The 107,641-nt window shown below is 47.8% G+C and overlaps 8 protein-coding genes and 1 non-coding gene across 9 annotated transcripts; 5 read left to right on the top strand and 4 right to left on the bottom strand.

Annotated features, from left to right (window-relative positions):
- The first annotated feature begins 1,848 nt into the window (after positions 1-1,848).
- LOC6599848 (homeotic protein empty spiracles) lies at positions 1,849-4,523 on the top strand. Its single transcript, XM_026991544.1, has 3 exons — positions 1,849-3,090; positions 3,735-4,023; positions 4,118-4,523. Exons 1-3 carry the CDS (start codon positions 2,039-2,041, stop codon positions 4,514-4,516), a joined length of 1,740 nt encoding a protein of 579 aa, XP_026847345.1. The 5' UTR covers positions 1,849-2,038; the 3' UTR covers positions 4,517-4,523.
- A 20,628-nt stretch (positions 4,524-25,151) lies between these two features.
- Positions 25,152-27,043, top strand: LOC6599849 (ribonuclease Oy). Its single transcript, XM_002024962.2, has 2 exons — positions 25,152-25,244; positions 25,576-27,043. The coding sequence occupies exons 1-2, from the start codon at positions 25,180-25,182 to the stop codon at positions 26,537-26,539; spliced, it is 1,029 nt and encodes a 342-aa protein (XP_002024998.2). The 5' UTR covers positions 25,152-25,179; the 3' UTR covers positions 26,540-27,043.
- On the bottom strand, positions 27,035-29,556 carry LOC6599850 (UBX domain-containing protein 4). Its single transcript, XM_002024963.2, has 5 exons — positions 29,371-29,556; positions 29,127-29,261; positions 28,258-29,057; positions 27,566-28,194; positions 27,035-27,502 (listed from the first exon to the last, which is right to left on the bottom strand). Exons 1-5 carry the CDS (start codon positions 29,450-29,452, stop codon positions 27,154-27,156), a joined length of 1,995 nt encoding a protein of 664 aa, XP_002024999.1. The 5' UTR covers positions 29,453-29,556; the 3' UTR covers positions 27,035-27,153.
- A 199-nt stretch (positions 29,557-29,755) lies between these two features.
- On the top strand, positions 29,756-31,225 carry LOC6599851. The gene is made up of 2 exons (XM_026991558.1): positions 29,756-30,666; positions 30,722-31,225. The coding sequence occupies exon 1, from the start codon at positions 29,885-29,887 to the stop codon at positions 30,368-30,370; it is 486 nt and encodes a 161-aa protein (XP_026847359.1). The 5' UTR covers positions 29,756-29,884; the 3' UTR covers positions 30,371-30,666; positions 30,722-31,225.
- A 437-nt stretch (positions 31,226-31,662) lies between these two features.
- On the bottom strand, positions 31,663-32,174 carry LOC6599852. Its single transcript, XM_002024965.2, has 2 exons — positions 31,907-32,174; positions 31,663-31,830 (listed from the first exon to the last, which is right to left on the bottom strand). Exons 1-2 carry the CDS (start codon positions 32,145-32,147, stop codon positions 31,814-31,816), a joined length of 258 nt encoding a protein of 85 aa, XP_002025001.1. The 5' UTR covers positions 32,148-32,174; the 3' UTR covers positions 31,663-31,813.
- Positions 32,175-32,321: 147 nt separating this feature from the next.
- On the top strand, positions 32,322-33,712 carry LOC113566324 (UBX domain-containing protein 1). The gene is made up of 3 exons (XM_026991487.1): positions 32,322-32,432; positions 32,524-33,153; positions 33,225-33,712. The coding sequence occupies exons 1-3, from the start codon at positions 32,383-32,385 to the stop codon at positions 33,562-33,564; spliced, it is 1,020 nt and encodes a 339-aa protein (XP_026847288.1). The 5' UTR covers positions 32,322-32,382; the 3' UTR covers positions 33,565-33,712.
- LOC6599853 (ribonuclease P protein subunit p29) lies at positions 33,666-34,391 on the bottom strand. Its single transcript, XM_002024966.2, has one exon. It carries the CDS (start codon positions 34,351-34,353, stop codon positions 33,745-33,747), a length of 609 nt encoding a protein of 202 aa, XP_002025002.2. The 5' UTR covers positions 34,354-34,391; the 3' UTR covers positions 33,666-33,744.
- A 3,209-nt stretch (positions 34,392-37,600) lies between these two features.
- Positions 37,601-107,063, top strand: LOC6599854 (serine/threonine-protein kinase NLK). Its single transcript, XM_026991501.1, has 7 exons — positions 37,601-37,989; positions 96,609-96,738; positions 102,109-102,164; positions 102,510-103,101; positions 103,192-103,393; positions 103,462-103,555; positions 106,234-107,063. The coding sequence occupies exons 1-7, from the start codon at positions 37,826-37,828 to the stop codon at positions 106,286-106,288; spliced, it is 1,293 nt and encodes a 430-aa protein (XP_026847302.1). The 5' UTR covers positions 37,601-37,825; the 3' UTR covers positions 106,289-107,063.
- Positions 84,547-84,619, bottom strand: Trnaa-agc. The gene has a single exon. It is a non-coding gene; the product is annotated as a tRNA-Ala (tRNA).
- Positions 107,064-107,641: the final 578 nt, after the last annotated feature.

Raw genomic sequence — 107,641 nt, 5'->3', positions numbered from 1 at the left:
AGAGCCAGATAGAGGATAGAGAGACCTATAGAGAGAGAGAGAGAGAGACCTATACAGAGAGCAAGTGGAAGGAGATGAGAAACAATGGCAATCAGTCGTCGTCATTGCAGACATCGCACTAATTTTGAGTTCGTTTTTGGGACAACATTTTCGGGGTTTCGGGCTTCGGTTTGAGTTGGGATTCAGAAAATTGGGGATTCGGGAATGGGTTAAGTATGGTTCTCTCTGTGTACGTGGCCAAAGAAAATACACTTTGGCACGTTTCTTGTTAGCGAACAGTTTTCCTACTCTATCCCCATACCCATACCCATACCCTACCCTCCCTCCCTCCCTCCTCCCTCTACCCTTTTCTCTGGCTCTCTCCAATGTCCAGACATTGCATGATATATGTTTAATGGAGTTGTTTTCTTCGTTCTGGAATTGGGAAGTTTCTTGTTTTCTTGTGGGTCTGTGCCAGCTCCTTGGAGGACCTCTGCTGTTTGCCTTGGCATAGGTGCAGGACCTCAAATTAGGAGAATTTTCGTGAATAAAACTTGTAGTTTACTTTGAACTCTGGGGGGCTCATAGCTAACATATCAAAGATACCAGCATTTCAAGCCCTTACATATTTCTTTCAGATATTGCGGAATGTCTTAGCGATCCAAAGGATAATCCATACATCAAATGATAGCATATATAGCAGGTAAGTCGTAGGTAGATATTAAGATGCCATTCCATTCGATTCCACTCCCATCGAATGTCACACACATCACACCTCAATCCATTATAGTCCCATCTGCAGTGCGGAACCACTTGGCAGCCATTCATGTCCACTTAGTAATCCATCAAGGGAACATTAAAATCGTCTCCTACGACCGCAGAGCGTGTGGGTGGCTCATAAAATGGATCGTCTATGGGTTGACAGACCATACCAGAAAGAGACAACAGACAACAGACAACAGACTGAAAATGCATTATAGGAACATTACACCTCGGTAGCGGACAGTTGGATGATTGCGAAATGAGCGACCAAGTTGTAAAAATCCCATGAAACGAAACCATTTATCGGTGCCATAAAGGGGGAAGGGAGGGGAACGGAAGGAAGTGTGGGGATTATTGATTTTATATGACTTAAAGCTTTCGAAGAATGGAATCCTCTTCAGCTCGAAATGTGAGCCATTCGAGTGCCTTAATTGCTGCCCTAATCATCTCTGCCCAGACAGAAGTGTGCCCCCACTCGTGTGTCTATCTGTCCATCCATCCATCCTGCCACTCTATCTCTCACTCTCTCTCTCTCTCACTCCATCAGTCTCCCTCTCTCTCTCTCTCTCTCTCTCTCTGTCGCACTCAAGTTGATTATGAAGATTCTTTCGTCTTTTACCGTTGAACTTGTTAGTTGCTCAACACTCCATAATGATGGCAATTATAGCCTCGTTTTTCCAACAATTTATATGAAATTTTCGACACACACACACAGACCCCGCTCCACTGCTCGTTGTCCTTCGAGAGATTCCTGTGTGTGCTCTCCTTTTGCTCGCAGGCCACGCCCACGCCCCCACCATCCGGCCATACGACATTTTACGGAAAGGCAACGCCCCCTTTTGTATGGCCGTCCCTCTTGCACCAGCAGCATCGAGCGGCTGATAAAGCCTCCATCTTGAAAGCCAGAGCCAAAGAGAGAGCCAGAGAGAGCAGCAGAGAGAGCGAGCGAGCAAGAGAGAGAGAGAGAGTCAGAGCGAGAGCGAGAGCGAGTGATTGGTGCTGCTAGATAGTGGTGGTGTCCGCATAGCGGTATATGACACCGCAGCAGACCGTTCGGCGTGCACAATCGAATGAACGTTCGACCTGAACAGACGTGATCAGACGTGAACAGACGTGAACAGACGCGCAGCGCACAGTCGAAAGCGGAATCGAAACCGAAATCGCGCGTTCAAGTGCGAAAGTGGAAGACAGTGAAGAGAAGATATATACATAGATATAGAAACACAGTAAAGAGTGCCGTACCGTGCCGGGCCGTGCTGTTGAAACGGATTTCATTCGGAAGAGAGAGAACCGAAGCATGTCCAGTGCTCAAGTGTCGCAACAGCCGCCGCCGCAGACTACCACAGCGCTATCGATGCCGTCGCAGCTGATCCTCAGCCACATAGCCGCCGCCAGTCACAGCCACAGCCATAGCCAGCACCAGCACCATCATCCGCATCCTCATACCCATCCGCATCCGCATCCGCAGAGATCGTCGCCCCACGACTACGATCAGAGCAGCAACCAATCGACACTCTCGCCCAGATCCCGGGGCAGCCCCACTCCCAGTCCGGCGGCCGTTGGCGCCAGTCCCACACACTCCACAGCCACCACCGGATCACCACAGAGCGCGAGCGCCTACGCCCCGGGACTGAGTCCAGGCGGAGCCGGAGGAGGAGGAGGAGGAGGAGGAGGAGGACAGGAACACGCGACGGACCAGATCACCGCCGGAGGAGCAACGCCAGCTGGAATGGCCCTACTAGTGGCGCCCATACCCGTGGGCTGTCCGCCACAGCAGGGACCGGCGCCACCGCCCACACATCCCCGACTGTACGTGGAGGGATTCGCACCACATCATGCCCCGCATCTGCATCCCGCTGTGGTCAACGTGAACGGAGGATATCCCCTGTCACGCCTGCCCCTCGCCGCCGTCATGATGCCCGCCAATGCCGCAGCGCCAGTGAATGGAGCAGCCCCACCGCCCGTCTCCAACTCCTGCTCCCCGCAGCCCGCTAGCAACCACACGACCAGCACCACCGCAACGACAACGACGACACTCCTGCCGCCCGCCCAGAGCCAGCCCAAGAAGTCCTTCTGCATCGACGCGCTGCTGGCCAAGAGCCAGCACCAGTCAGGGGAGCGGGAGCCCCAGCCCATCATCGTGGACGATCGCCTGGCCGCCCTGCACTACGCCGCCCGGGACCAGGCGGAGCTCAACCACGCCTTCGTGGCCGCCTCCAATGCGGCGGCAGCCCAGGCCGCAGCGGCCCATGCGGCGGCAGCCGTCACCGGAATCAGCGATCACGAGGCCCTGCAGCGCATACGCGACTCGCGGGAATACGATTCGCCCAGTCCCGACGGCATGTCGAGGTGAGTACAAGAGAATCACTTTGCAAGACTTTGGATGGGATCGATCGTAGAAGCCACAAATGAATTTTTACATGGGATTCGGCTAGAGATGTGTGGGATTGGGTTACCCTAGGGTTGGGAATCGATCCAAGAAGCTTTAGTTCGAAGCCCTCAACTCTATCGAGTAATCACTTTGCCGGCTGTCGCTTACGAGTACATGGGTAGCCGCCGTAAAGCCCATCCTGATGCCCTGGAGAACCCCATGGAAAGCCTGCTGGAAGCCATGGAAGCCCGCGCACGGCGAAAGCGGCTTTGGGAGCACTCGAAAACATGGCAGAAAGCCAAATGCCAAACAGAAAACGGGGAAAAGCCTTCGAGCTTCGATTGGCCAATTCCCGTTTGGTCATCACTCCAAGAGATTACGTATACGCCATGTGTCTGTCGCTGGCAGCGAGAGGGCCTGTGTATGAAGGGGCTAATTTTCAAGTGCGAATTGTGTAGAAAAGCAAACAAATTAGACAAAAGCCTGGAGTGGGGGTCCATCAGAGGGGGGGAGCGGCACAGAGCGACACTTTAATTGTTTTTCGAAATGTGTCGCGTAATTTCGATTCGATAATTGCCTATACAGGGTGTCTCTTAACCGTCTCTCTTTTTTTTTTGGGCAGATCCGAGTCCCCGAGCTCCTCGCATCGCTCCAGTCCGCCCATCAGTCCCGGCTGCGAGGACCAGCAGCAACATGGCCACGGCATCCATCCGCACTTGCACCAGCATCCCCATCACATGTCCATGCGAATGTCAGATCTCCACGACGAGTTCAAGAAGCCCGTGCCGCCGCACAGTCCCATCAGACCCCAGGATTTCCCTCTGTACGCGGGCGGACATCCGTACCAGCTGCTGGCCCAAGGCGGATCCGCCTTCCACCGGCCACTGGATCCATCCGGCAAGCCCATACCGGTAAGCATCTGACTCAGAGAGGGCTTCAACCATCCACCTTCAACAGCCTCTAATTGATTACTTTTTTGTGTTCTGTTTTCGGTTTATCCCCCAGATCCCCATGGGTCACAACTTTATGCCCTCGCAGCTGCAGTTTGAGTTCCTGGCCCGCGCCGGCATGCTCCACCACCGCATACCCGAACTGGCGGCGTATCCGCATCACGCGATCCTGGGGAAGACGCGCAGGCCGCGCACGGCCTTCACCTCCCAGCAGCTGCTCGAGCTGGAGAAGCAGTTCAAGCAGAACAAGTATCTCAGTCGACCGAAGCGCTTCGAGGTGGCCAGCGGCCTGATGCTCTCCGAGACGCAGGTGAAGATCTGGTTCCAGAACCGACGCATGAAGTGGAAGCGCTCCAAGAAGGCCCAGCAGGAGGCCAAGGAGCGGGCCAAGGCCCAGCAGCAGCAGCAACAGCAGAATCAGAGTCAGAATCAGCCCCAGAGTGCGGCCAGTTAGGAGGAGGAGGACCCAGAGTTGGACATGGAATTGGATATGGAATTGGTATTCGAGGAGGAGGAGGAGGAGGAGGAGGAGGAGGAGGAGGAGCAGGAGGAGGATGTGGATGCCCAAGAGGAGGAGGAGGAGGAGGAGGGGCATCCATTCTAGTCAGGCCGCGATCAATCCGCCGTCCCACCCATCATTAAAAGCCACACACTTTTCGATTTCCGCAATTTGTTGAAATGTTTGTTTTCCTTCTTCTTTTTTTTGTTTTGTTTTTGGGGCAGCAACAAAAACCATGCACTGTGTGATATATGTCAACGAAAATATTAAAATTAAAAGTCATTACTCCCCCACACCCACACCCACACCCTCATCCCCATCACCCATACCCCACTATCATCATCCCCCTATTTGTACATAAACATACATCCATCTAATTAGAGAAAAAATTTTTTTTTTTTTTTGTGAAGTTTTAGTCTTAGATAAAAGCATAAAACATAAGTAAATACTTATAAATAAACATAAATCTAAAGTTGAATAATGCCAGTAAAATAAAATACGTTCAATTACGTTAAATGAGATTAGTTTTACAATTTGCTTGTGTAATAATAATAATAATAATAATAATAATGTGTGCCAATCATGTGTAATTTATGTAATTATGTTATTCTAACATTTTAACATTGATGTAGGTTTTTTTTTGTTTTTTTTTCGAATGAGTGTATTTAATTGTATGTGTATGTATTTATTAGAAATCAGTTTACATTGACAAACACACACACAGATACAAATACAAATACAGATACAAATACAGAAATATGTAACAACAAAACAAAAAAACGAGGAAAAAACCAAACATTGCAGATGACTTGGTGGAATTTTTTTTTTGAAATAAAGTGCTAAAAACTATAACAAATGGAAGTGGAACGATTGGCCAGGGGCAAGAGGAGAAGGAGCTGAAAGAAGTGATGTTATGTGCAGTGAAAAAGTGAAAGAAAGAAAGGTATGAAATGGAACCAAATGAAGAAGGAACCTCCTGTTAACCCCTGTTTTGTATCTAATCTATTTTCGATTTAAGAGCTGTCTATGCTCTCGAATTTCCAAATACTCGTACAGCGACCGCAATCATAAATAGAGAACCATTTAAAGGCATTTCGAATGCCCCAATCCAATCAAAAACGCACTCCAGGGCACAGGCACAGGCACAGGCACTGGCACAGGCACTGGCACAGGCACTGGCACAGGCACTGGCGATGCGATAATGCTTATCGTTGCAAATAAATCACAATGTGCAGAAGATAATCAACTTAATTGCTGAGACAATAATTATGACTAAATTTATAGTATCACTTTAGAATTATTTCGCTAATTAAAATGTAGCCAGGCCAGCGAACAACAGAAGAGCACTTGGATGTTCGATTCGATTCGATTCGATTCGATTGTATGGGTTGGAAAATTGAAGCAAAATCATGGTGAGCCTCAATTTCCGACAGACGACAGCAGACGCAGACGTAGACGAAGACGAAGACGAGCCATATACACGGGTAATACATATAATATATTATCAAGCACAGACCAGAAATCGAAATCAGTCGAGGTATTTCAATTTTTGATAACCGAAGGAGTGTTCAGGTTGTACTTGGGCTCCACCGCTCCAAACGGGTGTTACGGATGGTTTATGGGTAATCTTTTCAAGTGATTTGAAGTCGGTTAACACTTACAAAGTGTGGTGCTACAAATGATATTCCATGATCGTTTCCCTATTCCCGAGTGCATCCTCTCATGGGGAATCTTCTGACGATCCACTCTGATAATTGAACCCCATCCTAATCGGAAAAGTGACACAAAATGTGAACTCATTTGGAAGTGTTCTCGATTCCCCGTTTTCATTCTTCTTTATAGAGAGATAGAGAGAGAGAGAGAACTGGAGAGACCACTTTATCACGTAATTCTCAAGTATTTCACAGACAGAACAGAACACAGCCGGAGAGACCTTTCTCTACTGGTGGCTGTGGCTGTCTGCTGGTCTTTGCCTTGAAGTATGCTTTATATTGTTATTATTGGATGTTTGATCTGTTGCTGTTGCTGTTGCTGCTGCTGTTGTTGTTGTTATTATGCAGCAGTTTCTTGTTGGTGCTGTTTTGATGGGCTAATAAAAATTCATTTCGCTCTGCTGATGGCCCTCTAACACGTAGAGCATTTCTGTATAAATAAACGAGAGTATCAGACAATGGCTTGGCACAGTGGTCCGGGATAGTTGTACTTTGACATACTATTACCTCTGCAACTCGTGAAAACCTTTCCATCTCCCTTGGAACCCACTGTGCACCCTGGGCCCTGCCCTGCCCTGCGCTGCCCTGCGGTTGCTGATGCTGCGCTTTATTTTGATTTGCCTTGAAGTGGCCAAATGTTTGAAGCCAGAACCAGAGCACAGAGCACGCTCACAAAGGGCTACCCGAACGGGGGAAGGGATGGAGGAGGAGGGAGGTTGAGTCCCTTCCTAATTTCAATTCATTGAGCTATTAGCGGGTAATTTGTAGCACAGCACAGCAGAGCAGAGCACAGTAGAGCACAGGGCATTTCATTCATTGAAATGTCTGCCCAACCGAAAAAAAGGGTGACAAAGATCAAACCGTAAAACTGGAATTGGAATTGGATTTTGGATGGGATGGGGTTGTGGATTGTTGTGGATGCTGCCTCGATGCTCGATGCTCGATGCCTGATTGTCGCATCTGTTGCAAATTAAATTTGAGTTATAATTTCTATAAACACACACGCACACCAGCACACAAGGGGCAGCAGAGGCACACACCCAGCAAATTGCCATTTGAATTGAGGGTTCACTTCCCTGTTCCCTATATATCCTGTTCCGTGTACCCTGTACCCTGTTCCCTGTTCCCTAGTCCTGACTTTTGTTGCCATTGTTGCTGGTGTTACAGTTTGGTTATCCCCTGTTGGGCAACCCTCTTGGGTCGTCCTGCAGCGGCAGTCGCCCGGCCTGGTCCCAATTTGATCTTCATGTCAACACAGATGATCACATTTTATGCTTAATTTTGTTATATGCGATGTTTGCTTTACTGATTTGTCATGCCACCTCCTTCCTAACACTCCCTCATTCGCTCATTCGCTCATTCGCTCAGTCCCTGAATGCCGCCTCATTCCTTGTGGCATTCGTTGAACTTTTCCGCTAATATTCAATCGAATTTCCTCGATTTTCGATTTTATTGTCAAATATGTGCGATTATTGTCATATGTTGGATTTTATTATTGTCAAATTTGCATTTGTCTGGGGATCAGAGGGTGAGCGCGGTGCGGAGACTGCTGGGCCGGGGTGGTGTCCTGTAAGCGGTTATTGCTCGTTAGCCATCTAGCTAATGGCTGTTTGTTCTGTCAGCAGCGGCGGAAGGAGGGGGCAAAGGGTGCTGCCGTGGTGTCCTATTGATTGGCCTCGATGGCCAGCACAATGGATGCAACGCATTGCCGACTTTAATTGCTGCAGTTTCGGTGCAGAAATCCCATTCTAATTGATGGGGCAGCATTTTTGGGCCTAGCTGCGTTTAGGCAGGGGATTGTTTCGATCTTGAAAGCATCTGCCAGAGGACTCGGAAACAGAGAGTCCTCTATTAGAGATGCCTGCTCTCAAAGTTGGGGATCAATCATTCCTATCCCTTATCGAATACTTCAACTTTTGGAGGGACTTTCCTCAATCGCAACTACCTTTCTTCATTCTGTCCTATCGGTTCCACTTTTCCTAAGAGTTCTCTCTTTCTCTCTGGCTTCAACCTGTAACGTAACGCCCCCTCTGTCCCTTGTGGGTACCCCCGCCCCTCAGTGGTCTCTTAAATTTGCCAATTAACTCAACATAAGGTTTTCTAATTTCATTTAACGCACAAAAATAACTGGCGGAACAACCAGCCAGAATCAGCAATCGGAGAGGAGCACTCGCTCCCAGCCACCACCCCCCTTCCGCACTCCCTTCCTTCTTGGACTCCCCTCAACGTTTTCCTATACTTTTCCAAGAGTTTCCATGGCATGGTGGAGTTTTTGGCAAGTCGAGTCCACAGGACACTGTGCCTCCTGCTTTCTGCCTCCTGCTTTCTGCCTGCTGCCTCCTGCCTCAGTCGACGTTTTGGTATCATTAGCCTCTGGGGATGATTTGTTGTTGTTTGGCAGCACTTGATCAACGCGGCAATGAATTCAATTAGCACCAAAACACCAAAAGAGGGTATGTGGCACTTGCTGCAGGCAGACAATCCACAATCCACAGTCGAGAGTCAGAGGCGTAGACTCTGGGACTCTGGGAGGACACACCCTCGCCATTAGCCAAAGGACCAGAGACTGAGAGAGAGATTGGAGAGGGGAGACGGGTATTGGAGAGAGGGGATTCCGCTTTGGTCAATTGTTTGGATTATTTTTCTGGTGAATTATTGCGTGTTGACGCATATGGTGACAATTTCCCCTTACAAATCATGCCATCTCTCTTCCTCTAAATGCTCTCTCTCACTCTCTCTCTCTTTCGTAATGCCTGCAGCAATTAGGTTTGATGGAAATGAATGAATTTTTCGACTGACTGGTGCAAGAATTTCCTAACGATTAAATCGAAATCATTTTGGCAAATGTCAGGACATTGACATCCTCACAGTTAGCTCTCCCTTTCTCCCTCTCTCTCCCTGTCTCTCTTTATATATCTGTCTCTCTTGCTTTTCCCCCTGTTTGTTCAATGAACGCACGCACGGATTTTCATGATTTTCCTTTGGTTCCTTTATGGATTGATGGCACCAACTTCGGTCTACGATTTCGCCTGCTGATTGCTCTTGGACATTTTCCTCTTCCATTCTTTTTCCCCGCTGCCTCCCCCTCCCTCTCTGTCTGTTTGGTTTGCTGGAATATAGCCAGATGGATTGTGTAAACATGCTGGAAATTATGGTATTAGTCGCGGCATATCACGAGCCATGCCATGCCATCCGATGCCATGCGATGCCATGCGATGCGATGCATTCCATTCTCAATTGGGTTATGAATTGATTAATGAATTGATAAATTTGTCGCCAAACGGTTGAATGGCTGTCGATAATGGTAGGAGAAGCAGGCGATAATCATATGGGAGTGGAATATAGGTATAGATCATCTTTTGTAAGGGGGAAATTTCCAGCAACTTTTACTTCCTTTATCTCGTAATTATCCTCCATTTGCCCAGACCTTTTCCATCTTCTATCCTTAAGACAAAATCTAGTGTCTTTCTTAACCCTTTCCCTTTGTGAAAGCTTAAAGTTTCTTCCTGCCACCACTGCACCTTTCACCTTCCTTCCATCCATCCATCCATCAACTTCTCAAACAAATTGTTGATGATTTGTAGAACTTGTTCCCTGTTGCTGTCTCCCTTTTGTGTGGCACATTAATTGCCACAATTAAAATGTACAAAAAGAGTCATCAACTTCTTGGCTGTGCCATTCCGCCGTACCATTCCGCGCCACTCCGGTGCCAGGGCTAATTAACCCATGTGTGCCGAAGGGGGTCGCGGGCCTATCGGCGGCCCGGCAAACGGCCAAAGCAAACAGAATCTAGAATCGCAGATAAACAATGTGAGAAATATTAAATTGTAATCCGCTTAAATGTGTTGAAAGGTATTAAATCTAATTTGCATAATTGCCCAGCGGAAGGGAAGGCAACAGCAACAGCAAAAGCAACAGCAAAAGCCAGAGCGAACCCCTGGGAGGGCAAAAGTTTTTCCCCTCCCCTACTTACAATCCAAAATCCAATCAAAAGTGAGTCAGGAAGGGGATGGAATGGGAGGGTATCCTCAAGAGTCGCGAGTCTCCTTAGCGATGCACGTGAGGACAATGTTTAAAAATGTTTAGCATAATTAATGCCGATTCGAGTCCCAGAACCCGGACCCAGAACCCAGTCCCCGAACCCAGTCCCCGAACCAGAACCAGAACCCGAACCAGACCCTCGCTCTCTGACTGGTGCCGGCTCCTGGCGTATCCCGTCGTATCCGCCGACAAGTGCAGGCCCGAAAGTTAACGAACATTTGCCTAATCAACCCTTAAAAATATTTGCGCTAATTTGTGGCTCGACGAAGGTGGAGAGACAGGTCACATGGGTATTTATCCACAGCCACAGCCACATCCGGATCCGCGCCCGAGGAAGGGCCGCCTCGAGGCGGCAACATTATTCACACATACGCTCAACTGAACCTTTGGTTTGTCCCCTCCCCTGCCGTTGCCTCCCCTCTGTCCTCGGGAGTCCCTCGGGTGGGATTGAGTGTGCGTGGAAATTGAATTTATTTTATATGCCACTAATTGGCTGAAATACCTGAGGGCGTTCGGAGGTGTGAAAGGATCTTCGATGCTGATGCTGGGGAAAGTTTTGCTTACTAGCGCACTAGGGTGATAGTGGGGGCGATAGTGGTTTTGGGGCTGTGTGGGACTTCAATCAGTTCTGGAAATATTCCTCTTTCAGCAGAGGTCACATATCCCTTCGACACATCGCCATAAATTGTAAAATATTCAGCCCAAATGTTGCTGGGATCCTTGGATCTTTGCATAAAATCTCAAGAACTTACTACACACATTACACGATATTTCTGCTCGAAGGAGAGGAAACCCCCGAATCCTTAGTCAAAAATCAGATAAAGAGGACGAGGGCAGATGATATGATAATGGCTATAAAAGATGATAATGTGCACTGAAATCCTTTTTGGCCAGATTCGCAAAAAGCAGACGCAAAAAGAGCTCATGTCTCAAACCTCAGACTGAAGGGCGAAAATCATTTAAAAAAGGCAACCCGCCGACCGGCAGCTCTCTGGAAGTGCGGATACCCTATGGGGGAAATGGCTTCAAGGGGAGTCTGGAGTCAAGAGTCTGGAGACTCGTTCGAGCATACCCTGCCCTGGGCAGGGGGCATGGGGTATGCCCAAACGAGCGACAGATGAAGAAAAATAGCAACAAACAGCAACAGCAAAAGGCAGCCGCAGTAAATGCTATTAACATATTAAAGCAATAAAAGAAATGGCATATAAAAGTCCCCCGTCCCGTCCCGCACCCACCCACTCACACACCCCTGTTGACTCCACCCCTGCTGTATCCGAGGGACAGGGGGAGGCACACACCCAAATGTTTAGCAGCCAAGTGGCATTTACCCTTCGGCATGGAAATGGAAATGGAAATGGAAATGGAAATGGAGACTCCGAAACACTGAACCCCCGAGTCGGAAGAGCAGAGCAGAGCCACTGAGGCTGTGAGGCTGTGAGGATGAGGGCCAAGAGTTGCTCTGTTTCTGTTGGTACTTCAGTACTGCCCTCCCCCCGCTCTCCTCCATGGGATAATCATACTAAATGCTGCCATTTGCCATTTGTGAGGTTTTGCCACTTGCCCTTTATGGCTCGAATGTGTCCGCTCCGCCATCCGTCTGGCCCGACTTGTCTCTGCTCTGTCTCTCTTCGCTCTGTCTCTTTCGCTCCACTCTCGCTGCATCTCTTTCGCTCCCTTGGCGTGCAGTGTGTGTGTGTGTGTGTGTGGGCGTGTGCTGGATGTGCTCCGGGGGTTCGGGCAAGGCAAATTGTGAAAAGTTCGCCCGGGAAGTACTTCTAAAGCTCTGTGTAAACACCCACTAAAATCAATTTGCTGGATTTTCTACCACCAGAAAATGTGTATTTTACGGGCTACAATGGAGCCCGGCACAGGGATACAATGGGGCCAGAGTAGATGAACCGAAATGGGTGGATTGATTGTCCATTTCTCGTAGCCTCCCCTGAAGGATGGGCATATTGGATGGGCATGTAAATGGCGTATGATCGGGAAATGTGGCATTAGATGTATGATTATGATGAGTGCCGCTGGAGAAGGTATCTATTGGCAGACCATAACGGATAGATAAAGATACTGTTGGATCCCCACCCTTTGCCCTCTCTCTCTCTCCCTCTGTGTCTCTGTGTCTCCCTTTGTAATCTCGCATAATCTATAAATTCCTATTGAAAAAAAGTCGAAACTTTCTGTTCTTTGGAAAAGTTTTTGCGTACTCAGGGCAGGGGGAGCCTGCGAACGGGCTTGGGGGCTGGGGGTGCTCGTTCAATGGCCTCTTGCTCCCTTTACTTAATCTCATCTAATAAATGGCTTCGCCTCCTTGTCCTCGTAAATCACTTAACAATTTGCTGCGAAAAAACGTAAGTGAAAATCGTGCCAGGGCTCCTTGATTCCTTAACTTTTCGTTGCCTTTTTTTAACATGGCCATGCATAAGTGGCCCTAAATCGCATTCATATGAGGCAAGACCCCACCCCCACCCCCCATCCCCATCCCCTGGCCCCCTCTGATTGGGCGGCGGGGCAAGTTTTTTGTATGACCTGCCATTTGATTTATTTATTGTTGGTTTATGCGTGATCTTGCCTCAAATTAGCATTTATCATTCCGATTGCAGCCCCACCCACTCCATCCCAGACACAGGCAAGTGCTCCCCCCCCTCGACGTGGAGCAAAAAAGAGCAAAATGGAGAGGCAGCTTTCCGCCAAATTGTTTGAACAAGTGTAGCGTAATTTTTCAAATTGTATTTCAAGTCTGTTTGGTGGGGCCCCATCAAGTGATTGATTGCGATTATGTAAATTTCGAAATGGTATCGCATCAGAGAAGGGGTGGAGGGGGGGGAGAGTGGAGCAGCCGAATGGGGAAACAATTCCCTTCCTTTAATTATCGCACAATAAACGTGATGCAATTATGGGAGAGAATCAAAGAAGAGCCGACAGATATACACAGATAATCCCGGTCGGAAAACTCGGTAGCATATCTCCCACCCTCTGGCTGCCGTCAGTGATTACTGGCACCTATCCCAGCCCCCTCCCATGAGCAGGCCTCGTCTAATCACAATACCCATACCCGTGCCCGTATCAGGGGATTCCATGCCATTCTATCGGCATTCCATCGGCATTTGGGGGTGTCCAATGTCACTAATTGTGTGCAAATGACGTTTGTGCCTTGCATTTTGGGCCATGCATATAAATGGCCTAATCCCAGTTCGTTTTGGGGCTATCCCCCCAGAGCACAGTGGCGTGGGAGGGGGGGTCCACCAATGGAATAGATGATGGAATTGCAATGCAACCCCTTGCCAAATTCTACTCCCACCAGCACTGATGGGTGGTCTAGCCCCCCACCCACAAATATAGCACCCAATAAAACATTATATTGAATATTATACTACAGAAAGAGAGAGGGAGAAGGGATCATAAAAACTGTGGCGACTTCCGTTGAGATTAAGCGAGAGCCAGAGAGGGAGAGCTAATAATATTATTAATAATATTTCTAGTACAATAATTTAATTTAATTTGTTTATTTTATCTTGGCTAAGCGCTGCTTTCGCCGGCTGCTGGCTGCTGGCTGCCGCCTCGTTTATGGCCTTAGCCGTTGGGCAATAAACACATTTGTTTGGTTAATGAAGTCGATAAGACTACCGTCACCATAAAGATACAGATACTCATGCAGATACTCGTAGCCGTAGTCGTGCCCGTGCCCGTGCCCGTACGGTAGGCCGTGGCCTGCAGGTAGCCCATAAATCCATCCCATTATGGGGAAGGGGTTGGGGTAGATTGACTTTCATAAGATTTACGATCGAATGGCGTATCATCGACAGCTTTAATTGAATGCAAAAAGCATAATTTTCAATCAACTCAATCGGAGAACGGAGAGGGTGGACGATACGCCATGGTTTCCCTACAGAGCGCCCTGCCCGAATGGATCCCTGAATCCGTCCATAGACCATGGATATATTTGTATTGATTTTAAAATTATGCGCACAAACAACGAACGAGAGGTGGAAGCTGGAAACAATCCCGAGTCCCGACTCCCGACTCCCGTATCCCTGTATCCCTGTATCCCGAAACGAATTGTCAGTCCCAGGGACCCTGGCACGTTCATCAGTTGACTTCTCGTCATCGTCATCGTCATCATCATCATCATCGTCATCGCCAGCCTCATCCCCATCCTCATCGTTTCGTGTTTTGACTTTCTGTTTAGATTTTCAATTAAATTTGTTGACACAGAGTGCGACAGAGTGCCGAGTGCCCTGTGGCAGTGCCCGTGTCCGTGCCCCATCGTATACGTAATATAAATTGATTATTTCAATTTATTTAAGGCGCAAACCGATAGCATTTAATTAAAAACTCATCTGAGCAAACAGCCAACAAGCCACAGAGGCAGAGACAGAGACAGAGACAACCTGGAGGAGAGACTGACAACGACACGACTCATTACAGGCTCAAGTACCAGAGTGCCAGAGTGCCAGAGACCCAGAGACCGAGAGACCCAGAGGAATGCTCCGTGGAGTGCAACGCGAGTGCGATAAGACGATATGGTTATGGTTATGGCTATACCTATGCCTATACCTATTCCTCCTCCTACTCCTATTCCTATTCCTCTGGCTATGCGGTGGAGATTGTGCAGCCAGAGACCGACTTTATCAGACCTTAACATCTGTTTATAATTGAAAATGCAGCTACTGTGTCGCTGTGGCTGGCTCCGCTGGCAAATGTGACACGAAAATTGACGCCAATCGTCTGTCATTAGTGTCAACAGAGAGTCAGTCGGGGACTGGCACTTGGACTGGGACTGGGACTGGGACTGGGACTGAGACTGGGACTGGCACTGAGTGTAGCCCAAACAAACGTCAGGTTAACCCACGTGTGCTCTATGGTCTTGGGTTTCTTATCAAACTGTAAACTTGGCTTGTGGCTTACCTGAAAAGACGAGAGGAACTGCCTAGGAGATTCAATAGAGCAGGGATGTATAGACACTCTGAACTTAGATGTATCCATTCTTAAAGAATGGGCCACCAGAGGGTTAAATATCAGGGGCCCAGTCCAGTTTAAAGGCAAATATCTCTATCTGTGATAAAAGCAGACAAAAAAACATGTATGTTGTAGCTGGAAAGCTCCCAGACACCTCTGGGACTGCCTCTCCCTGTCTCTCTATCAAGTTTAAATAGTCAATAGGAAAACAATAAACTTCTCAACTGCAGTTCAGATCGGTTTCAATGATCGCAGCAGTAGGTGGAAAACAGTGGGAGTTTCCATGCCTTTTGTTGACTTTTTCATATTTCTAAATGATGACATTTTAATTATTAGTAAAGTGCTTTCAACAGCTGATAAGATATCGGGCATTGGATATTTATGATTGACTCTCTCTCTCTCTCTCTCTCTCTTTCTATGACTTTGGGGGGCTTCTGGTTCTGCCTCTGACGTTCCCCGAAGTTCAAGTTGATTGAGGGATTGAGGAGAAGGCAAAGGTACAAACAGCAGTAGCTGTGTGCCAGCATTGATTGATAATAGATTGCAAGACGGTAACCAAAGTCTTTAACAGGCGAAAGAGGTTCCATTTTGTGGGCTAAGAAAAGACTGCCTTGGGTAATCTCTGCTCTGCAAGGTTCCCTCAGGGTAAAGCCATCAGACCGACAGAGAGATAAGATAATCATATTCCCACATTAAAATAATCCACGCACTAGCCCTGAAACCACCTCTCTATGGGGGGGGATTTCAACCAATCTTAAACCTTGCGATAAGGAAACCTCCTCAAAATGTCCAATCAATCAGTCAAGCAAATTCCAGCGATTTCATAATTCTCTGTGCAAAACTACAAGTAAATATTTGGACATCATTAGGCTCTATAGCCGGCTGGGGGTTGGGGCTCCACCAACACCTACCGTACAGATTAGCTCACCTCGGTTCAACTCAATCAATTTAATGCCTCTCAACAGGTCACTTATCATGGACTGGACTGGAGGAACTGGCTGGACTGGATGGACACCCTGAGCAAATACGAGCGAGTTTGCCTGCAGTTGCAATTTATTGTTTGCCCATCAGATACTCAAATAAACTCAATAAACTCAATACTCGCATGCCCGGGCTCAGGTCACGTTCGAGCCTTTCCCTTTGGGGCACTCAGAGTGCGGGAATGGGGGCGACACAGACACAGACACGGACACGGACACCCCCGTCGCAGTATCAGAGACACAATTAGAATTATGAAGTCAACTCCTAGTTAGCTGGTGATTAAAAGACAACAAATGCAACGACGCCGAGTGCCTCACAAGTCGACCGCAAGCTCTCGCAAGCAACCACCAGCCTCCGCCATCTACACTGGGAAAAGCACTGCCAGAGTCCAGGCATATGACAGCGGCTGCTGTTGCAAGTTTCGCCGAGTGTACTCCCGTCTTCATTGCCATTGCCATTGCCATCGCCATCTCCATCATATCGTTGTCCAAACCTCAGGGTAGATTGCAATTTATCTGCACGCAAATTTGCCCGAAGTGAGGGCCAGAGACAGACAGAGACGAGTGGGAGTGGGAGTGCCAGGAGGTTGGAGGTTGGAGGTTGGAGTGTCCCATATCCCAGAGTGTGAAAAGTCAAGTTTGTCTGTTGCCTGCTGGCTGTTGCCCGCTGTCTGTTGGCTACGCAAATAGTAGCTTTCGGGTGTCATAGCTCCCATGATCTTGCAGCATTTCGTGGCACTTGGAAGTTCGAACTGAGCTGCAGGCAGACTCTGATTTGTCCCTCGTTCTGTTGCTGCTCTGCTGTTGTTGTTGTTTGCCATATCTGCATATAAACTGCTCCATCTCTCCCTATGTATCCATCGTTATGTGGGAATTGTGCCACCAACTCGTGCATAAAGTTTTCGGTTCGTTCTGGTTATAGAATTTCAAATTTTCTTGCCAATTTCTCTGGCTACAATTTGCGTATGTGTTTAACGAAGCGTCGTTTTCCCTCGGGGGGAAGAGTGGGGGGGGTAGGGGGACGAACCACCGCAAATTTGTGTATGATTTTTGTTTTCCACAAGAAAAACAATGCCAACACAATGGCATCCGAGGCGTTTTCCCCAACTAGCCAAGGCGAAAAGTGTTGCCTCCTTTGAGGAGGGGGGGGGGGGCGAGTGTCCTGCAAATATTTATACAAATAAAAGACACGAAAGCAATTTCAACATGAAATCCAACAAATAAATACAAATTGCCTCCGCTGTGGAGACAGTGGAGACAGTGGAGACAGTGGAGACAGTGGGGAGTGGAGACAGCAGGGGAGTGGGCGCCACGCCCCTTCCATATAGATTCTACTTTTATAAATGGCCAAATGGCCACAAAGCCACTGAACTGGAAATTTGTTCAATTTTTGTTTACACAATTTCTCGGTTCTTGGCTGGAAGGATGGGCGCGGGGGCGGAACGGGGAGAAGGCCCTAAAAACCAAAAAAAAAAAAGAATATATATAGATATATACAGGATATGGATCCCTGGCCATTGTTTCATTTAATTTTTGGTTATTTTGCAATTTTTCACTTCATTAAACCTTTGCTGGCATCGTCCTACGGATTTGTCATATCAATTTACTCTCATTTGGGAGAAAGAAAAAGGGTTAAGAAAACACTTTTCCCAGGGTTGATTGAGGCCGAAGGAAAAACAAACCAATTTGTTATGCCTTCGAGGTTCAGAGGGTATAGAGGGTACAGAGGGTTCAGAGGGTTCATGTCAAATCAATGTCAGAGCCTCCTTCTTACGCAATTTTCAAACATGATGTCAGCAATTCCATGCCAAGCCATTCTTGGCTCCCATAAACATCTTCAGATATGTACAACTGTATCTCTCTTAAGTGCAAATCTTTATTTGCATACATACTCACACGCACACGCACACTCACACTCGTACGTTACTCGTGTATAAAGAAAAGACAAACAATCCTTCGGCTGACAAATTCTAACAAATCTGTAAAAATTTGTCTTCTGTCAAGATGAAATTACTCAACAAAAAAGAGGGGGCTGGGGGGGCAAGGACACACACACACTCGCAGGATACATGCTTAGCATACTTATGGGATGGGGGCGGGGGTGCTGGGGAGTCGTTGTGTTGTATCATGTGCTCGTTAAGCGGCAAGCAAAACAAATCATAATCTCCAAGTCCTTCAAAGTGCCTCCTCTGGTTCTTGTTCTTGTTTTTGTTCTTGCTGCTGTTTTCTTGAAATATGACAACGCGTGCTATTTGCCTGTTTACACACATTTGGAATTGCCTCGCATTGCCTCTTTGCGGTTGGAAGGATACTCCTCTTTATAGCCTTAGCATCCCCATACCCACACCCACACCCACACCCACACCATCCCGCAGAGAGCCCTCCCTCCATTGGCCTTTAAGAAGGGGCTGCTCCCTGGAGCATATAAAAGCGTGTGATGTGTGTGGAGCTGCGACTGTGACTGCGATTTGCTTGTTTGGACAACTGTCCAAGCTGTCCCCTGACAAATCGAAGCATATTCTTGGCCCTAGCCACAAAAGTACTAAGGAAAAATGTTTCGATTACAGGAACTCTTGGTCTTTAATCTCTCAATCTATAAATGGCTTTGATATTCTAAGCATTGATCCACAATCATCCATAATTTGGATCACGTTTGTGCTTGTCATGGATATATGCATGGATACTCCTGCGGGTACTGCGGAGTCCATGTAAATCCATCGAATGTTTCGTCTGGCAAACGCACCGCAAATTTTGTGCTTTGGTGGTCGGATGGGTCCGATGGTAGGATGGTAGGATGGTCGGATGGTAGGATGGTCGGTCGGTCGATGGAGCTTATTGATGTGTAATAAACCCAATTGCATTTGTTTTGAATATATAAATAAATCATAAAAAAACGAGAGCGAACAAACAGCAACAACAACTACAACAACAAAAGCTACGCCATTTTTTTGCTCTGCTCTTTTTCCGTTTCCGCTTTGTTGCTGCTTTTGTTTTTTGTTGTTTTGTTTTGTTTTGTTTCCCTTTTTTTCATGCTCTGGAACGTGCGTGGCATACTAATTTCGACTAAATGATACAGAAGGGGTGGGGGGGAATAGAGAGAGACAGAGAGAGAGAGGGGGGGGGGGGGGGGGGGGGGGGGAGAATACAATAATAGATAGAATACCCGAGTCGTTGTACCCCTCGTGCGGCGGGTTGTAAAACATTTGATTAATCCAAAAACCAAAAGCCAAAAAGTGTTGAAAATGTTATTTTTGCCAGCCTTGCAAATGGCGCATTTAGTGGCTTTTTATGTGTGGCACACTGATTTTTACGATATATACTCGTAATCGCACATAAAGATTTCAATGCTGTCCACAAATTGGGGCAGTTTTCGGTCTCCTTCGGTCCTCGGTCCTCGCTCCTCGGTCTTTGGCCAAAAATGTAGCCATAAACTTGGCAACACAAACATTTACAAATCATAAAATTCACGTCCGACTTAAGAGGAGACGCACTCATAAAAAGGTAAGGGATATCCCTACATCCTTTCGTGCTCTGCCTCATGTTAATGGGCAGATCCATTGTGGAGTGAAGAGTACAGAGCACAGAGCACGGGGCACAGAGTGAGTGTCATCTGGAATTGCTCATTACGGATGCCAAGTGTACAGTGGGCGTCATAAATCTATCGACTGGGGAGGAACTGGGACTGGGAGGGGAGTCGGTAAGTAATTAGTCAAAGGCGGAGAAGGCAGGGAACAATTTACAGCCAAAACGGCGAGGAAATTATAAAAAAAAAAAAAGAATCAAGAGAGACAGACAGAGAAGGAGAGAGTGTGGGTGGGAGTGGGAGAGCGAAACCGCTTTTGGTAGCAGCTTCATTAACGGCTCTTCCAGTGGATGGTGGATACTGTACATCGGCAGCGGCTCTATATACATACATACATACATACTATATATACACACACATATGTATACTCGTGGAACGACTGCTCTGGCAGTTTGTCATTTAACATTTGGCAAACGTATTAAAACACCCCATCATTGCCTTAATTAAGAGCCATAAAAGCACATTTACTTATTGTTTGGATCTGTGTCTCTTTATCACTCTCTCCCTCTCTCTCTCTCTCTCTCTCTCTCGCTGTCGGTCTCTGGTTGGATCCCATTTCAGCAGAAAATATTCCGTCTCGTGGCACGTCTTTGTGCTTATTTATCCCTGGCGCTGGCTGCTCCACCCACCACTTCACTCTGATCCCAGTCTCTACCTCTACTTCTCCCTCTCGCTCTCCCTCCACGATAAGCGTCCATTTGTCGTGCTTAATTCATGGCTAAAGTTGGAATTAAGTGAATTTGACGTTCATTAACGTGCGAGGGTTGTGCTCCGCTTTGTGTGCGTGTGTGTGTGTGTGTGTGCGCCATGTTTTATGGCATGGGAATGGTGGGTGGGTGGATGGGTGGATGGGGATGGAGAAAATGGGCGCCATTTAAATGGTGGTGGACTGTTGCTGGCACGGAAATGGTGTGGTGCCAGTGTAATGCTCCAGAGGTGGAGGTTAAGCGAGCTTTTTGCGCCTCAGACAGTGTGGATAATTAGCCGAGCGTCTAATGTTGCACTAATAACGTAAATTTGTGGGCTAGTTAACTGAAGTGGTGCTGGCGGGGCTGTCGGGGCTGTCGGGGCTGGCCGAATTAGCTTCCCATCAATGGGGAACGTATAAATACCTCAGTGTTCTGTATAGACCAGCTACAGCTGATGGCAGGCATTCAAGGCTTTGATTTATGGCTTAAGATTGTTACTAATTACCATAAAGGACACGTTTGTCATCAATTCTTATGATCTTTCCGATCGAGACAATCGACAATCGAGCACACACCAGCAACAGGTGTTGTCCAACACTGCTAGCCAATTAAGCCTTTGATTCAAATTTGAATTCAAATTCAAATCAGCAAACTACTCACAATGTGTCCCTCCTCTCCTCCACATACTGTAACGAAGGCTCAAGCTGACAAACTAATTGGACCCATACCAAACTTTGGACTTCGGCATGACATTCCGTGCATACTGTATGTACGAGTATGTGAAAGTTTTTTAATGCCAACACACGAGTTTCAAGTCCAATGCTATCACAACCAACTAACTAGCCAAAAATGTTGACCACTCTCACACACACCCAGACCCATAGCCACAGCCACACCCACACACACCCGCCCCCTCTACGAGTCGGACAGCAAAAAAAGGAGTAAAATGTGCCGCAATGCTACGAATTGCCTGTTAATTAGTCTCACTTAGAAAATAAACTGCAGTAATTAAGAGAAAAGACTGACAAATAAAACAGAACAGAAAAGTGAAAGAACCTCCTATGCTACAGGGCTATACAGCTGCTGCACACAGCCAACGCCCTGAAAAACTAGTCGGAAGTTTTTCCGCACAGCTCTCCATCGTACCATCGCTCCATCGCTCCTTCTCGTTTTCCCAGCAGCCCCGTTGGAGTGAGCATTTTAATTTCAACGCTAGAATTCTAATTAACAAACAAATCCGGCAAAATACACAGCAGTCTAGAGTAAAAAATCCAACCCACATTGGAATCCCCACTGCCTTACCTCCAGGGAGTGACTAGAGAGACAGAGACAACGAGACAGAGAGAGAAAGAGAAAGAGAAGTGGCAGCAAAAAAGTATGCTACATAAAAACCAGCTCCCGAGGGCCAGGCCTGGAGGTTGGGCGTGGGGTGGGGGGAGGGGAGGGGAGGGGAGGAAACCCTGTGAGCCATGATCTCCCAATTTAATATTATAATTGCTACAATTATCATTCTCATGCCAGTTACACAGCAATTGCACAAAAACAGCGAAGGGAGGAACGAAACGGCGAAAGGAGAAAGGAAAAGGAAAGAAGCATCCCAAAAAGAGAAGTAAAGGAGAAGGAAGGAAGGGAGGGAGGGCTAAGGGGAAGCTCGTCAGCCACTTGACTGGCAAAAACGGATGCGGATATGTACGCCAAATTGAAGCAATTACCGGACTCCGGACTACCCTACCCCAAAAATCCACTCAAACTTTGCTCTACATATATGCGATACATATATACATAAGCCTCTTGGCTCCACCCACCAGAGCTTCGCTCTCTCTCTCTCTCCCTCTCTCTCTCTCTGGCTTTCCCTTGTTCTCTCTTTCTCCTGCGCCGACGCTGTGGAGATGAAGAAAGAGAGAGCGAGAGAGAGAGAGAGCATAATGGCGTCTGCCTACCCCACAAAATAAAAAGATGAAAGATGATGCTGCCCCGCGATGCGATGCTTCTTGCGCTGATGATGATAATGATGATGATGATGATGATGTCGTTTGATGGCCAAAAGAACTTCTTGAGGGGGAGGAAACAATTTTTGAAAATTATTCTCGCACCCAATGAAAGTCGAGTGAAAGCGAAAACCATATATATACGCTTATCCACAAATATCCGAAGGCCTCACGTCAAGTATCATTCGGGCAGCAACAACATTAATTGATTGTACATCGTGGATAATTGTTGCTGCCAAAGTGCGGGATCCGGAAAAATTGATTACAAAATGTTTTTGCAGCTGTTATTATTAAATTAATTTGTCATCAAACAAAAGTCCCCTCCCCACACGAAATCAGCATAAAAGCTCCTCACACAAGCCCGCTCCCTGCCCCGGCCTGTCCACGGCTCTGTGTGGCTTACAAAAACATGACATGAAAATAATCACAAATGTTGTTGATAAAATCCCCAGACAGGAGCCGGAATTTGTTTGGCTAATGCCGTGGGGGAGCCGAGGGGCTCCGAAAGATTAGAAGTGCCTGCGTTCGTCATGTAAATGAGTCTTATCGCCCCCGAATCGAACTAATTGAACAAATGCCAAATGGGGGACAAGGAATGGGTTCGGCCGGAGGAATGGTTTAATCGAATGATATTGAAAGAGTAGCTATTTGTATTTTTTGGGGCGTGGGGTTCCACCTCAATTGGAACCTAATAGCCCCCTCTTCATCCACAATCCTTGGAGTCATTGGAGCATTAAGTGTGAAAGTTTCGCCCCATGACATGAGGCTGGAATGCAGACAGCTGGCCCACTTACCTGACCAACCCCTCAGCCTACCCTACCCCTTACCCCGTATAAGTAAATAAATTCCATTCCCGTAGATTGTGTGGATGTGTGGGGATCATCAAAAAGTACAAAGTACAGTTAAGCAATAATCAATTGCTAAGCAATTCTTGTGTATTGTCGAGCTTGTCATTGATTTGCTGTTCTGTTCTATTCTGTTCTGTTTTGTTCCTATTGCTGTACGCGTACGAGTGTAGTCATTGGTTTTTCAACAGAAGTCGTTTGGTGTTTGGCTGCATGTCATGTCATGCCCGAAGATAAAAGACATCACCAACAGCAGCAGCAGCGACAACAACTACAACAACAACAAGTACATATGAGGTATCGCAATGTGTAATTATCGTTGTCACTAATTAAAGTTGGATGACTAAAAAAGAAGAGCAAAAGCAACAGCAACAGCTCGAGCTCTGGGCTGAGCTTCTTATCAGCCTGTAAAGGGGGATTTTCAAGACCATGAAATAGAGAACAGAGCAGACTAGCTGGCGAAGTATTTCATAAATCCGGAGCGTGTTCGTGCAATCAGTTGAAAAAATGTTGGGGTTTATCAACGAATCGAGATATTTCATCGATAAACTTGATGAATCGGTTTTTATTTGGCAGCATTCAATGCAGCATACAATTGTCTTGATTTGTTTCAATTTGAAATTTCAGATTACTGCCGCCCTATGTATCGAGAGCGATAGCAGTAGTGCTCCATAATCGCTGAGGGTATTTTAGTGTTGGACAGTGCCATCAAAATCTCAATTTTTTTTAAATGTATATGTAGCATGTAGTTACCATGTAAAAACTAATTTTTTATTGACCCATTTTGTTTAAACCTACTTATATAAACAAACCAGTGAAATGGGGTCGTTAAAATTAGCCCATCTTGTAGGGAAATTGAGTCATCAATCTTATAAAACTATGTGGGCATGGCTAAATGTTCCATATAGATAGTATTATTCAACGGAACAAAGAATTGGTCGTTTTTTGAATTGAATTTGATTTCGCCGCAGTTCGCCGCAGTTCGCCCCAGTTCGCTTTAGCAACAATGAGTCTCATTCCATACACAAAAGTTGCAGCAACATTTACTTGAAAACCGTTTTTTGGTCAAAATAAAATACATAAAGGTAATTAAAAGAAGCAATCTTGTAGAAAATACATTTATCTATGGGATAAAGCTAAGTGTGCAAATCTATATAGCTTGAAATATAGGCAATACCCGATTCGCCGCAGTTTCGATATTGCAACAATGAGTCCCATTCCATGCACAAACATGTTGCTAATTCCATGCACACATACCCTGGGGGAAATGGATGTTATAGAATTGTGAATACGTTTGTCTTCCAAGGCTCAGTAGGTATCAGGATCGACATAAATATATACAAGATACTAATTATGTACTTGAATATGTCTAAAGAATATCAATTTGAGAAAAGGTCTTAATAAATTACGTCTGATCTTCATATAAAATTAACGAAATAGGGTGTACAAAGGCCTATACGCGCATCATGTCTTCAAATACCAGCAACATTGCGACTGTTTTTTTTGTTGAACTATTTTGTTTAAACCTTGTTTTAGTCAAAATACAACAAAAGCAAGGACTAAAAACTAACCAATCAAGTAGAAAATTGATTCATTAATCGGATAAAATTATGTGGGCATGGCTAAATGTTCTATATAGCTAGTAATATTCGTCGGAATATCAAAAACGAGGAATATGTAACATAGAACTTGACTTCGTCAGTATATTTACGGTATATTTTTCAAATGAGACGGTATGTTTCGGTATATTTCTGAGGGTCGGACGGTATAATGGCTGCGTAGTTTATTTATTATTTACAAAAAAACTGCATTAAAAAAAAAATGCAGAGCCAGCAAATTGCACTAGTGATAGTTTTTCTCGGCTGCCTTCTCGTGGCACCACTGAGGTGAGTCCTGTGCCCTAAGGAGAAAGTGGAAGAAACTTCGAGTTTGTTTTTGGTTGCGTGGGGCTGAAGAGGGAGACCTGGAATCGCACGTCCCTCTTGGACTCCAACACCCCCACCTCATCAAGGACAAGCACTCAATGTCAATGGTGAACCAGTTTCGATGGAGTCACAATCCTTTGTCGCACACCTGCACACACTGTAGGACCGTGGGGGGAGGGGCGGGCGTCAAGTTCAAGGTTGACCCAGTAACCCCCTTCGCCCAGCCGACAGCAACGCGACAAAGAAAAGCAAACAAAATCTATAGAATTACTCATTTGGGTATCAATTACAGTGCCCACGACGACATATCGAATTCCGATGAATCAACCTCCGGTTTTGTGGAAAGGCAGCCACAAAGGAAAACGCTGCCCGACAATGGCAGTGACAGTGACGATGGCGATGGCGATGACGATGACGACTCCTTGTATCCCTTCGATGACTCCGGACTGTTAGACGATCCAACGCGGGCGATGGAGAGGCATCAGCGCGTCCACGACCACAACTGGGATGTGCTGATCTTCACCCAGCAATGGCCGGTGACCACCTGCTATCACTGGCGCGAGGACAACCCCTCGCAGGAGTGCTCGCTGCCGCAGAAGAAGGAGTTCTGGACCATACACGGCATCTGGCCCACCAAGCTGGGCTCCCTGGGGCCCTCGTTCTGCAACAAGTCGGCGGAGTTCGATGTGGACAAGCTGGATGGGATATCGAATCGGCTGGAGACCTTCTGGCCGGACCTGAAGGGGGCCACGTCGCAGGAGTGGCTGTGGAAGCACGAGTGGCAAAAGCACGGCACCTGCGCCATGCTCATCGAGGAGCTGGACGACGAGCTCAAGTACTTTGCGCAGGGCCTCAGCTGGCGGGAGCAGTATATCATGTCGCGCATCCTGGACGCCTCGGACATCCACCCCGACTCGAACAACACGGTCACGGCCATCAACAATGCCATCGTGAAGGCGCTCGGCAAGAATCCCTCCATCCACTGCCTCTTCGATACGAAGCACGAGATTAGCTATCTCTCGGAGATCCGCATCTGCTTCAACAAGTCCCTCGAGCTGATCGACTGTGACGGGGTCAAGCTGGGCGATGCCGTCTCCATCAAGTATCCGGGTGGCAATGTGACCACCAATTGCCACATCAGCAGCCTGGTCCACTACCCCAGTCTGGTGCCGCCGCTCCAGCGCAAGCGGGAATGGAAGTTCCCGCTGGTGAACGTATACAAGCTGCTCCAGTTTCTTATGTGGTTCACCCTGTAATGAACCGTGGATTGAAAGTTGAAAGAAATGATCTTATATTTTGTATAGACTTAGTTTTTGGGATTGCACTCCCTTTGGGAAGACGAAGAGGCGCGCCTTAGGAGGACTGGTTGACTCCTATTAGTTTTTTCACCACACTCCTACACCCTTACACCCTCTCCTGACACTACTCTCCTACCGGTGGAGGAGTCTGCACTGCGTCGAGGCGTAACCCGAAATCCAAGTGGTATTTATTGTGTATAGAAGGAAATACATATGTAGCAAATCATCAAATTAAGGGACTTTTTCCTTTTGTGAGCCCATAAAAAAGACAAGACCTCAAGACAAGGACTATTTGTTCATCATCCTCATAGTTTGTTTCACACCTCCCCAGAAGCCCATCCCCCACATCCAGATCTCTGCAGGATCAGTGGCGTGGCCCCCTTTCCCCTTACACCCCTAACTCTTAAGGATAACCATAGCCCTACGACATTTGTTCAATTAAACACGACTTAATATTTGGAATATTGTCTGATTGATTTTCAGTTAAATATTTATATTAATTTTGTTGTAACAGGTTATGCAGTAGGCTGATGTCTATCGAGTCCTTCGTTGTTCCTTCCTTCTTTCTTATTTTATTGCTGCTGCGTGGAGTTGCCGTTGTAGGTGGCCTTGTTGTCCTTGTCGTCCTTTGCGTCGTGCAGCCGTCGTATGTTGGCATTCCCATAGCGCGGTGCCTGGTATCCCCCCGGTCGTGCCTGGAACTGTTGTTCCTGAGCCTGTGCCTGGGTCGTGGCATGCGCCAGCACTGTGGGCGGCGTCTGAGCAGGTTGCTGTCCAGCAGCATCGTTTCCTGTTCCCGGCGAGGCTGGCGCTGGCGGTGTGGTTGATTCTGTCTCGGGTGCCTCTGGCGCCGGCTGCGGGTTGAGGCCTGGCGCCGGCATGGGGCGCATCGAGAACATATCCATGTTTCGGCGAGCGGCACTGCGAGAACAACAGGTTACGAAATGCCAAATCAATCCTTCAATCACATTATTGAGTACTCACGCATCGCCCTGGACCAGGACCACATTGGCACCGCCGTCACGACCTGGCCAGCGAACGTTGGCCAGCATCACGGTGACCTGCTGCGAAATCGGACGCCATCCATTCTTGCGGATGTAATCGAAAGCCTTGGCTGCCGGCGTAATCATCGCCCACATCACAGTGGTCAGCATGGACATCAACGAGCCCCCGGTGCGCACCACGCGGTTGACCTGCTCCTTGGTCAGGACCAGCACCACGGCATTGGGCACCAGATTCAGCTCTAGCAAGGTCTTGACCTCATCCTCTGTGCGGAACTCCCGCCGGGGGTAGCTTGTGGCCAGAGTGAAGTCGCGCCTATCGGTGCCCGACAGCAGCTCATTCCGCACGTAGATGCGAACGGTGCCGAGCAGAGCGCCGATCGGGAAGGACTTGGTGCGCTGCACGCCATCGGGCAGACGGATCTGCAGACGCGTCTGATCCGCGAAGCTAAACGAGTCGGACATGACGGTCGCTGCGCTCGTGTTCGCTGCGATGTGGACGTCGTCATCTGGGATCACGCGATGCACCTGCTCCGCCCGATCGGCTGCGATTTGGGCGCGAATGCGGTCGCGAGTCTCCTGCTCCTCCTGCCGATTGCGACGAATGCGTTCCTTCGAAATGACAGGAGTGTGAATTTACAGATTTACAGAATTTTTGCTCTCTTCTGCCGTTACCTGCATATTTTTAAGCTCCTGCTCCTTGGTGAGCGCCTCCTGGGTCTGGGCCTCCTTTCCCTCTCGACGACGCCTTAGCGTGTTCTCCCTCTCCCTCTTCTGTCGTTGCTCCTGCTCCTGTTCCTGCTCGCGGCGCTTCTCTTCCTGCCTGTTCTGTATCTCAGCCATCCGCACGGCAGAGTCGGTTGGCTGTTGCTGTGTCGGTGTCGGTATCGGCTCGGCCGGTGCCGATACTGCTGCCGAGGCAGCTGTGGCAGGCTGAGAGGAACTTGAACCGGAGCCCACTAAAGTCAGCAACTCTGCAGAAGCCGATGTCTGAACGGGCAATGGGGGCGACGGCCGAACCCCCGCCGAAGTCGTCGAGGGGTTCTTATTGTCTCCTGCGGCGATTGTGGATCCGATTACTGGTGTATCTGGAGGCTCAGCCCCAGTCTTAGACGAAACGCTGGGCTTCTCGGGGGCTGCTGTCGAACTGCTGTCTAGCGCCGGTGTCGAAGTAGTTGATTTGCTGGCGAGACTGGTTGCTTGCGGCACTTCATCTGTTTTGGGTTGCTGTGCCTTTTCACTTGCCGTGTCATCGGCTCCGGCCATTTTTCGCGACTTTGTCTCTCGACTGGGTGAGGGGCGACTGCTGTTGCTAGTGGCGGCCTGCTGGTTCTCCTCCCGTTTACCTGACAGGACAAGGACTTTGTCGATTTTGGCGACCAGGTCTTCGGCACTGCCAATGATGCCAGTGGCCACATCCAGGGGTGTGCCCGATTTGCCAATAAAGAAGATTGAAGGAATGGGTACGACTTTGTCTAAAGGATTGCGAGGACAATGATATCGAATGAGTTCCGTGGAGCATTGACTGCAAGGGCTGTACTTACAGAGGGACATGAACTGGCCATAGGCTGTGCTGTTGCCTTGGACTTTGATGGCCACAAAGTCCGAGGTCTCTAGACGGGAGCGCACTTGCTGATCGTCCACGAATCGCTCCAGCTTGCTGGACAGCTCGTTCTCACCTAGGGGGGGGGAGTGAATGGAGTAAACGAATTGATTATTGACGATGACGTGGTGCGTGAATGAATGTTTGCTGTGCTGTGCTGGAGGATTTCCTCCCAAGTGCCCTACCTTGTATAAACACGACAAAGATGGCATTTTTGGATTTGGATTCCGCCACGGCTTCCGCTATGTTGCCCGAATGCCAGTTCATGTTTCTGCTTCTTTTCGATTATGGTTATGTGTGTACCACTGCTTTTTGGTCGGAAGGGAAGGTTACGGAAAATTTAGCCTGAGGTTTGTTTTTCCAGAAAAAAATAGTTTCGACAGCTGACGATGACTGTGTGTTATCGGGGGACGCTCGGTGTTGCCAACTCGGTTCACACTCCGGTATATCGGATATATCAATTTTATAACCACCACTAGCGATCAGCTGTCGCGATTTATCGAAGCACTGCCATCTCAATTGTGGGGGTTACTCCCAATTCTCCGCCCAGCCTCAGCCACCAGAAAAACAATTGATAAAGGAAGAAGAATAACAGACTCAGCTGTTCGTCTGAAAACGGCATCTGGACAGCGTCTTCAGGATTCTGGTGTCTGGTGCGATGGAAAGACCGACAAGACAAAATCGCGTGTGCCGTGAGGAATGGGCCTGCCTGTATCGGCCCCGCGAGCCCACTGCGTGGTGCCTGCCACCTTCCTGCTGTTCTCGCGCCAGGAGCAAATTGGGCCGCATCTCGACCGAGTGCAGCGAGAGGAACGGAACCAAGACGACGAGCTGATACCCTTCAAGGATGTGGGCGATGCGCACGCCCTAAACGTGTGGCGGAGCGGTGCATCTACTGGACTGACCAGCAACATCTACTGGTCCGATACGGAGGCTCGTCTCATCGAGGTCGCCCGCCTGGATGGCACCAGTCGGCGGAGCGACTGGAGCACCGGGGACATTGATCAATACGGGCCAGAGCCGCAGCCTCGCCAAGGACGTGCCCTGCATCCCGCCAGCGACTGCCCGAATTTACCCCTGCCGGTGTCCAGCAAGAATATCCGAGCCCAGGTGAAGCTCTCTCTCCTATTCAGATGTCTCTTCTCGACAGATGTCGGCAGCCATCGGGCTATTATTCGGGCCTGAGTCGATGGAACAACATTGCCGCCTAGGGGGATTTGTGTACTGGCTGGACGACAAGACCGGACTGGAGAGGATCACTGTCAACGGAGAGCGTCGTTCCGTAGAGCTGCAGCGACTGTCGCAGTTCACCGGCATCCGGGCCGTGTGGACACCGGATGCGAAAGTGCTGCGCGGTCGCCCAAATTGTTTCCACATCTGCCTAGCCAGCGGGGTGTGACACGCAGTAATCACGACGTCTGCTCGTGCCCCAAACAAAGAATCGAGCACTAATGGCTCCATCGAATAAATTAAATAAGGCAGTAAGCATAGCCAAAAATAATTGAAAATCACTGCATACTGATATTCTCCACGCAGGGAAGCACGCCGTCAAGCACTCCCTTTTAAAAATGCAATAGAGAACCTACTGGATATTGCATTTGAGGTGCAATGCGACCGAGCTGCGGATGAAGATGGCGCGAAAAGACTCTGGAAGAGTGGGCCAGGTTACCACTACCACAATTCCTTCTACAAGGACCACAGCGTCCCCAACGAATGAAGGACAAGTAGCTCAGTATGCCGAAAGCGGAAGGGGATGATTCGCCCGATGAGTTTCAGCATGAATAGTATAAGTACCACCAAATGTATGCCACAATTTTGGCTAATTCTCGACCCATTGATCAAACAGCAGTCAAGTTTTTAGCGGAGTATAGTCCGGTCAAACAGATGCTCGAGAGGCATCGGGATCCGTGTACCCATACCCAGCCGCGATGAAACTGAGGAGCTGAGTTAAAAGTTGAGCTGGCCAACGCTGGAGTGCGTGCGGGCGTTGGGCGCTGCGTCGCCACTGCAAATTGATTTGTTCCTTTTGTTTATAATAATGATCCGATCTGATCCAGATTCGGCAATCTGGTAGATATCGTCATTCTCTATGATTAAGCGTTTTTATTAGTTTTCTCGAATGTGCAATATTGTGGATGCAACAGATTTTCGTCCTTTGTGTGGGCGGAAGGGGGTGGGGCGAAATACACTTGTAACAGTGACATATCACAGAAGTCTGGATACAAAATGACGCTGCTCTAGCTCTTATAGTCTCTGAGCACTAGGCGCTCATAGGGACGGACAGAGAGAGATGGCTCAATCGACTCGGCTATTGATGCTGATCAAGAATATATGTATATACTTTATGGTGTTGCGTCCCCACCTAAGCTTGAGATTCCTGCCGTTGCAGCTCCCATCTTAGCCCCTGCTGACCAGCCAAGGGAAGCTGCTGCCAATAGGACACAACCAAGTCCAATTATAAGCAGTAAACCTAGGTGTACAGATACCAGTTAATGTATTTGGGTTGTCGAGTTTTTTACAAAAATGCATTCCTTAGGCGTATGTATATATATACTTATAACCATATAAGCATATAAGATGTGTTTGCTCCTCTTTGGGGGCTTGTCTAGTCCTCTCCTTATTCCTATCCTATTCGTTGGCTGCGTCTGAAAACGTAACAAATATTGGAATTTCAATCGCGTCGCATTGCGATGGCTTGTGCCCATGGAAGCATACTCTCACCTTCCTCGACATCGCTACGAGCCACATCTGGCAGACGAGCCACACGAACAATGCAGCGCTTGGGCTTGGGCTTCAGCTGCAGGACAAACGGCCCTGTGGTGGTTGGCGGTTTCAGACGCTCCAGATTGACGCGACACTTGCGGAGCTGGTACTCCACCATGTTCCCCTGGTCCACCTGCACGGCGAAGTACGGATGACGCGGTATCTTAATCACGACCTTCTTTATTTTTGGAGGCGTCATTTTTCAACAGCAAACGAAAGTGATCCAAAACAGTAGACGAGAAGAAAAAAATGCAGCTGCTAACGCCACAGTCGGGTGTATATCGAACTATCGAACTATGTGCGGCACTATTCAACACTAGCCACAAGCTGCTTGGTTTTGTTTTTGTGTGTCATTGTCTAAAAATTTCATACAATTTCAAAACGCTTCCACAAATCATCCACCCTTGATTTTTACGCATAAAAATCCGACCGCTATGAGTGACGTCCAGACCTTGGTGGATATGGGGTTTCCCCGGGAGCGAGTGTGAGTGCCTGTTCCATCTGTGGTGCAGTTTTTGCTCTCTTGCCGGCAACCTGCAGCTTTTTTTTTTTGTACTTTCTGGTTTTTTCTTCAGGGAATACGCTCTGCAGGTGACCGGCAGCAAGGGCGTGGAACCGGCCATGGAGTGGCTGCTGGCCCATATTGACGAGGAGATTCCATCCGCAGGATTGCGTGAAGCTGCAGGGGCCGAAGCAGCAGCAGCACCCTCAGCCAGCGGCGACGAGTCGGCCCCGGCACCTAGCAGCAGCAGCGGAGGAGGCGGGGCCGAAGGCGGCACTGGGGAAAAGTCTGGCGAGTCGACGGTGGCCAAGTCGTTGAAGTGCGACGACTGCGGCAAAGTGCTCAAAGATCATTCGGAAGTCGAGTACCATGCTGCCAAGACCGGGCACAGCAACTTCTCCGAGTCCACGGAGGAGAAAAAGCCCCTCACCGAGGAAGAGAAGAGGCTCCAGCTGGCTGTGATCGAGGAAAAGCTCAAGCAGAAGCGCATAGAGCGCGAGGAGCGCGAGAAGGTGGACGCCCTGGAGCGCGAGCGGAATCGCATTCGTTCGGGCAAGGACATGACCGAGGCCAAGCGTCGCATGGAAGAGATCGAGATGAAGAAGATCGTGGATCAGCGCAAGCGCGAAAAGGAGGAAGAGAAGGTGGCCCGCGATCGGGTTCGTGCTCAAATCGAGGCAGACAAGGCCGCCCGCAAGGCCAGGTAGGGCACTCGTAGATGCTTTCCTGGGGAGATAACAGTCTAATTCCCACATTTTGTATCTATCCCAAAAGAGAAAATAAGGAAACACCCAACAAGGAGCCTGCTCCATCCGTGAGCTCCACCACGGTCAGCTCTCCCACCGGCGTAAAGTCGCCGCCACGTGACTACACTGAGACCCGCATCCAAGTGCGCCTACAAGATGGCTCTACCCTCACCGAGACCTTCAACGTGAAGGAGCAGCTGTCGGCCGTGCGCGTGTTCATCCAAGTGAAGACCGGCATCGAGACGCCCTTCTCCTTGATGACCACATTTCCGCGAAAGCTCTATGCCGAGGAGGACTACGAGAAGCCGCTGGAGGTGCTCGGCCTTGTCCCCTCCGCCGTCATCACCATGACCAAGACGGCTGCGTAAGGACCGCACCGTCAGCGACAGCGACCGCAACTACTAGAATATCTAAATCTATCAAGGCGCGCGATAATCTCCCCTCCCCCCAAAAAACAACACTTTAAATGTACGATTTTATATTATATTACAACTAAAAAAGGAAACGAAAACGAAACCAATCGGTGCGGATTCGGATTTCTTGAGGCCCTACATGAAGGGCTGCACATAGGTCTTGATCTTCTTCACGCTTCGCTCCGCCGGACGGATGGTCAGGTGCTGGCCAAAGATGGTGAACTGCATGTTGCCCAGCGTCAGCCCAAAGACGCACTCGCTCTTGGGCACGCTCCTCAGGCGATCGTCCTCGCCCAGCAGCTTTAGCACATTTTTCGTGTCCATCACGCATATGCCCGCGAGACCCTCCAGAGTCTTGCACTTGGACTGGATCACCTGCAGCCTGGCGCCGTGCAGGTCCAGCTTGATCAGCTGCTTGCTGAACTCCTCGTACCGCGGCTCGTGGACTTCGGGCACCTGGTCGCCCTCCCGCAGGCCCAGGTGCTCGCGCACATAGCCCCGCCAGAGCTGGTGCAGGGGCAGGGCCTGCTCGTAGCGCATCTGGCGGGTGGGCAGCGTGTTGAGGCCCAGGCGGGCGTACTCGCGGCGGGACAGTGTGCTGGACTTGTGGGAGCGTCGCTTTCGCGAGTGCTGCTTCCGGCTCTTGGCCCCCTCCAGCATGGTGATGTGTTCCGGGATGATGTTCACGTTGCAGCGATGGTGGGGCACCACCAAGTCAGTGATAAATTCCTGCAGAGGCTCCATTTCATCGAATCAACAAAATGTAAACACAAAAAAGAAGAGGTCAACGTTATTTGAGCTGGATCCATAAACGGAACTGCAACTGGAACTGGTCAAAGTTCACTGAAACGAAAATATTAATTTTGCGTTAAACGTAAAATGTAAAATATTCAAACAATTCTCCAGGTGCTGTACCTTTACGAAAATTTTAAAACTTTTGCGCTACTTTTCGAAAATTTATCAAGTGTTGCGAATCGACGATTAACCCATTGACGACCAGTGGGTAGAATTTTAGCGCAATTCAGGTGAGAGATATCGGTTTTGTTTCTTGTGAGTAAGGAGGAAAAAACAAATGGATAACAACACAATATTCTATAAATTGCATAAATCATAAACTCACATAGACATACCTATGTACTGACTGAGTACTTCTATAAGTACAGCAGCAACAACATTGAACAAATTTGTAATTTTATGTTGGTAATATTTTGGATGGAGGTAGGAGATTGGAGATTCTTAGGTGGGATTTTGTGACGGATATGGAAAATAACTCCAGTTTAATCAAGTTTTAAAATATGTTTTCGAATGGGGGCTCAAGTGGGCTAAGTGAACTAGGTCGTGGGGGTGGACAAAAACACAAAAATGAGTCAAGAAATGGGCATACTGTAGCCAGAAAATGGTCACACAAAATTTATCTGGTTCGAGCATTCGGTTCGAACGTCGTCGTCTCTCTCTCTCCCTCTCTCTCTCACAACCATTCCGTTTGGCTGCCATTCATTCGCTCTCTCGCTCTTTTTGTTGCGAGCGTTGGTTTGACGCTGAATTTGAGTTCGCCGCAGTTCGCTTTGGCAACAATGAGTCCCATTCCATACACTAACATGTTGCTAGTTCCATGCACACATACCCTGGGGGAAATGGATGTTATAGAATTGTGAATACGTTTGTCTTCCAAGGCTCAGTAGGTATCAGATCGACATAAATATATACAAGATACTAATAATGTACTTGAATATGTCTAAAGAATATCAATTTGAGAAAAGGTCTTAATAAATTACGTCTGATCTTCATATAAAATTAACGAAATAGGGTGTACAAAGGCCTATACGCGCATCATGTCTTCAAATACCAGCAACAATGCGACTGTTTTTTTTGTTGAACTTTTTCGTTTGAACCTTGTTTTAGTCAAATTACAATAAAAGCAAGGACTAAAAATTAGTCAATCAAGTAGAAAATTGATTCATTAATCGGATAAAATTATGTGGGCATGGCTAAATGTGCTACATAGCTAGAAATATTCGACGGAATATCAAAATTTACGAATATGTACAATAGAACTTGAGCTCGTCAGTATATTCACGGTATATTTTGAAAATGAGGCGGTATGTTTCGGTATATTTCAGAGGGTCGGGCGGCATATTTTATCGATAAGTCCGCGGTCACACTGCTCGCAAATCACAAAAACAATTTTTTTTTGAGCTGCGCGGTTGGGTCGCTGCTGCTGCGCGCGTCGTCGAATAAACAAATTGAAAGCTAAATTTTTTGCTAGTGTACAATAAAAGTGTACAATACTCAGTCTCATATCGATATCACATCGCTTAAACGAGGAACAGAAAACAGAAACAAAAGGAAAGAAAAAAAAAGAGAAGAAAATGTGCGGCGTTTGAAGAGGCCAAAGCAGATGTTGAAAACTGTGTAAACTTGTGCAAAGAGAGAGCAAGAGAGACACCCGGACGGACAGTGAAAGATAGTTTAATTCGGATTGGAAACTACCGCGCGGTCCAAAAAGCAGAATTACGGTTAGAAGACGCCCGCCCGCGTGTGATCGAAAAAGTTGGAGGCGCCGCTGCACTGATAATGCAATATTAAAAGAGCCAGAGAAACGTGACCCAGGCAATTGTTTGTTTGCTACATATATACGAGTATATATGTATGTGCCAATGTGTGTGAGTGTGAGAGCCCAGCAGCAATCGTAGTAAATAGTATTCGGCCCGTCGCGTTTTTTTTTTGTGTGTTCGCCTGCTGCAACAATAATTACAATAAAAAGTTCCAATTTACGGTTGGGCCTCTCTTCTATCGCCTTGTTATCGCCAAATCTCTCTCACACACACAGCGTGCTTTCGATATTTGAAATCCCCACCCGCGCCCCTTCCCCAACATCCAACATACAAAAACGCACACACGGAAGAGTCGCCTCAGTCGGCATCAACAAAAAACCGCTGTCGACGTCGCTGTCGCCGTCACCGTCGCCGTGCAGTAAACGTGCATATTTTAAGGTAATTCAAAAAGAAAAGCTATCCCAAACAATGTTTAATTAGCCAGAAAAACTATTTCCTTAGGCCTGGGAATTTCGCTTGAGCTTTTTCTTTTGTTTCATTGCTTTAATTGAGTGTTTTTTTTTTTTGCTGCGTCTGTTCCTGTGCCTGTGTCTGTGTCTCTGTCTCTGTCTCTGTCTCTGCTGGCGTCGGCAGCACATAACTGTCAAGTGCGGGAGATGAGCGGGAGCGACGAGTCTCAATTAATGTTTGCCTAAAAATTTAAAGGAAAATGTTTAACTTATTGTGGCTGTGAGGAGGGATTACTGAGCGCGTTTTTGCAGCCAGCCACGCGCAGGGCAGAGCAAGCCCAGGCACACACAAAAATCTCACTCACGCGCACACACACACACTCGCAAGCTTACAATGTAATACACGGACGCGCCCCGGCAGTCAGGCAGTCAGCCAGCCAGCCAGCCAGCAGCCAGCAGCTAACGGCACTTTTTCGCTCTCTCCCGCTCTCTCCCGATTTTGCCACCAAAAATGAAATCCCAAACAAAAGAAATGCCAATTAAAGGAATCTCAAATTTCCTCCTCAAAGAGGGAAATTTCTGTAAGCTTCGGATCCCGAAGTTGTAGCCATTCTTCTTCCCTTCTTGCTTATCAATTCCCTAAGTCTCTTCTCTCTTTATCTCTCTGCCCGTTTTACAGTTGCCAAAATGTCCTCAACTCTCGTTTAAATAATCTATAAAGAAAAAGTGTGAAAAAGAAAAGAACGCCAACAACGGTGGAACGAAGGAAAGCACAGCGCGGAAAGAAAGGAAAACAACAAATGGCTCACAATTGAAAGGCGGCCATCGTGGCCCCCAGCGGCATCCATTGAGCAATCAACACCATTTCTCCCACATCAAATCATCAGGCACCACCACCATTACCACGGACACCACCTCAGACACCGCCAACGCCAACGCCACTGCCACCAGCAACCAGCAAACAGCTAAACCAGCAGCCAGCAGCCAGCAACCAGCAGCCAGCAACCAGCAACCAGCATCTCCTCCACCAGCACGCACCACTCCACCACCACAGTCCACTGAGCTCCATCTGCCTCCAGCGACGGCAAGCAGCAACCAGCAACCAGAACCAGAATCGAAAGCGGAATCGGACTCTGAATCTGAATCAGAATCAGCGACACTGCGAGTGCAGCTGCTCAAATTATTTAAACCACTCGCCGCCGTAGTCCATCAATGAGCGTTTCGATGTCACTGGTACAGGGTGGTGCTGCCGGTGGTGCGCCTCAGGGCGCCAGCGCAATATTGGCCGCAGCGGCCCCGTACTACCAGCCGCCAGCGGTGCCGCAGGATGTCCAGCCGGATCGTCCCATCGGCTATGGTGCATTCGGAGTAGTATGGTAAGTGAAATCCAAAGTTCCAATCTATTACATTTGTTCGTGCGATCTATCGGCAGACCCTTTCATTCTCAGGGCTCTCTCTACGGGCTCTCGCCGGACTCTCTCCGGGGGTTCAGCAACCTTCTCCACGAGTGCCTGCCTAGGCCTGCCTTTGATTTTGTAACCCTTTTGATTTCTTTTCCCCTTGCTGATGTTTTGTGCAGGGGTAATGTCAACATCAACAGAGCAACATCCTCATCCCGTCCTGCCGTCCTGCCGTCCTGCCATCCCATCGTCCTTCTCCATATCCCGTCATGTGGCACTGCTCCTGTGTGTCCTTCGTCATTTTGTGCCTTTTGTGCAGTTTTTCTCGGCCCCGAGGGTGGATTTTTCTATAATATTTCTTACCCTCTCAGACTCTATTTCACGTTCTCCCTTTAGCCGTTTGCCACTCTTTGGTGTGCTCTCCTCTCTCCTCTCTGCTCTCCTCTCTGCTCGCTGCTCTCCTCTTGTTTTGATTTGCATTTTTGTGCAGAGATTAAGTGAATTTGTACATTAATTGTTGCTTAAATTGAGGTTACATGTAACGGTTACGGTTCGCTCGGCTATGAGTGAAAACTGGCAACGCCGCTTGCCGCTTGCTGCTTGCCGCGGCACAGCACAGCACACAATTTCATTCACGTGTAAAACGGCATTTCCGGCAATATAATCAAAACGAACGCAAAGTGGAGGAGGCCTAACAGGAGGAGGAAGTCTACGAGGCTGGGCGGTGGTGCCGGGAAGCCAGTGAAAAACTAGCACACCTTGAGTGCAGAGGTTGCGGGGGGCGACTGGCGGCTGGGGGGGTGGGCACAAAGACGAGCCACAAGTGGAGGAGCGAGCCCTCGAAAGAGGCAAAAACAAAAACAAGTCGCAAGAAAAGGCAAACTATGAAGAGAAAAGAAGCCACCCTCCCCCCCTACCTTCCTTACCCTTTACCCGTCCTGTTGCCGGGTGGCTGCTGCCTGCTGCCCGGTGCCTGCTGCCTGCTGCCTTGTTCCCTGATCCGAAAGTCCGGAGGAACCCGCAGAATAAAGTCGTTGACGTTGGATTGGCTTTTGAGAAGCAATCATCAGCGAACCGAACGAACGGCAGAAAAATATTAAAACACCAAAGAGAGAGACGCTGTCATAGAAAAGGTTGCAGAGGGCAGGGGGGGAACGTTGGAACGGTGGAACGGTGGAATAGGAGTAGCATGTATCACCTGGCCGTTCTGGGTCTGGCACAGTGGAATGCAATCAAGCGTTAAATTTAAGTGCCAAAAGTCGAAATGTCGAAAAGTCGAAAAGTCGAAACTTGTTCCACAGATGAAATGCAATGCAGTCCACGAGGTTTCGGTTTGGGTTTCGGTTTGGGTTTGGGTTTAGGCCTAGGCCTAGGGCTTGGCCTTTTTGTGTTTCTATTTCTGTTTATGGCTCCTTTTTTGGGGAGTGCACCGAGAAGCAGGTGAAGCGTGGTCCGCAGATGCGGCAGGAAGGAAGGAAGGAAGGAACTACCGGGAATCGTGAGCACTTTTAAGTAGTTCTCTTGTTTTTGTTTTCGACTGAAGTTTGGCAACGCCTGGAACCGGGCCAAAGTAAAATGGAAAACTTTCGGGTGCTGGAAAAAGCGGCTTATCAAAGTTTGAGCCGACTCTCTCTCGTGTTGACAACTAAGGAAGATACTTTTTGGGGGGCACAAGGCTTACCTTTGGCCTGCCGGGGGCCTGCCGGGGGCCTGCCGGGGGCCTGCCGGGGGCCTGCCGGGGACCTCCACTGGGAAGAAGTGCTCGTAAAACCCACCGGGGAAATCGATGCCTAATGCTAGATTGCTCAATTTATAATTTGATTCCCAGAAATGGCACTCGAGCAACAAACATTTAACCAATTAATCGTAGACGCAAAGTTCTACGAATTTCATTTCTCCCAAATGCACTGCAGCACACCGCAGATACAAAGATACAAAGATACGGATACCCAAAGAGTCAAGTAACGAAAAAGAATTATAGATATACATACAAACACATGTGTGTGTGTGTGTGTGTGTGTGTGTGTGTGTGTGTGTGTGTGTGTGTGGACATGGTCTCTGGCCGAAGAGCCAGAAGAAATATGTGCTATAAGGTATCCCAAAAGACGAGCAAAGATCTCGTTGGAGTTTACTTTAAACTACCTGCAACTGGTTTTTGGAAGAAGCGGCACAAGCAGAGAGAGAGAGGGAGAGCGAGAGGGACGACGGGACGAGCGGACACACCAGACACCCGACGGACCAGCGACCAGCGACCGGCAATGGAAAAAACGACAGTGTAAACCTTTTGGATGCATTCAAACTTGCTTCCTGCACGACTTGTGGCCTAAACCTGCGGACCTGCGGACCTGCAGACCTGCGGACCTGCGGACCCGAACCTGGCCTCCGCAACTGCGTCTGGAGTTTGGGTCTGGCTATCGGGTCTGGGGTCTGGGGGTCTCTGGTCACTGAGCCGCACAGCCTCTTGGGCAAGGTGTCGCAGTCTCGAAAGAAGTCTTTGGTCTAGGCGCTCATTCACTCCCTCACTCACTCACTCCCCCACTCACTCACTCACTCCCCCACTCAGTCACCTCTTAGCCAAAGTCTCGACTGTTGTTATTTTTCAGGCTCTGGGCTTCTCATTCTGTTCTCAAATGTCCCCTAAGGAAAAACAAGAGCGGGTCCAAAGGGCATTTCCTGCACTGAAAATAGTTCAAATCTGTGCTACTTCATAACTGTGCTAATTCGAATCTGTGCTACAGTTTTTTCTAAGGGTATTTCATGCGCCGACTTTCGTCCGTCTGTCGGTCTGCCTTCGGCCTCTGTTCTTTTTTTTTTTTTGCTGTTGATCGGGGCGCAAATCGTTTGCTAATCTCAAACGCAGCGGCAGAAGCAGAAGCAGAGACAAACGCAGCGGCAGAAGCAGAAGCAGCGACAAACGCAGCGGCAGAAGCAGAAGCAAAAGCAGCGACAAAAGCAAAAGCAGCAGCGTCGGCAGAATCGTCGTCAGAAGCAGCGACAGCGCCAGCAGCCGAGTCCCGCATAAAATACTTTTGCCAACCACCGAAAAATATATGATTTTTTGTTGTTGTTTTTGGAAGCGAAAGCAGTGCAGGAGGAGGATAGTTCTTTATATTCCCATTCCCATTCCCATTCCATCCTTCCATCCATCCATCCATCCACTATTTCGAAGGAACAGCTGCTGCTGCTGCTCCGTCGGGGCGCTGCTCTGCCTTGCTCTTCTCTGCCTCTCGCTGCCTCTCTCTTGTTTCCGCTGCGATTTCTGATGACGCTGTTGATGGTTTTTGGTGGTTGAACAACCTTCGCTCTGTTTTTAGAGTATTTTCTGTCTGGCACTAACACACACACACACACGCATGGACACACAGACACACAGACACTGGGCCGCTTGCAGGATATATCCCGCATATGTTTTTCTCGCCGTTTCGCTTCCCTGGGACCCGGGGACTGCATCATCATCCCGAAAACCGACCACCGAACCCCGAACCCCGCACCCCGCACCCCGAATCCCGAACCTGATCTCCATCCCTCTCCATATTTTCGCCTCTCTCGCAGTTGCAGCAAAGGGACAAAGTTTTTCCAAAACATTTTCAATTTTCAACGTTTTTCTACGGCGGCAGAGGGAGAGGGGTGGGGGTTGAGCGGCGTGCGTTTGACTTTGAAAGTGTTTGAATAATTATCCTGATCCTGTTTTTCCTGCGACTCGCACTCGCTCTTTCGATGCGATGGGATTTCCTTTGAATTTCCCATTTCCCATTTTTCCCATTGGGAGGCGGAGGGCCAGGCAATTGCTTTATGAGTTTTTCATCAAGTTTTTCCTTGAGTTTCCACACGTCGTTTTCGGGGGGGATGGGGTGGGGAGGGGAGGGGAGGAGGGAGGGTTTGTTTTTTGAAACCAGTTTTTCGGTTTGTTTTTTGGTTTCTGAAATTTGTGAATGATTCAAGTTTTTGGCTAATAAATGATTGAACTTTGACTCCAACAAAGATGTGTGTGTGTGTGTTTCGGGGGTGTGTGTGTGTGTGTGTGTGGATCAATCTTTCGCGGATGTATCTACAGTCCTGCCTCATTTGATGTCCTTTTCCGAGGCATTCTTTGCAGCTTCTAATTGCCTTTGTTGCACGGTGAAATGTGGCAACGTTGCTTGGCTCTCCCTCTCTCTCGCTCTCCCTGTGCGCCCTGCGTCTCCTGTATCCTTCAGGTAGTCTTCTATTTGCCTCCTTTTTCTTTTTGTTGTTGTTGTTGCAAGAAGACTTATCCCTAGATTTCGGTGCGGGCGAGGGCGAGGGCCGGCGACAAAGGAAGAGAATTACGCACGCAATTTTGTCTACAGCTTCATTGCGTCCTCCGACAGATACGAAAGATACAGCAGCCACGGATACAATCTGCCATCTGTGTGTGTGTGTGTGTGTGTGTGGCAGTGGCGGTGGTGTGGCATGTGTGGCATGGCCAGCAGCTTAGTTCACTTGAATTGCTGCCACTGCCACTGCCACTGCCACTGCCGGCACTGCTGCTGCTTTCTACTACGCTTCGGTTCAAGCTGTGGAGCGCAAATGTATCTTTGAAGTTTATTTTGTGTGTGGCACACCTCCCCCCGGCCCCTGTCCCTGCCCCAGCCCCTGCCCCTGCCCCTCCCTCTATAGGGCTTTCATGGTATCATGTAACAAAGTGTGGCAGTGGCAAACACAGCGGAGGGCACCTCCTGCCGCCCCCCTCCCCCTCCCCCTCCCCCCCCTTCTCCACATGTGCGTCTGTGTGTGAGTCTTGGAATAATTTTCACTTGTCCAGAGTGGAGCTCTGGACTCTCCCCCCCTCCCCCCCCGCACTGCGTGCTGGTCTCCAAATGAAAAATAATAGTCAACAAAAGTGCCACCAAAACGTAAAAAAATAGAAGCTTCCATTTGGGTTTCGAGTCTGAGGTTGGGGACGCACAGGGGATGCGCACTGGGGCCAGGGGAACGGGATAGACAGAAGGATGGATTCGTTCTTGAAGCCAGCAGGTAGTAGGTGCCCCTCCTCCTCCTCCCCCCGCCCCCCCTCTAGCTAGTTGTGTGTGTGTGTGTGTGCCAAATAAATCATCGTGTGTGTGTGTCGGCCAACACAGAACTCCACTGCGCTCCACTGCACTGCACCTCCTCCTCCACTGCTCCTCCTCCTCCTCCACTGCACCTCCTCCTCCACTGCTCCTCCACTGCTCCTCCTCCACTGCTCGTAAAGTGCATTGGAAAACTGAAATAGACAAGCACTCGGACAGCACTACGGGTGCCACGGTCGGGGGGTGTAGGGGGGTGGGGAGGGGTAAACAGAAGGGTGCGCCCTGAGGCGGTGGCGGTGGGCAGGTCTGCTTGAACCCAAGAACCCGATAGTCGGAGAGTCGGAGAACCCGAGAACCTAATGAAGCTACTACACGGGTGAATAGTTGCTGCCCCTCCCCAACCACCCCTCCCCAACCACCCCTCCCCCCGCTCGAGGGCAGGGGGTGTAACCAGAGGGGAAACTAATTAAGTTTCGCCTCAAATGCCAGAGAATTTTCCTCGCGGGGGCACAGAGAGGGAGAGGGAGAGGGGGGGGGGGGGGGGGGGGAGGGAGAGACAAAAGTGTGGCAGAATTTATGCATTTGCGAGGGGAAACCGAAAAGGAAAGAAGAAAGGAAAGAAATAACTCAATAAAGGGGAAGAAGGAGAAGGCAACGCAAAGGGGGGAAGAAGAGAAGAGAAAGAAGGAGAGAAAGGGATTGCAAAGGGGAGAGAAAGAAGAAGAAGGGATTGCAAAGGAGGGGAAGAAGAGAAGCAAAGAGAAAGAACGAAGAGAGTCGCAGGAGAATTCAAGGCATTACTCATTGGAGATTTGTCTCCGATTCTCCTGCAGATATTCTCACTCTCTCTCTCCCTCTCCCTCTCTTTCGATCGAACCCCAAACAGAAGGATCTGCAGCGTGTCCAGAGGGCGGGGGACCCTCTCCCACTTTACTACTCTCCCCCCTGTCTCTCCCCCTCTCTCTCCCCCTCTCTCTCCCCCTCTCTCTCCCTCTGGCATTATTTAGCACAATGGAAAAGCAAACGCTTTTCTTCCTTCTGGCACGACGGCACAAGTCACTCAGCCGCAACGAGAAAATCGTGCGAGCTGTTAAATGTGTGGCTGCCACCGAAGGCAGCGCAGCTGCAACAGCAGCGACTGCGAACTTACGGCCATTGTCTGGGCCCTGGGCTCTCCTTGCTGCTGCCTCTTCGGCTGCTGTCTGTGCCTGCCTCTGTGCCTGCCTCTGTGCCACCGTCTGTGGCCGCTGTTTATGCTAAATGAGGTCTAACACAAAGCGGAGAAAAGATCTGCGGCAACGAAGGCCCAAGCCCGGGCTGGCACTGAATCGTGTATGCTCTGCTTTTGCCTGCCTGCCACTAGACGGAGGCATGCCACGGCTGCTCCCCGGATCCAAGGGATCCACTTTTGCTCTTTCGGTGAAGGGTATAACGAGGGGCCTCCACGGCAGGAGGCGGCAGGCAGGAGGCAGGAGGCGGCCAAAACCTGCAACTGTAAAATGTCTGCGGGCTCTCAGCCCCTCTAAGGGGGGGAGGTGGGGTGGTGCCACACAGAGGAGAGGGAGAGGGAGAGGGAGGGAGAGCCGAGGCCTAGCTGCAATCTTTTGTTGCAAAACTTTTGACACCCTCCCATCCTGCCAACCTGCCCCATCCCCCTTTTCCAGCCCAACTTTTGATTTGTCGCTGCTCCCCCCTCCCTACCGCATTTATCATTGTATCTTTGTATCTGTGCATCTGTAGGTGTTAATTAACTATCGAATTTGCTGCAACTTTGATGTGTGTGGCATGTGTGGCAAGTGTGGCATCGCATTGACTTTTTCGCAAGAGCAATTAACGCAGAGGATGCCACGAATGAAGCGCCAAAGAAAGGGCCATTTGCGGCAAGCACTAGGCTGCCACACATTTGTGGCACTCTCTCTCTCTCTCTCTCTCTCTCCCGCTCACCTCTTAAGGGGGAACGGGGGGGGGCAGCTTAACATATTTTCTTAACCCCAATAATGTGCCACACAATCAGAGGAGTTTCTGCCGCAGTGCCCCACCGCCCCCCGCCGCTTGGCCGCCGCATCAGATTCCAAACCGAGAATGGAGTCGCGTTTTGGTTGCTGCTGCTGCATCATCATCCTCGTCGTCGTCATTGTCCGCAGCCCCCTGCCGCCTGCCCCCAGCCCCCCATGCCACATGCCGCATGCCGCACGGATAATCGTGTGTGTGTGCGCGCTTGCCACTAAACGCTTTTGACATTTCAATTAAAATTCTACAAAAAGTCTATGGCCCCCCCTCCCCTGCCCCCTCCCTCCGTCCACCTGCCCCTGCCCCGGTAATTGCTGAGCGAAGATGCCACAGCGGCTCCATGCCACTGCAGCGTCATGGTTAAATATTTACCCGAATGTCGAGAGTATTTGAAAATGGTTTGCCCTGGCGCCCAAAGGGGGGAGAGAGGGGCTGCCCCTGCAACCCCCTCCCGTCCCCTGTCAACGAGATAATTAGACAGATGCGTTAATTGTGGCACTCCCCTCCCCCCACTCCCTGCACTCCTCCTCCAGCACTTGGAAAATACTTGCTATTCTTTGTGGCTGCACTTGCTGCAGATTCTGTTGCAGCTCGGAGGCAGCTCCATCTGCCGTGGCGCTTTAATCTCTTTTGACAAATGAGCAGACGAAGAGGCCTTGGGGCCTTGGGGGCAGGGACATTGCTGGAGAGAGGCGGAAGAGCATTGCTTTCCATTCAAAATCTGCCCAGAGAGGGTATTCCGTAGTCGTATACCCGCCTCCGCCTCCGTCTCCGTCTCCGCCTTCAGCTCCACTTCCGATTTCACCATAAAAGGCGGCGCCTCCACCTGATTTGATTTCTCATTTGTGACCCTCGCACCCCCGTCTCCACCTTCTGCCCCCTCTCCCCACTCCTCTCTCCCCTCCTCTCTCTCTCTCTCTCTCTGTCTCTTTGTTTGGTTTTTATATTATTTCTCTGTGGTTTGTTTTTTTTTTGCATATTTCATTTGAGTCACGGCGTTTGCTGTCATTCTGTCATTCCGTCATTATTGATGTATGATCTTGATATATCGCCACGGAACAAACGGAACATACGGAACATAATGGAACACGATGCACACACACACACACACGGACACACACAGACGCACACAGGCACACTTGCAACAAAAGGTTGTTACTCCCTCCTGCCCCTCTGCCTCTTGTCTGTGCCTCTCCTCTACGCTGCCTCCAACTTTTGTTCATCTCTTGGATGCAACAAAAGCTTTATGCGTGTGTGTGCGTGCGTGTGCGTGTGTGTTGCCTTGGCGCCGAGCAACCCGTCAATGCGGCACAGAGGAGGAGGTGGAGGTGGAGGGGGAGAATGCGTGTAATGCGATGGGGAATGGGGAATGGGGGAAGGGGGGTGCGGAACAAATGAAACTGGAAAAAAGGAACAGAGGAACATGATGAAAATGGCACATGAAAAGGCACAGGGAACTCCTGGGAATGAGTGGAGCAGAGGAAGAGAGACAGAAGAGAGCGACAGGAGACAAGGAGGAACAGTAGAAGGCAGTGTAGAAAGTGAAAGACGTAGATAAAGAACACTAGGATGCGGAGAAAGAAGAAGGAAGAAGAAGAAGAGAGGAGAAAGAGGGCCAAGATCACGTGGAAAGGAAGAGAGCAGGAGAGGAGCAAGAATATCCTTGGGAATCGTTGTGGGTGTGCCTTTCCATATCTCTCTATTCCTCCATTCCTCTTCATTCCTCTATTCCTGCCCTCCGGGGGAATGAAATGGGAAAGAAAGAGAAATGGAAAGCAGTGGAACAGTGGAGCTGGCGATTGTGGGTGGGGCAACAAGGCCTGCCTTTCAGAGCTCATCTAACGAATCGAATCGATTTCCTTGTGCCGCTATAAAAACTCAGCTGCGAGCGGAACACTGGCCACCAATTGTTGCAACAAAGTGTCGTCCATGCCACACACACACACACACACATGAGGCACGCACTTGATGCCTCTTGTTGCCAGGCGGCAGATGGGGGGGAATTTTCCGCTCGTTCCAAGCGAAATTTGGCAACAATGTTTTCCGGGAATTCCGAGAATGGAATTTCAATGCAATTCATCAGCAATTGATACCCTGCCACCCTGCCACCTGCCCCTGCCCCTGCCCCTGCCCCTCTCACTGTCTCTCTCAGATTATCCTTGGTGCATCCTACATCAATGGATGTATCATTAGCTTTGCTTTCGAGCAGAGATCCTCCTCCGCCTCCTCTGCCCCCTCCCCCTGCCTTTCAGAGACAGAGAACTAGAGGCAGGTGCAAGGCGTACTTGTGGCAGGTCCTTGAGAGCAGAGATCCCTCATGATCCATCCATGATGAGAGCCGCAGCATTGTCCTCGCACAACAGGACGAAAAGCAGGCAGGGAGGGAGAGAGGTCTCGAATTACAGCAAAAGGGAGAGAAGAGGAGGAGAAGGGGAGGAGAAAAGGGAGCGAGAACAAAGACAAAAGGGACACAGGGCCACAGGGAGATCGGAGCAGACAGGATCAATGGCATAACAGGATACCGATAGCCGATAGCCGATAGCCGAGCCTCAAGTACCTGCCCTTCTCGTCCCGTTTCGTCCCATTCCACTCCGCGTATCCTGTGTGTCCTTTGCAGCTGTCTGGCTTCATGTTTTCTGGTTTTTTGTCCCCTCATTTCTGCCTCCTTGGAGCTGGGGCCTGGAGCCTCCACCGTATAGTGGGAGCCTCTGCCACGGCCACGGCCACGGCCTCTCTCATTAACAAAAAACAAACCAGCAGATGGCCAGATAATAGCAATCGACGAGGAGGTGGTGGAGGAGGAGGAGGAGGAGTGGGCCGTTGACCCTGGCAGCAGTGGTGGTGGGGGGTAAGGGGGGGCCGCAAGGAAGGTCGGGGGAGCCACCGCATAAAGGATGAGCATGAATGTTAATATTGACGCAAGGTGGAGTCCCTCTCCCTCCCTCCCTCCCTTCCTCTCTCCCCCTCTCTCGTTCCGAAGCGAAGCTGCACCATCGCCAATCGTTGGCCAATTTATTAACGTTTTGTTGTTGTTGTTGTTGCTTCGAGTGTTGTAATTTTTCTTCTCTCTTCCTGAACGAAGAAGAGGCAGAAACCCAGCGACGGGCGGCGGGGGGGGGGACACTCGGACACTCGGAGGGGCAACGAAGATGCCCGAAAAAATTGACAGCGGAGATGATCGCAACTGTGATCGTGATGGGGATCGTGACTGGGTGACAGGAAAACAGTGACACTGAATGGCAGGAAGGGGAGGGGAGCAGAGGGAGAGCAGAGAGAGAGCCCAAATAGTAGTCTAAATGTTCCTTGGAGAGCTATTACTATCCCCCTATCCCTATTCCTATCCCCATTCCTCTCCCCCATCTAATACTCTTTTTATCCATCGGTTCCCTCTAGAAACTTCCAATCGGTTTCCAATATTCCATTCGCGTAGTGCAGTGCTCATATTTGCGTCGAAATTCCCGTAAAATGTTGCTCATCTCTGGAGCAACATTGTCGTCGTCGTCGCCGTCGCTGTTTTTGTTGTTCTTTCGCCTTCGCTTCCAACGTTCTTCGTGCTTCCTCCCTAACTCTCGCGCTCTCTCTCTCCCTCTCTCCCTCTGCTGCGGCTGGCACGCATGCGCACAGTGCCTCTGCCGCTGGCAGCAGAGCAGCGACGCAACGTTCATTGCACCCAAATAAAAAAAAAACAACAAAAAACCGAAAGAAAGAAAGAAAAGAAAACAAAATTAAAGAAAAAGAAGAATGAAATTTTTCGTTTGGGATTTTTACGATGACTGAGTGGATGGAGTGGTGCACGAAGGCGGGGCGAAGGGGCAGGGGCAGGGGCAGGGGAAGGGGGGTAGGTAGAACCGGATGGTCCTCTCGTCGCTGCACTGACCACCGACCACCGACCCAGACCCCAAATGTCCCTCCCCTCTCTCCCTCTCTCTCCCCCTCTCTCTCTGTGGAGCCCCGCGTTCGTTGCCTCTTTGCTGTTGTTGCTGTTGTTGCTGTGCGAATATGTTGCAATATGCCTTTGGGGCAGCGGCAGTCTCCTGCCTGCAACAACCTATCCCAAGTTGAGTGCAGTTTATGCCCCCGTACTTGTGCGGCACGAACGAATGCCTCGCGAATGGATGGGCGCTGTGCAGGGTATTCGATAGTCGATAGGCCATCCCACTGTGCGTGAGACAGAGAGAGAGAGAAGCGGAATGCAAGGGAGGGCAGGTGACAGGGGGGGGGGGGGGGGGAATGAAGGGTAGGGGAAGGCGGAGATAACTTTTTGCGGTTATCGATTGGCTGGATATCGGAAACATGCCTCGTCGTAGTCGTCGGCCTTTGGCCTGAGGAGAGGGCACCCCCCCACAGTCTAGGGGTGGGTGGGGGGTAGGGGTAGGTGCGTGCTATTATTAAGTGTAATTGTTCAGGCCACAGATAAAGGATATGGGACATGGCACATGGAGGGGGCGGTGTGATTGGTGGGCGTGTGTGTGTTTTTCTGTGTGGCATGCCACAGCGGAACTCCCTCCATATCCCTCGTCTCAGATTCTATCGCATATCGGAATAATTACCCTTATATTCCCCACAAAAAAGTCAACAATTTATTTACCATTTTCTTTCGTTTCTTTCTCGTTTTAGGTAAGTTTCATTCCACCGTTCCGTGTCCTTTACGCAAGTAAGTCCCAACAAGGATCAAGTAGGGACTTTCGTGCAGCGAATCTCCAGGAGAATTCGTGAAATGGAATCTAATTTCTGCAGAATATATCACGGCCTTGCAGGGTTCTGGAAACACAATCGTTCCACTGGGAATCCTCCCGAAGAAGAGCTCTTTTCTTGGCATTGGGGGGACTCAAGTTCAAAGTTCAAAGATGGGGGAAAAAAACAGCCCAAACTTGAAAACAAAGGAAATTTTTTTTAGAAAAAACTGCCATAAAAATCATTCGACAACAAAATGCATTAAATTCTATTCTCCCCTCCCTGGCCCCCTCCTTCTCTCTTGTGGCAATCATAAAAATGCGTCATAAAATACATGCTACATGCCACAAAGGGGCACACGGGGGGTGGGGGATGCATCTTTGCGGGGGCGGGGGGCTGCGGCGTTGAAGTGTCGAGAAAGTGTTTTGTCCCCTCTGTTTGCCCTCTCCGGAGGGTCAAGCATCAAATTTCAAGCACGGCGGGGCTACAGAGGGGGTGGGGGAGGTACATAAGCCAGTGGCTGTCGACAGAGGGAAGGGATGGGGATGGATATTGGATGCCACCAATAAATGCAGCAGCCAGGAGACGGGAGACGGGAGAGGGGAGACGGGAGAGGGGAGCCAGGAGCAGCTTCCAAACACATTGGAATGCATGTGGAGTGCAGCGCACTAAAGTCATCCAAAGAAATCAATAAAGAAAGTAATTTGAAACGTGTCCCTCACTCTGCATCCCCCCGCCTCCCCTCCACACAGCCCTCTCCCCCTCCCCCCCCCCGAAATGGCAATTTATCTAATGGTAATATTGTATGGCCATAAAACAATATTGGCAAAAGGCGAGTCAGCTGTGGTCGCCCCCTCCCACAACCCCCCCACCCTCCAACAACTTTTGAGGCGAGGCCGAGGCGGAGGCTTTCAGGGAATTTTAGTTGCCATAATGCCAGAGTCAGAGTCAGAGCCAGAGACAGAGCCTTTATATTATCCAATATATTCTCTTGTTTACTATAGAGAAAGAGAGAGAGAGAGAGAGAGAGAGAGACAGATGGAGAGATAGAGAGGGCTTCTCTTTAATTGGGAAATTTAATTAAAAGACCGAAACAGGAATTGCAAGGATGGATGGCAGGATGGATGGACGGATGGCAGGATGGACTCTTGTATGGCTTGTAATTCTCTTGTTTTCAAGAGCTCTAAAATGGTTTCCGAATTTGCGGCAGCAGAGGGTGCAAAATGTCTGTCTGTGTGTGTGTTTTCCAGGGAATTTCCCATTTCCCATTCGATTATTAATGAAGAACGCGCAAACATAAACATTATTTTTCACTGGAATGCCCGAACACATGGAAATGCGTTTCCAATTCCAATTCCATTTCCATCCATTAATTGGAATAGTTTTTCCCCAGAACATGGGGACCGTGGATCGATTGCCTCATCCCCATTCCCCCCTCACCCCCACCACGTTCCAAAATTTTGCTAAATTTAAATCTCTCGATGGCCCTCGAATGACATTGATTTGTCATCACATCACATGAGAGACACAGCCAGAGACACGGAGAAATATCGAAAGATGTACAGAAAGCGATCTCTGATCTTCCCCCCCTTCCACCTACCCGCCCCTCCCCTCTACCCGCTTTGCTCTTTGCTCTTTGGTTTGCTGTTAATGTTCTTCTCCTTCTCTTTCTCCTCTCCTTCTCCCTCTTCTTCTCTTTTTGTGGGTATTTATCCAGCTGTTAATTGTGTGGCATCTCCAAAGAGCATGCACCACGCACCACGCACCACGACACCCCCAAAGGGCGCTCTCTGTCTCTGTTTGGGAGAAGCCCCCCTACCCCGTCGGACAACATATGGTAGATGGTCCCCCCCCCTCTACTCTGCAAAGTTTGATGACCTTCAATGTTGGGGGAAAAACTATATTTTCATTCCCCTCTTTCTGTCTTTCCTCCCTTCTCTGTTTGCCTTTGCATTTGGATAAACAATTCCGTTTGGGTGGGGAGGGGGGAGGGAGCCCTGGGGGTCCCCCTTCCATATGAAACCGGAGACAAACCGCCATGGAACATCCATAGATTTTTCTCTGAACAGAAACAGAAACAGAGGAAAGAAAAAAGAAAAAAGGAAAAGGAAATCTGGCTTGTATCCCTACAACAAAGCGGAAAAACCGATACAGAAATCCACAAAATCCCTGTTTTCCAGGACAACCTGCTGTGAAAGAGAGACAGGGAGAGAGAGAGAGAGAGAATGCAGACAATGCACAATTCTCGTACAATTCTCATAGAATTCTTCCTTTGCTTTCGATGTTTTCCTCGCCTTAAAATAAATTCTTTTTTTTTTTTCCTGGAAAGGAGGATTTCGACATGGTCCTGGGACGGATCTCGGGCGTGGCATTGTCTCTGGGAAAACTAAAATGGAAAACCGGTATTTTCCTTCTTCTTTTTCTTTTTCTTTTGTTTTGTATTTTTCTGCCGCCGCTAATTATGGCAGATATCAGAGGCAGAACCACTTGATGGGATTTTGTACAGAAATTATGGTCTATAGAGGGAAGAAGGTGGAGACCACAGAGATTCGGAGATCTCTCAGAACTAGAGAATCCGTAGATATTTGAGCAGAGATTCAGAGAACAAAGGATTTATTTTTGGAAAGTCAAGGGATATGGAAATGGTGGGTGGGGGAATTGCGTTTGGCCTTTGGATTGGGAGAAACATTCGTGAAGAAAGCCCAATATTAGCCCATAAAAAACTCACCATCTCACTCACACTCCCAGCACAGTCCACAAACGTGCCTTTGTTCGCAAACGCACTCGCAACATATCGCAAACACGCTCGCAACATATCGCAAAAGTCTCGCAACAGATCCGTTGGCGAGCCATCGTAAATGATAAGGAATGCACTAACAAAAACAGAACGACACAAGTACCGTATTTCCATAATTTCTCGCATTTAATTCGTATGCAACACCTTCTGTGAGCGTTCGGGTTTGCTGGTGTGTACCACATTGTAATCTCCATACACGTGATGCACACGCGATCGCTCTTCGGGTTTTATTTTGCTTAAAACAACAGCAAGCTTCGTTCTTCTCTCTCTCTTTCTCTCGTCAAACGTAACGTCAAAGCGCTTTCAGTAGAGACGAGCTTTGTATACTTGTCGCGCCTTTCTTTCGTTCCTTCGCTCTCGCTCTCTCGATCTGTTGCGCTCTTGTCGAAGTCAATCTTCATATCGCACCTTTCGGTGTCGCTCTCCCGATCTGTCGCGCCGTTGCCTTCGGCTTCGTCTCGGCCCGCCTGCCCTTGCACGACGTCTATGGCGAATAGTTATTCAATCACTCAACAGACTCCCTCGCGCTCTTTCCTTTCCTCTCTGCCCCCTCGACTCGGAATCGCATTGTATAATAAACAGTTTTAAGCCGAAGAATCGCCTGAAATCGCTGCTGCTGGAAAGGAGCGAAGCCCAGTGGCTCAACAGATGCAATATGTATTGTTCGAAAACTTTGGGATATTCCCATTTGATATTAGTTTTCTCTGCTCTTTTCCTTCCCTTCCACTTGAGGGGGTGTGGGGGGGCGTGTCTGTTGGCTTTTGTTTTGACTGCTGGCAGAGAAAACTCCCATCAACGGGGGAAAACTCATTAAACAAAGTACTCGTTCGCACACTTGATGGCCGGACGGACGGACGGACGGACAGAGGGAGGCAGGGAGGGACTGTGGGGGAGGAACCGAACTCCTATAGACTCCTCCGCACGCTCTGGCGCCTCATCTCGCTCTCTTGAGTTCCCTCCCTCCCGCCCCTCCGCCCTTTTCTAGCGTTGCCTTTTCATTCATACATTCATTCCCTCCCCTTGCGCTCTCCCTCTCTCTCTTCTAGTGCCGTTTCGCTGGCTGATGGCAGGAGCCTCGCGACTTATTAACCGTTATACCGTTATGTGTACCTTCTCTCGCATGTAGTGGCAGGAGAGCGGGACAGAGAGAGAGGGAGAGAGGAAGGGGTGGGAACGGGCAAGGATTGTGCCTGCAAAAAGTTCCTTCTGTTTGCTGCGCTGCTCTTCTAGTTCGCTTCACACCTCTTTTTTCTTCTTCTTTTTTTTTTGTTTGTTTGCATCTCTTTGTTTTTTGGATTTTTCCGCCTCTCCTCTGCTCTCTCCCTTTCCCTTTCCCTCTCTTTCTCTTTGTCTTTTATGTGCCATAAACATTGGAGAATGAAATTTTACAAACTGTTGAAAAAGTGCTTAAAAAACCCACCAGTGAGTGAAAGAGAGAGCGACAGAGAGGGAGAGAGAGAGAGAGAGAATGCATTCCGTAAGTGTAGCACAGTTTTAAGCGCCTGCAACGCGGGCTAAGCAACTGTGGGAGAGGAAAGACAAGGAGATAAGCGAAATTCTCGCATTTCAGAAATATTATTTGTATATTATTATTAACTTTAGCAATAATTAAGTAGAAATAATCAATAATAGTAGTATAAAGATTATTTATAAATATTTATTTTTTTTTTTAAATTTATTTTATTTATATTTATTGACTATTTTGAATAGTATTTCTAGTACAAATATCTGCTCCATGCCATTCCATTCCCCCAATGGCTCTCCCGTTGCCACTTGCTTCATTCAGGTGCATGCCTCCTGCTGTTGCATTGCCAGCCCTGCGACGCCTTGTGGCAGGCCAATAAGTTCTTTGCCTCGCACCTGTGTGGCTCTGTGGCTGTGTGGTTGGACTTTTGGCTGTCAAAGATTTCCAAACACGAGTATCCCAGGAGGCCCCCCTCCTCTCCCCCTCTCCCCTGCCCCCCTGCCTACGTGGAAATTTCAATCATCATCGGTTCTTGCAGCATCAGAAAACCGTCGCCAAAAAGTTTAAAATGCTCTGCCTCCTGGCCCCCCCCCCCCCCCCCCCCTCCGCCTCCTCCTCCTTCGTGTCCTTCGTTTTGGCTCCTTTTATTTGTTTGCATAAATTTGTTGCCACGCCCCCTTTGTATCCTGTTGTCTGTCTGTGTCCTTTCGGAAGGAGCCAAAAACACGAAACGAAACGAAATAAAAAATTATGCACATAAATTCAGAAAATGCTTCTCGGAGTCGTAAACATTTGCCTCTGCCACTGCCACTGCCACTGCCACACAGAGTTTTTCCTCGAAGGTTTTCCCTGCTTTTCCGTGTGTCCCCTCCCCGGCGCCATAGGGTTTTCCGCGTTCCTAGCTTTGCTTGCAGTTTTTCCTCGTGTTTTCCTCTCATGTTTTTTGCGTTGTTTTTGTTTTTGTTTTTGTGGCTTACCCGTTGCCTAAGGATTTTCCCAAACGCCTTTGTTGGATTTTCAAATGCTCCTCCCCGTGTCTCTACTCCCTCCCTGGTCCCTCACTTCGCCATTCCCCCAGTTCCTCCCTCCTCCCCATGCTCTGCCCATTGCTCCACTCCTCCCCAGTCCTCCTCCTGTCTCCATTGATCCCCTACCCTCCCCTCATGTTTTTATGATACGTTTTACTCTTTTTTGCTCTCTTTCTCTCTTTGTTTTTTTCTTCTTCTCTTTTCCCATTTTCTATTGGCTTTTTGATCGAATTTTCCTAAAATTTTCATACAATTTTGATCAAATTTTTCTCAAATTCTGCTCAATTTTGTCTCAAATTTTTCTGAAATTTTCCTCAAGTTTTTCTGAAATTTTCCTCAAGTTTTTCTGAAATTTTCCTCAAGTTTTTCTGAGATTTTCCTCAAGTTTTTCTGAAATTTTCCTCAAATTTTCCTAGAGTTTTGCTAAATTTTTTCTGAATTTTGCTAAATTTTTCATAAAATTTTCCCTCAATTTTGCTATAATTTTCCTCAATTTATCATAAAATTTTTCGGAATTTTGCTCAAATTTTTCTACAATTTTCCTCAAATTGCTTCAACTTTGTTTTTGGGATAAATGTTGGACTTTTTTCCACGCCTTTTAAGGGGCATGCTGCTCGCTTGCTTGTGCTGTTTGTGGCATGTGGCAGGTGGCATGTGGATATTGAAATCTTCGAGAGACGCTTGAAGGAATCAAAATCTCTTGATCCATCGCACAATCGGTTGTTGTTTCCTCGAATTTCCTTCCATAGATCCTGAATAGCACTCAAAAATTTCGGGAATCTGATTTCTAAAGTTAATTACCCTATTCCTTCCATACCTCCCCCCCCCTCTGACCCTCTTCCCCTCTGCCCCTCTGTCCATTAAAGGTTGAGGACGAGAGAAATCCGCAAACATATTTCGAGCGAAATAAATATATATTTTGCCCATTAATCCCCTCTCACCCACCCAACACCCACTCCCCGCCCAACCAACCCCCCTGCCCCCCATTGCCCCTCCCCCCCATTGCCCCTCCCCCTTGTGGCTGGTGCATGCGTGCCCCCCCCCCCCCCCCCCTCCCTTTGGAACGTTATCTGCTGCCACACAATTTTCACCAAATGCGAAATGCGAAAAATAATCCACGCTTCACTCTCGCTCTCTCTGCCACTCTCTCTCCGTCGCTCTCTCTTGGCTCCGCTCTGGGGATTGCGGACAGCAATGAAGGGGAAGGTCGGGCAGGGGCGGGGGGGGGGGGGGTGGGGGGGGGGGGGGGGGGGGGGGGGGGGGGGGGGGTGGGCGCCAGCGATGAGGGGGCGAAAAGCGTCGCTTAAAATTAAACAAAACAAAGTTCGAGGTAGAATTTTCGTAGCCAAAAATGGATGCCAGGATGAAGGACATTTTCCCTAGACCCAAAGGAGAAAGACAGAAAGAGAAGAGTCGAATAAGGGAGAAGAGTGGAGAGCAGAGAGGAGCAATCTCGGTGGAAGCCAAGACGGAAGCAACTCCCCCGCCGGCACTAGCCTTCAGCCCTCCATGCCTCCATCGCTCCATTCCGCCCTCTGCACAACCCCTTTGCTCATCCCCCCGTGTCACTCGGCTTCTTCTTCGTCCTTTCCCCTCTCTGCCCCCCACTGCTTCAACGTAATCTGGCAACTACTCGAACGGTAGAAATGGTTGTCCATTGAAGGCAGACGAGGGAAAGGAGAGAGCGGGGGGGAGAGTAGGGGACATCCAGGAGATAGAAGGCAACTTGTGCAACATCGTAAAAGTTACACGGCACGAAAGAGAGGTGGCGGTAGGGGTAGGGGAGGGGAGGAAGGCCATTACATCACACAGCAGGAAAGAGAGGAGGAGGAGGAGGTGAAGGAGAGACAGAGAGATAGACTCCGAATGGACCTCGGCCATCGATGGACATGGTGGAGCAGGAGGAGCACAGGAGGGGGAAGGGAGTCCCCCCATCGAGAGTTTTGGCATAAATTATTTTGGTCCGAGAGCCACCGAACTTGTGTCGTCTTCATCCGCTATGCCCCTGCCCCTGCCCCTGCCCCTGCCCCACCCCTTCAGACCCTCCGAACGGTCTGCATAAGTAATAAAAATAAAATTAAAATACAAAAAGAAAAAGAAAGAAGAAAATAGTAATTTGCTCGTAAAATAGTTGTGCTCCGAAGTAATTTGAACGATTATGATCTTAATCAAGTTACCCCCAACGAGGGGGGGGCGCAAGGCGGGGGCGGGCAAAGGAGTGAGAGGGAGAAACATTCTGTGTGTCAAGCCATCGCGCGGCGCCTCCTTGGGGGCTCGGGAATTATGTATTTATTTATGAAACATTTATAATGAGAGTTTATTAAAAATAAATGAAGGAGAAATAAGCGACAAAATATGCCAAGTGTGGGGAGAGAGAGGGGAAGTCAGAACAGACGGGTAACAGAGGGATAACAGACTGAAACCAAAAGTAATAACAGAGGAGTAACAGAGAGAGAACGAAGGAATAACAGAGGGATAGCAGAGGGATAACAGAGGAATAGCAGAGGGATAACAGAGAGAGAACGGAGGAATAACAGAGGGATAGCAGAGGGATAACAGAGGAATAGCAGAGGGATAACAGAGGAATAATGGAAGATGTTTTGGCAGATCTTCCTATTGTTCCCATTATACGCCTCAATACCTCCATTTACGAAGATTTTATGTACATTTGTGGAGGAAAAACTCCACGAATAATATCAGATATTTTGATATCAGAAAATTTTCTATAAATTCCATTTTTTCTTCTTTTTTTCTCCACGATTTTTGAACATATTTTGAGGGCATTTTTTGGAGGGCATTCCATTGTTTTTGAATCTGAAACGCACACACACACAGACATTGTTCGAGGCAGCGACTGAAAGCGAACGAAAGGTGCAAAATTCCATTCCCAAATGGAAAATGTTTACCCCTCTCTAGGCCCCCCCTCGAGGCCACCCCTCCACTCTATGTAAAACGCTTGCCGCTGGGCGGAATGGGGGGCCCTGGATCGTATCGGTATCCACGTAGAAGTCAAATCCAAAGTCCCAAATCCACTCCAAGCACACATACACACACACACACACACACACACACACACACACACACAGACACTCATGATGCGGTGTATCCGTTATGCGTAAAATAAAATTAGCCACAGGATTTTGCAGGGCATCATCATCTATTCCTCTCTCTGTCGCTCTATCTACCTCTCTCTCACGCTCTCTGGGGAGCCACACACACGCACACGCACGAAAATGTTGGGCAAACAGTCGCCATCGATGATGGGAGGAGGCGCAGGAGGAGGAGGCACAGGAGGTGGAAGACAGAGGCAAAGGATAGACGCAGGCTGGACCTGGACTTTGGCTGGGGGTCGCACAAAGGACAAACTGGAATGGAGGCTGGAGCCAGGAGCCAGGAGCCAGAAGCAGGACGACTGGTGCGGTGCGGTGCGGTGTGGCATACAAATATGGAGGGGTGTGGCAATTGGCGGGTAACGACGTCGATGATGACGATGCCAGAGGGGCACGCGTCGCGTACACGTGGATATGTGGGCGGGTGGGCCGCCTGGCCGCCTGGTCGCCTGGTGGTGCGTCCTTCGCGCTCACATTCACAGACACATGCACTCGTCCCACAACCCCCCCACAGCCCCCAGCCCCCCAGCCCACTGCTGAGTAGATTTTCATGTCTGTGGAAAAGTTTTCGCATGTGTGCGCGTGTGTGTGCGCGTGTGTGCGTGTGCTCGGTGGAAATTCCCGGGGAAAAACCAGAAGGAACCCAAATCGTCTGCAGGGCGACGTCTGGCCAAAGGAAATTTGTCTTCTTTCTTGCGGATTTTGTTGCTGTTTCTTCTTCGATTCTCTTCTCTCCTCTCCTTTGCTTTGCTTTGCTTTGTTTTCTTCCTTGATTTCATTTCGAAAAGCGATTTTTATTGCCCGAAATGTCAGATGAGTGGGAGATCGATTGGGTTTTCCCTGGAATAAGCCAAGGATCAGCATTTCCACGGCCAGGGTTGTCGCTCTGCTCGAATATTTCGAGAATTTCGAGAGAGGAAAATCGAAATAGTTCCCCCCCCCCTCCTGCAACTACGGAATGTGTCTCCCTCTCTCTCTCTGTTTGACTTTGTCCCTTTCCCACTCCCGTTCCCCCCCTCAAATAGCTTAACCCCGTTATCTGGCAGTCAGCAGTCCCGTTAGAATTATTGTTTACCCAAGGCCTCACCCCCATTCTCCTTCTCTTCTCCCCCTCCCCACCGGAGAATGAGTTTTATCCCCGAGAGAAAAGAAAAGGCAAACAAAATTTTTGCAAAATCTAAAACTAAACGAAAACAAAAAAAAAATTAGACAACTAGAAGGGGATGATAGGGAGAGGGAGGGGGAGGGGGAGAGCGGGGGTGCGAATCATCATAAACTTTTAGCTCAAATCAAAATCAACAAAACCCTCAGACAGACAGACACGCTGCCCCCCCTGCCTCATGCATTCCAGCCATCCCTTCAGCCATCCCTCCAGCCATCCCTCCAGCCATCCCTCCAGCGATCCCTCCCTCCAGCCATTCATCATTCTCTTAGTTGGACTGTCTGTCATTCAGTCAGTTGGTCCAGTGTCCTTCAAGCGTTTGTTTTCAACGTGCCCCATGCCCCATGCCCCATGCCCCATGCCCCATGCCCCGTGCCCCATGCCCCGTGCCCCATGCATATTCCACAGACAAAGAGAGAGAAAAATATAGAGAGGAAAAACTGCAGGCGACGCCCCTCCAGGGCACGTTTTCGCCTGGCTCTAGGGGGGGGGGGGGGGGGGGGGGCATGAGGCAGCATAAATTTTGTGCACATTTTCCCCCGCTACCCTCTGCACCCCACCCATGCCCCACTCCGCACCATTTGTTTTTGTGTTGACAAATTTTTCGTTGCTTGACTTTTCTGCAGCATTTAGGGAGCCACGACGCGAAAACTTTGCCTTCTCTCTCTCTCTCTCTCTCTCTCTCTCTCTCTGTCTCCCTCTCTCCTATTGTTTGCCTGTGTGCCCCCATGCGCCCCCCACCCCTACTTTTCTGTATTTTTGATTGAATTGAGTTCTGTTTGGGGGTTTAGTTGGAGCCCGAGACCCGAGACCGAGACCGGGACCCACTCGAGACCCACTCGCTTCAAGTGTTTGCTGCAAATTTGCTTTTGACTAATATCCTTCCTTCTTTTTTTTCTCCTTCTCTCTTTTCTGCACTGCAGTACACTTGAAAGTGCGCCAGAAATCGGCTTTTAAAAAGTGGCACACGTGCCGCGACACTACGATATCAGGATATCACGATACCATCGGTTGCTTAGATGGAAAAACACACATTTCCCCCAGGTTTTTCTTAGACGATTCGATAGCATTTTGTTGGGTCTACGTTTAGGACAAAGATGGGGCTCAACCAGTTTTTGGTTTTCATGATTCGAAGGCTTTGAAGTAGTCGACTTTTCCTTGGAAAAATTTGCAAAGTGTAAAGGAATATTCGAAAGCGATTCATTTATTTTTAAAGGAGGATTTATGTAGGCTTCTATCGAGTATTTACACAAAAAAAATTGTCTCTATTTGTATTTTTTAAATTGCATTAAGTATTGGTCGGTTTATTTTTATACCCGATACTCAAAATGAGTATTGGGGTATATTAGATTTGTGGTAAAAGTGGATGTGTGTAACGTCCAGAAGGAATCGTTTCCGACCCCATAAAGTATATATATTCTTGATCAGCATCAATAGCCGAGTCGATTAAGCCATGTCTGTCTGTCCGTCTGTCCGTCTGTCCGTCCGTCCGTCTGTCCGTCTGTCCGTCCCCTTCAGCGCCTAATGCTCAAAGACTATAAGAGCTAGAGCAACGATGTTTTGGATCCAGACTTCTGTGATATGTCACTGCTCCAAAAATATTTCAAAACTTTGCCCCGCCCACTTCCGCCCCCACAAAGGGCGAAAATCTGTGGCATCCACAATTTTGACGATACGAGAAAACTAAAAACGCAGAATCGTAGAGAATGACCATATCTTTTAGACTGCAGAATCTGAATTGGATCGTATTATTATTATAGCCAGCATCACGAAAACAATTTAATTTTTTCTCGCCCTGTCTCTCTCTAACACACACGTAGCATAGGCGGCTTTGCTTAGAGTAAAACATTAGCGCCTAGATCTCAGAGACTATAAAAGCTAGAGCAACCAAATTTGGTATCCACACTCCTAATATATCGGACCGAGACGAGTTTGTTTCAAAATTTCGCCACACCCCCTTCCGCCCCCGCAAAGGATGCAAATCTGGGGATATTCACAAATCTCAGAGAGTATTAAGGCTAGAGTAACCAAATTTAGTGTCCGTACTCCTGTTAGATCTCACTATAAAAAGTATATCTCAAAATTTCGCCCCACCCCCTTCCGCCCACACAAAGGACGAAAATCTGTTGCATCCACAATATTGCAGATTCGAGAAAACTAAAAACGCAGAATCATAGATAATGACCATATCTATCAGGTTGCTGAATCTGGATCAGATCAGATCATTTTTATAGCCAAAAGGAACAAATCAATTTGCAGTGGCTACGCAGCGCCCGACGTCACGCTCAGACTGATTTTCTGTCTCTCTCGCACGCACTCTTTGTCGTGTCGTTTAATATTAGCGGCGCTGCCGGAGGGGAGCCATACTGACTTAGTATCGGGTATAACTGTAGAGTTGCGCTGTCCGCAGCAACTCAGAACGTCCCCCCTCGTTTATTTTTATCTCACATTTTCCCATAAATCTCTTCGTATTTCCTTAACAAAAAACCAAGTTGGCTTTTAAGAGAGATTTGATCGAACAACTTTTGTCAAGAATCTTCTTTCTTATGCAAGAAAATCGTACAGGAAAACATGAATAAATAAATACAAAAAAAATAGCTAAATAAATACCAACTAATATTTAAAAAAAAAAAAAAGCAAAATGTAATACAAATTTGAAATAATTCCCATTTTTGTTATTTTATAAAAAATTATAAAAATTAATTATCAGTTTTTTTCTTTTTTTTTTTGTTTTAAATGAAAATTGCGAATTTTTTTTAGATTGCAATTTTTATTTGAAAACTTGTAACAGTTACTGTTTTTGTTTTGTTTTGTTTATTGGCTATTAATTTTTTGACCTCTGTTGAGATTTACACGGAAAATACATTTCCATGTATTTAGTATGTAATTAACAAAAGAATTCAAACTAAATTTGTGTACATTTTTTTAAACATATTCACTAACTGTTGCTTGTCTCTTTCTCTCTCTTTTTAGGTAAGTTTCGTCACGTGATGACAAAGAAAAATGATGAGGGGTACATAGACCTCGTAGAGCACTCATGCCCCCCCCAACCACACCCCACACCCCCCCAAAAGTGAGTTGGAGTCAGGGACCAGTGCCCCGCCCCCAACCGAAAAGATCGTAAGTTAAAGTTGAATATACTCCGCCCCACAACCCCACCACCCCACCCACCCATTCGTGTGTGCCTCATTAAAATTATATAGTCAGACGGATCTTAAGGAAGGATAGATATAGAGATGGGCGAGGGGTTGGGGTAGAGCCACAATAAAAGTTGGAAATTAATTTAGAGCGCCACATTTAGCTGTCGTTGACTTTTACGCGCTGTTGAGCCCCCCACCAAATGGAGCCCCGAGCCCCAAGCCCCAGAGCCATCAAAGCAGAAATAAAAGCAACAACAACAACAGCAATAGCAAACAACAGAAAAAACTACACACAAAAACCTCATCTTTTTGTTACATTTTTCGTATCTTTTATCTATGCAAAAAACAAAAAAAAAACCCCCCCTGAAAATGGCTCGAAAAAGAGTTGGGTTTTCCCTCTTTTCGGTTGAATTTAATTGTGTGTGTGTGTGAGGGTGTGTGTGTGTGTGAGGGTGTGTGTGTGTGAGGGTGTGTGTGTGTGAGGGTGTGTGTGTGTGTTTTGTAATTGCAAAATGCAAATATTTTCCATGTTGAATGCTGCCCCCAAATGGGGCGGGTTACAAGCCCCTGAATCGCCCTGAAATGCTCTTTTCTCCTCAATGCTCTTTTCTCCTCAATGCTCTAGTGCGTTTTTGATAGCTGTTTTAAACGCATGAAATGCACTGCCGAAACGCGTGCAAGCGTCTCTTGATAGCTGTTTTAAACGCATGAAACGCACTACTGAAACGCGTGCAAGCGTCTCTTGATAGCTGTTTAAAACGCATAGAAAACGCGCAACTAAAACGCGTGGAAGCGTCTCTTGATAGCTGTTTTAAACGCATGAAACGCACTACTGAAACGCGTGCAAGCGTCTCTTGATAGCTGTTTTAAACGCATGGAAAACGCATAGCTAAAACGCGTGCGATTGTCTTTTTTATTACAGTCCTCTTTGAGACTTTTTCAAACGCATTCGGCTTGCATTTTCTCTGCAGAGAAATTTTCCGTTTAGCGTTTTTGTAAATGCATTAAAGCCGCACTTAAAACGCACGAGCGTCTTTTTCCCAGCTGCTTAAAACGCATGAAAAACGCGCGTAATTCTTTTTTCTTCTACTATTTTTTGTAGGAGGTCAGTCCACTCTAGGACGCACACACACACACACTTAAACACACACACAGAGAGAGAAGTTTAATTGCCTTCACAACCGCACCCCTCATATGCTCCAACGCCACCGACGCCGCCACGTTTTGGCCAACTTTTAATGCCATTTTTGGTATCAGCAAAAAGAGAGTCGACATAAATTATATTTTTAATTAGATGAAGTCTCTCTCCCTCTCTCTGTGTCTCTCTGTGTGTGTCTGTCTGTTGATTAAACATATTTTATGACAATATGGTGGTATATGGCAGTGACCTCTGTTTGAGTGCCGCCCGCCCCTCCCCCTTGGGGGGGTGTGTGCCGTATCTGTACATATTTTAGATATTATTGTACATAAATTTAATTAGTAAATTTTTAATTGAATTGGCTTCGAAGTGGACATGAATTAAATGTCGGATGCCAGTTCGTTGAACCGTCTTTTTGCCGGCAGATCGTCGGGTGCAATATTTGCAGTAATTAATACCGAATTGGTATGAAGTAAATACCAGATAATAAGTTAATACTGCAGGTGAATATACTTTGGATACTGTTATACGCCACTGTTATATTCCAGACATCCGATTGGCTTTCCGCATCTGTAGGCATCTGGAAATAAACTGAAAATACTGAAATATACTAAACAATAAGGGAATACTATATACGAAATGCCTTCTTCCACAAACAGACTTTAAAATACTTGATAAATCTCATTGATTTGCAAAATATACCGAAACACTTCAAAATGCTGAGAAAAATCTCATAGATTCCCCGAATATACTGAAAATATACCGACATACTTCAAAATGCTGAAAAAATATTTCATAGATTCCCCAAATATTTTGAAATTCTTTAGAATAATTGAAAAATCTCATAGATTTGCGAAATAATCCGAAATACTTGAAATAATCTCATAGATTCGCAAAATATATCGAAATACTTCATACAATGAATGAAAAATCTCATAGATTCGCCAAATTTAGCGAAATACTGAACTACCAGAAAATACTGGATATATTTACTTCACCCCAAAACGTAGCTCAAAGCAAAAATCCCATAGATTCGCAAAATATACCGAAAGTGTACCAAAAAGTGATATGTACATAGTAAATATACTGGAATTACCAAAACAATAAAAAATAATGCACCACGAAGCCATTTAGATCTTGATTAACTCTTTTTCAAGGAGTTCCACAAAAGGCGACTCCCTCTCCGAGTCCCCGACTCCCTCCCCTAGGCCCCTAGGCCCCGCGTCTCTGTGTCCACCAGCGGCAGCAGCTGTGGCCAACAATAGAAAATTATGTTTATTATGGCCAGGCCAGAAGTCTCTCTGTTTCGGCCAGAGTCTCAGTCTCAGTCTCCGTCACAGTCTCCCCTTCAGCAGCTGATGATGAATCATAGTATGCGATCCGAGAAAAGAGATCTCTGGCGTGGAGTGGTGCTCGTGTGGCAACAATGCCCACATAATTGTTACCGAGAGCTTTGATAATGCCACATAATGGTAATGGTGCACTCGTATCTGTGAGTGGTTTCTCGCTGGCTTTTGGGGCTCCGTCTGACGCTCCGACAGATTGATAATTTTTTTATGGGTCACCCAGAGAGCCCAGAGAGAACTGTCCGCGAGTCTCCGAGTCTGCGAGTCTCCATTTGCATCTACATCTGTCTCCCGCCTGTCATTCGGGCCCATAAATAAGTTTCTCAATCTTTCAATTGAGCTGTTTTTCCAGCCAGTTTTCCAGCCAAAGCCCCCCCCATTCGACAGCTGCGCTGGACCGTTTGACCACAAAAGAAATCACTTGGCCGGCCTCTGGCTCTCGGCCGTCAGGCCTGAGCTGGAGATTGATTTCCAACGCTTTCAAGCGCACACACCTTTGGCCATCAATCGGACCCCCTTTTGAGGGGGGTGTGTGGGGGAGGTGCTTTTCTAAAGCCTTTTCCAAATCAATCAACGCCTTTTTGGCTTTTAAGCTGCCTAATTTGTTGGAGGTGGCGGCGGAGGCGGAGCTTTGATTAATGACAAATGGGGGGGAGGGTCTCCCTCCCTGACCCCAGACAGGGATACCTCCCCTGAGGTAGGGCATCCCTCCCCCACCCAACCCCCCATCGATATGGGAATTTTCGTAATCAAAATGCAAACGCAAGCGCACGCGGCGGAGTCGCTTTTTAGCATTTTGTTTGTTTGTCGGTTTTTTGTTTTTGGTTTCCTTCTCTTTTTTTTTTTGTGTCTCTCTTTTTGTCAACGCTTCACGTTGCACATGGCACAAAGTGAGGCACTGAGAGAGACAGCCGCAGAGCAGAGGCGGGCAGAAAGAGATGGCGATGGAGCGATGGAGCGACGGAGCTGTTGTTGGAGATTGGAGCTTGTTGTGGGGGTCGGGTCTCTGTTGTCGGTTGTCTGTTGTCCGTCCGTCCCTCTGTCCCTCCGTCCGTCCCTCTGTTCTGTCGGTTGTCTGGAAGTGGGTTAGTGGCACAAAACGCGCGCTGTCTGTGGACGACTGCCGCTGCCGCAACGTGACTGCCTCTGACGTAGTCTCTGCTGCTGGTGCCCCTGCTGCTGCTGCCTGCCTGCATTTGTTGCATGAAGAAAATTTATTTACATTTTGTGCTGCTAACATTTTCCACTGCAGCTGACGAAAATACTCGCAGCCCGCAAATGAAGTTTCAATAAAGTTTTAATAGCAAATATTTATACACTTCTCGGTGGAAGAGGAACCGAGGAACCGAGGAACAGGGTATCCACTGGAGTCCATTGTAGGAATTGTAGATTGTTGGAATACTCCTCTTTATGTATGGCAGATACTTCTTCTATCTTTCATCTAAAAAATGCCAGGGATTTCATTAAGTTTGATCTTTGAAAATCGATTCAAATAAAATGGTTTTTTTTTTAATATTTTTTTGCACCCCACTGCGGCCCTTAAAATCGAAATTTCTAAATCAAAATTATACGAGTCTCTCGACTTCAGTATCGATGGGGCTCCCTGCTCCACTGTGCCAACGAAAATGATATCTATCGATAGCTAGTGGTGGTACCAGATGGTTAGGTCCCCCCACCTCTCCTGGACCCATTAAAGGTCCCCTTCAATGATTTTTGTCATTAAAAATATAACCAATTTTCAGTTTCATTCCGTTTTAAGAGCTTTTCCATTGCGGTGTTTAAAAGAAAAATAATGGTTTTCCTTAAATTAATCAATTTTCTAAAGGAAGGGCCTTATTGCATTATTTTGTACAATTTTTTAAACGCAAAATGCTTCAAAATTTGTTCTACTTAAGTGTTGAGAGACTTAGTTTTTTATTTTATTCAGAAGGCGTTCTGCTGCTGCAATATTAGATACTAAAAAAAATACTAAAAAACCGCTTAATAGATAAAAAAAAAAGGGTTTAAAAACCACTAGTTTATGACTTAAAGTCAGGTCATATTTCGGCTTAGATCCTTAAAAGAAAATGTTCGATTATTGTTCGTTTTTTTTTCTTTGGTAAATATTTGGTATTAATGTAGGTCTTTTTTCTTGAAAAAGTACCCTTTGTCGTAGCCTAGATCCTTCAAACCATACATTCGATTATTGTTGGTTTTTTTGTGGTAAATCTTTGGTATTATTTGTAGGTGTTTTTCCATCAAAGGATCGATCCGTTGGAGGGTATCTTGGATGCGGTTGTGCTTCCTTTTTGGGTTTTTCTTTGACATTTTCGGATTGCATATCTTTCGTTTGTTTAGTTTTGGTTTTTGGTTTTTTGGTTTTTTGTTTTTCGTTTTGTTTTTAGCTTTTGGTGTTTTTTTTTTGTTTTTCTCTGTTTTGTTGTTGTCTGCCTTGAAGGCTGTTTACTTTTTCTGTGTTCCCCCCCGAGAGTACACGTACTCGTGTGGCCCCCCTCCCCCCGTATGGCCCCCCATGCCCCCGTATAATTAGCCAATATTTATGGCCAAAAGTTTGTCATGTTTTTCGCCGTCTAAGAGATTGTCAAATGCGATTTCCGTTCCGTTTGCCACCGCCACAAAAGTAGGTGTCGCACACGGATTGGCATTCTGTATCTTTTGTTGTGTATTCTACGGATATGCGATATGTCTGCCGTCTTTTGCCGTCTCGGATTTCAAGGTGCGGCGGAGTCGGAGACGGAGACGGAGTCGGAGTCGGTCTTTTTTCTCTGTTAATTAAACTACGAAAATACAAACAATGCAATTAGCTATTTGTTCAGCGATTGATGGTAGGATAGGCATCGGCATCGGCATCGCTTAACTGGAGAATTGAGAACTAATTTGCATAAAATTGCAGTTAACACCTTTTCTGCCTGCAGAGGGGAGGAGGTGTGTGCGGGGGGAGGGGAGGCTTTGAAATTGATTAGAAATTCGTTTGCGAAATGCCATTCGGCGGAAGGATTGTCATTCTGTTGCTTGATGGGGAATACTTGAAAAATAATTGGCTAAAATCCGTGTTTAATGGGTTTTTCGATCTTTTATTTTGATGGGGAATACGGGAAAACCCATTTACAAACAAACTATTCTACGGCCGTGTGTTTGTGTGTGTCCTATTTTGAAATTGAGAAATCTCTTGGGGGTACTCATCTACCCCCCGTTTCGCTGGCACTTCCCCCCCTCCCGAGTGGCCCCGTTTTAATTTCCATAAGTCTCCTCCTGCGGAGATTTCTTTTGGCTGCACTGCAATGAAAAACAAGAGAAAATCAAGGAAAAAACCCAGGAAAAACAAACAAAAAAGTAAAGGGTGGGAGCAGGGGAGGTGGCACTGGAGAGAGACGGGGGGAGAGTGCGAGTACTAAAAAAAAAAAAGTATCTTTTCTGCATGGATATTTTTCTACAAGGTATTTTTTTGTTTTGTTTCGTTTTGTGCATAAACAAACATTGGGCTTTGGTTTTTCTCTTTCCCACTACCCCTCCCCCCTCCCACTTCCCTTTTCTCTTCTTTTGAACTCCACTTTGGCTATGCTTTTCTTCTATTTTCTCTCTCTCTCTGTCTCTGCCCCCAACTTTTGACCCAGTTCTGACTCGAAAGCGCGCCAGACAGTCGGGGGAATGCCTCAGCCTCCTACCTGTTCTCCGTCGCCCCCCACCCCCACCCCACCCCTTTGTCTTTTCATAAAGAAAATACACATTTTTCCTTATGAATTGCACAAAACTTTAATTGCAATTTCCATGCAGGAGAAGCAATGAAAATGCTTGGGAAAATTCTACAATTTTATTTTGAATAAATTCTTTCAGAAATCAAGAAATTTAAAACCAAACAAAAAACACAACTCACGTTTCTGTGGCATGTGACAGAGAGGGAGAGAGAGAGAGAGCGATAGAGCGGGGAGTCTGCAGGAGACAAAGAGACAGATGGGGCACAATTGGGTTAGGGGGTCGTTCCTCGTTGAAGAAGGATGGGGGTCTGCCTCCTGCCTCGTGCCTCCTGCCTCGTGCCTCCTGCCTCGTGCCACAAATATATAATACATATCGTTAAAGCACTACTAATTATAATTGCGATGCACAACAGCTTTAAGTGCTGGATTTTACAGCACAAATTGATGGCTTTGACGGAGATCGATCCAGTTATGGTAATCGCCACATATAATACTATATAGCAATGTTTACCGATTGAAGGAGATGGAGACGGGCGCTAATTGAATTCCTGTTTCCAATTAGAAGGCCAGGAAGTGGCCAACCGATAGAGAGAGAGAGAGAGAGGGAGATTCCAAACAAGTGCCACACCTTGAGAGCGATCTTTCAGCGAAGAGCTTCTTGTTTCCTTACAAAAGTCTCGACCCCAAAGACCCAACCAAACGGAAAGGTCAACCTCAGATTAAACTTCGAGAGGGAGAGAGAGAGAGACAGAGATAGAACTCCTCAAGCATCAAGCATTGCCAGCACTAATTATGATTGCCCTTCAAAAAAGAGACACAGCAAAAAAGAACAGAAACAACAGGGAACGCCGATGACCTTTAAGGGCCTGAGAAAAGCCACAGCCACATCCACAGCCACCCGGAGATCTTTGAACCCCTAAAGACCATTTAGAGAGCTTCTTCTGCCTCCGAGAAGCTTTTGATAAATTATAAAACAATCGAAGAGTGGAAATCAATTAGCAATTAATAATACGAGTAGTATGGCGGCTCGGCTTTTGGTAACCATTAGGATCCAAGCCTCAGGCGCCTTTTAAGTGTGTTTTACAATGTTTGCATTTCCAGTCAAAAACAAGAAGAAGATGGAGGAGAATAACGGATGGCAGAGCTGGCAGAGAACGGGTAGTGGGTAGAATGGTGTCTTGGAAAAGCATGAAAGTTCAATCAAAGTTTCAATTAGCAGTTAAAGTGGATGCCCCCACTCCCCACTCCTCCACTGTCCCCACCCAGCAAGCCAGACGCCCACAAAAGGTGTCGCATGCGAGAAAACTCTCGCACTTGGACCCGAAAACGATGGAAACACGATACTTGTGTCGTTCAGTTTTTGGCAATGTATCCTGCGAGACTTTTGCAATATGTTGCCAGCTCGTTTGCAAAATGTTGCAAGCTTGTTTGCGCTACAAAAAGTCGAGCTCATTTCTCCTGCTCGTTTGCGAGCATTTTTCGGGACTTTCGCAAAAGGATCTGTTGCCAGACTTTGCCATATGTTGAGAGCGGGCTTGCAATATGCTGCGAGCTCGTTTGCAATATGTTGAGAGCGCTCTTGCGAGCTTTTACCGGTACAAAAAGTCGAACTCATTTTTTTTTGCGTGTTTTGCGAGTCTTTTTTTTCGGGACTCTAGCAAAAAGCACGTTTTGTGGGTTTGCTGGGCATCCATCTATCTATCAGTTTGCCTCTTGTGGTGGGGGGGCCGTTTATTTCCCATAAAAACCAAGTGGAAATGACACTTGGCAGAGAGGTGAAAAGACAAGACCATTTGGCCAGGCAGAGTTGAACCCTCGAAACCCAGATAGTAACTGGTTTTAAATTTAGACAACAAGATATGCAAAAGACCTTCTCTAATTCCCTTCCTCTTTCAATAATCCAATCATTAAATTGATTGATGAAAGATCGATCGATTCCGATTCCGATTCCGAGTGGAGAAGAGCCTCTAGCCTCTAGCCCCTGCCAAGTGTTGCTTAAAGGAGATTCAAGAGCAGCGCAGTCCCCTCTGGTGTTCTATCCCCATCCCCATCCCTCTCCCTCTCTGCCTTTGCACCACTGCATTTGAAGCTCTCGCACGCAATGCGCCGTGACAGCGACAACGACAGCGACAGGCCGCAACAACAACTAGAAAGAGAAGGAGAACCAAGAACGAAGAACGAAGACAAGACATAGAGCGAGACAGCGACAAGTGTCATTATGGCAAGTGACTTCCTTTTTGTCCAAATGCTGCAGTCCCCAGTCCCAAGACTTGGCCTCTCTGTCGCTCTGCCGCTCTCCCGCTCTCTCCCTCTCTGCCGTTCCTCCTGGATGTGTCGCTGGCTTGGGCTTTTGTGTGCGTGTGTGTGTGTGTGTGAAAGCATTGAGAGCATAGCAGTGCCAGCTTTTTGAGTGGATTATGCGGCTAACTTCAGAATCAGCATCCCTGAGCATCCCTGAGCATCCCTCAGTTATCCTCAGTATCCTTTGCATCAGCATTCTGTCTCTTGCGATAGTTGTTCTGTTTCCACAGAAGTTTATCCTTAAACCCCTTGCAACCTTCTGGTTGCGGGTTTTTCAAGTGTTATGCGATTTTGCATTATTGGTTGCGTCCGCCCACTTGGCCCCGCCCCCCTTCACTCACTCACTTTGGGGGCGGGGGGGATGGATAGATAGTTTCCCTCTGACGTACGGGACGGGCGGAAAAGCGTTTTTCTTGACGCACTTCTCGGGCTATAAATAGATACGGGGATTTGTCCGATGGCTTAACACGTGGAAGGCTCCTCCCGCCCAAGGGACGGCCAGACGACAGGAGATTGCGGTATAAAAACGTGTTGTTGCTAAGGGGGGGGGGAGGGGGTGGGCTCAAAACATCCTTTCGCCGTGTATCCTCACATGTTTTCTATATTTAGCTCAAGATTGAGTGAGTGTTTCGTCGTGGAAGGAGCAAAAAACAGGAACAACAAATTTGTGGATAATTCAGCTAAAAGCCCCTGGGTTTTTCTCTGATCTTTTCCCCTCTCCTCTCCTCCTTCTTCTTCCTATTCTGCTCCTTTGTTCTGGATGTAATTTGAGAGTCGTGAAAGCCGTCGCTAATATGAATATTACGTACATGCATAAGTGTGTGTGTGTGTGTGCACTCCTCTCTCTCTCTGTCCCGCTCTCCCCCTCTCCCATAATGACACAACAAAGTGCAACACTTCAACACTTTTAGTGGCAATTTACAGGAGCTGACCGCAACAGCAGTGGATAAATGGATAAATGGACGAATGGATGGATGGATGGATGGATGGATGGATGGCTGGCTGTAAGGGGAGAAAAAAGCAAAGAGACTTCAAGACACAAACAACAACAATAATTGACCACAAGAAAAGTTTTTGTCTGATTATGACAGCAGATGGGCAGAGAGGAAAGAGCGAAGAGCGGCGACTCTCCCTCTCCTCCTGCCCCCCGCCTCCTGCCATTCGCATGCAGATGATGTGAAGTGCAAATAATTATGACAAGCAGGCAAGCATGGCCGCCGCGGAGGGAGCGACGAAACGGAAGCAGCCAACGAGCAAAACCAAGGGGGAAAAAAAACCCACACCGAAGAAAAACAAAAACAAAAAGCAGCAGCAACAAATCTTCGCACACCTGCAAAATGACAAAAAAGAAAGAAAACCAGAAAGGGGGGAAAAAAGTGCAACACTTGAACTTTGGCGCAGCTGCAGCCCACAAGACGATGGGAGCGGCGAGCGGCGAGAGGGGGGAGGCGGAGGAGGAGGAGGAGTTGAGTCAGCGCAGAGCCCACAAATGTTTCAGCCACACCTCCGAAACAGCAACACAGTCGGTGGAGGGGGGAGGAGGGGCGGCAGCCGAAGCACAAGTCACCCTGCCATCACCATTAATCGAATGTTGTGTAGCCGATATTTTTGCAGAGACCAAGCCAGCGAGCAACGAGCAACACCTTCCGTAAGAGTATTCAAGTTCGCTCTGCCGTCGCGGAGGCACATAACACAACGATTATGAAAGACAATCAGCTGAGTTAACCGAGTTGTTGTTGAGGTTGTTGCTGCTTGGAGGTTTGTAGGGTAATTGACAAACGGCTGTTCAGACTGAGACCCCAGACCGATTCCCCGAGCCAGAGTCAGAGCCAGAGCCAGAGTCTGCTGTCTGGCTGCACTCGACTCTCTCTCCCCCTCTCTCTCTCGCTCTCCCTCTCCCTCTCTCTCTCTGTCATAAATGTGGGGCCAGTGGAGCAGCCAAGCGGCAAAACTGAATGCCTCAGTTATTGCTTCTGTTGCAGCAACAAACAAAATGAAAAAAAAACAGAAAAGAAAAAGAAAAGAGAAAAACCTCTCAAGGAATAATAAAAATATAGTTACCTCCAGGGGTTAATGCGGCTGTCAGTCGGTTGCTGTGTGACTAGGCTTTTGCTCTGATTACTGATAAATGTGTTAGGGCAAAGGAAAACACAAGAAAACAAAACAAAATGAGGGGAAAGGGTCGTTAGAGGTGCCAATGGGGCGAGAGGGCAATCGGTGGTCCATTCCAGACTGGAACTGTGGAACTGTGGAAACGGAACGTTTGCAGCTCCTGCTGTACTCAACCGATCTGGCAATCAATAACCCATCCTTTCAGCGGTATTTCTGCGTTCAATTTCAATTACCAGCAACTGATTCGCCCTCTCCCTCTGCCTCTGCTTCTCCTTAACCCTCTGCTTCTCCTTAACCCTATGATTGACTAATTGCCGGCCGCCGCCTACCGAGCATCCTCTTCCCTCTGGTATCTTCTGTGCATTCTTCGATCTTCGTGTGCCATCAGCAGCTCTATAATTTTCCCTTTTTGCCCAATCAATTCTCCCTCTCTCTCTCGGTCTCTCTCTCTCTCTCTCTCTCTATCTGTCAGAGTTCTCCCTAAAGCATTTCTCAGGGTCTCAGCTGTGAGCCTCGGCTTCATCTTCTTGCCGTTTGGAATTGACAAATCGCTTAATTAAAATGCACAAACGCCCCAATAAATATGCAAGTGAAGCAGAAACAACAACAGCAAGGGGAAAAAGGGAAGAGAGTGGGGTAGATGGGGGATGCTGGGGGGAAATCAGAGGGCGATCATCGCTCAGGTTATACGCTCGATCAATGCTTAATAATTGTCTATAATTTTAGTTAATTTATGGCAAATGCTTTCAGCAACATGCTGTGCGTGTTGCGGGCAACATGTTGCCAATACATTGATGAACCTGTGCATGTGTTTGCCTGTCCGTCTGCCCGTCTGCCTGCATGTGTGTGTGTGTGTAATCGAAACCGAAGCGAATCATTGATTTCCTGCGCATTTCATGAGCTTCGAAGACAGACGCCCAAGGGGTAATGCGGGGGGAGGGTGAGCGAGACGTCGACGAAGTGCCCGATAAGCAGAGAGGCTGAAGGAAAGGAAGAAACACGAACAGATCGACCGACGACGCATCGATTTCACACACACACGCACACACACCTTCTCTCTCCTCTCTCTGTAGAACACACTCTCTTCTCATCCTGCAATTGCAGTTCTCTTTTTTCCTGAACTGGTTCTCAGACTCTTCTTTGAGTTTTCTGCCTCTCTCTCTCGCCCGTTCCCCTCCACCTATTCTGCCACATCATTCGACAATGTTTAGTCTGGTTTTTGTTTCACTTTTAGCCCCGATCTACCCTCTCCCCCCCTCCCTCTTGTTGGGCTCACATGTGAGTGGTGTGTGAGCTCCCTGTCTCCCTCTCTCTCTCTCCCTGTCGCTCTTTGAGAAACTAAAAATTCATTGAACTTTCGCATGAAAATGCTCTCAAGGTTATCAACTTTGGGCCTGTCCAAGTCCAACTGTTGGCCTGGTTGGCCTGCCCGGCCTGCCCGGCCTGTTGGCTATTCCGCACACACACACACACACGCACACACACACTCACACGCACACTAAAACGGATCCAGTTCCAGTTCTCTATGGTTCTGTCGGACCTCTGTCGGGGTTTATTCAACTTGTGTGGTGGAGGCTGCCCCCGCTCTCGTGCCACCTGTGGTTTGGCCCCTGCAGACATGTCCCTTTTTCTTCTCTATATTGCTCTTGAATGCCGAGGATCTATAGGTTTTTCCATTTCCCTAAGAGATTTCCCTAATTAAAGGCAAATATTTCTGGCTATCTGATGTATAAAAAATCACCTGAAATTAAATATAATATTTAAATAAATTTCTCGATTGGATTGGATTTTCATTTGATTTATTTAATTTTTTTTTGCTTTTACGGTAATCAAAATTTAAATTACATTTCGCCCACCTCCCCTCCCTCGCTCCCTGGGAGTCTCTCCCCCCCCCCCCCCCCCCCCCCCCCCCCCCCCCTTTCCCTGCTTATCAGCTGCCACATGTGTTTGTTTTTGTTTTTGTTGTTGGGGCATCGAGGAGCAGGCCATTTATTTCTCTTTTCTGCCGCAGAATCAGATTCCAATTTGATTTAGGGCCACACATAAAATGGTGGCCTGTGAAAATAAATTATCCAAATATTTGCCACATTTCAACAAGAAAAAGCAGAGACAGAGAGGGGGAGGGGGAGGGGGAGAGAGAGATAGAGAGAGAGGGACATGGAAATTATTCAATTGAAAAGAAAACATTTGAAAGGTTTTCTTTTTCCTTTTCTTTTATTGATATGCCAGACGGCATTTGCCTGAGGAAGGAAGGGGGAGGGGGGGGGGGTGGTCTGGGGGTTCGGGGCAGACAGCCAAATGGCTTGAAGTACATACAAATTACACAATTATTGGAGTAAAACACGTGAAAAACAAAAGGAGGCAACTTCTGGCTGTGCAACAACCTAATTACATGGCCCGAGCATTGCCGAGCTGCAGGAGGGGGAGGGTTGGAGGAGGCAGGCAAACGTCTCAGTTGGTTGCATGTTGCACCCCTCACCCCACCCCCCAGCCCACCCTGGCCACTGCTGTTGCGTGTCTGTTGTGTTGACTGACTGTTGACTGCTCCCCAGGTCTGCCCCTTCCCCCCACCCCACCCCCAATGCATTTTCCTGCATCGATTTGAAATGCCAAACACGTTTGCGGTCTGGACACAAAAAAAGGAGCCAAAGAAAAACCCTAAACAGGTGATTTCCTGCTCCACGGAAAATGCAAAGCGAAAGAAATTCTTTTGGCCGCAAAGAAAGTTCTCGAGGGCTGGGCAGGGGCCACAATTTGTTGTATTTCCAGACACGTTTTGTGGCAGAGGCAGAGAACTTGGAAAACCCCAACCCTCCCCCTTCGATAACTTTGTGTCTCCCGATAACGATTACGAGATTGGATCCTTTTTGGGAACTGATTTTTTCCCTCGAAAGAAGAGAAATTCCTGTTTTTCAAACCCATCGCTCTCTCTCTCTCTGTCTCTGTCTCTCCTTTGACGGAAGTTGATTAAGCCCCAGGCCTCGGGATTTTCTGTTGCCCCATCGTCTAATTGTTGTTTGCCATCCTCCCGCTCCCCCCTCGATCCCCCTCGATAACCCTTCTGCATACATCCGTTTGCAGGAATTTCCCATTTTCCAGGGGCCCACGCAGGAAATGTAATAAAAATCTTGGAGCCTCAACTAAAGAGCGGCAAATGGGCAGGGGCAGGGGCGGGCCTCAAGGGCGGTGGGTGGTGTCTGGGAATACCAGTTTTCCCGCTTTTCCAACTTCTTAACAATTTATATATATTTTTATTTTTATTTTTAATTCGCTTTTCGCCCGAAGCGCCTGTTCAAATTTCAAGGATTCTTGTCCGCCTGTCTTGGTCGGAGGGGGGGGGGGGGGGGGGCTCTCTTTTAGGTACTGTCCAAACGCGGCTGCCGCGGCCCGGCCTGGTACTTGCCTCATTTTTGAGAGCTGTGCGGCTCATGCGGACTCTCTCTCTCTCTCTCTCTCTCTGTGCGCTGCATCCAACGGTTGGCCTCCAACAGATGGAGATTTGATTTGCAAACAGTTATAATTGCATGGTGCAGGGAAAGAGGGGCGGGGGCCAGCCCCATCAAAAGTAATCAACAATCGTGGGGTGCACATGCATTACCGGGGCCAATAATCGGCCTTTGATTGGAGTTTGTTTTGCGAATTGAACAAAATTGAAACTTAATTACTCGAAGCAGTCACCCATTCGAACATTCACCCACTCAAACACTCATTCACTCATCCATTCATCTATTTAGATGTACAAATTGCAGTCAATTTGATAATTATCAACCACTGATCCATTGACGGCCCGAATATTGCTCTAATCTGCAATTAATCAGCTTTCATTTCATTTGTGATGCCAAATGCAGCTCTGCTGGTCATTTGTGATGCCCAATGCAGCTCTGGCACTCATTTCTGATGCCCAATGCAGCTCTGGCTTTCTTTTCGATCTGGCAATGCCTCACGAAGGGAGGCTATCGATTGTGGCTCTCTCTGCCTCCTCCTCTCTCCTTTCTGTTGATGCAAAATTGATTTGGTAAATGCATTTTATTTGTTAGCTGTCACCTGGATGGTTCTTTTTTGCTGCTTAATTGATGAGCTGTGCACTGTGTTGCATGTGCGGCATGTGCGGCATGTGTGGCATGTCTAGCGTGTGGGAGTACAAGTGGAAAACTTAATTTAACCCTCCGCCTGGCATGCGGCAGCGAAAGGGAGGGATCCCCCTGAAAATGTGCCCCATTCCGAGTATTTTTTCACACTTTTCGGGCGAGTGCCGAGACTCTTGCGTTTAATAGAACCCGTTTTTCAATCGAAACGATCAAATGGTTGCATAAATTATGAGCCCAACCTGCCACACGCTCCACACACAGAGTGGGAGAGGGGGAGAGAGTCGGGCTGGGGAATTATTTATGACATTTGCCAAATGATTTGCTGGCGAATGAAATGTGGGCTTCGCTTTAATTGACTTTATTTTACCCTCACCCCCTACCCCCCTCCACCCTCCCCCCAACCTACCGATACGTCCATCAAATATACATAATATTTATCGATTATTCCCTGTTTTCGTTTTCCTTGCAGGTAAGCGGAAATCCTTGTTATATCTCCTGCCTCGGGGGGGTCTCCTGGGCTCCAGCTCGAGGGCGTGGAACGTGGAACGTGGGGGAGGGGGTAAGTGGTTATTTTTGGTAACATTTCAATTGATTTCGAAGGGCCAAAGGGGGGCACTTTTTCGATTGGGGATTTCCTTGGAATTTAAATAGAAATACTTTAAGATCTGCACACAGAAATGCAGTTGCACGAGGGGAGGTGGAGGGAGGGGGGTGGCAGGGGGCTGGGGGCTGGGCTTAAAGGGCGGCAAATGGCTGGCAGCAACCTTGACAAAAGGCAGACGCAGAATCCGAGGCTGGCCACAAAAGAAAACACAAAAGGAGGAGGAGCAAAGGAGGACGCGCTAAATTACAACGTCAACGCGTTGACAGAGAGCTCTTTTCTTTTCATTTTCCTTTCTTTTCATCTTTTGTCATTCCTTTGGCTTTGGTCTCCCCTGCCCCCTGCCCCCCTGCCACCCTGCAACATGCGGCTTTTGTCACTTGTTAGTTTTTGTTCTGGCACAACCCAGCCCTGGAATGGGAAAGGGGTATTGAGGGGGTGGGGAGGGGGGTAACCCAAAAAATAGGTTAATTGTTGGATTGGGGTGGGAGGGGTAGGCCTACCATCTGCAACACTCAAGTTCAATGGCTTCCAGTGGCAACAAACCCTATCTTATCGTTATCTCTGTCTCCCCCCACTCCCCCTCTCTCTCTTTTGATACCCCTCTTATCGTATTATCAATGTGGGATATTCTTCGAACTGAGAAGCATTTAATGTCACGTCACGATGCCAGTGGCACCTCCCCAATGATCCCAATCTTCAAATCGCATCCAATTTATGTGTATTTTTCCATATCTTATCCAACGACTGGCACGCGGTTGGGATCACAGCCGGCCACCCACTTCCGAGTGACTAATTTCATTCCGATTGAAGTATTGCTCTAACGGGGGGGTGGGGAGAGGGCGGTGGGGGGAGCTCATTGAACTCTTTTGTTGGTTTTTGTGTGCCTGCCCCTTCTGCCAGGTCGTCTTATCGTTCGGGCATATCGAATATCGTATAGATAAAGCCCATGTTTCACTCAAAATCAGTGGCTAACAGTGAGGGAGGGCGGGATCCCTCTGAAACATTCATTCAGCCCCAGCCTAAATCTCTCTCTTTCTGCCTTTTCTTGATACCCCTCTAATCGGTTTTCCTGTTCCGCAAGGCCCTCCTTCTCTTTTCCCTTCTGTTTTCCACTTTTCTTGTTGCCAAGTCTCCCCCCTTCCCCCCACCCTCTGAAAACATTAGTGAATCCACTTTTTGCGTCATATTTTCCATTCAGTTTTCGCCAGTGCCATTTCCGCTCATTTCATGCCATTTCCCATAGCCCCTTCCACTCCCCCCCTTCCTCCACCGCCCCCCTTCACACACCCTCATATGTCATTGACATCGTCGTGTGCGTTTAGGGTCATAAATTGTGCGGCTAAATATAAACGAAATATCGTATAGGGTATACAAATATAATAAGCTAGATTTCGTGATTGCTGTGTTTATGGCAAGATGAGGATTTGAATTTTTAACGATTTTTCATTGACTGAATTTGATGGGAATTTTATGGATATCTATAAACAGAAACGCCCCCAACAAGCAGAGCTCTACACCCCCGCCCCCCCCAACTGGGGGTGGGGGTGGGGGTAGGGTGACGGCTCACTACTACAGTGTATTCAATTTACACTTGACACAATTCCCTTGTGTCGAGAGGCGGCAATTTTTAAACTATTTAAAAATAAAATTCACTCGGTTTTCTGCCAATAAACGGAATGGGTTGAGCGGGGGGGGGGGGGGGGGGGGGGGGGGATGGAACAGCGTGCGGATAAAATTAGGCACAAAACATACCAGCGACACTGTCAAGCTCTCTCCCCCTCCCTCGCTAGAGGCGACCACATGGCGTGGCGGTGGCGGTGGCGGCGTCTGCTTGGCAGGGGAGCGAATACCAAAGTCCCAAAGAGAGCGAGCGCGCAAGTGTGAGAGAGAGGGAGAGCATAAAGCAACTTGGGCAAGGTCATTAAACCACACAAAAGCAGAAGCAGAGTCAGCAGAGGCGGAGGCAGAGCGCAGAGCAGCGGTGCCGGCAGAGGCAGCGGCAGAGCAGCTAGCAGCCAGTTTTTGTTGCTGCTTTTTTAATCGTCATCATCGGGCGCGCTGTCGCTGTCGCTGTCTCTGTCGCCGTCGCCGTTGGCGTTTCTTTGCTTTTGCTTTCTCAGCTGTTTCATGTGGTTGTTGTTGTTGTTGTTGCTCTTCCTTTTTGTGCGGGGTGTGTGCGGGGTGTGTTTTGCTTTGCATTTCCGCTTGCCAATGCATTTCCAAATGCAAACACACACACACGCGCACACACACGCACACACACGCACTTGTGCGCACTTGAGTGTGTGTATTTTTAGCGTAAACTGGATTTAAAAGCAACAAAAACAGTTCTAGGGCCCCGTGATTCTCTCTCTGTCTCTGTCTCTGTCTCTCTCCGCCTTGGAAAACAGTGTGTGGGAAAAGTTTTGGTACCTGTTGTTGAGAATCTATGCAGCAATGCAGGATGCCTGTGCCAGGATTATCTGGGCTAAGAATTATCATGACCACTCGTACCCATCTCCCCCTCCCCACGCACCCCCTGCCCTTGTCGTGTGTAATTAACACGCCCGCCGCCCACTCGTACCCAGGGCTGGCCTCAAAAACTGATTTGCATTTCCCTCTGCCTCTGCCTCTGTCTCTGCCTCTTCCTCTATGGCTTTTTTTTCTGCCTTAATTTATGCACATTTAAACATGTTTTGCTGCTCGTCTTCGTAGATTTCGCACTTTTTGTGGTGTGTGGGAAAATATTTGGAGGCAGCACTGCCAACGATAAGAGATCGGGTCCATCGGAGCGTATTGATTGGGATTTATGTGGGAAACCCACCGAAGCCATCAGCTGCTGATTCATGATCGATCCAAGACTCAAAATCGGAGGGCAGCAGAGCTTGTGGCAAGCATATGCTAATGCCCAGGGCCCACACACCGCATCTGAAACCGAAACCGAAACCGAAACCAAATCCAAATCCAGAGCTATAGATGTTTCAATCAAGTATTTAAATCAGGCTGGAATCAGGTTGAAAAGCACTGCTGTTGCCCCAACAGTGTCTGGGTGTGTGTGTGTGTGATGCAGTTGCCAAATTGCTTACGGCCTAAACCGATTACCAAACAGCAGGTTGCCAAACGTTGCAGCCACAATAAAACCCACTTAAAATTGTGAAGAAAACCCCAAAAACGGGCCCAGGAAAAACCCCGAAAGAAAAGCACACAAATCAAACAATACCAATCACCTAAAAGCGTTCGTTATTTCAAATATTAATTAACTGCAAATATGGAATATAAAACATACGAGTATTACGCCAGAGAAAACACACACAAAAAACAAAAGCCAATGTCAAAGAGCAGGCAGAGGACATCGACAAAAGTAATTAATGTCAGCGATAAATGTCAGAAAGGATAATTCCACCAATTGGGAATTCAATTTCGAGGAGAAGCGTCGCCGCGCCGCAGGGCGTATGAGTAATATCGAATCGAGGGGGGGGGGGGGAGGGGGGAGAAGAAAATACATTTCCATTTAATGGAAACACAACATGCACTACGAGTGCTTTCCCTGCCCCAAAAACCGACTTCATTTTCAGGCTTTTATAATCAAAATTACTAAAGTTTAAGCAAATACCTGCCGCCGCCCCCCGTCCTGCCCCGCCCCGCCCCGTACTCCCTGCAAACACTTTGTTCTTGTGTTCCTTCGGGGCAGGCGACAAAGCACTGAAGGACCCCTCTTGGCAAATCACAAAAAATTACAACAATAATAATATTTTCCACAGATAAAAAGCTTCCATTTGAAATGCTAAAAATACTAGAATAAACGAGAGCGTGGGCGCTGTTGGCCCTGGGCTGGTCAGGTAGGGGGGGGGGGGTTGGAGGTTGGGGGGGTTCGGGGTGTTTGCTTCGTTCATTAAATACCGAGCGTCCCAGGTTTTACGCAATTTCCCAAAGAATTTCCCTTAACGCTCGTGTAATGGAAATGTGCAGGAAAGAAGGCCAAATCCTTTGAAATTTATAAAGAAACACCAGGTTTCGAGCAGACCAACATAATTGTGAGCATTAGAATTGATTAAAGGGGGTTCCCCACTTTAATTTTTGATTTAAACATTTGCAGGGACTGTAAGCCGCCGAAATGTGGCAACGAATGAGAGATTGAGGTTACCTTCTAGTCCTAGCAGATTGCTCTTCCATCCTTAGGGTGGTCTTGGCTGCCGTGGATAGCCCTGACTTGTTGAGCCGCATAGACTACCCATTAGATCCACTGGAAACTATTTGCCATTGTCCTTTCCGTTTTGTAGATCCAGTTATTCCCTGCCTGAGCCGTTTAGGGTCTTGTGCTCGGATTATAATTCCCTCTACCGTAATTATACCCACCACTAATACGCTTCCTCCTCTGAAATCCCTAATGTTAGCACACCTTTCTTGTAGCTAGTATTAGTATTCATGTTTTGAATGCATTTTTAGTTCTTTTAGCATCGCGCGTCATGCGGCAGCGCCCCTCAGTCGTTTGGGCGGGCTTAGGGCTGCGTTACAGGCTTCGGCTTGGTGTCAATTGGGCCTCTTAATGGTGCCGTCATTGCATATCAACGTGCAGAAAAGAATGGAGGATTAAGCGGGCTAGAAATACAAGAAATACAAGAAATACTAGAAATGTGCAGTCTCTCTGTTTCTCTATTCCCAAATAGCAGCCCGGGGTATCCATAAAATCAAGAAAATTCGATCCATTTCCTAGGAAATTATCACGAAAGCTATCTATATAATTCCGAACAGCAGTATACCCGTTTCCGTTCATGTCGTGTGCATGATTTTGGTATTATTTTGGCCGTTCTTTCGGACTCAATTCAGCGTCGGTTTTCGAGGCCTTTGTAAGGTGGCAAAAAGTGGAGTCTGCTTCCTTTTTGGTGTTTTTGCTTCTTTGCTTCTTTGCTGCTTGCCTCTTGCTTAATCATTAAGCAGCTGTTGCACATGAGATGTTGTTGTTGTTGTTGTTGTTGTTGTTGTTGTTGTTGCCACTGCCACTGCCACTGCTGTTGCTGCATTCAATCATCAATCAAAATTTTGTGCTGTGCGTGCAACAAAAAACGAGCAAGAAACGAAGGAGGCCAGGAGGCAGAACAGCAAAGCAGGCAAGGGGGGCAAGTGGCATGTGGCAAGTGGCAAGAGGTAGAAAAATGCTGTAACTGAAGGCTTTAATGATGCCAAAATGAGCAGCAGGAGGAGAAATGTTGCAAGGCTCTTCTCCCTCTCTCTCCCCCTCTCCGTCTCTCTTTGTCTCTGTTTCTCTTCATGCTGCAGGAGGGCATGGAGTGCCGCAGTAAAATTGCGTGGCCACAGGCAAATGAGGAAATGCTCCTGCTGCTCTGGCTGCTGCAACCTTCTGCCAACCTGCCCCAACCTGCCCCAGCCTGCCGCTGCGTTGCACTTTGACTAATCCATCAACAAATGAGGCTGCAGGGGATGTGGCAGGCGGCAGGCAGCTCAAGAGAGACAGAGAGAGAGAGAGAGGCAGCGAAAAATTGCAATAAAAACGTTTCGTACTTTCTGGCCTGACCCAAACCAGGGAGCTATTTGGTCAGCAGCTACAGCTACCACAACCCCTGGTGCCCCGTGCCCCCCGTGCCCCGTGCCCCATCCTCTTGCCGCTCTCTTGATTCATCCTTTCATTGGCCACTTCTTTTAGCTGGATTTTCAAGTGGCTTCCTTCACTTCTTGGCCAAAAGAGCTGAAGACCCGAAGAGGGGAATTTCTGTAATTTTTATATGGTACTATTTCTCTCTCTCTCTCCCCCTCTCCCCCCCTCTCTTTCGCTCTCTGTTTCTGCCCCAGAACTTTTTAGAGATGGTTCTGCCTCGAATGGCCCTCGCTATCTATCTCTCTCTCTTCCCCCCTCCCCCCCCCCCCCCCCTGCCACTCGACCCTTGCGATACCCTTCCTTCCGCCATGCACCCTCTGCACCCCCCCCTTTCCTCGACGCATTGATGTGCAAAGTTTTTATGACGCATTCGTGATTTCTCTTTTTCTGCTTGGCTTTTTCCTGCAGCTCTTTATCCTTTCCCCCTCTCCCCCCCCCCCCCCCCCCCCCCCACCACCATTTCATTTTTGTACCCTTTTTTCTGTTTTTTTGTTTTTTAATGCTGCAATGCGCCCATTTTTATGATTTTAAGGCCTTTTGTCCTTGGCTCAAGTGCTGGGAAAACTGAACTGAACTGAACTGAACTGAAAACTCGAGATACCAGCCACGAGTCACGAGCCGCGAGCCACGAGATGTCCAGTGAAAGGCGCCTCTGCTCGGCTCTCGATTGAAAAAGAGTGAAACCATTCCTTAAAGAGCCTGCAAATAATGGCGATAGCCGCCAAATCAACTAGCGAACGGATTCCAGGACTCGACATCGACATAGAAGGGATACGAGGAGTACTGGCTGGCATCGTGGGGGCTGTGCCAGATCGGAGGATATGGGCCTCGCCCTTCGTCAAGGGGGGTTTACTTTCGATTGGTACTGGAAGAGCCGCTATGTATTTGCTTTTGCCTCTTTTCTGGGGCATTAAGTGGCGTAATACACCAGATTCCTGTGGCGCATATCCCCCACTTGTGGCACCGCCACCTTAAGGAAAAGCTGAGCGATCAGATCTTCAGGGAAAATCGGTACTGAAAGCATTTCAACACCATCCCCATAAAAAACTATATAAAAACTATGTTTGCTGTTGAAAAAGTGGGAAAAATTATTCCAAATTGAGTGAGAAATCCCTAAAATCCCACAATGACTCAAACGAGTCCCCCCAACGAATATCAAAACTAGCAAAATTTGCCAAATCTCATTCTTGAAATATATTTTAGGCAAAAAAAAAAAGAAGAATAAAAGAGAAAAACCCATTGGAGATGCGGGGCATCGATCCCCGTACCTCTCACATGCTAAGCGAGCGCTCTACCATCTGAGCTACATCCCCGAGTGGGTGTAGGCGGACCCGCTGCCCAATTGAAGCCCAAGGCGAGAGGGAGAGGGAGAGGCAGAGTGCGAAGCATATTCGATCGCATGCTGTTGGCTTATCTGCATAAAAACACACACGCACACACACACACATGCATAAGCCTCTGCCTATGCCTCTGCCCGCATTAGTGCGCTCTCTCTCTGTCTCTCTCTGTCTGCCTGTCTGCATTTGATTTGTCAAGAGCTTTTTGAACTTGACACCTATTTAGAGTAACAGTTGCAGCTGTTGCTGTTGCTGTTGCTGTTGCTGTTGCTGTTCCACTCTCTCCCTCTCAAAGCTCTCCTGCCCGAGAGTCGGGTGGAGAGGGGGTAGGGGGGTATTGAATTGCTTTGATTGGCATCGAGTGCTCTTCTGTCCACAGTTGTGTATGATTAGCTTGGCTAATTAATTAGCCCCAAAGAAAGGCACAAGCTCGCTTACAGGCCAATTAGGCAGAGGAGGAGGAGGGACACCGAACCCCGAAGCACAATAGGAAGTACAATACAGGAGCTTGAAAGTGAAATGATTGGCAGGGCAGAGGGCAGAGGAGGTAGCGGGCAGAGGGCAGCGGGCAGCGGGTATCGAGTGTCGGGCAGATGACTGAGTGCCCATTATAATATTTTGAGTCGAGAGCGAAATTGGGTCACAACTTGTTTAGCTCTCGAGCAGCTGTCTCTCTCTCCGCCGCCGCCGCCGCCGCCGAACGTGTCGAACGTGTTTTAGTTATTGTCTCTCTCGCTCTCCCGCTCTGCCGCTCTCTCTCTCTCTCGCTCTTCGCTCTGCTTTTTATCGGCTACAGCAGCTGTTTTGTGCGTTAACTATTCGCAGCAGCTGTTGGACATTTACTTTCAATATGGGAAACGGACGGACGGAAACTTTTCAGTCTTTCTTCTTCGATGTGGGTCACTCGGTGACGTCATTATCGAGTGCTAATCGAAAGACTGGCCACAGAAGAAGAGAAGCCAGTCGAGGAATGAGAACAAACAGCAGGCTGTCTTGTCTGTTCGTTAATTCAATATCCATATATCCTCCAGGGCCCGAAATTGGGTGCCACAGATGTGGCAGGAGGCAGACAGGTGGACACCAAAACGTCGAGAGATTTATCTCAAGTAATTCCATACACATATATCGTATGAATATATCGGTATATATGGCCAGGACAAAGACAGAGACAAAGTCTGGTATTCCACCGAATGCTACTCATTTTTGTTATCTTTTCGTGTGCGTAATGTGCTGCATGCCACATGCCACACGAGCCCACGTGCAACCGAAGCACACAGAAAGCCATGATTAATCGCATTTACTAATCAATACAAATGTCACTCAAGCCATTTGACATTCGAGATTTGTGGTCCCCCCCCTCCCCCACCCCCCCATCCCCCGCCGCAGCTCCACTTTGGTGCCCGATTTGGGGCTCCCATTACACATACGCACAGTAGTCCAGCCCCACACGGCGAACGGGTGCCAGGCCTTTGTCAATTAACGGGCGTGTAAATTTCCGACTCTCGGACATTCGAGTATCCCATGCAGGTGGTGGCAGGGTGGCACTGCTGCCACTGCTGCCACTGGTGGCAAATGCAACAAAAAACCCTAGGCAAACATTTCCCACATTGTGTACAAGAATTTTGCCACCAAATATCCACTGTGTTTGTTTTTTTTATTGTTTTTCACACGAATTCAGGCCAGGCAGCATTTTTCCACTGGTTTTTCCTCTGGCCTGTCCTCTCGTCTTCCCCGGCTTTCCTGGCCGGAGAGCGTATTTCAGCTGGGAATGCTAATTGACATCGCGTGCCGGAATAAATGTCATCAGCGGCAATGAGAACCGAAATATCGCGAGCATATCCCGACGACGAGGGTATTTATATATATATTTTTAGCCTGAACTGAAACAGAAACAGAAACAGCAATAGAAACAGCAACAGAAGTGTGTAATAAGGTCACTTAGGGGTCAGAGACAGAGAGTGAGTGTTCGGGTCAAGACGGGGGCGGGCGGAAGGGTGGGAAATTGCTTGGAAAGCGTGAAAAGTTTGCCAAATAAATTGGAATGACTCCAAAGGACTCGCAGGCGGGGAGGGGGAGGGGGAGGGGGTGGGGTCTAGTCACGTACGGCGCTGCGCCTTTTCCTGTTTTGTGATTAATTTTCACATTTTCACATCAAAAATGAAAACTTCCGCTCCTCAAACAACATAAAAACAAGTGGAAGGCGCATGGATTGTACATTTTAATGGTGGCATTTCCTGGCCAAAAAACATGGAGCTGTTGAGCCACGGGGCTTCAGCAGCTTCAGCCGCGTAGTCGGCGATCTATTCAATGATAAGTCGATGGTTGTTTGGGCTAATGTATAGCGGCAGAACTATATATTAAGGGCAGGCGGGGTCCGAACCCGAAACCGAAACCGAGGCCGAAGTGCTCGTGCCCGTGCCCTAATTCAAGCGAGGCTTCGGGCAAGAACACGACAGATCGAGAGAGCGAAGGCAAGGCGCGAGCCTGATATACATAATTATACAAGCTGGTCCGTCCGCTAGCCCTCTTTCGGGTCTTATTTTACGCTCTGCACTACTGGGACTGCTTTGATGTTACGTTTGATGAGAGAGCGGGAGAAGAACGAAGTTTGCTGGTGCCTTAAGCAGAATAAGACCCGCAGAGGGAGCGCGTAGCGGGAGCGGACCACCCTGTATTATTTTATTATGGGCGCGAGAGGAAGACAAGAGAGAGAACGGCTGCATGGGCTGTCGTGTGATTGCCGATGACAATGTGGTACAGTGGGCACTACAAATGACGAGCAACAATAGGGTTGTGCTCCACGGGTGCAGGCCTGACTCCAATCTTTGGATTACTGGCTAACACTGGACTGAGTGACACAGAAAATATATGAAATGTATAACTCCTTCTGTCAGAAAATAAAAGATTTCTGGATCCCTTCGACGGATGGCTTTGCCGAGCGAGTAAACAATTCGCAAAAGACATAACAATTTATGCCAATAAAAGGCAATCTACAATCTGTGAAAAGGACTCTGCTCTGCTGTGCTCTGAGCGGGAAGAGAGCTTATCCTTTGAATATTTAAATAGGCAAAAAGTTTTTTCTGCTCCCTCGTTGGGAGGAGGCGGAGAGGGTAGGGGAGCCTTTGTTTTCCTTCCATTATGATTCCATTTGCGATTATCATTAGATTGCCATCATTTGTCCATCATGTCCTGATGGCGATGTCCTTGCCCCTAATGTGCCAACTATCGTATCGTCCGGTTAGCCATTGTCCTGCCAGCCAGGACTATGATAAATTGCTGAGCTAATTTTTAAGCACAGCAAAGGAGAAGTGGAAGAACTTTAGCTCTTTATAAAGGATAGGATAGAGCAGTCCTTGGAGCATAAATATTCACACTTGAGAGGGGGTTGGGGTTGGGGTTGGGGTTGGGGCGTGTGTGGAGGAGAGCACGCGTGTCTGTCATAAATATGAAAAGCGTTTCATAAATTATTGATAGAAACAGTGGCAGTGGCAGTGGCAGGCACGGGAGGCACTGTAATCCTTTCCCACCCCCCTCCCCCCCTTGGGCTCCCACCTCAAGCCAAAAGATAAAGGATAAATCGTAGCATAACGTGGCTTATCAGCAGCTGCCGCAGCATCCAGGCCGAAAGTCCTTGGTCCTGGGGGGCAATGCCTAGGCAATCGCTGCTCGGCCATCCATAATATATATGTACACACATATGCTGATGCCTATGGTGTCTGTGTGTGTGTGCGTGTGTGTCCGTGTCCTGCGATAAAAGTGGCAACTTCATTGAAATCCTTGCGGCATTGTTTGGGCTTTGAGTATTGAAATTTATTGGACCGTCGGCCATCAATGATGCGATTCGCAGAGTAACAAAAGGAACCCAAGAGAACTGAGCAGAGCAGAGCGGAGACCTTGAGCTGTCGTCTGCCAGTGCGGGAAATCTTTATATTATTAACGAACGCCCCTCCTCTCCCGCCCCGCCCCGCCCCTCCTTGTGGCCCAGTTCGACCTTCGCTCGCTGCTAGACTTTCTCTCGAATTTTGCGCCATAAATTCTCCCTCAAGGAGAACCTTTTGCCGAAGCTTGCAACTTTTTCGTGGCACGTAGAAAATCTCATTTTATTTCGGGGCGGCGTTCGTTCTTCCTTTTTTTTTTTACTACCAATTTGTCAAGAGGAAAAGAGAGACAGAGAGGCAGAGACGGAGGGGGGGGGGCACAAGAGGATCTATTAACTTATTAGTACAACGTGGCAACGTGTGTGCAACTTGTTGAGAGGCATGTAAAGCCGAAAGGGATGCCGTGGCAAGCGGCACACACAAAAAACGAAACGAGGACGTGGCACAGAAAAACAATGACAGCTTGTCACACGGCTTGTGGCGCGCGTTGCTCTTCACCTGTGCAACACACACACACACACACACACAGATACAACTACATGACGCGCAAAAGTCGACTACATTATTTTTTATGTTGATTTTTCGATGCGTGAGGAAAAGCAGGAGAGAGGGGGAGCAGAAAAGGGGATTGAAAGATACAAGATACATTCAAGATGTTTGTATATTTGAGTATTTCCAATATTAATCGACCGATTAGCGATTACCGATTAGCGCTTCGATAACATTCAAAAAAATCTGCCTGGACGCTTGCCACACGGAAACTTTCCGCTTCCATGGCTCGAGGCTTTGTCTGGCAGGACATGTGCTCCCCCCCCCCTTTGGTCCCCCCTTTCTCGAGCTCCTTCTTCGCTGTACAAAGTCCTTTTTGTTTTCCTTCGCGCACATGAGAAATGTGCTCCGACGACGACAACAGCGGCGTTTGCCATTTACATTTATAATATTTTTATGTCACCCACGGCAAATGCCCCTCCCCTCCCCACCGCCGCTCTGTGGCAAGATGTGAAAGATGGTGGCATATTCCAACGGTATACTCGTATATCATTAGAGTGCTGGAAACGCCCTTGCGGCTGGGGCTTAATTTTAACAAATTATTCACAGACGCCACCGCCGTGGGGCGAGCGTTTTCTTCTTTTCTTTTTCGTATGTAATCTCATCTTTTATTACGCCTCTCGCACCCCTTTTTAATGAGCGCCCCGGATAGGGGGGAGGGGGGTGGGGGGAGGGTGGAGGATCATACATACATTTTCTACATTTTCCTGCCAGTAGCCACCTTGAACTTTTGTTTTTGGAAAATCTTTGGGGAAAACTTTCAACACGCATCGCATGCGTTGTGAGCAGAGGCGTGAGGAGGGGGAGAGGGAGAGAGAGAGAGAGATGTGGGTGTAAAGAGGAGGCAAGGCTTGGGCAGGTGTAAAATATAAATAGCCCGAAAATGATCAAATAAAGAGCGGACTCAATCCGGCATTGTAGGTCGCCCACGAAGGACAAAGGGACACCCCCTCAAGGCAGTCGAGGTCCCAAAATATCCCCGGGTCGGTGCTCTGCAAAAAGTACGATATTTCATGGGTAGACTCGGTGGAAACTCCCGAGGCAAACTATTCTCTGGGATTCTCTCTGTCTCTCTGTCTCTTTGTCTCTTTGATAGATTTGACCTCTTTTGTTGGCTTTGTTGCTGTGCAATAATTAGACAATTAAGCGCATAATTAATTTAAAAGTAACCCAAAGAGCCCCTCGGGGTTGCCGAGTGCCAGGGGGGGACACGGGGGGGGGGACACTGGCGAGGACTAATGCTCTATCCCTTTTGGCCTTGGCCCCGCCAGCGGCAGGGCGGGGCAAGCATAACATGTAAATGTTTGAAGAGCTCCCAGCTCCCAGCTCCAAGCTCCACCAAGGCGATGGACACTCGGGCTAAATTAAACATTCGAGGCACAACAAGAAATCGCTGGGGCATGCAAAATGGACTGAGGAATGCGGAGGGGGTTGGGGGGCGGGCTGGGGGATCCATGAGAAATGCTGATGACGGTCTTAAGTGCGGGGCAACAACCGAACAAAAGAAAAATGGAAAGAGACGGTAGTCGGCCACAGGGATACCCTGGAGGGAAGGAAGGACTATATGTATGCACCAGATTTGGAGTCCTGTGGCGAGTCCTTGGAGGCCCAATCAACCCGAAAGTATAGCAAACTTGTGGGCATGGCTGCCAGCGCCTTTCGCTTTGTCCTTTGGCTATTTCTGGGCCACCAAGGACCACGAATTGTTTCCATTGTTTGCCCCAAAATCCCCACAAAAACGGACGCGCAACGAAATGAAATGAAATGATTTTAGGCCCCGGCCAGGCAGCCAGGCAGCCAGCGCCCACACGCGCTTGCCACATTTCAGCGGCACATTCAAGGGCAGAGCATCATCGTCATCATCATCGTCATCGTCATCGTCATCGTCAATATTTGTATCTGTATCTCCCTCTGCGGTGCCATGTGATGTGATGCTCGAAAGTTTTTGCCCCCCACCGCGTGCCCCATGTGTCAAATGCAAACTTGATGCCCCTTTCCCCCTCTGCGGCTTGCTTTTTGTGCGGGAGCAGGGTCTCGTCTCTGGTATCTCCCCGGCCCTTGGGTTTGGGACCCCACGGGTTTCGAAGGGGGCCGAATATGTCATAATCAATCTGTGCGTGGGGCGTGGCACCAGCCCCTAATCCGGGGCATCAAACCGATTTTTACATAATTGTTGGGCAACAAACACTTACATCCCCGCCCCGCCGTCATTGCTGTGACCTCTGACCTCTGGCACCTCAACTGTTGATAAATCATCACTAATTCCCGTATTTTCTGCACTCTTTTCTTTATAGGTAAGCCCCCAAATAGTCAACGAAGGAAAGGAAGGAGGGAAGGTACAGTCCCAGGAGATTCTTCTGAGGGATCGAAGGACACTCAAAGGAGAGCGGCATGCCACAAAAATTGAGGCATAAATTCTTGTCTGAAACAATTACCCAAAAAAATTATGCAATTTCAACAGTCCCCTCAGCACCCCTCTCTATCCCCCTCCCTCTCCCTTCTCTCTCTCCCTCCATCTTTTTGTTTACGTAAATATTTCATTTAACGTCTTTTGGCAATTTGGCGCCTGGCAATGTTGTCATTTTTCATTCCACCTACTTTTAGGCCCCCCCGCCCCAAAGGAGGAGGCGCCTCCGCGAGGCGGCATTAAAGTGAAATATAGCCGAGAACAGACACAAGCCCCCCACCCCACCCATACCACCCCCACCCCAGCCCAGAGCTAACGACATTGACAATGACTCTATTGTTTTGCTTTTGTGGCGTGGGGTGGGGGCTCCGGGACACGAATCCTGGTAGATTTTTAATGTGTGCTCATTTTTCATAGCATACTTTTTAGGGGGCTTGCGAAAGGTGTGGCACATGATTTCCCATTTGCATGTCTGCAAGAATGCAATCAAAATGGATTTTAATTGATTTCAGCCTCATTCGGCTGTAAAAGTCATTGACTGAAACATGCAGCACACTACAGTGGAGTACAGTACAGTACAGTACACCCTCTACAGGGAGACAGACAGGGAGAGAGAGAGAGAGACAGAGAGAGAGAGAGAGCGGAGCTGAGCGTATTAGAGTGGAGTGCAAGAGTCCGACATACCCTCGGAAAATTCTAAATTGCATAAATTTATTTCTCTGCCTCTTGCTGTCTCTTTCGCTCTCTCTCTCTCTCTCTCTCTCTCTCTCTCGTTTGGCCTGCCTCTACCATATGCCACGCCTACCTGCCTGCCTGCCTGCCTGGCTGCCTTTGCCGCCTGCAGGCCATTTGTAAAATTGATTACGCGCATAAATTGAAGCAGACGACGACGACGACGACGACGCTGGCGCAGGACATGGCTGTTGCCAAAAGGGATTGGAGAGCGGTAGGGTGGGGGCCGGGGGAAGGGCTTGCTGTGCAAAAGAAGGCTGCAAAAGCGGAGATTGAGTTCCCGTACATTTAGGCTAGTTTTAAATTGAGTTTTCCCCGCCGCAAACACACAGAGAGAGAGAGAGGGATGGAGGTAGGGAGGGGGGACCTTTTGCCCCCTCTGCTTGCTCTATTTTCCTATGCCATTATATTTATATAATCAAATTCAATTAAGCTTAATTGCTTTAGTGTGCGTGTGCGTGTGTGTGTGTGTCTGATGGTCCCCTCTCTCTCTCTCCCTCTCGCCTCTGGGAGAATATGCCCCAAAGTTATTAGTCAATTAACAGCAGCGAAAATGTTGCAATTAATGTTGCGTATTCTCTACAAACAACAAGCCACATGTACACGTGTGTGTGTGTGTGTGTGTGTGCGCTTGCGGGGGGCAGTAGTGGGTTAGAAACGAGTCGGATACAACGAGATTAGCATTAGCATTCCCCTGCTGCCACTGGCATACTCGTACGGTGCCATAATTATAACAGTTTGAAATGGTGAAACATACGAATTAGTCGTCGCATCTCGGGAGTGGCACAGGTGACAAATGTGTCGATATATGTGCGATCGAATTAGAATGCAAGCAATTACTTTTTATACACATATAAATGCACAATTTGTTGGCAACATTTCAGTCTTGAAAACACTTTTGAAACCTTTGTCGCCTGCACCCGCATGTTGTTTTGCATGCGACGGTGGCTTTGAAAGCGAGCGAGAGAGAGAGAGAGGATGCTGGCATCAGCACAACATTTGGATGGCTGAGCACATCAGAAGACAACAAGAAAACATAGCGGCGCGAAGCGGACGACAATGGGCAGTAGCGAGAGAGAGAGAGAGAGCGGGCAGGAGAGCGTATGACAGAGGCAATCAAAGCGACAGCAGCGGCAGCAACAACTGAAATTAGTAATTTACACGCAAGCCAAAATGTGAAACGTCATGTTTCCGCACACCCCCCCCTACCCTCCCCGGCCACACGTTTGGCGGGTGACACACGGAATTCAGAATGTAATGTGCCCATGATTATAGCAAAACTGCAATTAGTAATTGAGAGCTTTAAAGCGATTGCAGTGCGGTGTGCGATGCCGGCGCGCTTTGACTTCTGATCGAAATAAATTTGAGAAGCAAGAAGAACAAGCAAGATGAAAGGCGAGATGCTCTGAAAGTTCAATGAACGAGTCGAGCCAGGGCTGGAGCTGGAGGAAGGTGTGAGTGGGTGGGGGAGACGCAGAAGTGAGGAACGGCAGGCAGACGACGTCAGCAGCAGCAGCAGCAGCAGCAGCAGCAGCAGGAAGCCAAAGGCCCAAAGGCAACAAATGCTCACTTGGCTGGATAAGCTTTTTTTTGCGAGGGAGGGGGGGAGGGCATATGCTGGACAGTGGTGGAAGGAGGAAGAGAGAGAGAGAGAGGGATGGATAAGCAGCAAGGAATGTTTGACGATGGCTGCACGGAATAAGGTGATGAGTTATTCAAAAAGCATGTGCAAAGTGTCAAAAGAAATCAAAAATGAAATTATGGAAGCAGATGCGAGGCCGTGCCTGTGTGCCTCCCAAAAAGGGACCAAAACATCAATTTGGAGAGCGAAAGAGAGAGAGCGAGAAGGAATATAAATAATAATGTAACGTAAAGGCAGATGTGACCCGCAGGCAGGGTTCCGAGAACCCGAAAGTCATTCAAAAGTTACTTTTCGACAAAAGCTGCTTAAGCACCGAACTGGAGAGGAAAGGATTGGGCAGAGAGCGAGAGAGAGAGAGCAAAGCAAGCACTGCCCCACACCCCGCATGGACCCTGCATTACAGGGTATTTCACTGTACTGCCCAAGAGTCAATCGAAAGGATATTTGAAAAGAGAAAAGAACGCTGAAAACTTTTCGGACTTTCAAATGGCAATTTGAAGTTTTTCCTTTTTCTAGGGAGGGCCGAGAGAGGGAGAGGGAGAGGGATTCTCTGCACACTTGAGCACGAAATGGACACACACCTGGAGTGGTCCCAGACAATTGAAGATGCTTCCCCCGATCAATCAGTCGGGGAGGGTGAGGGGGGACGGGGGAAACTATAACAAATTTACAATTCGAGCTGAGACCAACACGAATTGAAGGACGGCCCCCCGCCCCCCCCGCCCCCACCTCCTAGATTCGGAGACCTCTTCGGGTCAAAGATGATAAATTATTGATCCATGGGTGGCGAGGGGAGGGGGAATGACTGACAATGACCGCCTCCTTTTGGTCCGATTTTCGTTATTGTTGTCTTGGGTAATTATCATTTAGTTCTGGCACTTTTTGTTTCGTTTCGAATCTTCCCTGCTTCCCAGAGAGGGAGAACGACGGGGGGGGGCACACGCACACGCACATGATAAATGATTTTCCATTAACTGACATTGAAAGGAGAAGAGGAGAAGAGGAAAACGACTTTGAACATGAACGTGCTTGCATTTTGTCATCCATCATCCATCATCATCAGGCGCTCTCCCTCTCGCCCGACTCTGTCTCTCTCTTTTATCATTCCCGCCTTATTTGTCCATCAATATGTGGTCATATCTTTTCATCTTCCTCTGGGGTTCAGTTCATCTGTAAATATTTTTGATTTTAACCCATTTCAATCTCAAAACCGGATCCTCGCTTTGGAGAATTTGATGGATGGCCCCCGCTCTCCAGAGAAGAATGAAAATCGAATCGAGTATCAAATATCTAAACATTGAAACAAATGAAACCTCTACATAGTGCCCTCCAAACTTAATCTCCAGCCTCTTCTCCGCTCAAGTGTCGCATTATGTGCTCTGCAGGCGTCCCCCAAGAATTAATGTCATTTTGCAGTACCCATTCCCCCCCTCCCCACCCCCCTGCCATTCCCCTCCACCAGGAGAGGACAGAACAGACAATGCCCAGTCGGAACCAGACAGGGAGAGGGGGGGTGGGGAGACAGAGAAACAAACAAACATTCGATGGAGTTGAAAAGTTCGTTCAACTTTTTAACAATGCCAGAGTTATTTGCCTCTTGTTTGGTGTGGCAGCAACAGCCGACAGTCAACAGCCAACCCCCTGCCATCCCCAACCCCTAGCCATGTGGCATAATGTGGAGAGGCCTACAAATACATAGATACTCGGCAAAATGGCGCCTACAAGTAGGCAAGTGTGCATTGTCTCTCAATTGATAAACGTCTGACAGAAAATTAGCAACAAAATGTGCACGAAAAAAGGTCAAACAAGAGATACCAACACAGCCGGTCTGTGTTGCAGGGGTATCTACGACGACGACGACACAGACGTCAGGGCGGCCAGCTTATGGAGAGAACTTTTACGATGCCATTGGCCATGGGAGTGACTGTGCGGAGTCCCTGTCTGGTCTGGTCTGGTCTGGTCTTGGGTCTGGGACCCCGTCGATGTCGTCGTTGTTGTCTGTCTGCCCTGACTCATCCTGTATCTTTCTCCCTGCCTCATGCCTCATGCCTCATGCCTCTTCTGTTTCTGTTGTCGTCTGTGCTGGAAAATAGAAGTGTGTTATGGTTTTTGCTTTCAAACCCAAAAATTGCGCAGCTTCTTTCACGTCTCGGAGTTACCAACCATTCTGGAATGCCCTCTCTCCCTCTCTCCCTCTCTCTCTGTCTCTTTCTCCCTCCCTCGACTGCCGTGTGTCGTAAATCTCCTCGACGACAGTTAGGCGTTCAAAATTATGGCAAATAGTTGCCGATTCAATTGGCATCTCTCTCTCCTGCTCTAATCCATAAAAACAAACACATCCCTCTCTCTCTCTCTCTCTCACTCTCTCCCATGGCTAGGGGGGTGCGCGTGTGTGTGTGTGTGTCTGATTGGATGAGTCAGCATTCCATTTGGGCGTAGCATACATTAGGGCGCTTCTTTCAATTCTGAAAAGCGACGATTTGCATGTCTGAGTGGGAGTCGCAGCAAATGAACGAATGAATGTCTAGGCAGAGCCTCAGAAGTGTTAATGATAATGGGAAACGATTATGCTGAAAAGCCAAAACAGAAGAGCAAATAAACAGAGAAGCCCCCCCCCAAACCAAACGCCACCCCACACCATCTACATGTGTGGCAAAACTGTCTTGGAAGATACTTTTCCTTAAGATACTCCTACATATAGTATTTCCTCACTAATCATTCTCTCTCTCTCTCTCTCTTATTTTGTATCCTTTTTAGGGCTGTCACAGATCCTCGGGACGGCAGACGCGTGGCCCTCAAGAAGCTGCCAAATGTGTTCCAGTCTTTGGTCTCATCGAAGCGCGTGTTCCGTGAGCTGAAAATGCTGTGCTTTTTCAAGCACGAGAATGTAAGTAAACCAATCAGCCAGATAGATCCCTCTATAGCCCCGCCCCCCCCCCCCCCCCCCCCTCTCTCCCCCTCTGCTGCAACTATGTATCTTTATGGAAAACATTGCGTTTCATTGATGGCAGGACAAAAATGTAATTAAAAAAGAGATATATGTACACACAGTACGTTTTCAATTGGATTATTGTCGCAGAGTGAGGGAGAGGGAGAGAGATATTTATCCTTTATTTCTTGTTAAATAAAAATATCACGCATACGCCCGGCTGGTGCTCGGCAGGGACTGCCGACTGCCGACTGCCGACTGCCCTCGGCTCTGCCTTTGCCCCGAGAATTTATGAACAATTATATTTTCCACTTTAGTCGCGGGCTCTTTTTCATAATATTTACAACTCAAACAGGAAAGAGGCGGCTCCAGGGAGAAGGCAGGCGGGCATTGAGCCTGGTAAAATATGATTTCCTTTTGGCAGACATTTTTCCGCATTTCTCTCAGTCTTTTTGGCCTTTTGTCCTTCGTTCGAGTGGAAATTATTGTTCGCTGGCATTATTGTCATTAATTAAATGTTTTAAATGTTTTAATGTCATGTTAATTTATCGAATTTAAGGAGCTCTTTCAGATCTGGGCATAAAAAAAAACCCCCCAAACGTCTCATTCGGTGACGGGGCCCACGACACACAGAAGAATATTCGAACTGATGGAACAACTACTTTGTATAGCGTTTATAATTTATTATTAATTTCCATAAATTCATGGCTGTCGGCTGTTGCATGTTGCATGTACTGCTGCACGTGCTCAAAAAGCAGAACCTTTGGCGTTCGGCTCCATATTTGGGGCAGTCGGCAGTTGGCATTTGCATTCAAAGCAAAATGTCACAGAGAGAAGTAGAAGTGGTTTACGAGCATGAGCATGATGGAGGGGTTATTGGAGCAAGGGGATGCAGGGGGTTGCAGGGGGATGCAGGGGGGCCTACCACCATATCACATATGATTCGTTGTGGGCCTCGGCTGTTAAATGTCACGGTCTCTCCCTGTGGCCTCCTTCTCTTTGGATCTCACAATCATTTCCAGATACAGATACAGATACAGATACGGATACGGATTCGGTGTTTCAGCGTCGATTGGTTCAACATCATTAGACGGCAAATAGGCCGTGGGCTGTCTGGGAATCAGCCGTAGCGTAGAAAGGGGCCATCCACTCGAATGTTGTGCATTCATCAACGGCATAATTATCATCTGCCTCAACCTACAGCCTACAGATGCATCTATAATAGCCTGAAGAGTATCCAAAGCTTCGGTGGAGGTAGAGGTAGAGGTAGAGGCAGTGGGCCTCTTCTTTCTTCTCTCTCTCTATCGCTCTTCGCTGCGTGTGAATTTCGTAATGCAATGATGGAGAAGACGGTAGACGGTAGACGGTAGACGATGAAGAATCAGTAGGCGGTAGAGTGGAGCAGGCACTGGCCCCCCATAGCCCCCGCTAGCCCCCAGCCATAGGCCTTATGCCGTATGCCGTCGTATGTGTCGACAACAGCACCTTGCCCAATATGCAAATTTTCTATTAATATGCATAAATTGCTATGCTCAATGTGGGAGGGAGACTGGCAATAGGGAGGGGAGTACATATGTTTCTTTATACCTATATGTGTGTGTGTGCAAAAGAAGGCGCGACTCTGTTGTCTCTTTCTGTGCTTCCTGTTTCATTTCCTACATGACAGACATCATTCAGAGAATGGCAAACAAGTGCAATCAACTCGGGAGGGGGGGAAGGGGGCATGGGGCATGGGGAGTGCCGGGACCAGGTAAAAGGGTAGAAGATACAAGGGGCAGGGACAGAGGCACGTGGCACGTGGCTGCATTGAATTTTACAGCAAATTGGGTTTCTCTCTTTAGAGATTCGTGTACTCGGCAGTTCAACTATTTATAACTCAATCAATTGGGGCGGGGGCGGGGAGGGGGAGCGGTGTGGCACACTTTATGAGTGGTTCGGTCTCTGGTCAAGGGGGCGTGAGGCGATTGATTGTAGAACGAATTAAAATGTGGCATTTCCTTTGGCAATCCATTGCCTTGTTTGTGTAATAGATAGACGGATGGATGGATGGATGGAACATTCTTGTGTGGTTACTGCACTGCCTTCGAGAGGAGTGGCTGCCCCCGTTGCCACTCCCTCCGTATCGTGTGCTTTTTTCATTTGTAGTTCCACAAATCGTTGCAACATATTTGCGCTCCTTTATCCATGGGTATTGTTGTTGTTGTTGCTGCTGCAAAACTACGAAGAGAAATTTCAATAAAAAACGAATCTTTTCTGTGTATTTGTACCCCCTGCCCCCTGCCCCGCGTCCTGCAATTCGTATTGCAACGTGGGGCACATTTCAAAAGAATTTCTCGAGGATTTTGGATTTCTTTTCAGAGCCGTCAGCTCTCGTCCCCGCCCCGCTCGGCCCCCCCCGCTGCCGGCAAAATGATTGAGCTTCAGCCTCGAACAGCATCGTCAATTGCATGCAAATTTCGTTATTATTCCATTCAGATATCTGCCATGTAGATGCCCATAGATCTTGCAGGTAAAAGCCTCCGAATGGCAGGTAATCCAAGCAGTTCAACAGCTCTACTATACATATGTGGCATCAACAGCAGCATCCGCATCCGCATCGGCATCGGCATCGGCATCTGGTGTAACAGCAAATCAAATTATGTTTCGTTGGGCTTATCCCCCCGCCGCCCCCCCTGCCCAGGGTCGTACAATACTCAATTTCGGCGAAGCTCGTTCTCTCCACCTCCACACACACACACACAGACACACAGACACACGTATATATTCCCCGTAATTAATGAACAAATATGTGTGGACAGCTGCTGCTGCTGCTGCCTGTCGGGCATTTTTTTTAGCTGGAAATTTGTCCCTTAGCTTGGAATGAAAATGGAATGTTTCGCTTTTGGGGCGGAGGGGCAGCGACACTTTTGCTTTTGTTTTGCGAGGGTGTGGGGGGGAATTCATGGAAGTTGTTGGGGAGCAAAAGAAGTTGCAGACAAGATCTGGCCTGTCCGGACTGGCTTAGACACGGCCAGGGGGGGGGGGGTAATAACAGCTTGCCACAGCTGCCTGCTTGCTGCAAGTTTCTGAAGAAAAGTTTCACTTGTTGTTTCTCTTTGTATTTAACTAGAAAATGTTTGCTCTTGCTCAACCTAGTTAGTGTTAGTCCTGGTGTTGTTGTTGCCTTCCCCTCGAGTTGTTTGGCTTGTGCTGGCGCCTCCCACCCTCTCCGGGCAGGGTACTACCGTCACCCACCGTCAAGGACACTTGAAGCTACAGAATGCATAAATTGGCATTCTGATTGCAAGCCCAAGTCGAAATGTTAATTAGCTGCCAGCCACTGCCACTGCCACTGGCCGCGCTGCGTTGCGTTGCGTTGCACGTGGGCCCCGAAAAAATAATTCGACAGAGCAACAAGAAACAAGAAAACCGCAGCAGCAGCAAATTACGCGCCTGCGCAGAGTGGAAGTGCAGTAAATGAAGTTAACCGAATATCAAAACACTTGAGTCTCGAGCATCGCGTAACATAAAAATATTGTATGTGTATGGCACGCATATTTGCACATGTTTTCGGTGCGTTTGTGTGCGCCGACAGTCGGCAGAACGGAACAATGTATGCCCTTGCCGACCGCAGCAGAAAACTTTGACTAGAGCCAGGGAGCAGCAGCAGCAGCAGAGAGAGAGAGAGAGCAGCAGACGAGGTGGTTGATTAACTCAGGTGGTGGTCTGCCTACTCTCTTTCTCTTACTGAGCCGAAGAGCGAACGCGTAGCGAGACGATCAGTAGTCGATTTGACGAATGATGAGAGGCGGTAGAGAGAGTACACATTTAAGATCACAGCTACTCACATATTCAACGCAAAAACGAGACCCAACACCCCTCCCTCCACCCAACAAAGTGCATTCAAAGTTCGACTTTTGCGTTGCGCTTACGCTGTTTTTTGTTGCAAACCGCAAAAACGCAACAAATGCAATCGCTAAATTACAGCAGCGGCCGTCAAGAAATATTACAGAATGAGAAATATTCAAACACATGTATACATATACATACATATGTATGTATAAAACAAAGGCCTTAACAAAGTAAAGGAGCTGCGGTTGGGGTTGCAGAAGCCAAAGCTCTGGCTCCTGTAGAGCACAAAAAAAAACTTTGCCACTTAAGACACGGAGACTCGACGACGACGACGACGACGAGCCAAGCAGGAGACAGGAGGCAGGAGGCAGACCAAGAGCCAAAGTTGTCGGCACTTTTTTTGTTGTTGCCAGAGTGCTCAAAATTGTTGAACTGCTTTTGCTTTGGCAACTGCCGACAGTCGGTCGGCCAGAGGGGGAGAGAGAGGGAGAGAGGTGCATTCTGTGTTCCTGCGTGTGCAATACCCTTCCCTGCAGGAGGATACAGTAGACGTTTAAACCGCAGATAATATACACACATACATATAATTGATGCATATCTAGAGCCATCGAAAGGTCGATACCGTATATAAGCAAGCTTTAAGTTGCGACATTCCGATGGACATTAAGGGGTAACACGAGCTTCGGTCAACGCAGCCAAGCTTTCGTTCTTTCTCGTTTTGTTTTTTGATCACTTAACGCATTTTGTTTGCTGCGGTTTGTGTCCCCACTGCAGCTCCACTGGGGCTGAATAAATATTGTAAATTGATTTTAAGGGGGGGAGTGGCGAGCGGGGAAGCGAGACGAGAGACGAGAGACAGAGACAGAGCGAGAGCTGTTAGATTTTTTGATGTGATTGCTGGCCTTTGCTTCTCTCTTTCTCGCAGTTCCTTCATCATCTTGACCGCAAGCGAAAATAAATCAGAGCCTGTCCGCTTGTCCCTCCGTCTGTCCCTCTGTCTGTAGGTCTGTCTGTCTGTCTGTCGGTCTGTCTGCTGGCTGGGGGAACAGGGTACGGGTCCCTCGCCTTTTTTCCTGTTGGCCTTTGTTCTGCTGTCCGTCAAATGTCCGTCTGCTGGTCACCGCTGAGGTCTGCTGATGGATCCCTCCCCCATTGGAAAGACAGTGGCGTGTTTCGTATCTCCGAACGTACAGGTAACCACATCAAGGGGTCAACAATTTCCTTGCTTTTGTTTTGTTGCAACATTAACATGCAATTGGGCTTTGTTTTTTTTTTTATTTTATTACGATTCCATAATTTATGATCAGCCCCAGACTCAGACCCAGTCCCAGTCCCAGCCCCAGCCCCAGGTAGGTAATACCCTCCAAATGAGGTGTAAACTGTTGCATTTCCTCCGCTGAATCGTGTAGAATATAGGGATACTCGTATAAATATTAATATGAGTACCGATTGGCTTAGACGGTGATTAACGCTTGCTTTTTTCTGTTCTTTTTGCAGGTTCTTTCGGCCCTGGACATCTTGCAGCCGCCACATTTGGATTTCTTTCAGGAAATGTATCCTTTTTACAATCAAAACAAAAAACAAGGCTCTTAAAGCTCTTTGGGATGGAGATTCCAAGTGCATGAATCTCCTGTCTCTCTCGCTAGCACTCTCTCTCAGTCAGTCTTAGCTCTCTCTCACTCTCGAGGGACGGGCTCTGATGTTTCTCTTTCGCCTCAAAGGGATCCGAACCAAAGCGCATCCAAATCAGAAAGAAATGGGATAGTTCCTTGCTTTCGATGAGGTGCCTGCTTTGCCGAGGGGCATTGTGAGGGACTCCTCTGCTTTCGTCCTGCTTTATATTTGTTTACTTTCCTTCTATTATTGGTTTTCGCCTTAACTTTTAATTGAACAAATAGCTATGTGATAACGGAGCTGCTGCAATCGGATCTGCACAAGATAATCGTGTCGCCACAGCACCTATCCGCCGACCACATCAAGGTGTTCCTGTACCAGATACTGCGCGGCCTCAAGTATCTGCACTCGGCCCGCATCCTGCATCGCGACATCAAGCCGGGCAACCTCCTGGTCAACTCGAACTGCGTGCTCAAGATATGCGACTTCGGGCTGGCCCGCGTGGAGGAGCCGGACCAGGCGAAGCACATGACCCAGGAGGTGGTCACCCAGTACTACCGCGCCCCGGAGATCCTGATGGGGGCGCGGCACTACTCGTCGGCGGTGGACGTGTGGTCGGTGGGCTGCATATTCGGGGAGCTGCTCGGCCGGCGCATCCTGTTCCAGGCGCAGAACCCCGTCCAGCAGCTGGAGCTGATCACGGAGCTGCTGGGCACCCCCACCATGGAGGACATGCGGCACGCCTGCGAGGGGGCCCGGACCCACATGCTGCGGCGCGCCCCCAAGCCGCCCTCCTTCTCGGTGCTGTACACCCTCAGCTCCCATGCCACACACGAGGCGGTGCACCTGCTCTGCCAGATGCTGGTCTTCGATCCGGTTTGTGGTTACACCTTTCCTCCTCCTCCTCCTCCTCCTCCTCTTGGGTTCTCTCTTGCTAACCTTTCTTTCGTTTTTATCCCATGACAGGACAAGCGAATCTCCGTCACAGACGCCCTGGCGCATCCGTATCTGGACGAAGGACGGCTGCGCTACCACTCGTGCATGTGCAAATGCTGCTTCACTACCTCAGCCGGGATGCGCCAGTACACAGCCGACTTCGAGCCCTCCGCCGGCCAGCCCTTCGACGATCTATGGGAGCGCAAGCTCACCTCCGTGCAGCAGGTCAAGGGTGAGTCCGTCCAGCCCGAGTCCGTGGGTCTCTCAAGCTCAATCTCTTCGCATCTTTTCAACTTCCAGAGGAGATGCACAAGTTCATTGCCGAGCAGCTGCAGACGGGTCGGGTGCCGCTCTGCATCAATCCGCAGAGTGCGGCCTTCAAGAGCTTTGCCAGGTGAGTGGGCGAGAGTTCCATTCTCCACGTTTAACAGAACCCCACCCCCCACCCCCCACCCCACACCCCACACCCTCTATCTATGCCTTCACCTGCCCAAAAAAGATACAAAAATAAAATACTTTTCCAGTCCTTGCACGCCGTCCCGTCCCGTCCCGTCCAGTCCAGTCCAGTACAGTACAGCTCCTCCTATCTGTTGAAAACCTTCTTTTTGGAAACCTTTCTTCAACCTTTAGTCAAAATTTTGTAATCCTAAAACTAAATATATTTTTTAACTCTTCCTTTTGTGTTTTTTTTTTTATTGTTTTTCTCCTTTTTTGTTTACACAAAATTGATTGATCATGGCTTCGTCTCCTGTTCTCCTGTTCTCCTGTTCCCAAACTCCATAACTATCCCGCTTTAGTAACGCTCTATCTCTCTGTCCCCCCTCTCTATCTCTCTCTCTCTCTCTCTCTCTCTCTCTACACATAAACATATAACTCTCTCTATCTATCTATCTATCTATCTATCTATCTATATCTCTCTGATTATGATTTGTAAACTGATTTTGAAATGATTTTGATTTCGTTTGTTCTTTTATTTCTGTTGTTCAACATGGATATTAATCTTGAAATTTCTATTAAATCGAATCGTTATATTTGCGTTGTTAAGCCAATGAGAATGAGAATATCTACTACTACCACTACCACTACTACCACCACCACCACCACAAGTTGCACTGCTGCTCCTGCCGCTGCTCCACTCCGCCGCCGCCTACTTCTTCGCTGCCCTCAAAGAATCGAATCAAGACCAGATCTCGAGAGTCCAAGATCCTAGGCGCGCGATCTCCTACTACTAGAACGAATCGAAATAGCAATGCAGAAGTCAGAAGAAGATCTAATCGATATGCATAATCTGCCGAATGATCGAAGCAAATGAAAGCCAAGCCAAGCCAAGCCAAGATACAGATACCAAGATACCAAGATACCAAGATACCAAGATACAGATACAGAATGAGATACAGAGGCCAAGGGCCGGGCAGCAGCTGTCTCTCGACTCCTCTTAGGTCTGTTGAAAAACCTGCGAAAAACTTTACTAAATATTTATTTATTTAGTTTATCACCTTTTTTGTTCATCTCTTTATTATTATCTCTCTCCTCTTTTCTACCCTCTGCAAATGTGTATAAAACCAAAAGCAAATCTACAACAATTACAACAAAATAATTATAATAATAATAAGCCAAATGTTTTTTTAGTTTTAACCCCCCTTTCCCTCTCCTCTATCCCCTTTCCCCTATCCCTTTCCCAATGTTTTTTGATTTCTAATTTTAATTTCCAACTCTCGTTTTTTTTTTAAATTAATGGGTATTTTTGCGTAACTCGTTTTTGTGTAACTCGAGCTGAAAATTCTATAAAATTGTTTAAATGTCGCAATGCATATATATATATATATATATTTTGTATATATCTGTCCAAAATTGGCTTGGAAAAAGAATGCAAATTAAATTTTGTCAGACATTTGCAACTATTTTATAAAGACCGAATCAGTGACCGAATCTGACCAATCTCATGCATATACCCACGTATATATATCCATAGTCCATAGTCCATAGTCCATAGTCCATAATCCATAATCCAAACTCCATAATCAATTTTGTGTGTTTATCTTTTGTGTTCACAATCCCCGCCGCCTCCTACTCCTCCGCCTCCTGCTCATTCAAGCATTTGTCTATTTATACAAACACTCATACATATATATACACACGCACACACGCACACACGCACACACACACATGCATATATTAATCGTATTCGTGTGAAACAAAACAGAGTTTTAATCAATTCATTACCTGTTCCATCCTGTTCCAGACTTGGAATGACGAACGACGAACACATGCAAATGCTCATTAATATACATCTTATTATAAATATCTACTATGTTGTTACCTTTTTGTGTACAAATCTCACATCCAGCCAGCCACCCAGGCACCCAGCCTATAACCCTCCAACCCCCGCCCCGCCCCGCCCCGCCCCGCCCTCGTTACTGCAGTTCGTGCTTTTCCCAACAAACATATCCCAGCCTCAAACTAGATCCAAAAGAAAAGAAAAAAACAACAACTGCAAAGAAAAAAAAAAAAGAAAAATTTTTGAAAAATATAACCACCCGTAGTACAGTGCAGATTGCAGATTGCAGATTGCAGATTGCAGACGAGCAGCAGTGACAAAAACCACATGAAAAGAAGAAGCAAAGCGCTTGAACAACTTCCACTAAACAAATTTTAATTATTGTATTTATCGAACCATTAGAACTATTTATTTACATATATCCGCCCCACACCCACACCCACACCCACACCCACTCCGTCCCACTCCCAGCCTCTTCTCCAGCCCGACAAAAACGTTGTAGTTCATTTTGTGTACACTTTCATTTCATATTTTAAGCTTGTTATTTTATGGGAGCTTCTGTCTATCTGTCGATCTGTCGTTTCGTTTCGTTCAGTACCGTATCGTTTTGTTGTATCTACCTACATGTATTATATTGTATTGTATTGTATTGTATGTAAATTGTTTAGCTTTAAATGTTTTTGATTTGCGTAGCATGAACACTAATCTAGATGCAGCTATATCTCGACGAGACGAGATGCCTTGCCCCAATACGAGACTAATGTATTTTCTGTTTTGCTATTCCAAAAATCTAGCTCGACTGTGGCCCATCCTTCGGAACTGCCGCCGTCGCCGCATCAATGGGAATGACGGCAAAATGAGGCCATTGCTGCCTAAAATCGAAATAAAAGCAAACACAAAAGCAAAAGCAAAAGCAAACCAACAGCCAAACCATCAGGGAAGGAGCTATCAGTCGCAATCGCAATCGGAGTCGCAGTCGCAGTCGCAGTCGCAGTCGGTGTCTCAGAACCTGAACCTGAACCCAATCCCAATCCCAAGAGACAACCTAGACAAAATTCAGCCAGGAACAACGATTCAATGATGTTGTGCAAGCGCCAAACAACTTTTAAGTGGGCGTTCCGTCTGTTTAAAGCATTCCACCACCGAAATTAACAACTACAACAAAAGCAAAACAAATAATTAATAATACTGTAGACAAACAAACAAACAAACAAACAAAACAAACAAATAACGTAACGTAACTCAACTGAAACTAGTCTAAACTGAAAAAAAAGGAAAAACAAAAAACAAAAACAAACAATTGTAGTTAAAGTAGCAGCAGATACGCAGGAAAAGAGGAAAAAAACTAAGAAAAAACAATTTCTTATAAACAAACGAAAAACCAACAATATTAATTACAACAATCATAAGTTGCCGCCAGGAAGGAGGAAAGGCAGGAACATGTTGTTGTGCTTGACAAGAATTGAAACGAATCGAATCGTCCCTCAAATTCAATGCAAAAGAAAGGATAATGTTTTATGTTAAGCTCCTAGAACAGCTCCTAGGAAGTCTATGTATGTGTAAATTAATTAGCAGCACACAAACACACAGACGTCGTGTCGTATTCATGATTATTATTATTATAATTATTATTAGATAACACATAAATATATATATATATATATATATATATATATAGATATGCCTAACGATTAAATATATATCCGTATATATATTTAAAATCAAATTGTAAACGCAAAATGCACACAGAACTCAAGTTTTTTTGCCAAAATTTACCTCAGAGCGAGCGAAATGAAATCCATCAAAATTCAACTAAAACCCAAAACCCAGAACCCAAAACCTAAAACCTAATTATGTGTAGTACCTATTGTATGTAGAAAAAGCTAAACTAAACTAAACGAAACGAAACTAAACGAAGGGAAAACTCATTTAAAATTATGCAACTATTTTGATTTCAACTAAAATTTGAAGCTTCAATTTTGAAACTGGTTTCTAGACATACACTTAATATCTGACTAGTGTCAGAGTTATATATATATATACAAATACATATATAGTACGACTACGACAAGAGTTTGATGATGTATATGATGATAGCAAAAAGGAAAGCGGAAAAGCAGAAAAGCGGTAAAGCGGGAAAATTTGACGAAATTAGTTCAAAGTTTCAACTGTCGACTGAACAACAAAATACCATTTAAACAA

This window comes from Drosophila persimilis, unplaced genomic scaffold (assembly GCF_003286085.1).
Source record: "Drosophila persimilis strain 14011-0111.01,24,50 unplaced genomic scaffold, DperRS2 tig00000676-arrow-arrow-pilon, whole genome shotgun sequence".
Taxonomy (NCBI): Eukaryota; Metazoa; Arthropoda; class Insecta; order Diptera; family Drosophilidae; genus Drosophila; species Drosophila persimilis.
This window is presented reverse-complemented; position numbering and strand designations above follow the sequence as displayed.

Excerpts from the sequence above, each read along its gene's own strand:
- LOC6599848 (XM_026991544.1), top strand. The coding sequence starts at position 2,039 with ATGTCCAGTGCTCAAGTGTCGCAACAGCCGCCGCCGCAGACTACCACA. Across the intron at positions 3,091-3,734 it reads AGTCCCGACGGCATGTCGAG|ATCCGAGTCCCCGAGCTCCT; the intron begins GTGAGTACAAGA and ends TTTTTTGGGCAG. Across the intron at positions 4,024-4,117 it reads CATCCGGCAAGCCCATACCG|ATCCCCATGGGTCACAACTT; the intron begins GTAAGCATCTGA and ends TTTATCCCCCAG.
- LOC6599849 (XM_002024962.2), top strand. The coding sequence starts at position 25,180 with ATGCAGAGCCAGCAAATTGCACTAGTGATAGTTTTTCTCGGCTGCCTT. Across the intron at positions 25,245-25,575 it reads CTTCTCGTGGCACCACTGAG|TGCCCACGACGACATATCGA; the intron begins GTGAGTCCTGTG and ends TATCAATTACAG.
- LOC6599850 (XM_002024963.2), bottom strand. The coding sequence starts at position 29,452 with ATGAACTGGCATTCGGGCAACATAGCGGAAGCCGTGGCGGAATCCAAA. Across the intron at positions 29,058-29,126 it reads TGGCCAGTTCATGTCCCTCT|ACAAAGTCGTACCCATTCCT; the intron begins GTAAGTACAGCC and ends GCAATCCTTTAG. Across the intron at positions 28,195-28,257 it reads AGGAGCTTAAAAATATGCAG|GAACGCATTCGTCGCAATCG; the intron begins GTAACGGCAGAA and ends GTCATTTCGAAG.
- LOC6599851 (XM_026991558.1), top strand. The coding sequence starts at position 29,885 with ATGGGCCTGCCTGTATCGGCCCCGCGAGCCCACTGCGTGGTGCCTGCC.
- LOC6599852 (XM_002024965.2), bottom strand. The coding sequence starts at position 32,147 with ATGACGCCTCCAAAAATAAAGAAGGTCGTGATTAAGATACCGCGTCAT.
- LOC113566324 (XM_026991487.1), top strand. The coding sequence starts at position 32,383 with ATGAGTGACGTCCAGACCTTGGTGGATATGGGGTTTCCCCGGGAGCGA. Across the intron at positions 32,433-32,523 it reads GGGTTTCCCCGGGAGCGAGT|GGAATACGCTCTGCAGGTGA; the intron begins GTGAGTGCCTGT and ends TTTTTTCTTCAG. Across the intron at positions 33,154-33,224 it reads AAGGCCGCCCGCAAGGCCAG|AGAAAATAAGGAAACACCCA; the intron begins GTAGGGCACTCG and ends CTATCCCAAAAG.
- LOC6599853 (XM_002024966.2), bottom strand. The coding sequence starts at position 34,353 with ATGGAGCCTCTGCAGGAATTTATCACTGACTTGGTGGTGCCCCACCAT.
- LOC6599854 (XM_026991501.1), top strand. The coding sequence starts at position 37,826 with ATGAGCGTTTCGATGTCACTGGTACAGGGTGGTGCTGCCGGTGGTGCG. Across the intron at positions 102,165-102,509 it reads TTGGATTTCTTTCAGGAAAT|CTATGTGATAACGGAGCTGC; the intron begins GTATCCTTTTTA and ends TTGAACAAATAG. Across the intron at positions 103,556-106,233 it reads GCCTTCAAGAGCTTTGCCAG|CTCGACTGTGGCCCATCCTT; the intron begins GTGAGTGGGCGA and ends CCAAAAATCTAG.